This window comes from Heptranchias perlo, chromosome 44 (assembly GCF_035084215.1).
Source record: "Heptranchias perlo isolate sHepPer1 chromosome 44, sHepPer1.hap1, whole genome shotgun sequence".
Taxonomy (NCBI): domain Eukaryota; kingdom Metazoa; phylum Chordata; class Chondrichthyes; order Hexanchiformes; family Hexanchidae; genus Heptranchias; species Heptranchias perlo.
Window position 1 is genome coordinate 143246 of NC_090368.1, and position 136892 is coordinate 280137.

The 136892-nt window shown below is 44.9% G+C and overlaps 2 protein-coding genes across 3 annotated transcripts; one reads left to right on the forward strand and one right to left on the reverse strand.

Moving 5' to 3' along the window:
• Positions 1-671: 671 nt before the first annotated feature.
• Positions 672-85352, forward strand: smad10a (SMAD family member 10a). 2 transcript variants are annotated; one of them, XM_067975806.1, is made up of 14 exons: positions 672-835; positions 27826-28076; positions 57142-57249; positions 58561-58735; positions 60486-60506; positions 62888-63121; positions 63819-63977; positions 66165-66278; positions 71461-71541; positions 74267-74320; positions 74475-74658; positions 76078-76246; positions 78920-79058; positions 80700-85352. In XM_067975806.1, the coding sequence occupies exons 2-14, from the start codon at positions 27840-27842 to the stop codon at positions 80909-80911; spliced, it is 1887 nt and encodes a 628-aa protein (XP_067831907.1). In that variant the 5' UTR covers positions 672-835; positions 27826-27839; the 3' UTR covers positions 80912-85352. The 2 variants fall into 2 exon arrangements, with proteins under 2 accessions (XP_067831907.1, XP_067831909.1); XM_067975808.1 differs by lacking the exon at positions 57142-57249 and having other exon boundaries at positions 689-835.
• Positions 85353-98615: 13263 nt separating this feature from the next.
• Positions 98616-117367, reverse strand: LOC137306541 (metaxin-1-like). Its single transcript, XM_067975809.1, has 8 exons — positions 117266-117367; positions 107836-107905; positions 105756-105832; positions 104906-104998; positions 104611-104793; positions 103933-104009; positions 99982-100139; positions 98616-99734 (listed from the first exon to the last, which is right to left on the reverse strand). Exons 1-8 carry the CDS (start codon positions 117344-117346, stop codon positions 99511-99513), a joined length of 963 nt encoding a protein of 320 aa, XP_067831910.1. The 5' UTR covers positions 117347-117367; the 3' UTR covers positions 98616-99510.
• Between the last annotated feature and the right edge of the window lie 19525 nt (positions 117368-136892).

The window sequence follows — 136892 nt, forward strand, 5'->3', positions numbered from 1 at the left end:
TATTAGGACAGGTGACTAAAAGCTTGGTCATGGATGCAGATTTTAGGGAGGGTCTTAAAGGAGGAGGGAGAGGTTTAAGGAGGGAATTCCAGAGCTTGGGGGCTGGATAGTTGAAGGCACAGCTGCCAATGGTGGGGTGAAGGGAGCGGGGGATGCACGTGAGGCAGGATTTGGAGAAATGCATTGTTCATGGAGGGTTGGAAGAGGTTACAGAGATAGGGAGGGGCGAGGCCATGGAGGGATTTGAAAGCAAGGATGAGAATTTTAAACTCGAGGCGTTGCTGGACCAGGAGCCAGTGTAGGTCAGTGAGCACAGGGTGATGGGAGAACGGGACTTGGTGCGAGTTAGGATACGGGCAGCAGAGTTTCGGATGAGCTCAAGTTTACGGAGAGTGGAAGAATGGAGGCTGGACAGGAGAGCCTATTACCATGTTAACACTCAGTTTTGTATTGCTGAGGATTGTTATTGATTTTTTAAATTTAAATTTCCAAAAATTTGGAGAAAAGCGGATGTGACTAAACATAGGAATGAAGATACAAGTACCAGATCTGATAGAAGTGGGTGAGTGAGTTATGAAACTTTTCGTGCAGCTAGAATAACGTCACTTTACTGACACAGATAGAAGGATCAGAAGAGTGAATGCAGCAGTTGGACGAGAGAGAAGCATTAAAGAATTCTCGAAGGCATACATTTGGCTGACCTGTAATGTCAGATGAGATGGGACTGGCTTACGTTGTGATTTATTCCAGGGTATTTTGCAAGAGGCAAATATGTGACTGGTCAGAAGAGCCCTGCAATGATAAAGCAGATACTGTTCAAGAATTAAGAATGGAGGTGAGGACAAAGTCTAAGAGATTAGGTGAATTTTAGAGTTGTTTGACATTGTTCAAAACGGCGAAGGGCTGTGCGTTAAGAGCCTTCCTGATTAGTAGCCAAAAAAAATGCAAAATTCTGAAGTATCAATCGAGCGATTAAAGCCAGCATCTGAATCTTGTGAGATGAAGTTGAGAATGTTTTTAGCCACAGGAAATCCAGTGGAACAATTCAGGAGAGCAAAGGTGAATAGCCAGGACATCAGTGCATATATCTTGTTTGGATCAAAAGGTCGAGTTGGAAGTATAAAAGGAAATTGGATGGGCGAAGAGTTGGCACAAGATGAAATGTGGCTCTCAATGAGAAACAACAGATGGAAATAAAATGAGATTTGAAACAGTGCTGCAAATATTCAGGATAATGTGGGAAGCAGCTCCGGTAGTTGCAGTTTTTGGGTGTCTGAGGTTTTGGGTATGTTATGAATCCACGGGGTGCATTTGCATCTGGTTCTTGGTGGAGAGAAAAAGGAGCAGTGGCTCTCACTATTGTACCATGAGAGGGGCTAACAGATCCATCGTGGTGTCACCAGAAATAATTCCATAATAAAGACACTCATCCAGTCATGAACTGGCAGCATTGCTATATAGAGGCTTCCACTTGGTGATGGGGTAAATTCTTAGTGCTATCAGTGGGTCAGGTCCCTAACAGTCAGGTGGTTGCACTGCAGAGCTGTATTTGTGTGTGGTATTCTTCTAACACTTCAGTGAAAGAGCAGGATGAGGCCATTTAGCCCCTCAAGCCTGTTCTGCCATTTAATTAGATCATTGTGGTTCTGTACCTTAGTATCCCTTCACACCCTTATCTAACAAAAATTTATCAATCTCAGTCTTGAAAATTTCAATTGACCCGGCATCCCAGCCTTTTGGAGGAAGAGAGTCCCAGAAAGTAAAAAGAGCACTTGGAAAATTTAAATGAAGAGCTGAGGAGCCAGAAGTGGCAGGAGCAGAACAGGCAAAGTTCAAGGGAGTGATTCAGATGAGAGTTTTTGAAAACTAGGACTGCATTCACAAGAACAGAGAAGGATAAAAGTGAATGGAAGCAGGTAGCAGTGTCCCACAGGGTTCTGTTCTGCGACTGCTCCTGTTCACTGTACATCAACGATTTAGATATAAGGCTAGAGGGAGTGGTGTCCAAGTTTGCAGACAATATCAAAATACCACCAAATAGAAAATAATTCTGTGGACCAAAGGATACTGTAAGGGGATACTGATAAGATGGTAGAATGGGCAGAATAGTGCCAGGTGGAATTTAATGTCAGTAAATGTGAGATGGTACATTTTGGTAAAAATAAATGATGGGGAAGGGGGGGGTGGTGTTGGGTGAGTTCAGGTTCATAAGACAATAAAAACATCGTCTCAAGTGGATAAGGTCATTTTAGAAAAAAACACTGGTATATTGGGTTTCATGATGAGGTTTAGAATATAAAGTGTAGATGTGATAGTGAATCTCTATAAAACCTCAGTTGGAGTCTGTGTGCAGTTTTGGGCTCCACGCTATAGGAAGGATGATGAGGCAATAGAGAGGGTACAGTGCAGATTCACCACTGGCTGCCTGGTGTAAGGAAATACATATACAAAGAATGGCTTGAAAATTTGGGGTTGACAAATTCCATCACCGGCATCTCCACATCTTGAAAATTTGGGGCTGTTTTCGTTGGAAGATAGATTACAGGGGGATTTGATTGAGGTGTTTAAAAAAAAATTATAAAGGGATGGGACATAGAAACAAACTGTTTCCAATGATGAAGGGATCTAGAATGAGATGCAAGATTAAATGTTAAGAGATTTAGGATAGAAAGCAGGAAAACTTTTTTACACAGAGGGTTGAGAGTCTGTGGAATGCACTACCAGATTAGTGATTGAAGCAGAGACCATGTCAATGTTTAAGCATAGGTTAAATGGGTAGTTAAAGGGATATGGGCTACTTGTGTGGTGGATAAATGCCAACACCGATTGGTTGTAATTTCTGTGTAGTTCTATGTAAATCTAGCATAAAGGAGGAGATTAAAAGACATTTTTGATGCATTCTTGAAGAGGAATTTGGAGAAAGAAAGAAAATAAGATGAGAGTGATAGCTCCACTGTGGAGCTGGCACTGGCACAATGCTGAATATCCTGAGCTGAAACTGAAAATGTGTGAAATAGAACAGAAAGAAGGAAAAGCACTATAATGAAGAGAAATAAATAAAATCTGAACAAAAAGGAATTTTTGACTGTGGGGGGAAAAATGGTTTTAATCTTTTACTTTTTCAAGCTGTAAATGGAGAAAAGTGAAGGAGATAGGTCCCTAACTAAAGAGAGGGAGCTAGAAATAGAAAAAATGAACTGCAGATGAAAAACATTCTGCTACAGAGAATGCAAAACATGAAAATGGATTAGAGAAAGAAATCTTAGCTCTATGAAAAGTTTTGCTAAAGTTTCGGTATCAGAATCAGGCAGAGGAGGAGATGGAGTTAAAATAAGGGGTTGTGCTATCCCAAGTGATCCCAGTTTAGTCCAGCCCAACAATCCCACTGCCGCACTCTCCATGCCTCTGACTCTGGCCTCTTAATTATCCACGCTTTGCCCCACCATTGGCTTGCGTGCTTTCAGACGCCTAGGTCCCACGCTTTGGAATTCCGCCTCCGCCCCCCCCCCCCCCCCCCGCTCTCCAACTCCAAGGCCCTTTCTAACACCCATATCTTTGACCACGGTTTTGGTCATCCCTCCTAATACCTTTCTTTAGCGCAGCGTCCTTTTTTTGAATGCGCCTCTGGTGAAGCGACTTGGGGCATTTTTCTGTGTTAATGGCACATATAAATGCAAGTTGTTGTAACTTGGTGTGGGCTTGCACATGTGATTCTCCAGACCTCGAGTTATTGATCCCAGCTGTGCTGTCGTGGGGAGGTGTTATGTGGTGGTCAGGGACTCGGCCACAGGTGGGGAGGGAAAATGTCAGAGGGAGGGTCACCTGGACTCTTTCTCTTTTTGATTTCCCCCCCCCCCCCACCCCCAACATACAATCTATTCTTAATTCAGTCATTTAATTCAAATTCTATGATTTATCTTTTTAGCACTAAATTCCTACTTTGCTGTGCCAGGGATGTTGTGTGACTTAAGGCAAGGGACAGGGAAAATTCCCATCTTAGAATTTCTGGCTGCAGATTTGTGGCCTGGTATTTATGGCATTTCCACGGAACCATTGCACTGATAGCAATAAACATTGGTTAAAAATAAATGCTTCATAATATGAAGTGTACAGAATACTTTTGACACAAATAACCAGGAGCTTGTCAACAGGAGTAATGTTCCCTCTCACCTGATACAATTGCCTCTGCTGTTTGTTGCAGAAATTTTTTGTTTGCATGGTAAATGCCAAACAGTGAGCCTCCAAAGGAGGCACTCAGATTTTCATCAGTGAGAAGTGATTTTTAGAGTGTTTGTTCCGTTCGTTACATCTTGAGTTCTTATTTACTTGTGATGTCAAGAATGTGGAGGTTTGCATGACCTATAGGCTGGACAGGAAGCATTGCCTAATATTCTATCGGCTGCTAGCTGGGAAATTTCAGCTGCTCTTAGGACTGGCCACAAAGACTTCCTTCCACTGGCAATCACCAAGTGTTTGATGTATTGTAATGAAATCTGATAATCCTGAAGTTTCAGTTTTTAAATAGGGAGTCTTGGCATCAAATCAAACTGGGGGTGGGGGAAATGTGAATAATTTAATATCCTTTATCTCATGTAAGGCCGAGTTCTGATGAATTCACAGTGAAGTTTTTGGGAGGAATTCTTGAGCCTGACTGAAGATGTGAGGATGTAATGTTATTACCCAGGCTGCTTATGCTATTATTATTCAGCACTTATACCTCATCACCCTCAGAAACTCCTAAATTCATCAGTACTCACTATTTTTTAAAATTACATCATCTTTGTTTCAAAAAAATGACAAGAATTATGAACTTTTTTTGTTCTTATCATTTATAATTTTTTTTTGGATATTATGTTCCTCCTTCAAAGATCAATGGAACATTTTTCCACTCCTGGCATTCCCAGGTCAAACAGTGGCATAGTTTCTGCAGTGTAAAGCTTCTGTTACTCTGTCCTAACAATATGTTGAATATAAATCTACTTACATCAGTACGACTGTTCCGGATCATAGGAACAGGAGTGGGACATTCATCCCCTCGAGCCTGTTCTGCCATTCAATTAGATCATGGTTGATCTGTACCTCAACTCCTTCGCTCCATATCTGTCGACACCCTTACCTCACAAAATCTATCGATCTCAGTCTTGAAAATTTCAATTGATCCAGCATCCACAGCCTTTTGGGGGAGAGAGTTCCAGATTTCCATTATCCTTTGTGTGAAAAAGTGTTTCCTGATTTCACTCCTGAATGACCTACCGCTAATTTTAAGACTATGCCCTCTCGTTCTGGATTCCCCTACCAGATGAAATAGTGTCTCTGTATCTTCCCTATTGAATCCCTTTATCATTTTGAACATCTCAATTAGATTACCCCTCAACCGTATAAACTCGAGGGATTACAAGCCAAGTTTATGCAACCTGTTGTCATAATTTAACCCTTTAAGTACCCGGAATCATTCTGATGAATCTGTGCTGCACCCCCTCCAAGGCCAATATCTTTGCTGAGTTGCAGTGCCCAAAACTGAATGCAGTACTCCAGATGGGGTCTGACCAAGGCTCTGTTCAACTGAAGCACTAAATTTCTCCCCTTTGTATTGCAGCCCCCTCGAGATAAAGGCCAGCATTCCATTAGCAATTTGTATCTGTGTGCTAGTTTGTAGTGATTTGTGTACATGGACACAATTCCCAATTCCTAATCTTTTGCTATTAAGAAAATATTCTGATTTGTTTTTCTCGGTTCCAAAGTGGGTAGGTGATCTTGCACTTCTCCACATTGAACTCCATCTGCCTCAGTTTTGTCAACTCGCCTGGTCTGTCTGTTTCTTTGTAACTTCCTGATCACATCTACACAACTTACTGCCTCCTAACTTAGTATCATCTGAAAACTTGGTTCTACAACTCTCTATTCCTTCATCCAAGTCATTGATATATATATATGGTGAAAAGCTGAGGCCCCAGTACAGATAGATCCTTGGGGAAAATCACTTGTCACATTCTGCCAATCAGAGAATGTTCCCTTTATCCCCACTCTATCTCCTACCTCCCACCTCCCAACCAATTACCAACCAGTGTCACAAGGATACCTCCAATTCCTACCATCTTTGTAGTCTCTTAGTGAGACTGCCAATTTAGTGTCATATTGCAGGCAGATTTGTGCTTTGGACTGTCGCCCACAAGGAACTGAGCTGGGAGCCCAAACTCATTTCTCTCAACACTCTTACAGTTGAGTAAAAAGGCATTTCCAGCTCATCAGTTTGAGCTGGATTCAACGCTATGTCCTAAAGGTGAACAGATATTGTTGTAACTGACTTGACTGGTAACAATGTAAAAGATGCAACAAATCACTGAATAAATGTTACTAAAGAAACACAATTTCCTGGTGATAACCTGTTGTGGTCCTTCTGGCACGTTCCACCCCATCGTCTCTCTGCTCTTTTGCCACATCTCTCCTGTAAACTTTGCTTCGTTGTAGCCTGTTTTCTTCAGTTTTATAGCTGCAGTGAGCTCTAAATGATTCAAAACAGTTTTCTGTTGTCTTAACAAGAACCTGTTGGCTCTGTCTCCAGTGGTTATCAGAAGTACTCATTATCTGTCTTGCTACTGATGTACTAATTAAACTACATCTTTAAAAAGGGAAATCCTTTAACCTCCACACTGCTCCCTCTGGTTGTCTGTGAGCTACTCTTATTTAATTTGCTTTAACGTTGCTTTAATCCTCACTGCCTGTCTGTTTTGTCAAGCCATCAGTTTCCGAGGCACTCAGCTACACTCCATGTCCCTGCTGCAATCAGCAAATCACCACAATGTGAAAGTTGGTCAAGTCTGGAATTCAAACCTGTTTTGTTAAAATATGTTATTTTTGTGCACAGCTGTGATTTTCCCCATGGGGAAGTTTCCAATCCAAACTGTATCGTTGGGGAAAATGCTGAGTGGAGAATACTTTCTCACAGGGTGGACGAGTTAGTTATGTTCAAAAAGCACATCGGATGATACCTGATCATTCGAACTAGCAAGCCATATCTATGGCAGCGTCCATGGTTGGTCTCTTAGAAATGCAAAGCACTTGTGGGATGATTCAATTTTTAATTACTTTCAATTATGATTTATCTTTAAACAAGAATCCAAGAGCTTCTCTTAAATAAAACACACCTGCTTATATATGGAACAGAGGTTGTGCAGCCCTTCTTTCCAGACACACACAATCCTTTCCTTTGCCATCCCTCTGTTCCATTCCCAATCACAGGAGGCAAACGTCAAAACTGCTACTGATTGCAGCATAACTGTGCTACCTCACAGTTACTAGCTTCTGTGTAAATGTTGGTGGGAGGAGTTTAACTTTTGTGCTACAATACCAGCAGTAAAATACTAATTATTAAAGTCACAAGTTAAAGATGTTTGGAACCAATTTTTTTACCCATCACTAATCATCAATGTATGAAGAACGACTGCTGATGTCCAGTTCCTGGAGATTGTAAACTGAAGTGTCAGCCTTGGTTCAGTGGTAGTAGTCTCTCATCTGAGTCAAGAGGGTTATGGGTTCAAGTTCCTTTCCAGCGAGTTGTACACACAACCTAGGTTGGCACTTTAGTGCAGTACTGAGGGAGGGCTGCACTGTCCGAGGTGCCGTCTTTTGGATGACTTTAAACTGAGGGCCCGTATACCCCCTCAAGTGGCCATGAAAGATCCCGTGGCAGAGTTCTCCCAGTGTCCTGGCCAATGCCACCAAAACAGATTATTTGGTCATTTATCTGATGTTTGTAAGACCTTGCTGTACGCAAATTGTCTGCCGTGTTTACCTTTGTTACAGCAGTGACGACACTTCAAAATTACTTCATTGGCTATGATGTGTTTTGGGACAGCGTGAGGATGTGCAATGTGCTATTTCTATCATGTGCCTCCTGAATCCTCTGGGATTAGATACAGTGATTGATTGTGTCTCCAAGAACACGCTTTGGTTGGCAGGGTTGTTTCCCACAAATTGAGTGGTTTACTAACACATAATTTTAAATCTTGTTTCTTTTTTTTAAAAAAGAACACTCTCCTACAGTTTATTCTCCTTCCATCCTCTTCAGAAGGTGCTAACTCATGCTGTGGTAGAGTTTCCACAGGCATTGGGAGCCATTCAAGTATTTTGAATAAGTCGGCATCTAAGCATGTAATCCCAACCCTTTTCTCAACCACCATCCACACATGCATGCTATCCAGCAGTAGTCGTAGATAGTGAGCAAGAGTAGGAATTCTTGCTGGGACACAGAGTCCAATGGTAGGTACTATTACTGCCCAGGGTGAGATTAATTCAGCCCTGACCAGGTTCTGGGGCTTTCCTGGTTTACTGGGTGGTGCATTTATGAATTGAGGCATCATTGAAGATGGCAACTTCTCTTTGATTGGAGTGAAATGAGATTAACTGAATTCTTAAATTTTATTTGTTCAAGTAAGCTTGCACTGACACACACAATAGCCACAAGGTGCACCCCATTCTTTTGGGCACACCATGCTGAAAATAGTTTCTGCTGTTATAATATGTTAATGAGTTCCTCAACCCAATGCATTTCTTAAAAGTCCAGATGCAAGGGTACGGTAGCATAGTGGTTATGTTACTGGGCTAGTAATCCAGCGGCCTGGACTAAAATCCAGAGTCATGAGTTCAAATCCCGCCACGGCAGCTGGCGAATTTAAATTCAATTAATTAATTAAATTCAATTAATTAAATAAAAATCTGGAATTAAAATACTAGTATCAGTAATGATGGCCATGAAACTACCGGATTATCGTAAAAACCCATCTGGTTCACTAATGTCCTTAAGGGAAGGAAGCCTGCCGCCCTTACCCGGTCTGGCCTATATGTGACTCCAGACCCACAGCAATGTGGTTGATTCTTAATTGCCCTCTGAAATGGCCTAGCAAGCCACTCAGTTGTAAAATCTCGCTACGAAAAGTCATAATAAGAATAAAACCGGACGGACCACCCGGCATCAGACCACTAGGCACCGGACACGACAACGGCAAAACACCAAGCCCAGTCGACCCTGCAAGGTCCTCCTTACTAACATCTGGGGACTTGTGCCAAAATTGGGAGAGCTGTCCCACAGACTAGTCAAGCAACAGCCTGACATAGCCATACTCACAGAATCATATCTTTCAGCCAACGTCCCAGACTCTTCCATCACCATCCCTGGGTATGTCCTGTCCCACCGGCAGGACAGACCCACCAGAGGTGGCGGTACAGTGATATACAGTCAGGAGGGAGTGGCCCTGGGAGTCCTCAACATTGACTCTGGACCCCATGAAATCTCATGGCATCAGGTCAAACATGGGCAAGGAAACCTCCTGCTGATTACCACCTACCGTCCTCCCTCAGCTGATGAATCAGTCCTCCTCCATGTTGAATACCACTTGGAGGAAGCACTGAGGGTAGCAAGGGCACAAAATGTACTCTGGGTGGGGGACTTCAATGTCCATCACCAAGAGTGGCTCGGTAGCACCACTACTGACCGAGCTGTCCGAGTCCTGAAGGACATAGCTGCTAGACTGGGCCTGCGGCAGGTGGTGAGCGAACCAACACGAGGGAAAAACTTACTTGACCTCGTCCTCACCAATCTACCTGTCGCAAATGCATCTGTCCATGACAGTATTGGTAGGAGTGACCACCGCACAGTCCTCGTGGAGATGAAATCCCGTCTTCGCACTGAGGACACCATCCAACGTGTTGTGTGGCACTACCACCGTGCTAAATGGGATAGATTCAGAACAGATCGAGCAGATCAAAACTGGGCATCCATGAGGCGCTGTGGGCCATCAGCAGCAGCAGAATTGTATTCCAGCACAATCTGTAACCTCATGGCCCGGCATATTCCTCACTCTACCATTACCAACAAGCCAGGGGATCAACCCTGGTTCAATGAGGAGTGTAGAAGAGCATGCCAGGAGCAGCACCAGGCGTACCTAAAAATGAGGTGCCAACCTGGTGAAGCTACAACTCAGGACTACATGCATGCTAAACAGCGGAAGCAACATGCTATAGACAGAGCTAAGCGATTCCACAACCAACGGATCAGATCAAAGCTCTGCAGTCCTGCCACATCCAGTCGTGAATGGTGGTGGACAATTAAACAACTAACGGGAGGAGGAGGCGCTGCAAACATCCCCATTCTCAATGATGGCGGAGTCCAGCACGTGAGTGCAAAAGACAAGGCCGAAGCGTTTGCAACCATCTTCAGCCAGAAGTGCCGAGTGGATGATCCATCTCAGCCTCCTCCCGATATCCCCACCATCACGGAAGCCAGTCTTCGGCCAATTCGATTCACTCCACGTGATATCAAGAAACGGCTAAGTGCACTGGATACAGCAAAGGCTATGGGCCCCGACAACATCCCAGCTGTAGTTCTGAAGACTTGTGCTCCAGAACTAGCTGCGCCTTTAGCCAAGCTGTTCCAGTACAGCTACAACACTGGCATCCACCCGACAATGTGGAAAATTGCCCAGGTATGTCCTGTCCACAAAAAGCAGGACAAATACAATCCGGCCAATTACCGCCCCATCAGTCTACTCTCAATCATCAGCAAAGTGATGGAAGGTGTCGTCGACAGTGCTATCAAGTGGCACTTACTCACCAATAACCTGCTCACCGATGCTCAGTTTGGGTTCCGCCAGGACCACTCGGCTCCAGACCTCATTACAGCCTTGGTCCAAACATGGACAAAAGAGCTGAATTCCAGAGGTGAGGTGAGAGTGACTGCCCTTGACATCAAGGCAGCATTTGACCGAGTGTGGCACCAAGGAGCCCTAGTAAAATTGAAGTCAATGGGAATCAGGGGGAAAACTCTCCAGTGGCTGGAGTCATACCTAGCACAAAGGAAGATGGTAGTGGTTGTTGGAGGCCAATCATCTCAGCCCCAGGGCATTGCTGCAGGAGTTCCTCAGGGCAGTGTCCTAGGCCCAACCATCTTCAGCTGCTTCATCAATGACCTTCCCTCCATCATAAGGTCAGAAATGGGGATGTTCGCTGATGACTGCACAGTGTTCAGTTCCATTCGCAACCCCTCAGATAATGAAGCAGTCCGAGCCTGCATGCAGCAAGACCTGGACAACATCCAGGCTTGGGCTTATAAGTGGCAAGTAACATTTGCGCCAGATAAGTGCCAGGCAATGACCATCTCCAACAAGAGAGAGTCTAACCACCTCCCCTTGACATTCAACGGCATTACCATCGCCGAATCCCTCACCATCAACATCCTGGGGGTCACCATTGACCAGAAACTTAACTGGACCAGCCATATAAATACTGTGGCTACGAGAGCAGGTCAGAGGCTGGGTATTCTGCAGCGAGTGACTCACCTCCTGACTCCCCAAAGCCTTTCCACCATCTACAAGGCACAAGTCAGGAGTGTGATGGAATACTCTCCATTTGCCTGGATGAGTGCAGCTCCAACAACACTCAAGAAGCTCGACACCATCCAAGATAAAGCAGCCCGCTTGATTGGCACCCCATCCACCACCCTAAACATTCACTCCCTTCACCACCGGCGCACTGTGGCTGCAGTGTGCACCATCCACAGGATGCACTGCAGCAACTCGCCAAGGCTTCTTCGACAGCACCTCCCAAACCCGCGACCTCTACCACCTAGAAGGACAAGGGCAGCAGGCGCATGGGAACAACACCACCTGCACGTTCCCCTCCAAGTCACACACCATCCCGACTTGGAAATATATCGCCGTTCCTTCATTGTCGCTGGGTCAAAATCCTGGAACTCCCTTCCTAACAGCACTGTGGGAGAACCGTCACCACACGGACTGCAGCGGTTGAAGAAGGCGGCTCACCACCATCTTCTCGAGGGCAATTAGGGATGGGCAATAAATGCCGGCCTTGCCAGCGACGCCCACATCCCGTGAACGAATTTTTAAAAAATTTAGTAACAGTAGTAACTTCAAGTGCTTGAGGCTATGACTAACAAAACTAATGCTTTTGAGTGGGACCCTGTTGAAATTTCATGAATGTGAAATCCCTACCCCAACCCTTCACTACTCCTCGTCCTCACTACTCTCCTGCCACCATCCCAGGCTTGACTCCTTGGATAAGCCCACAGCTTCCCCAACGGGCCCATCAAGGCTCTCGTCGCTGCTTCCTTAGGAGCAGCAAGCCCAACTTGTCCATCCTACTCTCCCACAATCTCCAGGAATTATACAAGTTTCTGGACATCTGCAGTCATTCTTCAACCTTCCCATTGCTGACCCTTGGACTTCACCAGCGGATCAACAATCACCGCTTCTCGCCGCATCTCCATCCATGACCTTATTGTGGATAATTGCCTTGACAGAAACTTGGCTTACTGGTGATGACACCTTCCCCCTTACTGAAGCCTCCCCGCCTGGCTATACCTTCCATCACCTGCCCTGCCTAAACTCTGTAGTGATGGTGTGGTCTTTATCACCAAATCTCACCTTGGTGTGTCCCCTTATTCCTTTGGCACCTTCTTCTTGAGCACCTCACCTTGTTCCATCCCTCTCGCCTCTCCTTGAAAATCCTCGTTTTCTACCATCCACCCATGTCAAGTTTCTCACTGAGATGTCCTCACTGCTTTCCTCTCTCAACTTCTGCACCGAGTGACTTCTCGTCCTTAGTGATTTCAACCTCCATCTAAACTCGCTTTGCCCACTCTCCTGAGTTCACTGCTGTGCTGTCCTCCCCTAACCTTTCCCTCCATATAAATTCTCCTACCCACATTCACGGCCACTCCCTCAACCTTGCTATCTCACGTGACCTCTCTAAGCCCATCACAGATAAGGCCATCTCTAATCACTTCCTTGTATTCCCTATCACTCACATTCCACTGCCCCCTTCCAACCCCACTTCTGTGTCCGCCACTGGACAAAACTCTTCCCCCAGTCACTTACAAAGACATTTTCAAATCATTCGCCACAATACTTCTGCAGCTACCAATCTCCTCAATCACACCCTCACCTCCACCTTTGATCCCCTTGTCTCCAGTAAAACTCTTACTCTCTCCCACCCTGGTTGTTCCACCTGCTGTGCTCCCTTAAGTCCAAAGGATGCAGATTTGAATGTTTATGGTGGACAACTGGTCTAGCCATTCGTGGCTAGACCTGGCTGGACCACCACCACAACAACAACAACAACTTGCATTTATATAGCGCCTTTAAAGTCGTAAGATGTCCCAAAGCGCTTCACAGGAGCGATCAAGCAAAATTTGTCACTGAGCCACATAGGGAGATATTGGGACAGATGACCAAAAGCTTGGTCAAAGAGATAGGTTTTAAGGAGCATCTTAGAAGAGAGAGAGGTAGAGAGACAGAGAGGTTTAGGGAGGGAATTCCAGAGCTTAGGACCTAGGTAACTGAAGGCACGGCCACCAATGGTGGAGCGATTCAAATTGGGGATGCGCAAGAAGCCAGAAATGGAGGAGCGAAGAGATCTCTGAGGGTTGGAGGGCTGGAAGAGGTTATGGAGATAGGGAGGAGCGAGGCCATGGGGGGCTTTGAAAACAAGGATGAGAATTTTAAAATTGAGGCGTTCCTGGACTGAGGGTGTTCCAGGTCTGGGCGTTACTGGACCGGGAGCCAGTGTAGGTCAGCGAATGTCGGTCGGTAGGTGATGGGAGAATGGGATTTGGTGCGAGTTAGGATACGGGCAGCAGAGTTTTGGATGAGCTCAAGTTATGGAGGGTGGAAAATGGGAGGCCGGCCAGGAGAGTATTAGAATAGCCAAGTTGAGAGGCTACAAAGGCATGGATGAGGGTTTCAGCAGCAGATGAGCTGAGGCAGGGGCGGAGATGGGCGATGTTACAGTGGTGGAAGTAGGCGGTCTTGTGATGAAGCGGATATGTGGTCGGAGGAAAAGATCTAAAGGCATTCTCCCAGGCTAACACAAGGAACCCCCTGTAATACATCTCTGGCTTTGTCTAGTCCAGAACTAGGAGTAGGGCATATCATAAAATGTTGGTGCATGTGTCCAGGACCAGACACTGAAAATGGAGCTTTTGAAAACCGGATTTTTGTTGCCTGCCTTTCATTCCTCAAATTAACAGGCAGATAGGAATCAGCTGTTTGGAAGGTCAGGGGGTTAAATTTTTCTGTTGATTTTTACTCTTTTCTGCTGGAGGATGTAGTATCCTTTTGTTGGAGATGGATCTGCTTGCTGCTTCCTCATTCAACAGGTTTCAGATTGAACTTGTCTTTCCTAGGTCTGTGGATCTGGGCTGTTCACGGCGGTTCCATTTTTAATATGTTTTATTGTGACAAATTTGTGAACCATGTGGATTTGAATGTGATTTCCCCACACAGTAAATTCCTGATAGTCTCCCTTAATGGTGCAGCAATTATCTGTGAATCCTGAGGTCTATAGATTAGCAATTATACTCCAAGGCTTTTTTTTTAGGAAATTAGCTACAAAATGGATGATTAAATGAGATAAAGAACACATGCATTTTGTCATTTTTTATACTGGAGCCTGTTTTAAAAAAATCTAATCCAAGCATAACATTTCTTGGCAAAGCAGTTGTTTATCAGGATTTCACTTCTTACATTTTTCCATTGTTTTGTCTGGTATATATTCTAATGAACTATAATTAGCAGCTGATCAGATTTCATTCAGTGTTCAAACAAGGCTATAGGGAGTGGCACTGAAAATCCCTGTAATTATATTCAATATGAGTGTAAATTAAGGTAGTGACTGGCTCTTATCTGCCCAGTGAAACCCAGGCATTTGGCTGAAGTGTGCTGATGATGTTGGCCACTCAACATGTTAGAAATACAGCTTGTAGTTTTGTTTCTCTTGCCCCCACCCTTTCTAGTCAGGTCTTTGTCAGTACTCACCACTGTACTATTTCATGCTTCTAACTGCAGTTATTTTTAAAAATATTATGAAAGTGGTATGATTATCAAGGAAAAAAAACAGAAACCAAACTAATCAATTGCTTCAAAATAATAAGCGAAATTCTTTTGCCTGCCATTTTTTCCTGAGTAATTGAAGTTTCCAGTGTCAAATAAAACTTGCAACATAATAAAGGCACAGAAAGTGCATATTTCACAACATGTTTACATTTACCTATAAAATGGCCTTCATCAACGTTTTATTCTGAGGCTTCATTCTCTCAAAACCATGGGGTTGAATTTGGTATTCTCTAGGATCTGTCACTTGGAGAGTTAAGAGCGACACTGGTGCCTGGAATTGCCAGGATACTGCAGTCTGAGTTTGTGCACTAGAGAAATTCCAGCATACATTGGTGTGATTCAGTCATTACAAGTAGTTGAAGCATGTTTGTCTTCAGGCTTTGACCATCTGTTTTTCCAAATGATCTTAAAACACTGGAGCATGAATTTTAGACTTTTTTTGAGGTTGAGTTTCACAGAAAAACTATTCTGAAGTGTTTATTTTTATATTTTAGGTTCAGGGGTTCCTGATAGAGAGATGGGGATGATTGAGACTACATTAAAGAGCTGCAGCTCCACCATATAAACTGAATAATTACTCCATGTAACGGTGCTGTCCTTACAGTTTGACTAGTGCCTTTCCACGTCCTTGACATCCCAAAGCATTTTATTGACAATGGCTGTCTTTTGAAGTACAGTCACTGTTACATAGGCTTTCACAGCAGCCAATTTGCAGATGTTAAGGTCCCACAAACAGCAAATGAGGTGAATGACCAGGTAATCTTTTTTTGATGTTGATTGAGAGCGTTGGCCAAGACACAAGCAGAAATCCTCGTTCTTGTATGAATAGTATTATGGGATTTTTACATCGGTCTAAACAGATGCAGGACCCTTCTTTGCAAATTTAAATTGATCCAATGTTGATTTCAGGCAGTCGCAGGTGCACCTAAAAATAGTGAGGACCAATATATTTTGTAAAAATGGGATTTAATATGTTGCCGCGCAGATTAGGTGCAGGACCTTGTGCCCTGAAATTGGTATACATTGTGTCTGTTTTACGCCCAAAACGCATTAAATTTCCACCCCAAATAACTTCGACTGAATGTGGTCCACGCCAAATGCCAGGATGCCGGACCAGGCCCAGCATGTAAATTGAGTTTGACACCCCTGCCATAGACACTGGATCTGCTGCATTCCCTTTATCTATCCAATCGGTTGCTGCTTCAAAAATTATTACATTTGTCAAACATGACTTGCCCTTAACAGATCTGTGCTGGCTGTCCTTCATTAACCTGTGCATGTTTTTAACATGAAGGGATTTAGATTCTATCCAATTAGATAGGTTATTTAAAATGGATGGTGATGTAGAGCTTCAAGGCATGTGCATAACATTCTTGGGCAAGGAGTTGAGTAAGATGTCAGGAAGTCATTTTTTTTCATAGTCTTCACCCTCTGAAAGCATAGTGAGTATGGATTCTCTGCAGCCCTTTAGAAGGGAGCTGGACAGGATCCAGAGAGAAGAGGACATTTCTAGTTAGAGGGTAAGTTGCTGGTATATGTAGGCTCCTGGATAATTTTGAACATACTGGTGTCCTGTAGCCTCTATGATGTTTACAATAGGATTTACAGATGTATTGTGAAATGAGCCAGACAGTGCAGAAATTCCATCGCCAGGGATTATTCTTTCCTTTGGCCAAGGTGCTGGCAGCAGTTGAATTTGGAGGCATAAGGATGTAGTGCAAGAGTTAAATTGGTTTATAATGTTGGCAGCCAGAAGTTGAAGTCATGCTTTATGTCCACTGAATGATTTTTCTTCTTTTTTTCTAATGCTGTTTGTATATTTAGGTTACTTCTTGTGAATAATGTAGGTGAAAGGATAATTCGAGTGAGCAACTGAAGGTATGCAAGTCTGGTAATACAGGAATAACATTAGGATTTTGGTAGCACAGGAAATTGCAGTATATAGAACTTTGAAACCGAATATCAAGATGCAGTAGTTCAATACTGAACTGTTACTTACATGTGATTTGGACCAGGAACTGAGTTCAGCAGTTCTGTTTGTATAATATTTTGCCAGAAGTCTGCTGCAAGCTCTGTCAAATGCTTTTTGCTGCTGTGTACCTTTACCGTATGAAGCTTTGCCCTGTCACACTCTGGGAATTATAATAACTATTTCACTTTAGCCTAACCCCCCACTATTTCTAGGTTTTGTTCATAATTGCACTGCTAATACACGAGCTGTAACAGTTCAAAGAAGAGGTAGTGCTGAGGGAGAGAGGGTTATGGAGGCCACATCCACACATAGCCAGCTTTAATTGAAGGTTATCTAGGATTGCAACGGGATCTTGATAAATTGGGCCAGTGGGCCGATGAATGGCAGATGGAGTTTAATTTAGATAAATGTGAGGTGATGCATTTTGGTAGATCGAATCGGGCCAGGACCTACTCCATTAATGGTAGGGCGTTGGGGAGAGTTATAGAACAAAGAGATCTCGGAGTACAGGTTCATAGCTCCTTGAAAGTGGAGTCACAGGTGGATAGGGTGGTGAAGAAGGCATTCAGCATGCTTGGTTTCATTGGTCAGAACATTGAATACAGGAGTTGGGATGTCTTGTTGAAGTTGTACAAGACATTAGTTAGGCCACACTTGGAATACTGTGTACAGTTCTGGTCACCCTATTATAGAAAGGATATTATTAAACTAGAAAGAGTGCAGAAAAGATTTACTAGGATGCTGCCGGGACTTGATGGTTTGACTTATAGGGAGAGGTTAGACAGACTGGGACTTTTTTCCCTGGAGAGTAGGAGGTTAAGGGGTGATCTTATAGAAGTCTATAAAATAATGAGGGGCATAGATAAGGTAGATAGTCAAAATCTTTTCCCAAAGGTAGGGGAGTCTATAACGAGGGGGCATAGATTTAAGGTGAGAGGGGAGAGATACAAAAGGGTCCAGAGGGGCAATTTTTTCACTCAAAGGGTGGTGAGTGTCTGGAACGAGCTGCCAGAGGCAGTAGTAGAGGCGGGTACAATTTTGTCTTTTAAAAAGCATTTGGACAGTTACATGGGTAAGATGGGTATAGAGGGATATGGGCCAAGTGCAGGCAATTGGGACTAGCTTAGTGGTATAAACTGGGCGACATGGACATGTTGGGCCGAAGGGCCTGTTTCCATGTTGTAAACTTCTATGATTCTATGATTCTAATTGTGAAACGGCCAGTGCTGTGAAGTAGTTGTGAGAAATGTTGTACAAAAATAGTTTGTGCATTTCACCAAATTGGTTGAAATCTGCTTATTCTTGGAATGTATGATACTGTAGTACATTCTTATTCTTAACTGCCCAGCATATGTTAACCATTTAATGGTGATGTCTTGTCAAAAATGTACTGCAGTAGTTAATCCCTTCAAAAAAAAAGCATGTATAAGACCGAGAACCGAACTGGTTCACTAATGCCCTTTAAGGAAGGAAATCTGCCGTCTTTACTTGGCCTGGCTTACATGTGACTCCAGTCCCACACCAATATTCTGCTTTTCTGTTCTTCCTACCAAAGTGGATCATTTCACATTTCCCCATATTATACCCCATCTGCCACCTTCTTGCCCACTCACTTAACCTGTCTATATCCCTTTGCAGCCTCTTTGTATCCTCCTCACAGCTTACTTTCCCACCTAGCTTTGTATCATCAGCAAACTTGAGCAAACATCAGCATTACACTCGCTCCCCTCATCTAAGTCATTAATATATATTGTAAACAGCTGAGGCCCAAGCACTGATTCTTGTGGCACCCCACCAGTTACAGCCTGCCAACCTGAAAATGGCCCTTTATTCCTGCTCTCTGTTTTCTGTCCGTTAATCAATCCTCAATCCATGCAAATATATTACCCCCCAATCCCACGAGCCCGAATGTAACAACCTCTTGTGTGGCACCTTATCAAATGCTTTTTGAAAATCCAAATATACTACATCCACTGGTTCCCCCTTATGTACCTGCTAGTTACACCCTCAAAAAATTCCAATAGATTTGTCAAACACAATTTCCCTTTCGTAAAACTGTGTTGTCTCTGCCGAATCATATTATGATTTTCTAAGTGCCCTGTTACTACGTCCTTAATAATAGATTCTAGCATTTTACCTAATACTGATGTCGGACTAACTGGCCTATAGTTCCCTGTTTTCTCTCTTTCTCTTTTCTTGAATAGCGGGGTTACGTTTGCTACCTTCCAATCCACGTGGACCATTCTAGAATCTAAGGAATTCTGGAAGATCACAACCTTTGCATCCACTATCTCTGCAGCCATCTCTTTTAGAACCCTAGAATTTAGGCCATCAGGTCCAGGGGATTTGTGGGCTTTAGTCCCATTAATTTCTCCAGTATTTTTTCTTTATTAATCTTAATTACTTTAAGTTCCTCACTCTTACTAGTCCATTGGTTCCCCAATATTTCTGGTATTTTTTCGTGTCTTCTACTGTGAAGACAGATACAAAATATTTGTTTAACGTCTCTGCCATTTCCTTAGTCCCCATTATAATTTCCCCTGTCTCTGCCTCTAAGGGACCAATGTTTACTTTTGCTGTTCTCTTCCTTTTTACATACTTGTAGAAGCTCTTATCTGTTATTATATTTCTTGCTAGTTTACTCTCATTCAGTTTTCTCCCCCTTTATCAATTTCTTGGTCATATGTTGCTAATTTCTAAAACCCTCCCAATCCTCAGGCTTACTACTCTTTTTGGCAACATTATAAGCCTCTTCTTTTAATCTCATACTATCCTTAACTTCTCTAGTTAGCCATGGTTGGATCACTTTTCCTGAGGAGATTTTATTCCTCAAGGGAATGTATATTCATTGCGAATTATGAATTAATTCCATACCATCAGCCTCCACATTTTGACTCCCTCCTTTCTACCTATGGACCTTGCCCAGATTCATATATTTGGGAGCACTTCAGCGCTGGCTGCTTTGTATATGTTGACTACCATTATTGAGTTTGAGCTCCATGGAAAGTGTGCAATGTGTATTTGAGTTCATTCACCAAGCTGCAAGGACGCAGCGCTATAATACAGCCCTTAGCTGTAGACACTTTGGTACAATGCAGCAGCTTGGACGGTTAGGATGTTGTTTGTGTGGCTCATGGCACTGGTTCCTGTATGTACTGTGGGGTTAGTTGGGGAAAATTGAGTGCTGGCTCCTGTAGGATGGTTTGGGCAGGGAAACTACCCCAGTTCTTGGATTTTTCCAGAAGACCTCAGAGCTTCAATTAAACAGTTTTCATTCAATTTTCAGCACATTTATAGCTCAGATACTAGGGACATGCAAAATCTGAATCATATGCATGTGTTCTGCATGACTAGCCACAGTTTAGATACTCTGTCTTCGCAACTGGTGCATAGCAAGTTCTGAAAGTATTCAGCCTTTCCTTTATATCTTTGTCAGGAAAGGCACTGAGATATATGAAAGAAAAGTTGACACTTGAATTGGGGCCTACTAGCAGCTGGTGCCTATTGATAACCGTTTCTATGTGATTTGAAGCCTTTCTAATTTATTTGCTAGTGAACTTAAAACACTTTGTTTACAGAGAGAGATTACAAAGCAGAAACAGGCCATTCGGCCCAACTGGTCCATGCTGGTGTTTATGCTCCACATGAGCCTCTTCCCACCTTACTTCATCTAACCCCATCAACATAGTCTTCTATTCCTTTCTCCCTCATGTACTTATCTAGCTTCCCCTTAAATGCATTTATGCTATTCGCCTCAACTAATCCATGTGGTGGCAACATTTGAGTTTTTTACTGAGTATGAGTAGGAAGAAAATGGCCCAAATCTTGCTGCAGTGGGGCATCTCCTGGCCTGCGCCATTAGTTAGACTTTTTCCTGCGCCCTTAAGCTCGACAAGTTGCTGCAAGTGCGAGGGCAATGGGGCTTCTGGAATCTTAGTGAACGACGGGACCAACAGTCTATCTCCTTCAACAGTGAGATTTAAGGATTGAGAAAGAAACCGAGGAACAAGAAGAGAAGGAATGTGAATTCGAGTCAAATCAGGTACAGAAAGAAGGAAAGAAAGATTGGATTGGGCAGAGAGAAAAAGGAGCCAAAGGGAAAGTAAGAAAAAAAAATTGAATTTAAAAATTTTTTAAATCTCAAAAAATTTACTACATGCGAGAATGAGACTCAGTTGTTTAAGTAGTTCCCTTTCTGGGCCGGAGAGGTTGATTGGCATTACATTAAGAATTATCACGTAGTTAAAAGGGTGCTTGCGCTGTTAAGTACCAGCTGCAACTTTCTTCGAATTTAATGTGCATATCCAGCAAGTTCTTCAAAAATAATAACAGGGAGGTTGATGGTGAGCTGCCCTTTATGCGAGGCAAATGGTGGAGTGGCGTAAATCGACCAGTAAGTTGTGGTGATTCACAACTCGCGGCGTATCTCTTTTTTTGCCTGAACTTGCTGGCCAATTTGCGCATTAGTAACGGCGTGCTTACTGTTATTTTCCAGTAAGATTTGGGCCAATGTTGTAACCAGCCCAGCACACAAAATCAAAGTTATCACTAGGATTTCAATAGAGTGATAATGGTTGGTTATTTTCATATGCCCACTTGAACTGGTGGGGGATGAAAAGACAGCAGTACAATTATGGTTGTGTGTGTCGAAACTTGGGTTGTGTCTGTAGAGAGTACTTTGAGCTGCACAACCCTACAGTGAAGTACTGATGAATTCAGATCGGTCACTCCTGGTACTTGACCACATAATGCATGCAGACACTTCCACGTGGGAATGAGAATGCTGCATTATGCAGTGCTTCAAAGAAGACATAAAAGCAAGTACAGTCTACCTTTTTCAGTGGTTAAGGTGGGCTGTAAAGATTCCATGGCACTATTTAAAAAAGAGCATGGAGTTGTCCCAGTTCTTCCTGTAACCAACACCACTAAAAACACATTGGGCCAGAAATTGCACAGAGCAGTGAGGCAATGCTCACCTCAGCTCCTGCGAATTAAATTAATGAAAATACTTACTGCGGGCTCTGTGGCGTTGAATCACTTGAATTTGAACTTTAAACAAAATGTGCACTATCAACCCGTCCTATGAGTAGCGTGAGTTGCCGCGCGGCTGGAAAAGTCTGTCAGGAAGAGAAGTCACGTCCACAGATTCAGGCTGCATTGCTCAAGCTGGCAAGCAGACTTCATTCATTTAAAGTTAGTATTCTGTATGTCATTGTAAATAAAATGTTTTTTTTATAAAATGCCAAAGAAATAATTGAATTAAATTAGAGACAGAAGGGAAAAGTTTTTTTTTAATTAAAAAAAAATTTAATGACCAAAAACTACTAAAATAAGGAAGTAATATGAGACTCACATTTTTTAAAAGTTAATTTTTAGTTGTTTGGCAGTCATTAAGACTAATTGCGCTGTTAAAACTTAGTTTAGACCTGGTATTTTCAAGCGTACCCATTTGGTGACGTAATTACGTTCCAGCTGGGCAGATAAGCAGTTTGGCTCATTCTCAATGATTTCTCTGATTGCAGTGTGCGATGGCCCTTTAATTTGAAGCTGTCATATCGCCGGCGAATCACTAGGAGCAAGTTCTGGATTTCCGTGTTTCATTGCGAATGTGCAAACATTTGCTCCTTTAATTCACCATTTTAAAAACTGAGAGTGCTGTTGAGCTCCTCCGTTATTTCGGGAGTGATTTTTGGCCCATTAACTCACTGCTGTTTGTAGAATCTCACTGTGTGCAAAATGGCTGTCACATTTGTCTACATAACAAAAGTCACTGCACTTCACAGTAATTCATTGTGCCTGAAGCACTTTGTGTCTGAGAGACTGATAAATGCAAGTCCATGTCTTCAGTTGCTTTCTTTATTGGTTTTCTACGATATTGATGTTGCTGGTTCCTGACTTTTTGGTTTCACACAGCTTTCGGCTGGGAGACCTGTTTTTGTTGGGTCTTCCCGGGCCTCTGCCGTGGCAAATCCAGCAAGCTTACTATGGTGGTGGCACCAGCTGGGTAAGACCCAGATGTCTGGAACACTAATGTGGCATAAAAGTGAGCCACATTAGGCAGTTTGCTCTGGGAGTCAATGGATCGTTCCATGATTCAGAATGTATCTCGGGTTGATTTTAAGTAGCTGTTGGTTTGGTCCCTGATAGGTGATGTGCGTGCTTGTGTGGGTCTAGTGCTGTGAGTAATGAGATGTAACGATTCTTTCTGTTCGAAATGAAATGGCAACTGACAGCTCCACAAGTTAGCAACAACTGTCTTCTGGAGGATTGTTTACAAGCCAGTGATGGCTAACTTTTTTTCCCTGAAACAACTTCTGCCTATCTTATTATGTCACATTTTCCTTTTCATTTTATTTTCAGCAATATACGTTGAAGATTGCCACTTGCATTGTAATTTTGTCATTACCTTAATCTTGTATATTAAAGTATTCCTGAGTCAGTAAACTCTTCCATAAGGACCCTCTCTCAACATACACGCTTGAGTTGCACATTATATAATTTGTCCTTCCCTCACCCCAGTCCTCAGCGGCCAAGCTCCTTCCGCCCATGTCTATTTTCTTCACTGTCTTCCTAGTTGTTGCTGTATTCATGCTGTCGGTGATTTTCAGAAGGCTTTTGATAGGGTCCCACACAAGAGGTTAGTGTGCAAAATTAAAGCACATGGGATTGGGGGGAATATACTGGCATGGTGGTGAGCGAACCAACACGAGGGAAAAACTTACTTGACCTCGTCCTCACCAATCTACCTGTCGCAAATGCATCTGTCCATGACAGTATTGGTAGGAGTGACCACCACACAGTCCTCGTGGAGATGAAATCCCGTCTTCGCACTGAGGACACCATCCAACGTGTTGTGTGGCACTACCATCGTGCTAAATGGGATAGATTCAGAACAGATCTAGCAGCTCAAAACTGGGCATCCATGAGGCGCTGTGGGCCATCAACAGCAGCAGAATTGTATTCCAGCACAATCTGTAACCTCATGGCCCGGCATATTCCTCACTCTACCATTACCAACAAGCCAGGGGATCAACCCTGGTTCAATGAGGAGTGTAGAAGAGCATGCCAGGAGCAGCACCAGGCGTACCTAAAAATGAGGTGCCAACCTGGTGAAGCTACAACTCAGGACTACATGCATGCTAAACAGCGGAAGCAACATGCTATAGACAGAGCTAAGCGATTCCACAACCAACGGATCAGATCAAAGCTCTGCAGTCCTGCCACATCCAGTCGTGAATGGTGGTGGACAATTAAACAACTAACGGGAGGAGGAGGCTCTGCAAACATCCCCATTCTCAATGATGGCGGAGTCCAGCACGTGAATGCAAAAGACAAGGCTGAAGCGTTTGCAACCATCTTCAGCCAGAAGTGCCGAGTGGATAATCCATCTCAGCCTCCTCCCGATATCCCCACCATCACGGAAGCCAGTCTTCGGCCAATTCGATTCACTCCACGTGATATCAAGAAACGGCTGAGTGCACTGGATACAGCAAAGGCTATGGGCCTCGACAACATCCCAGCTGTAGTGCTGAAGACTTGTGCTCCAGAACTAGCTGCGCCTTTAGCCAAGCTGTTCCAGTACAGCTACAACACTGGCATCCACCCGACAATGTGGAAAATTGCCCAGGTATGTCCTGTCCACAAAAAGCAGGACAAATCCAATCCGGCCAATTACCGCCCCATCAGTCTACTCTCAATCATCAGCAAAGTGATGGAAGGTGTCGTCGTCAGTGCTATCAAGCGGCACTTACTCACCAATAACCTGCTCACCGATGCTCAGTTTGGGTTCCGCCAGGACCACTCGGCTCCAGACCTCATTACAGCCTTGGTCCAAACATGGACAAAAGAGCTGAATTCCAGAGGTGAGGTGAGAGTGACTGCCCTTGACATCAAGGCAGCATTTGACCGAGTGTGGCACCAAGGAGCCCTAGTAAAATTGAAGTCAATGGGAATCAGGGGGAAAACTCTCCAGTGGCTGGAGTCATACCTAGCACAAAGGAAGATGGTAGTGGTTGTTGGAGGCCAATCATCTCAGCCCCAGGGCATTGCTGCAGGAGTTCCTCAGGGCAGTGTCCTAGGCCCAACCATCTTCAGCTGCTTCATCAATGACCTTCCCTCCATCATAAGGTCAGAAATGGGGATGTTCGCTGATGACTGCACAGTGTTCAGTTCCATTCGCAACCCCTCAGATAATGAAGCAGTCCGAGCCTGCATGCAGCAAGACCTGGACAACATCCAGGCTTGGGCTCATAAGTGGCAAGTAACATTCGCGCCAGATAAGTGCCAGGCAATGACCATCTCCAACAAGAGAGAGTCTAACCACCTCCCCTTGACATTCAACGGCATTACCATCGCCGAATCCCCCACCATCAACATCCTGGGGGTCACCATTGACCAGACACTTAACTGGACCAGCCATATAAATACTGTGGCTACGAGAGCAGGTCAGAGGCTGGGTATTCTGCGGCGAGTGACTCACCTCCTGACTCCCCAAAGCCTTTCCACCATCTACAAGGCACAAGTCAGGAGTGTGATGGAATACTCTCCACTTGCCTGGATGAGTGCAGCTCCAACAACACTCAAGAAGCTTGACACCATCCAAGATAAAGCAGCCCGCTTGATTGGCACCCCATCCACCACCCTAAACATTCACTCCCTTCACCACCGGCGCACTGTGGCTGCAGTGTGCACCATCCACAGGATGCACTGCAGCAACTCGCCAAGGCTTCTTCGACAGCACCTCCCAAACCCGCGACCTCTACCACCTAGAAGGACAAGGGCAGCAGGCGCATGGGAACAACACCACCTGCACGTTCCCCTCCAAGTCACACACCATCCCGACTTGGAAATATATCGCCGTTCCTTCGTTGTCGCTGGGTCAAAATCCTGGAACTCCCTTCCTAACAGCACTGTGGGAGAACCGTCACCACACGGACTGCAGCGGTTCAAGAAGGCGGCTCACCACCACCTTCTCGAGGGCAATTAGGGATGGGCAATAAATGCCGGCCTTGCCAGCGACGCCCACATCCCGTGAACGAATAAAAAAAAAATTGAGAATTGGTTGACAGACAGGAAACAGAGTCGGAATAAACGGGTCTTTTTCCAGGTGGCAGGCAGGGACTAGTGGGGTATCGCAGGGATCAGTGCTTGGTCCCCAGCTATTCACAATATATAGCAATGATTTGGATGAGGGAAACTAACTGTAACATTTCCAAGTTTGCAGACGACACAAAGCTGGGGTGGAATGTGAGCTGTGAGGAGGATGCAAAGAGGCTCCAATGTGATTTAGACAAGTTGGGTGAGTGGGCAAGAACATGGCAGATGCAGTATAACGTGGATAAATGTGAGGTTATCCACTTTGGTTGTAAAAACAGAAAGACGGATTATTATCTGAATGGTGATAGATTGGGAAAAGGGGAGGTACAATGAGACCTGGGTGTCCTTGTACACTAGTCGCTGAAAGCGAGCATTCAGGTGCAGCAAGCAGTTAGGAAGGCAAATTATATGTTGGCCTTCATTGCAAGAGGATTTGAGTACAGGGGCAGGGATGTCTTACTGCAATTATACAGGGCCTTGGTGAGACCACATCTGGAGTATTGTGTGCAGTTTTGGTCTCCTTATCTGAGGAAGGATGTCCTTGCCATGGAGGGGGTGCAACGAAGGTTTACCAGACTGATTCCTGGGATGGCAGGACTGACGTATGAGGAGAGATTGGGTTGACTAGGCCTATATTCACTAGAGTTTAGAAGAATGAGAGATGATCTCATCGAAACATATAAAATTCTAACAGGACTAGACAGAGTAGATGCAGGGAGGATGTTCCCGATGGCTGGGGAATCCAGAACCAGGGGTCACAGTCTCAGGATACGGAGGATGCCATTTAGAACTGAGATGAGGAGAAATTTCTTCACTCAGAAGGTGGTGAACCTGTGGAATTCTCTACCACAGAAGGCAGTGGAGGCCAAATCATTGGATGTATTCAAGAAGGAGATCGATATATTTCTTAATGCTAAAGGGATCAAGGGATATGGGGAAAAAGCAGGAACAGGGTACTGAGTTAGATGATCAGCCATGATCATCTTGAATGGCAGAGCAGGCCTGAAGGGCCTACTCTTGCTCCTATTTTCTATGTTTCTATATCTGAAGTTGTGATTTAATATATTTTGTTCGCAATGTTGGCGTCCTATTTGACCCCGAGCTGAGCTTCCGATCCCATATCCTCTCCATCTCTAAAACCGTCTATTTCCACCTCTGTAATATTGGCCGTCTCCACCCCTGCCTTAGCCCATCTACTGCTAAAACCCTCTTCCATGCTTTTGTTAACCCCAGTGACTCGACTATTCCAGTGTTCTCCTGGCTGACCTCCTGTCTTCCACCCTCCATAAACTTGAGCCCATCCAAAACTCTGCTGCCCGTATCATAACTTGCACCAAGTCCCGTTCACCCATCATCCCTGTGCTCACTGACCTGCATTGACTCCAAATCCCCAAACGCCTCGATTTTAAAATACTCATCCTTATGTTCAAAGCCCTCTATGGCCTCACCCCTCCCTATCTCTATAACCTCCTCCAGCCCTCCAAGAATTCTGCATTCCTCCAAATTCTGGAATTCCCTCCATAAACCTCTCCAGCTCGCTCTCCTTTAAGACACTCCTTAAAATCTACCTCTTTGACCAAGCTTTTTGTCACTTGTCCTTCTATCTCCTTCTTTGGCTCGGTGTCAATTATTTTTGTCTGATAAAACGTCCCACGGCGCTTGACAGGAACGTTACTACGTTAAAGATGCTATATAAATGCAAGTTGTTGTTTGAACTTACAACTTCTGACTCGAGGCAAGAGTGCTACCGACTGAGCCAAGCTGATACATATAAGACTGGTTTGACTGTAATGGGTGTGGATGTTTTCTAGAACTTTGTCTAAGCAACATTCGTTTTCTGGCTTGCTACAGGGGCAAGCTGCAGTATGTCATTGAATCCTCCCACCAGCAATGATGCGTGCCTGAGCATCGTGCACAGCCTGATGTGCCACCGGCAAGGTGGGGAGAATGAGACCTTTGCCAAGCGCGCCATTGAGAGTTTAGTGAAGAAGCTTAAAGAAAAGAAAGACGAGTTGGACTCGCTGATTACTGCCATTACAACCAACGGAGCACATCCCAGCAAATGCGTAACAATCCAGCGGACACTGGATGGGCGACTACAAGTAAGTACATATCTCAACTGTGAATTTTATAACCATGCCTTTCACTTAAAATATCTCCATTCTTCACAAAATTACTTTTTAAAGTGTAGTGGCATTAAAGCAGCCGTTCTGGGCCAGCAATGCTCCACAGCAACCGTGAGATGAATGACCAATTGATCAATATTTGGTAGTATTAGTCAAGAGAGGAATATTGATACTGAACATGGGTAGAACGTCCTGCTCTTCAAACAGCGCCATGTCATCTTTTAAAATCCCTTTGCATCACTGAAATTGGGCATTGGTCTCATCCAAAGAACTGCATCTCCTGCTATACAGCACCCACTCATCACTGTACTGCATTGACCAAGTCCTGGTCTGGGGTTTGAACCCTTAATCTTATGACAGAGGCAGGAATGCTACCAACAGCCAAGGAGATAATGTGCCCAGTAGGACAAGCCCATTATAAATGCACTTGTCATAGTTGTTTTCCAGTACACAATGCTGTTGAATTGTTGTCGTGAGACACCTTTCTGAAAGGGAACTGACACATGCTAATTAATAAAACCTGAATTATTTAATTGTGGTACCAACATGTAACTGAGCTAGATGCTGAACACATTCTGAACCAGGAAGTTGTTCATTCTAGGGTTCAGTAATCTGAAAATTCAGCTATTTAAGCGATGCTGCATGCTTCACTAAATTATTTGGTTCTGGTTGATCTCCCATGGTGCTGCATATGGGGCGTTGAGACCAAGGGCAGGGGGAGAATTGGACTAAGGCCTCGGAGCAGGGGGAGAATTGGACTAAGGCCTCGGAGCAGGGGAAGAATTGGATTAAGGCCTCGGAGCAGGGGGGAGAATTGGATTAAAGCCTCGGAGCAGGGGGGAGAATTGGACTAAGGCCTCGGAGCAGGGGGAGAATTGGACTAAGGCCTTGGGGGCAGGGGGAGAATTGAACTAAGGCCTCGGGGGCAGGGGGAGAATTGGACTAAGGTCTCGGAGCAGGGGGAGAATTGGACTAAGGCCTCGGGGGCAGGGGGAGAATTGGACTAAGGCCTCGGAGCAGGGGGAGAATTGGACTAAGGCCTCGGGGGCAGGGGGAGAATTGGACTAAGGTCTCGGAGCAGGGGGAGAATTGGACTAAGACCTTGGGGGCAGGGGGAGAATTGGACTAAGGTCTCGGAGCAGGGGGAGAATTGGACTAAGGCCTCGGGGGCAGGGGGAGAATTGGACTAAGGCCTCGGGGGCAGGGGGAGAATTGGACTAAGGCCTCAGGGGCAGGGGGAGAATTGGACTGAGGTCTCGGAGCAGGGGGAGAATTGGACGAAGGCCTCAGAGGTAAAATATTTAAGGAGCAAGAAAACGAGGAAATGGAGTGTACACTCAATGAAAAGACACTGAAGGATGTGGATGATCAAAGATACCTCGGGGTTGAAATGCACAAGTCCCTGAAAGTAGGAATGCAGATAGGTAAAGCTATACTAAAGGCCAAAGCATTTTGAGTTTTAAAAATGGGGACATACAAGAGTAAAGAAGCAATAAATTTGTACAACACATTGGCTAGATCACAGTTAGAGTACTGAGCATTTTTGGGTGTGCCATTATAGGAAAGACATTAAGGCCATGGAGAGCGCACAGCGTAGATTCACCAGGTTGATGCCAGGGATGGGAAATTATTGTTATGATGAGATACTGGATCTATTTCCATTGGAACACAGAAGGTAAGAGGAGAGTTAGTAGAGGTTTTTAAGATTAAGAAAGGTTTTGATAGTGAACAGGGAAAGACTATTTCCACTGGATGGGGAGACAGTGACAAGGGGGTATCAATTTTTAAAATTGTCACTAAGAGTGATTGAATCATGGAATGCTTTGCCATTGGGAGTAATTGAGGTGTTTTTTAAGGTAAATTTGGATAAATATTTGAAGCAGAGGAGATGCTGGGTTATAGGAAGGTCACGGAGTTTGGAATGCTCTAGTAAAGAGCCAGCACAGAAACTACAACATGGAAATGGTGTTTGGCCCAACCAGTCGGTTGTTGGTGTTTATCCTCACACTCACACAAGAAGTAGTCCAAATCCTATGTGCTCATATCCCTTTTCCTTCAACTTTTCTTTTTCTCTTTTTTTTTCCCCCTCCTATATATACATTCTTCCTGGGCAGGTGAGCTGTGCCAGTGTTGTTCTTGAGTAGACTACTACAAAGTGTGGCTTGAAGTAACGTAACCCCTCCTCTCCCCAAATGGAGAAATGCTTGTTGCTGATTTTCCTACACCTCTAGCCCAGATATCACAGTTTCTGAAGGTAGCAGGGGAGAGTCAAAGAGATTGTAAAATGCAATATTTTTATAATTGCTCTACTATTACTTGACTGTGATTAGTTGTTAGCCATATGGAGCATACTCAGTTACTTATAACCAGCCTCTTTGAATTCTGGCAGGAAAAGGTTACAGTCAAGTTGCGAATCAAACTATTCGAAACGTATTAAAACCTTTCAAGTCTTTCCTGGCAAAAACAGCTGCCCAGTTCTCCATGAAAGCTGGTTAACAGCAGAAATGTGTCTGTCAGCACTGAAGAATAGCACGGCTCTGGTTTCAGTGCTAGTTTTCTCTGCTGGCGTAACCTGTGAGTTTGTTTTGCTGTCGGTTCAAGGTCTTTCTCTGCTTCAGCATTCTATACCCACCACTTCCCTCGAGATTTGCTTTTTGTTTGGCTGGAAAAGAAGAGCTTGAAGGATCTGTATTTTAACTTACTTTTGCGCATAATCTATTGACATGTCAGAGTATTTCAAATTGATTTTAGAGACTTGAGTGCCGTAGTAAGTTAGCACCCTAACCTTTCACCTCTGGAACCTGAATTTCCTGCAGACCAGACTGATATTTTTTTTTATTCGTTCATGGGATGTGGGCGTCGCTGGCGAGGCCGGCATTTACTACCCATCCCTGATTGCCCTTGAGAAGGTGGTGGTGAGCCGCCTTCTTGAACCGCTGCAGTCCGTGTGGTGAACGTTCTCCCACAGTGCTGTTAAGTAGGGAGTTCCAGGATTTTGACCCAGCGACGATCAAGGAACATCGACATATTTCCGGGATGGTGTGTGACTTGGAGGGGAACGTGCAGGTGGTGTTGGTGCTGCTCTTGTCCTTCTAGGTGGTAGAGGTCGTGGGTTAGGGAGGTGCTGTCGAAGAAGCCTTGGCGAGTTGCTGCAGTGCATTCTGTGGATGGTACACACTGCAGCCATGGTGCGCCGGTGGTGAAGGGAGTGAATGTTTATGGTGGTGGATGGGGTGCCAGTCAAGCGGGCTGCTTTGTCCTGGAGGGGGTCGAGCTTCATGATTGTTGTTGGAGCTGCACTCATCCAGTCATGTGGAGAGTATTCCATCACACGCCTGACTTGTGCCTTGTAGATGGTGGAAAGGCTTTGGGGAGTCAGGAAGTGAGTCACTCACCGCAGAATACTCAGCCTCTGACCTGCTCGTGTAGCCATAGTACTAATGTGGCTGGTCCAGTTAAGTTTCTGGTCAGTGGTGACCCCCAGGATGTTGATGGTGGTAGCTTCGGCAATGGTAATGCCATTGAATTTCAAGGGGTGGTGGTTAGACTCTCTCTTGTTGGAGATGGTCATTGCCTGGCGCGAATGTTACTTGGCACTTATCAGCCCAAACCTGGATGTTGTCCAGGTCTTGCTGCATGCGGGCAGGGACTGCTTCATTATCTGAGGGGTTGCGAATGGAACTGAACACTGTGCAATCATCAGCGAATGTCCCTATTTCTGACCTTATGATGGAGGAGAGGTCATTGATGAAGCAGCTGAAGATGGTTGGGCCTAAGACACTGCCCTGAGGAACTCCTGCAGCAATGTCCTGGGGCTAAGATGATTGGCCTCCAACAACCACTAACATCTTCCTTTGTGCTAGGTATGACTCCAGCCACTGGAGAGTTTTCCCCCTGATTCCCATTGACTTCAATTTTACTAGGGCTCCTTGGTGCCACATTCGGTCAAATGCTGCCTTGATGTCAAGGGCAGTCACTCTCACCTCACCTCTGGAATTCAACTCTTTTGTCCACGTTTGGACCAAGACTGTAATGAGTTCTGGAAGCTGAGTGGTCCTGGCGGAACCCAAACTGAGCATCGGTGAGCAGGTTATTGGTGAGTAAGTGCCGCTTGATAGCACTGTCGACGACATCTTCCATCACTTTGCTGATGATTGAGAATAGACTGACGGGCGGTAATTGTGATTGGATTTGTCCTGCTTTTTGTGGACAGGATATACCTGGGCAATTTTCCACGTTGTCGGGTAGATGCCAGATGGATGAAAGTCTCTGTTTTCTAGCTATAAAGACCCTATTCAAAATTAATTTAACCCATTTCTGACTGGGTATGAGCCTCCAAGACAAAATGTCGTAGTCACTCACAGACTACAAGGAAGGCTGTTGTAGAAAATGGAAAAAATTGCCCTGATGAATTCCATCCCTCCTGTCCCTTCTTCTCCACAGTTGCTTGGTAGATAAGTGAAAGATGTAGTGTTGTACTGAGCCATTTGGACCAGAAAGGTCCTAGGTTTGATCCCATATCTGTAATGAGCCGATGTGAACTGGTCTTAGTGGAAGATACTGGCCAGGGGTCTTGTCCAGATCACAGTTCAGCACTCCCTGTTGCAAAAATGTGTATACATGGACATTGGGTGAGGACAGAATAGGGCTTGGTTGTGATGGTGTCCCGAGTCAAATAAGGTACTTGTATCATCAACCTTACAGATGTCAGGATGATGATAGAAAGTACAGAGGAGAAGTGAAAAAAGAAGTAAGAGGGGCAAAGAAAGAGTATGAGAATAGACTGGTGGCTAAAATAAAAGGGAATCCAAAGTCTTCTATAGGCATGTAAATAGTAAACGGATAGTAAGAGGAGGGGTGAGGCCGATTAGGGACCAAAAAGGAGATCTACGCATGGAGACGGAGGGCATGGCTGAGGTACTAAATGAGTACTTTGCATGTGCCTTTACCAAGGAAGAAGATGCTGCCAAAGTCACAGTAAAAGAGGAGGTAGTTGAGATACTGGATGGGCTAAAAATTGATAAAGAGGAGGTCCTAGAAAGATTGGCTGTACTTAAAATAGATAAGTCACCAAGTCCGGATGGGATGCATCTTGGGTTGTTGAGGAAATTACAGGTGGAAATTGCAGAAGTGCTGGCCATAATCAGATAATGAAGCAGTCCGTGCCCGCATGCAGCAAGACCTGGACAACATCCAGGCTTGGGCTGATAAGTGCCAAGTAACATTTGTGTCAGACAAGTGCCAGACAATGACCATCTCCAATAAGAGAGAGTCTAATCACCTCCCCTTGACATTCAACGACATTACCATCGCCGAATCCCCCACCATCAACATTCTGGGGGTCACCATTGACCAGAAACTTAACTGGACCAGCCACATTAGTACTACGGCTACAAGAGCAGGTCAGCAGCTGGGTATTCTGCGGCGAGGGACTCACCTCCTGACTCCCCAAAGCCTTTCCACCATCTACAAGGCACAAGTCAGGCATGTGATGGGATACTGTCCATTTGACTGGATGAGTGCAGCTCCAACAACACTCAAGAAGCTCGACACCCTCCAGGACAAAGCAGCCCGCTTGATTGGCACTCCATCCACCACCCTAAACATTCACTCCCTTCACCACCGGTGCACTGTGACTGCAGTGTGTACCATCCACAGGATGCACTGCAGCAACTTGCCAAGGCTTCTTCGACAGCACCTCCCAAACCTGCGACCTCTACCACCTAGAAGGACAAGGGCAGCAGGCACATGGGAACAACACCACCTGCACGTTCCCCTTCAAGTCACACACCATCCCAACTTGGAAATATATCGCCGTTCCTTCATTGTCGCTGGGTCAAAATCCTGGAACTCCCTACCTAACAGCACTGTGGGAGAATCTTCACCACACGGACTACAGCGGTTCAAGAAGGCGGCTCACCACCACCTTCTCAAGGGCAGTTAGGGATGGGCAGTAAATGCCGGCCTCGCCAGCGACGCCCACATCTCATGAACTAATAAAAAAATATCTTCCAATCCTCCTTAGATACGGGGGTGGTGCCAGAGGTCTGGAAAATTGCACAAATTACACCCTTGTTCAAAAAGGGGTGTAAGGATAAACCCAACAACTACAGGCCGGTCAGTTTAACCTTGGTGTTGGGGAACCTTTTAGAAACGTTAATCCGGGACAAAATTAGTCACTAGGACAAGTGTTGATTAATAAAGGAAAGCCAGCACGGATTTGTTAAAGGCAAATCGTGTTTAACTGACTTGATTGAGTTTTTTGATGAGGTAACAGAGAGGGTTGATGAGGGCAATGTGGTTGATGTGTATATGAACTTCCAAAAGGCATTTGATAAAGAGCCACTTTGTAGGCTTGTCAGCAAAATTGAAGCCTGTGGAATAAAAGGGACAGTAGCAGCATGGATACAAAATTGGCCAAGTGACAGGAAACAGAGAGTCGTGATGAATGGTTGTTTTTCGGACTGGAGCGAGGTGTACAGTGGGGTTCCGCAGGGGTTGGTGCTGGGACCACTGCTTTTCTTGATATATATTAATGACTTGGACTTGGGTATACAGGGCACAATTTCAAAATTTGCAGATGATACAAAACTTGGAAGTGTAGTAAAACATTGGGGAGGATAGTAATAGACTTGAAGAGGACATTGACAGGCTGGTGGAATGGGCGGACACATGGCAGATGATATTTAATGCAGAGCAGTGCGTAGTGATACATTTTGGCAGAAAGAGGCAATATAAACTAAATGGTACAATTCTAAAGGGGGTGCAGGAACAGAGAGACCTGGGGGTATATGTGCACAAATTTTTGAAGGTGACAGGGCAGGTTGAGAAAGTGGTTAAAAAAGCATACGAGATCCTGGGCTTTATAAATAGAGGCATAGAGTACAAAAGCAAGGAGGTTATGTTGAACCTTTATGGTTGGGCCATAACTGGTGTATTGTGTCCAATTCTGGGTACCGCACTTTAGGAAGGATGTGAAGGCCTTAGAGAGGGCGCAGAAAAGATTTACTAGAATGTTTCCAGGGATGAGGGACTTTAGTCACATGGATAGACTGGAGAAGCTGGGGTTGTTCTCCTTGGAACAGAGAAAGTTGAGAGGAGATTTGATAGAGGTGTTCAAAATTGGGACGGGTTTAGATAAAGTAAATAAAGAGAAACTGTTCCCATTGGCAGAAGGGTCGAGAACCAGAGCACTCAGATTTAAGGTGATAGGCAAAAGAACCAAAGGCGCCATGAGGAAAAACATTTTTACGCAGTGAGTAGTTATGATCTGGACTGCGCTGCCTGAAAAGGCGGTGGAAGCTGATTCAGTCGTGGCTTTCAAAAAGGAATTGGATAATTACTTGAAGGGAAAAAATTTGCAGGGCCACGGGGAAAGAGCAGGGGAGTGGGATTAACTGGATTGCTCTTACAAGAGCCGGCATGGACCGAATGGCCTCCTTCTGAGCTGTAACCATTCTATGATTGAGGTTGAGGCAGCTTTAAGCCAAAACTGTCTGCTGTATTATGCCGACACTGGGTGCACCACTTCTTATCCGTAATCTTGATGAGCACAAAATTTCCTCCTGACCAAGAGAAAAACACAATTACCATAACTAATAACCGTTAAATAGAGTGGAGAAATTATTTGATGAAACGGACTTTTGTAGACTTGCTGATGCACAGCTTGTACATGGGTGACTTGATTCATATGTTGGCCCACTAAGTCAAGTGCCAATTCTGAAAACTAAACCAAGGATAATGAGGAAAGTTTGCAGTGTACATTTCAGACAAAACTCCATCTCCAACCATTTCCTTCTATGTCCGCCCCTCGGAGAAAACTCTTCCCCCAAGTCACTTACTATTGCACTTTTAAGCGCCATCTCCTTAGCATTTGGTCTTCTATTCGCCACCATACTTTTGCGGCTGCCAATGTGCTCAACCACTCCCACACCTCCACATTTGATGCCCTTGTCCGCAGTAAAACCTTTACTCTCACCCATCCTGGTCGTTCTCCCCTCATGGCCCCCATCTTTGTGCTTTAAACTCCAAGGGGCACAGGAGTTATCTGGCAAACAACTGGTTTAGCCAGCCATCATCAGATCAGACTCGGCCACACCAAATGCTATTGGGCCCCACGCTCCTCTGCCAAAGTTGGTCACTACCCCAGGATTGTCCTAGAGAGCAAAGATAACCCCCAGCTTCTTTTCTCACTGTCAACCATCTTGTTAAATCCCTCTTTGTTATCCTCTCCATTCTCACCTCCAACAACAAGAGAGCTCGTGAACTTCTTTCTCACTAAGACTAAGACCATCTGTTCAGCTGCCTCTTTTTTTTATTTGTTCATGGGATGTGGGCGTCGCTGGCGAGGCCAGCATTTACTGACCATCCATAATTGCCCTTGAGAAGATGGTGGTGAGCCGCCTTCTTGAACCGCTGCAGTCCGTGTGGTGAAGGCTCTCCCACAGTGCTGTTAGGAAGTTCCAGGATTTTGACCCAGCGACGATGAAGGAACGGCGATATATTTCCAAGTTGGGATGGTGTGTGACTTGGAGGGGAATGTGCAGGTGGTGGTGTTCTCATGTGCCTGCTGCCCTTGTCCTTCTAGGTGGTAGAGGTCGCGGGTTTGGGAGGTGCTGTCGAAGAAGCCGTGGCGAGTTGCTGCAGTACATCCTGTAGATGGTACACACTGCAGCCACAGTGCACCGGTGGTGAAGGGAGTGAATGTTTAGGGTGGTGGATGGGGTGCCAATCAAGCAGGCTGCTTTGTCCTGGATGGTGTCGAGCTTCTTGAGTGTTGTTGGAGCTGCACTCATCCAGGCAAGTGGAGAGTATTCCATCACACGCCTGACTTGTGCCTTGTAGATGGTGGAAAGGCTATGGGGAGTCAGGAAGTGAGTCACTCGCCGCAGAATAGCCAGCCGCTGACCTGCTCTTGTAGCCACTGTATTTATGTGGCTGGTCCAGTTAAGTTTCTGGGAAATGGTGACCCCCAGGATGTTGATGGTGGGGGACTTGGCAATGGTAATGCTGTTGAATGTCAAGGCACTTGGCACTTATCAGCCCAAGCCTGGATGTTGTCCAGGTCCTGCTGCATGCGGGCTCGGACTGCTTCATTATTTGAGGGGTTGCGAATGGAACTGAACATTGCAATCATCAGCGAACATCCCCATTTCTGATCTTATGATGAAGGGAAGGTCATTGATGAAGCAGCTGAAGATGGTTGGGCCTAGGGCACTGCCCTGAGGAACTCCTGCAGCAATGTCCTGGGGCTGAGATGATTGGCCTCCAACAACCACTATCATCTTCCTTTGTGCTAGGTATGACTCCAGCCACTGGAGAGTTTTCCCCCTGATTCCCATTGACTTCAATTTTACTAGGGCTCTGTGGTTCCATACTCTGTCAAATGCTGCCTTGATGTCAAGGGTAGTCACTCTCACCTCACCTCTGGAATTCAGCTCTTTTGTCCATGTTTGGACTAAGGCTGTAATGAGGTCTGGAGCCGAGTGGTCCTGGCGGAACCCAAACTGAGCATCGGTGAGCAGGTTATTGGTGAGTAAGTGCTGCTTGGTAGCACTGTCGACGACACCTTCCATCACTTTGCTGATGATTGAGAGTAGGCTGATGGGGCGATAATTGGCCGGATTGGATTTGTCCTGCTTTTTGTGGACAGGACATACCTGGGCAATTTTCCACATTGTCGGGTAGATGCCAGTGTTGTAGCTTCACTGGAACAGTTTGGCTAGAGGTGCGGCTAGTACTGGAGCACAAGTCTTCAGCACTACAGCCGGGATGTTGTCGGGGCCCATAGCCTTTGCTGTATCCAGTGCACTCAGCTGTTTCTTGATATCACGTGGAGTGAATCAAATTGGCTGAAGACTGGCTTCTGTGATGGTGGGGATGTCGGGAGGAGGCCGAGATGGATCTTCCACTCGGCACTTCTGGCTGAAGATGGTTGCAAACGCTTCAGCTTTGTCTTTTGCACTCTGCTGCCCACCCCCCCCCCCCTCCCCTTCTCCTTTCCCTTGCCCACACAACCAAATTTTCCCCAGGCTCCCCTTGCCCTAGCCCTGATTCTGCATCCTCTAGTTTCTCTCCTATCTCCCCTCATGCCCTCTCCAAGCTCATCTTGTCCATGAGATCTATTTCCTGCTTCCTTGACCTCATTCTCACTAAACTACTGACCACATTTCCCTTCCTGGCCTCTGTGCTAGCTGATGCAAATGGTTACCTCTCATCAAGTACTGTTCTCCTCCATTTCAAAACCTCTGTTATCATTCCCCTCCTCAAGAAACCTACCCTTGACCCCTTTGTCCTTGCAAACTGCTGTCCTGTCTCTAACCTCTTTCCTTGCCAATGTCCTTGAATGTGTTGTTTCTTCCCAAATCTGTCCCCATTTCTCCAATCAGGTTTCCACCCTGCCACAGAACTGAACAGCCCTAATCAAAGTCATGAATGACCTCTGTGGTGCAGTTTCCCTTCTCAGCCACTGTCTTAGATTGAAACAGACTGTTCGCAGCTTTGATGTCCTATTTCCAACCCTATATCCTCTCTATCACAAAGGCTACCTACTTCCGTTTCATAACGTTACCTGCCTCCACTCTGCCTCAGCCCATCTTCTCATCCATGCCTTTCTTACCTCCAGACTCAACTGTTCCAATGCTCTCCCGGCCAGCCTCCCACCCTCCACACTCGGTTAACTTAAATCATCTAAAGCTCTGCTGCGCATGTCCTATCCTGCACCAAGTTCCGCTCATCCATCATTCTTGTCCTTACTGACCTACTTTGTCTCCCGGTTTCCTAAAATTCTCATCCTTGTGTTTAAGTCCCTTCATGGCCTCTCCCCTTCCTATCTCTAATCTTCTCTAGCCCTACAACCCCAACCCAACAGCACTCTCCATTCCTCTAATTCTGGCCTCTGCATCCCCCCATGCCTTCAGCCATCCTGGCTCCATACTCTGGAATTCCCTCTCTAAACCTGCCACCTCCCTCTCCTCTTTTAAGACCCTCCTTAAACCAAGCTTTTGATCACCCCTCTTAAGAACACTTTCTTTAGCTCAGCGTCCATTTTTGTCTGATTGATCCTCCAAAGCTCCAGGGCACATTTTTCCAGGTTAAAGGCGCTGTCTAAATTCAAGTTGTTAAATAAAGAGCCATCAATCAGTCAAGTTCAAAGACACTATAGTGTATCCTATGCATAGAATCACTTGACAAGATGCTGGTCACACCTTATTTAGGCTTTGTATCTATTAATGCTTTGACCTTGTGTAATCTGATTACCTCTTGGACAAAACTTCTGAATTTTGGCGAGTCAGTAGATCAAAGAAACTGCCTGCATTTTATAGACAGCTTGGTTCCAGTTTCCATCTGAAGTTTAGTAAGGAAAGATCGCTTGCATGTTATCTCAAAACACGTTCACTTTGTTAAAGAAACAGTTCAAATATTTTTCCTGTTTAATGCAAGATGAAAGGTTCGTTTTTGCCACAGCACTAAAGTCCAAATTTTACTAATTGGATATAATTTTCCTTAAGCATTTTATAGAATGTATGACCATATAAAGTTTGGAATGAACCCTAAATGCATCAAACCGATCTATTGATGTCTCGATAACCCTCATTCCCTGTTGCATTAGTAATCTTGCTATGTTCTGGATAATACCTGTAAATTCCCCATACTTGCAGGTTCCTGATCTTGGTTTAGGTGGATGTTGTTGACTACCTCAATGGTTGCGGAGCATCATAGGCATGAGATTGAGAATAAGTAGCTTGCCACCTTCTCAGTTGTTGTAATTTTTTGGGGGAGGATATGTATACGGGGGTAGGGTGGGAGTGTGGGACCAGCTGGATTGCTCTTGCGTAGAGCTGGCGTGGACTTGATGGGCCGAATGACCTCCTTCCATGTTGTAACCTTTCTATGATTCTGTTCTATGTTTACTTCACTGTGTATTCAAATTAGAACAGTCAGATTGTATGTATTTGAATTTATTTCAGCAATGTTTAATCACCAACAAACTTTGACATGTTCTGACTAGCATTCTAAATTGGCAGTTTTGTTGGTTCCCCCATTCTCAATGGATTGTTCCATTGTGTAATTGGTTAAAATAGCCATTATTCATTCTGCAGATGCCTTTTGACCTAGTAGGACAGTTTGTATGAAAAACTGCAGCAGCTCCCTTGATAGCTGAGTGGGTAAAGGCACTGCCTAGTCTAGTACTGAGCCATGCAGACCAGTAGGTCTTGGGTTTGATCTCTGGTCTGAATTGAGTGAGCTGGGCTGGTAGTTGGGATGGCACAATCGGTAAAAGAACCAGAGGGGAAATGAGGAGAATTTTTTTATGCAGTGAGTTGTTAATGATGTGAAAGGGCGGTGGAAGCAGATTCACCATTAACTTTCAAAAGGGAATTGGATATATACTTGAAAAGGAAAAAAATGTAGGGCTATGGGGAAAGAGCAGGGGGAGTGGGACTAATTGGATAGCTCTTTCAAAGAGCCGGCACATGCATGATGGGCCGATTGGCCCCTTCTGTGCTGTAAGATTCTATGATTCTAAGAAAACTCCAGTTGCGTTCATTATCTTAAAAATGGTTTCCCTGGGAGCTCTCATTCTCAATTGTTCCTTGGAGCCAATTTCTTCATGTGTTTTGCTATACATTTGTGTCTTAATGGATTGTGAGATGGAGTATGGAGGGGCCTCGAGTGATCATGGTGCCCGGGGCCCCAAGAATTGGCTCTGAGCAGAGCCTACCTTAATAATTCATAGTCTAGCCAAGTACTTTAAATTGAGCCACAGGCTTCCGACACAGGAGTAGGCCTTTCTCAAAAAATTTTCCAGGGATTTACATCACCAAAACTCTAATGAGTAAGAATAAATATTTTATTCAGAGTTTAATTTTTTATGGGTTTCTTGTATTATTAATATTACTTCTGTCGGTAAGTTTTCAGTTAGGAAAACAAATTCTAAATAGCAGCTCAGACCAATGTCACAAAATGTTTGGATTGATTTCCCAGGTCCAGCTTTCTTTTATTGGTAGCTATGCTGGCTGTCCAACTTTGATTTGCAGCATAAGTTTTCTTTGGTTTTCATTACTGCTTGCTATTTGCTGATTGATACTTTGTCTATCTGTTCACTTGTGATTTGATAAATATGAAATCAGGCACAAGTGTGATGTAATTTTTTTTTGAAATGTGACTCCTAAAATGTGCTGGACAAAACATGCACTTGCACCACTCGCGTATGCACACTGGTGGCTGTCGAGCAGTGTTGCTCATGATACGTTAGATGCTGTTTTATAAGGATAGTGTTGTACCATGTAATGCACAATGTTAGGTCAGTTTTGAGACCACAAAGTCTGATTGCCAATTAAACAGAGCATCAGGGCAATCCAAGTTTAACTGTTTAACAGAATTACAGAGGCAAGGCTTGAAGATTCCAAATTGTGTGAAGTGGTAGCGCTGGTGTTTAACGAGCTAAAGCTATGCAGCATATAGGTTCAGGTACTGGTATGCTTCCTGCTTGCTGTACTGTCTTGTAGGGTTATCTGGAGCCAAGTGAAGTCAGGAGAAACGTCTTTACCCAGAGAGTGGTTAGAATGTGGAACTCGCTACCACAAGGAGTAGTTGAGGCGAATAGCATGGATGGATTTAAGGGGAAGCTAGAAAAACACATGAGGGAGAAAGAAATAGAAGGATATGCTGATAGGGTGAGATGAAATAGGGAGGGAGGAGGCTCATGTGGAGTATAAACACTGGCATAGACCAGTGGGCCGAATGGCCTGTTTCTGTGCTGTACATTCTGTGTAATTCCATGTTAGTGGGCAGAATTCCAGCTGGCCTTTCTTTCCAGGTTTCATTTGTGAGCCAGGTGGGCAGGTTGGCCAGCAACGTAGACAAGGAATACTTTGCACCATCCCCATTCTTGGAACTTCCTGCCTAAGCCACTCCACCTCTCCATTTCTGTAACCAGCTTTAAAAACTTCTTCAAGGCCCATGTTTATAACCAATCTTTCGGTTCGGCTTCTACTCCTTTAGTCCTTTTTTCTTTTTTTCTCCTCCCCCTTCCCCCTGCAATATAACGTTCCGTGGGATATTCTCTACATTAAAGGTGCTATATAAATACATGTTGTCAACAACAATGGTGATGTCTTGGTTCCAAACTTCCATCGTCTGGCATGTGAGTTTGGAGCCACCTTGACCCCAGAGAAACTCCATTTATCTCACTTTTGTCTTCAAAGCTGTGATCAGTTTTAAAAGCTGTGAACTTTTTCAAAGCCTGACTTGTATTTTAGACATGATGTTTATCTCTGTTCTCAGACTATAAAGAGTAGTATGAGATTGACTCTTGTTTTTTGGAAGGGGAAGGTACTCCGAGATTCCTGTTGCGCTGTGTTTTAGAAAACCAAGTGAGGCAGGAGTCTGTCTGGTTGTGTTCTGCTGTGCAGCTAGGATATTTCTTTCTCTTAAACTTGTTAAACCTTTTCCTGGTGTTCTCGGAACTGAATCTTCTCCCTTGATGCATTCATTTTCCCCCTTTACAAAAATGCAATTGCTGTGGATGAACTCCCTACATTCTGACACATTGGTCTCTTATTAAAACGATGAGTGGTTTTAAACCTTTTATCGTCAGTCTTACTGTTGAGTGTATGTTGCTATTCCTTTGTTCCATGGTTTGAGTCTTGGCCATGCTTGGTCAGTCTATGACATCAACCAGTGGAACTGTTGACTCGATGGAGAGAGCAGCCTGCATTGTGTAACGGAGGTGTCTTGTGTTAGTGGAACTGTAGCCCAACAGCAGTCCATGTCCTCGGGAGATGAGAGGATAAACAAGATTAGGTGCCAGAATTAGTTTTGGAGGATTTTACTCGTTTTAGCTTGCTCTCATTAGGCCTACTGTACATTTGTGAAGAAGGAAACAGATGAGTGTTCACACCAGGAAACGCTCTTATTGAGACTTTCCCTTCCTGCTGTTATTGACTGATCCTGGCTCTGATCCGTGGGGATATGTCATTCTAAGTAAAGGAATCTAGACTGCCAGCCTAGTAATATGTGAAAAGATGATTACAGCTTCCCACTTGCACTGGACAAAGCTCCATTAGCAGCACAGTCATTGCACTGGAGACAAACAGTTTGCTTTTACCAGGATGTTGGAGCTGTGAAAATTGATCAGAACTGTGCTTTGGTAAAGTCACCTGTGCAAGCCCTTTGTTGATTGGTGAGCAAGTCAAATGAATTGGTTTAGAATTTGAGACCATAAAAATGTGCAGTGTGTTTGCAGCTTTGCAATGTGCTTGGATTAGTGCCGAGAAGTTGCTTCTTAATCATTTCTCCTCCCTACATGGAAGCTATCTGGTAGACACCTGGAATCGGCTAAACATATTTTACATTGGAACCAGGCTTAGAATTGCAAAATGCTATTCTCATTTATACCTACTGCTGCTGAGTCCTGATCCAAGTACAAGCATCACTAAGGAAAACCGTGCATTTTACCAGGATTTAGCTATGTCTAATATGATGAAAGGCATTCCCTGGTCTGTATGACTGGAGGGTTAAGCTTTTTTGTGGTTTTTACTGTTCTGACCTTGCATCAGGAGATTTTTGTAGCTGGGAACGGTCTCCACCCTCCCTCCCTCCAGCTTATTGCATGTGAGAGTTGAATGAGACTCGCTGGCCTTGTGTTGGGAACCAGCTGAGAGGGGAAGACTGTTTTGTCTGGAGCAGTGTGGTGTCCAGACCTTCAGGGAGGAGGTGACAGAACACAGAAAGCTTTTCAAAAGGCAGCATGAATCTGGTGGGATTAAAGGGAGTTTCAGGTTCAGTGACCCTGCATGGAAGTGAAAAAAACAGGCAAAGCTGTAAAATTGTAGCCTTATCAAAGCAGCTCCCTCACCCCTACAGTCCTGGTGACGTAGGCTGTGCCAAGCTACAAATGACACGTGAAGGCAGAGTAATACGTGTCTTGCGGGGGGGGGGGGGGGTGGGTGGGTGCCAGTTCTGAGAATGAAACATTGAAAGTGTAAAAATTGCCTTCCCCTCATTTCTGGGTGAGTTTTATTTTATTCGTTCATGGGATGTGGGCGTCGCTGGCGAGGCCAGCATTTATTGCCCATCCCTAATTGCCCTTGACAAGGTGGTGGTGAGCCGCCTTCTTGAACCGCTGCAGTCCGTGTGGTGAAGGTTCTCCCACAGTGCTGTTGGGAAGGGAGTTCCAGGATTTTGACCCAGCGACGATGAAGGAACGGCGATATATTTCCAAGTCGGGATGGTGTGTGACTTGGAGGGGAACGTGCAGGTGGTGTTGTTCCCATGTGCCCGCTGCTCTTGCCCTTCTAAGTGGTAGAGGCCGCGGGTTTGGGAGGTACTGTCGAAGAAGCCTTGGTGAGTTGCTGCAGTGCATCCTGTGGATGGTACACGCTGCAGCCACAGTGCACCGGTGGTGAAGGGAGTGAATGTTTAGGGTGGTGGGTGGGGTGCCAATCAAGCGGGCTGCTTTGTCCTGGATAGTGTCGAGCTTCTTGAGTGTTCTTGGAGCTGCACTCATCCAGACAAGTGGAGAGTATTCCATCACACGCCTGACTTGTGCCTTATAGATGTCATAGAGAGTCATAGAGTTATACAGCACGGATAGAGGCCCTTCGGCCCATCGTGTCCGCGCCGGCCATCAAGCCCAGTCTAATCTAATCCCATATTCCAGCATTTGGTCCGTAGCCTTGTATGCTATGGCATTTCAAGTGCTCATCCAAATGCTTCTTGAATGTTGTGAGGGTTCCTGCCTCCACAACCCTCTCAGGCAGTGAGTTCCAGACTCCAACCACCCTCTGGGTGAAAAAGTTCTTTCTCAAATCCCCTCTAAACCTCCCGCCTTTTACCTTGAATCTATGCCCCCTTGTTATAGAACCCTCAACGAAGGGAAAAAGCTCCTTAGTATCCATCCTATCTATGCCCCTCATAATTTTGTACACCTCAATCATGTCCCCCCTCAGCCTCCTCTGCTCCAAGGAAAACAAACCCAATCTTCCCAGTCTCTCTTCATAGCTGAAGCGCTCCAGCCCTGGTAACATCCTGGTGAATCTCCTCTGCACCCTCTCCAAAGCGATCACATCCTTCCTGTAGTGCGGCGACCAGAACTGCACACAGTACTCCAGCTGTGGCCTAACCAGTGTTTTATACAGCTCCATCATAACCTCCTTGCTCTTATATTCTATGCCTCGGCTAATAAAGGCAAGTATCCCATATGCCTTCTTTACTACCTTATCTACCTGTTCCGCCGCCTTCAGGGATCTGTGAACTTGCACACCAAGATCCCTCTGACCCTCTGCCTTGCCTAGGGTCTTCCCATTCATTGTATATTCCCTTGCCTTGTTAGTCCCTCCAAAGTGCATCACCTCGCACTTTTCCGGGTTAAATTCCATTTGCCACTGTTCCGCCCATCTGACCAACCCATCTATATCGTCCTGCAGACTGAGGCTATCCTCCTCGCTATTTACCACCCTACCAATTTTTGTATCATCAGCGAACTTACTGATCATACCTTTTACATTCATATCCAAGTCGTTAATGTAGACCACAAACAGCAAGGGCCCCAGCACAGATCCCTGTGGTACCCCACTGGCCACAGGCTTCCAGTCACAAAAACAACCTTCGACCATCACCCTCTGCCTTCTGCCACTAAGCCAGTTTTGTATCCAAAGTGCCAAGGCACCCTGGATTCCATGGGCTCGTACCTTCTTGACCAGTCTCCTGTGTGGGACTTTATCGAAGGCCTTACTGAAATCCATGTATACCACATCCACTGCGTTACCCTCATCCACGCGCCTAGTCACCCCCTCAAAAAATTCAATCAAATTAGTCAGACATGATCTTCCCTTGACAAAGCCATGTTGACTATCCCTGATTAATCCTTGCTTCTCCAAGTGGAGACTAATTTTGTCCTTCAGAATTTTTTCCAATAATTTTCCTACCACTGATGTTAGGCTCACTGGTCTGTAGTTCCCCGGTTTTTCCCTACTCCCCTTCTTGAATAATGGTACTACATTAGCGGTTCTCCAGTCCTCTGGCACATCCCCTGTGGCCAGAGAGGTTCTGAATATATATGTTAGAGCCCCCGCAATCTGGTGGTGGAAAGTCTTTGCGAAGTCAGGAGGTGAGTCACTCGCTGCAGAATAGCCAGCCGCTGACCTGCTCTTGTAGCCATGGTATTTATATGGCTGGTCCAGTTAAGTTTCTGGTCAATGGTGACCCCCAGGATGTTGATGGTGGTGGCTTCGGCGATGGTAATGCCATTGAATTTCAAGGGGTGGTGGTTAGACTCTCTCTTGTTGGAGATGGTCATTGCCTGGCACTTGCCTGGCGCGAATGTTACTTGGCACTTATCAGCCCAAGCCTGGATGTTGTCCAGGTCTTGCTGCATGCCGGCAGGGACTGCTTCATTATCTGAGGGGTTGCGAATGGAACTGAACACTGTGCAATCATCAGCGAACATCCCCGTTTCTGACCTTATGATGGAGGGAAGGTCATTGATGAAGCAGCTGAAGATGGTTGAGCCTAGGACACTGCCCTGAGGAACTCCTGCAGCAATGTCCTGGGGCTGAGATGATTGGTCTCCAACAACCACTATCATCTTCCTTTGTGCTAGGTATGACTCCAGCCACTGGAGAGTTTTCCCCCTGATTCCCATTGACTTCAATTTTACTAGGGCTCCTTGGTGCCACAGTCGGTCAAATGCTGCCTTGATGTCAAGGGCAGTCACTCTCACCACACCCCTGGAATTCAACTCTTTTGTCCATGTTTGGATCAAGGCTGTAATGAGGTCTGGAGCTGATTGGTCCTGGCGGAACCCAAACTGAGCATCACCCACTGTAGTGAGCCACACTCACCAGACAGGCCTCGACTTTATTCTTTCTACTTTTTGTTTCCACTAACTTTCTTCCTCCTGTTCACTTGAGGTCTTAACGTCTTTACAGAGGATGGTTACAAGTGTGCTGCCATTTGTTGATCCATATGGCTGTACTTGTGTGAGCCTAGGGTATTGGAAGAATATTGGACAATGGAGGGGGGCATCACAGCAAACCTGATGCTGTCCTGTCCTCACTGGCCATCTAAACACACGTGCACTTTCCAGCATTGGTCACTGGATTTTGGGTTGTGTTAATAGAACTATTCCATGTAAATCAAAGGACACCGCCCTGTCATTTATACAGACCTTTGGTCAGACCGGATCTGGAGTGCTGCACCCAGCTTTGTTCCCCTCACACGTTAGTTGATATAGTGGCCTTGGAAAAGGTTCAGAGGAGAGCTACAATAATGATTCCTAGCTTAAAGAACTCAGATAGACTTAAAGAGCTGGGTCTATTTACTTCAGAGCAGCGTAGACTTAGAGGGGACCTGATAGCATTATATAAAATAACGAAAGCGCTGGATTACATGCCTATTGATAGATTATTTCAATTTGACGGATTGGGGAGAACCAGGGGGCATGCATTTAAACTACATAAAAGTCGGAATAGGCTAGATGTTAGGCCAGGGAGTAGTGAGCTCTGGAATGCGTTGCCTGCGTGTGCGATGTGTAATGACTCTCTCCATGCCTTCAAAAGAGAGCTGGACCAGTTGTTGGCTGGGGCAGAGATCACATCATATAAAGGGTAAGTGGATTAACAGTTAATATACACGTGATCAACTCCTAGATTGGTTTTGATTGCCTGAGGGGTCAGAGAGGAATTTTCCCCTTTATTCTTCCTGTTTTTTTTGGTTTTTTTTGTCTCTCTCAGGAGATTGCATGGCTGCGGGGGGATAGGAAGTGTGTAGCCAGGATGCTGCAGGCATCATGAGATGTGGGGCAGGCTTGATGGACCAGCTGGTCTTTTCCTGCCCGTCAATTTCATATGTAAGTCAAATGTCACATTCATTGTAGATGGTATGTTCACTTAAGGAACACTGAAGGAAGACCCCAGTGTCTCTCCTTTCTCTTCCTGCCCCCCATTAAACACTCAAATTCTCCAATGGCCTGTTCGGTAAAGACACAGCCAATGTAATGCTGAGCTGTACAAGCAGAAGGTTCCAGCTTCCCATCCCAGTGTGTGCTGATGTATCTGATCTCAGCCCAGTAGGCCCCAGTGAGACTCGTGCCCCCGATTAGTGCCCAGTGAGGCTCGTGCCCCCGATTAGTGCCCAGTGAGACTCGTGCCCCCAATTAGTGCCCAGTGAGACTAGTGCCCCAGTGAGACTCATGCCTCGATTAGTGCCCAGTGAGACTCATGCCTCGATTAGTGCCCAGTGAGACTCGTGCCCCTGATTAGTGCCCAGTGAGACTCGTGCCCCCGATTAGTGCCCCAGTGAGACTCATGCCCCGATTAGTGCCCAGTGAGACTCGTGCCCCCGATTAGTGCCCCAGTGAGACTCATGCCCCGATTAGTGCCCAGTGAGACTCGTGCCCCCGATTAGTGCCCAGTGAGGCTCGTGCCCCCGATTAGTGCCCAGTGAGACTCGTGCCCCTGATTAGTGCCCAGTGAGACTCGTGCCCCCGATTAGTGCCCAGTGAGGCTCGTGCCCCCGATTAGTGCCCAGTGAGGCTCGTGCCCCCGATTAGTGCCCAGTGAGGCTCGTGCCCCCGATTAGTGCCCAGTGAGACTAGTGCCCCAGTGAGACTCATGCCTCGATTAGTGCCCAGTGAGGCTCATGCTGGAAAGTGCACATGTGCGCATGTCAGATGAGGATAATCGGGCTTAACACGGCTGTGATGCCTATCCCCTCCGTCAAGTACCATGCCAGTACTCGATGTCTAAGTTGCATATGAAGAGCAATTACTTGGGTAAGGTACTGAGGGGCAGTTAGTGCCTGCAGAACTAAATCGCAACAAGTGCCAGTGCCTTAGGAGAGGGTGAGATAAAAATTTGGAAGGAAAAAATCTATGCATGTCAAATCTTTTCACAATATATTTTTACTTTTTTGGGAAACAGCAGCAGAATCACAAGCTCCTTTTGGTACTATCATTAAAGCAACTGTCCGAATCCCCATCTCTACTACAACCAGACATTCACAGAACACTAGCAGTGCACAACTGTGATCAAATCAGGACTGATCAAATCATTTGAAGTATTGGATCCCTTTAAAAAGATACACACCATTAATTTTAAAACATAGCCTGTATCAAAAAAGGAAAGGCAGAGTTACATGAGAGATCATTACAGCAGTTCTGTACCCACAGCCAACGTTCAAGGAAATTAATAGTGCTTTAAAACATTACCAATGCCACAGTAACTGCTCTTAAGAAACTACGTTTACAAAATGGGGTGAGGAGACTACATTAGCAAACAGAGCAAGGAGGTTTCATTGTCAACTACATATGGAGCAAGAAAACTCCATTAGCAAACACACAAAGTGAGAAGCCTGCATTTTATGGAATCAGGAATTACAGCACTTTGGAGGCCATTCAGCCCATTGTCCTTTTTCTGGTGCTAGCCCTTCAACTGGAGCTACTCTTTCTCCATTTTCTTCCTTTTCAAATATCTATAACATAATTCAAAGGAATTTCGTAGTCTTCTGCTTCAATACCACTGGTGGTAAAGCATTTGTATGATAAACTTTTGTATGATAAATGTCTTCAATTCCCCCCCCCCCACCCCCATTTTTCAAGGGACAAGTTTATACCTCATTATCGATTAGCAAACAAGCTGAAAAAAATCTTTCACTGTTTACCCATGCAAAACCTTTCATAATTTTGAAAGCCTCTATTAAATTCCCCCTTAACCTACTCTGTTCCAGTAAGTAAATGTCAATTTTTGAACCTTTCTTCCCAATGATAAATCTTTCATTCTCTGTATGATTCTAGTGAATCTTGCATATGAAAATGATGGGCAGGAAAGGACCAGCTGGTACATCAAGACTGCCCCACAGTGCCTTTTCTCCATACACCAACTGTTCAATAAAGTCCTCTACTGCACGAGGCGGAAAGATGAAGAAAGAGGACCAAACTTCTCTTAATGCTTGGGCATTGTGATTTTCCCTTGGCCTTGCCACTCATGGTATATAGTAGTGTTTTAATTTATTTTAAAGATGAGCTGCATGTTCCGTAGACTAGGAGTCTCCAGGAAAGATAGTATCTGCTCAGAGTAGGGTCAGAAAGTGTATTTTTTGTTTGCATGGGTTCCGTGTGGTCCTGATAAAATATGCTAGTAAGATTAAGCTCAAGAACGGTGGGTCCAGCTTGGAGCAGTGTCTGTGTGGGGGTTTTGTACTCTTGATATTGCTGATGGGATGGAGCCGGTCGGTGTACATTGCACAGTGGCGCCAGTGCAGTCGGCATGACTCGATAAGTTTTGACATTTCACCACAATGGAATAAACAAAAAGCCCTGAACGGGGTCACTGGGGTCAGTGCAGATGAAGAGAGGGTATCACATTTCAGAGCGGAGACTGGCTAAAGGAATGTCCAGGGCCCTAAGTTTCATGTCATTAACATGCCCAAACAATCAGCTGGGATGTTTTTCTTCAACATTTCAATGTTAACTCTTTCCATGCTGATTTGCTTGAAGTGAGTTGAATCCTTTGCCTATTTTCCTGAGTTTCATTATTTGCTACTGTGTTTTATGTACTTTGGCAATGTCCATTTGTCATTTTTAAATGAGATACAACAAATATGGGTGATTTTGGTTTCTGTTTGTCACTATAAACTTAATGAGCTTTAAAAAGTTGAGATAAATTAAATCTTTATTTTTCCTTCCTCCTTTCTCCCCTCTCGTATCCTGACTGCTGCTGCTTATTGGAGTCTGGGTTCTGTGAGCACTGGCTGACCCCTATTATCTTGCCCAAGTGGCCATTCCTTTAGGTATGAGCCCAGACAATGAATGTCAAAAGCATATTCAATAACCAGAGGCATCACAGTCAAGCCTGATCCTGCCCTCACCCTACACTTACAAATATACTTACTTTCCAGCAGGATAGTGATCAGGAGCACGGAACCATCCCAGGTTTCATCTCACTAACCCAAAGGCACTGGGGCCAATTGTGGCGCTGCACTACCTTGGCTTAGATCAGCTAATTCAACACAGGCTATGAATGGATTCTTGGAATTACTGGTCTGAATGGCTCAGTCTATCATTGGGTAGTGTATTTTTAAAAATGTGTTCTTGGGTAGTGGGTGATGCTGGCAAGGCCAGATTTATTGCCCACCTCTGGTTGCCCTTGGAAGGTGGTAGTGGAGAAGATGGTGGTGAGCCTTCTTATTGAACTGCTGCAGCCCTTACAGTGATAATGCTCCCACAATGGTGTTCGATAGGGAATATTAACCCAGTAACAATGGTGTGGTGTCCCAAGTCAGGATGGTGTATTACTTGGAGATGATGGTGTTCCCATGACATTGCTGCTGTTGTTTTTCCAAGTGGTAGAGGTCACAGGAGAGGGAGGTGCTATTAAAAATGCTTTAGTTAATTTTTGCATTACATCCTGTAGATTGTATATACTGGGCCAACAGTTCGAACTAACCTGGATGGTGTCAAACTTGAGTGTTGTGTGTGCACCCATCCAGGGAAGGGGCAAGTATTCCATCATTCTCCTGACTTGATGCTTGTAGATGGTGGAGAGGTTTTTGAGAGGCTAGGAGGTGAGCCACTTATTGCAGAGTACCCAGCCTCCACCCTGCTTTTGTAGCCATGGTGTTGATATGACTGGTCCAGCTCTGATCTATGGCGACCTCCAAGATATTAATGGTGGGTGACTTGGCAGTGGTGGTGCCATGGAATTATGGGTAGATGGCTGACATTTCTCTTGTTCCAGGTGGTCATTACCTAGCATTCATGTGACACAAATGTTACCTGCCAGTTGTCAGCCCAAGCCTGGATGTTATTCAGGTCCTGCTGTAGGCTGATATGGGCTGCTTGATTATCAGAGGAGTTGGGAATGGAACTGAACACTGCAATCATCAGTGAACAGTCCCACTCCTCACATTATGATGGAGGGAAAGTCATTGATGAAGCTGCTGAAGATGGTTATCAAAGAATCACAGAATCATAGAATCTTACAGCACAGAAGGAGGCCATTAGGCCCGTTGTGCCTGTGCCAGCTCTTTGAAAGAGCTGTTCAGTTTAGTCCCACACCCTAGCTTTTTCCCCATAACCTGCAAATTGGTCCTCTTCAACTACATGTCCAATTGCTGTTTGAAATTTCCAATGGAATCTGATTCCACCACCCTTTCAGATAGTGCGTTCCAAATCTTAACCCTCTGTGTGGAAACATTTCTTCTCATTTTCCCTCTCCTCATTTGTGAATCATTTTAAATCTATGACCTCTGGATACCGATCCAATTGCCAGAGGAAACAGTTTCTCCCTATTTTCTCTGTCAAAAACCCTCATAATTTTGAATACCTCTATTAGGTCTTAACTTTCTCTGCTCTAAGGAGAACAGTTCCAGCTTCTCCAATCTCTCCACATAACTGAAGTCCCTTCCCTGGTATCATCCTGGTAAACCTCCTCTGCACCCTCTCCAAGGTCTTGACATCCTTCCTAAAGTGTGGTGCCCACAATTGTACACAGTGCTCCAGCTGAGGCCTAACCAGTGATTTGTAAAGGCTTAGAATGACTTCCTTGTTTTTGTATTCAGTCCCCCTATTTACAAAACCAAGTATCCCATACGCCTTCTTAACCGCCTTGTCAACTTGCCCTGCCACCTTCAAAGATTTGTGAATATGCGCCTCCAGGTGCCTCTGCTCTTGCACTCCCTCAAAATAGTACCATTTAGATTATACTGCCTCTCCATGTTATTCCTCCCAAAGTTCATCACATCACACTTATCTGCATTAAATTGCTTCTGCTATGTGTCTGCCCATTTCACCAGTCTGTCTCTGTCCTCCTGAAGTCATCTGCTACCCTGTTCACTATTTACTACATTGCCAAGTTTTGTATCGTCCACAAACTTTGAAATTGTACTCCCTATACCTGAGTCGAGGCCATTTATATATAACAAGAAAAACAATGGTCCTAATACCGACCCCTGGAGGACGCCACTGCGTACTTCTCTCCAGTCAGAAAAATATCCGTTCACCACTACTCTCTGCCTCCTATCCCTTGATTGTACCGAGGTTGCTTCCCTGACAAAGTCCTGGGGCTGCCACGATTGGCCTCTGACAACCACAACCATCTTCCTTTGAGTCAGGTATGACTCCAGCCACTGGAGGGTTTTCCCTTTGACCCGTCACTCAATCACCGAGGAACTTCTGAATTTTCTAAAGCCCATTTCCTGCTGTCCTAAATGCGTTCATATAGTTGTGTGTATATTTTTAAAATTTTACAGAGCTAAAGTTAGAATTAGTCCTCTTGTGTTTTCTGTAATATCATGATAAACACCAAGCTCCCCCTGCCTGGAGGGATAACAGGCCTGTCCTGTGATCAATTTAAGAAGTTAGTTGCCTCAAATCTAATTAACATCATGTCCGTTCTTCTTCAAAGGGATGGATATCTCTTGATCAGGATGACATTTTGTATGGTGTAACACCCAGGAAAGGATCACAAGGTCGCAGAAATGAGGGGAGAAACAAACTGCATTTTTTTCTTTCCTCGTTTCTTGGTGCTGAGATAAAAACCATACAGGAATATTTTATAATGGGCTGTTGCACAACTGTAATACTTTTACATACTTATTCAAATGAATCATAATCTTTTGCAACAAAGAGTGTATAGGAGATTGATACTTGTATGTTAGTCAGTGTTAAAGTAACACTGCTGTTGACAGTATTGATTTGTACAGCATTGAGGATTCCGCACCTTCTCCAGTCTCTGGCAGTTTAGGAGGGCAGCAGAGCCAGCATTACATCCCTGTCCCAACTGATGTATTGTGCACATCTACTCACGCATATAATTTTGGGCAGTCTTGATGCAGCTCCTGTTGACTGAGCCCACAGCAAAAAACGAGCAGGAATGTGGTGCTGAATGATCTGCGCCTCAGAGTCCTTGAGGATAGTTTCTGTGGGAAATTGCCGTTTTACATCAGTATAGTCGGAAGTGCTCTTTAGGGAATTGGGTTAAGATACTTTATGCAGGCAAAGTGGATGGAGCTGCACTCTGTATCTAATGCTCGCCATACATGACCTGGGAGTGCAGTGATAGGACAGTGTATCTAACCTATGTTGTACCTGACCTGGGAGTGCTTGATGGCACAGTTTCGACATCGCTTTACATCGCTGCATTTGATCTGAATGTGAATATTGACTACAGATGATACATTTTACATTCTCAGCGCTGACATCCCTCTCCTTGGTTAACATGAAGGTTTCTCCATTTTTCATAATGGCTGACCTAGATATTTGAATGTAGTGAGCTTGACCCAGTCTCTTACTACTGTTCTCCTTTTCCCACCTCCCGTTGATGTCATCTCTGAATGAAGGTTGTCATTTCCTTACAGCTGGCCTCATCACATATATCCATGGTCTCATATAAACCAAGTGTGGATGGCAGGCAGTTGCTTCCCGACGGCCAGATCCGTCTTTGGCTTCAGACATTCTTTTTTAGAAGGTTTATTGCCCCACTTCTCTTCTTTTCAAAAATAATCTTTGATTTAGAAAATATATCACCTGCATCCAAAATAAATGTGACCAAGTCTTCAAAAAGGATGTGTTTGCAAAACAAGTAAAGGAAAAGTTCTCACTCCTCCTTTTCCCATCTTGTGCATCCTATGATAATTCCTAAAAACATGAATGCACATTCAAACATGCCGTTTTTTATTTTAACCATTTTCTATTCAAAGTGCAAACAGGCAATCTTCCGTCAGGCCTGTGCCAGCTGCAAACTATAACCGTCTGCTGCAAAATCACTCTCCCTGTGGGGACGTTGCTCTGCTCACTCAACTCCCTTCCTCATTCCTGATGTGGCTTGAGAACTGTGTGCACGGAAGAAACACTGATTTCCCCCCCCCCCCAAACGGATTGTGTCTCTATCCGGACTGATGGCTGGGAGGGGGTTACTGAGTTTAGTCAGTAGAGATACAGTCAGTAACACAGGGCGCTGGGGGAGAGGGGTTACTGAGTGACAGTGTGAGGGAGCTGGATTAACATCAGTAGAGATACAGTCAGTAAGACAGGGTGCTGAGGGAGAGGGGTTACTGAGTGACAGTGTGAGGGAGAGGGATTAACATCAGTAGAGATACAGTCAGTAACTCAGGGTGCTGGGGGAGAGGGGTTACTGAGTGACAGTGTGAGGGAGCTGGATTAACATCAGTAGAGATACAGTCAGTAAGACAGGGTGCTGAGGGAGAGGGATTACTGAGTGACAGTGTGAGGGAGCTGGATTAACATCAGTAGAGATACAGTCAGTAAGACAGGGTGCTGGGGGAGAGGGGTTACTGAGTGACAGTGTGAGGGAGCTGGATTAACATCAGTAGAGATACAGTCAGTAAGACAGGGTGCTGAGGGAGAGGGGTTACTGAGTGACAGTGTGAGGGAGCTGGATTAACATCCGTAGATACAGTCAGTAACACAGGGTGCTGTGGGGAGAGGGGTTACTGAGTGACAGTGTGAGGGAGAGGGATTAACATCAGTAGAGATACAGTCAGTAACACAGGGTGCTGAGGGAGGGGCTACTGAGACTGATTGCACAAGGGAACTCGATTAACACGCACACAATTAAAATAGAATAATCACTTAAATAGCCCATAGTTAATGGCTATCCTCCCCCCAGCACCCTGTGTCACCGACTGTACTGATGCTCCATCGCACTGTTGAAATCCGCAGTACAAAGAAGGTTCACTCGGTTAATCCCGGGGATGAGGGGGTGGACATATGAGGAGAGGTTGAGTAGATTGGGACTCTACTCATTGGAGTTCAGAAGAATGAGAGGCGATCTTATTGAAACATATAAGATTGTGAAGGGGCTTGATCGGGTGGATGCGGTAAGGATGTTCCCAGGGATGGGTGAAACTAGAACTAGGGGGCATAATCTTAGAATAAGGGACTGCTCTTTCAAAACTGAGATGAGGAGAAACTTCTTCACTCAGAGGGTAGTAGGTCTGTGGAATTTGCTGCCCCAGGAAGCTGTGGAAGCTGCATCATTAAATAAATTTAAAACAGAAATAGACAGTTTCCTAGAAGTAAAGGGAATTAGGGATTACGGGGAGCAGGCAGGAAATTGGACATGAATTTATATTTGAGGTTAGGATCAGATCAGCCATGATCTTATTGAATGGCGGAGCAGGCTCGAGGGGCCGATTGGCCTACTCCTGCTCCTATTTCTTATGTTCTTATGTACTCCAGGATTTAGAATCTTAGGTTACAGCACGGAAGGAGGCCATTCGGCCTATTGAGTCCGTGCCGGCTCTATGCAAGAGCAATCCAGCTAGTCCCTCTCCCCCGCCCTTTCCTCGTAGCCCTGCAATTTTTTTCCTTTCAAGTACTTATCCAGTTCCCTTTTGAAGGCCATGTTTGAGTCTGCCTCCACCACCCCCTTGGGCAGTGCTTTCCAGATCCTAACCACTCGTTGTGTAAAAAGGTTTTTCTTCATGTCACCTTTGGTTCTTTTGCCAATCACCTTAAATCTATGTCCTCTGGTCCTTGACCCTTCCACCAATGGGAACATTTTCTTTCCATCTACTCTGTCTGGGCTCTTCATGATTTTGAACACCTCTATCAAATCTCCTCTCAACCTTCTCTGTTCCAAGGAGAACAACCCCAGCTTCTCCAGTCTATCCACGTAACTACAGTCCCTCATCCCTGGAATCATTCTAGTAAATCTCTTCTGCGCCCTCTCTAAGGCCTTCACATCATTCCTGAAATGTGGTGCCCAGAACTGGACACAATACTCCAGTTGTGGTCGAACCAGTGTTTTATAAAGGTTCATCATGACTTCCATACTTTTGTGCTCTATACCTCTATTTCTAAAGCCCAGGATCCCGTATGCTTTTTTAACCCCTTTCTCAACTTGCCCTGCCACCTTCAATGATTTGTACACATATACCCCCAGATCTCTCTGTTCCTGTGCCCCTTTTTGAACATATAATCTAGGCTGACACTTCAGTGCAGTAGTAGGGTGTGCGGTACTCAGAGGCACTGTCTTCCTGACGACATTAAACTAAGCCACGCCTGCCTTTTCAGGTGGACATAAGAGATCCAGTGATTCTATTTGAAGACGAGCTGCAAATTCTCCATGTGTTCCGGCCAATGCTTCTTGCTTGGCCAACTCTATCAAAAACAGATTTACTGGTCAGTCATCTCATTTGCTGTTTGTGTGACCTTGCTGTGTGTAAACTGGCTGTCTATATTGAGTACATGTTGCTTCCACCACCTTTTCAGGTAGTGCATTAAGAACTTACATTTATATGGTGCCATTAACGTAGTAAAACCTCCCAAGGTGCTTCACAGGAACGTAATCGAACAAAACTTGATACCGAGCCACATAAGGAGATATTAGGACAGGTGACCAAAAGCTTGATCAAAGGGGTAGGTTTTAAGGAGCATCTTAAAGGAGGAGAGAGAGGCGGAGAGGTTTAGGGAGGGAATTCCAGAGCTTAGGGCCTAGGCGGCTGAAGGCACGGCCACCGATGGTAGAGCGATTAAAATCAGGGATGCGCAAGAGGCAAGAATTGGAGGAGCGCAGAGATCGCAGAGGGTTGTAGGGCTGGAGGAGGTTACAGAGATAGGGAGGAGCGAGGCCATGGAGGGATTTGAAAGCAAGGATGAGAATTTTAAAATCGAGGCGTTCCTGGACCAGGAGCCAATGTAGATCAGCAAGCACAGGAGTGATGGGAGAATGGGACTTGGTGCGAGTTAAGATACGGTCAGCAGAGTTTTGGATGACTCAAGTTAATGGAGGATGGAAGATGGGAGGCCGGCCAGGAGAGCATTGGAATAGCCAAGTCTAGAGGTAACAAAGGCATGGATGTGGGTTTCAGCAGCAGATAAGCTGAGGCAAGGGCAGAGACTGGTGATATTACGGAGGTGGATGTAGGCGGTCTTGGTGATAGAGCGGATTATGTGGTCAGAAGCTCATCTCGGTCAAATAGGACGCCGAGGTAGATTCAGTAGTAACTTTCAAAAGGGAATTGGATATATACTTGAAAAGGAGAAGTTTGCAGGGCTATAGGAAAAGAGCAGGGGAGTGGGACTAATTGGATAACTCTTACAAAGAGCCAGCACCATACACAATGGGCCGAGTGGCCTCCTCCTATGCTGTATGATTCTATGATCTGAAGGATAGCACATTTGACATTGTTCACTTTGAGATGTTTTGAGGATATAATCGGGCACTATAAAAATGCAAGTTGCTTCTTCTCTCTGCACTGGTAGATCCATTCAGACCTCCAGACATTGAAGATGATTTGGCAGGTAATAAATAAAATGCAATTTTCAAAGAACTGCATGTGCATTAGCAGTGAGCTAAGATGAGCAGAACTGTCAGTATAATATAAACTTAGTGCTCTAAAGGTGCTGTTAGTGAAGGGAATGGCTCAGCCCTGCTGTAATTATATAAAAGCATTAGGAGTTGAGAAAATTCTATCTGTCCTTGCATTTCAGGTCGCTGGAAGGAAAGGTTTTCCACATGTGATCTACGCCCGACTCTGGCGGTGGCCAGACCTGCACAAGAACGAGCTGAAACATGCCAAGTTCTGCCAGTTTGCATTTGACTTGAAGTATGACAGTGTCTGTGTCAACCCATACCATTACGAGAGGGTTGTATCGCCCGGGATTGGTGAGTGGTGAAGTGTGTATTATTAATTTCAGCAGAATTCCTGATGACCAGAAATGCACAAGAGTTTTGAAATTGTTGACCTTTGTTCTCATCTCATAAATGTTCCAGAGCTGGTATCTTTCAAGCATCTCTAGTGAGTTTGTGCATGGGGGAAAAAAGTCCTTGGGGACACATTGATGCTCTCATTTTATTAAAATGTCTCACTCTAAGCATCCAAAAATTTAAAGCATTGGTGAGAAGACAAGATAAGTTGAGAAGCAATAGTTTAGTTTGGATTTTAAAAACTTGAAGATTGTAGGAGGAATGTAAAACTGAGGAAAATAGAGTTTCACCATTTTCAGCTTCTGAGAAAGAATGAGTCAGTAGAAGATGTACAGAATCTTGATTGTAGCAGGGACAATTGGGTCGATGAGCGGAGGGAGCAGGGACGATTGGGTTGATGAGCGGAGGGAGCAGGGATGATTGGGTTGATGAGCGGAGGGAGCAGGGACGATTGGGTTGATGAGCGGAGGGAGCAGGGACGATTGGGTTGATGAGCGGAGGGAGCAGGGACGATTGGGTTGATGAGCGGAGGGAGCAGGGACGATTGGGTTGATGAGTGGAGGGAGCAGGGACGATTGGGTTGATGAGCGGAGGGAGCAGGGACGATTGGGTTGATGAGTGGAGGGAGCAGGGACGATTGGGTTGATGAGCGGAGGGAGCAGGGATGATTGGGTTGATGAGCGGAGGGAGCAGGGACGATTGGGTTGATGAGCGGAGGGAGCAGGGACGATTGGGTTGATGGAAAGAGTTAGGATGAGCTGCCAACCACAGGGTAGATAATGATTTGAGAGGGAATTGGATAGCCATGGATATGGCTTGTTTAGAAACACATGGTGCTAGACCCTGCAAAGGCTTTGGAGCTTCCCAGGTGATGAAGATAATTCATCTAAGTGTTTACGGGCAGGCTTCCAGAAATGTATAACATAGGGATCAAGGTCACCAATGAAACAGGCACACTAAAAATCAGAGTGGTGACCACGGGATAGGCTAGAACTTTCAATGTAAAAGAGCAGTAGGGCAAAAATTGAAGAAATAATGGTTTACCTTTCTTAGCAATAGGGTGAGAACCAGCAAATGTTTAACAAGGAAATTTGGAGTATAAGGGAAACTAAAGAGACAACCTAGGATCAAGAGGAGTTTGGGGATGCTCCCTCCCCTCCAAGTGGCTTTGACCGGATGGCATGCCCAAGGTTGGCCTAGAACAGTTTACAGGATTGCACCAGGGTGTTTGCACTGGAGGAGAATCTTAGTCAGCATGGCTTCCATCTTTCACATTCATGTCTTGTAGGGTTACATGTTAGGGGCACCTGGTTAGCTGTAGAATGAGTTCCTCAGTTGATTCTCAGTCAGGGAGTCCAATGATGTATTTTCTAACAATTGCTTGAAATGGTTTTTAAATTTCTGGACCATAAATTTTATTCAGCCGCATCCAGAGAAAACATTTTTGAGAGATTGACTTTCAGCTCAGAAATGTTATGTTCACTTCCTGCCCACTCATAGCTGCCTGACCTGCACAGTAGAAGTCTAGTGAGATGGATACACTATTGACTGGTTCTGTTGTGGCCAACAGCAGTGCTGCTCTACAGTTACCCACAGACGGTGCTGGGTGACTGGAGGCATGTGACTGTTCTCCTCCTTCTCGCTGCTATGTTGTCTGTTCCTCAGAGTGCAGCAGACATTAAACAGTCTCTGTTTTTCTGTTCTGCAGGTCTCAGTCTCCAGAACACAGGTTAGTATTTTAAATTACCTGCCTGATCCTGAAAACATTTGTAAACTGTGTTGTTACTTTCATTGTTGATCAGCCATGATCTCATTAAATGGCTGAGCAGGCTCAAAGGGCCAGATGGCCTACTCCTACTCCTATCTCTTATGGTCTTATGGTCGAGGCGCCTATCTCTTCAAAGCCCCATTGCTGTACTGAGGAGGTTTACACAGTCTTTACTGGCAATGGAATCCCTGTGCAGTGTGCTGTGGAATCCCCGTGCAGTGCTCAGTAAACCTACATTAATGACTGTGTGGAGGGTGAACGTCGATACGGACAGGTTAGGCGGAATGGATTTCTATTTAATGACCTGAAATGTCCCTGCAAATCAAAGAACACCTAGTGCAGTAACAGATGTTGCTAGCCAGTAACAGATGTTGCTAGCCAGATATAGTTGGGTAGCAAGAAGACATTTGCTCATGTGAAATTATTTATAATTATCGAATGTAATGGGTACCACAAAGTTTCGGGTCTGTCTTGGATATCTCTTGGGTATAGCAGTCTGAACATCTTGTGTTCAGGTGTGGACCTGTACTGCCTGATAACTATGATATGTGATAGCGTAACCTGGGGGGGTAACAATAGGAACCCCTTGTGATCTGAACTGAATCACTTGTCTTTCACAAGTGCCCTCATGTGCACTTCTCCAATCTTTCCTAAGGTGGACTGAAACACTTAAATGAGACGAGGCCATATACAAGTGAGAGGACTGTTCTACTGACTTCCCCATTCAGTGATTTGCTGACGGGCCTGTTAATAAAACTGGCTATTTCTCCTTATTCTACCCCCCTCCCCCCTTGAGGTATAGGTTTCAAGATACTATCTCCTGCTGTTCTCAAAATGAATAGAAACGGGCCATTATGTCTTTGAGTCTGTGATGAGTCAATTGACTCTTCTTGTCTTTAAACCTGTGAGAATTCAATTTGTTTTAAAACACAACACTTAAGCATGATTCATTCCTTTCCATCAAAACAAAATTAAAAATCCCAAAAGTCTTTGCTGTCTTCTGTTGGTGCAGTGTTTAAACTCTGCTTTTGTTCATTTTAAGGGTAGAATGATAGGCTTTCCTTGTGGGGAGATTTTAAGCTTTCCTAATGATCAACTCAGTGCCAGTTACTTTCTGTCTGTACTGTTTTCATTCAATTATTTGAGGAGTTTACAGGGAATAAACTCCAGCAAAACAGAAAGTGGAGTGATGGTGGGAGCTCTGGTGTCCCTAGATTGGGAAGAGGAAAACCTGCCAGCATCCTACTCCATTACTGTCCAGTGAATCCTGCTGGAAAGTTCATGCTGACACTTATTCCTTGGCTCACTCCTGAAGAATGGGGAAGCTGTTGGAGCTCCTGGTATACATGGATTCACACCTCAGTAAGAATCAATGCCTTTGGCAGGGGAGGGGCAAACTGCTTTAAAAGTGTTTGATGTGTTAGCTTGGGGTTCTGAAAGTGTAGTGCTGGTTTCATTCTGTTTTAATAGGTCTAATGTAATATTCCAGCGAACTGATTATAAGATTGAGACTGGGCAGTGGCAGGAAGGAATATGTCATTGAAAGTTTGTACTAGTTTACAGAACTTTTAACTCCTGTTTCCTCTTCGGGTACAAAAATAACAAGAAACAATACTTCACTAACTCTACTGCTCATACTAAACCTGGTCTGTAACTCTTACACTCGAGAATTTATGTCGCCCTGAGCTCCTCGGGGGCCCAAGATACATGGTACATGAGTTCACAGTCAGTCCTCCTACGGGGACACACTTTGGGACTTCTCCCTTCCCCCCAACTTTGATTAATAGTTGGATTACTTGAGTTTAAATGTTCCATCTATTCCCAGAAGACAGGGAATGGAAATTGTGTTTACAGAAACAATTACAGCTAAGACTGGCCTCTCATGCCCTGTCTCCAGCCAGGCAAGGTGACAAGCTACCAATTTTCAAGAGTCAATGAGCTGATAACTATACGGGGGGGTTTATCAGGCAGTACTCTGGTGAGATCAGTGCTGATGGCTTTGTGATTTAAAAAGCTTTAACCTGTTAAAGCCATCCCGACTCTACATCCACCTGTAAATGTGTCTGGAATGCCATTTCCAATCACACATCCAGGATGTGGATTATACCCAATTCAGCTGTGGGCCTGCAACTCGACTAGTATGAAGTGTCCAGCCACCCTTCAAAAATACCTATCGACTTTTATCATTTAAATTGTGACAGAACTCCTATTTGTCACACATATGCCTTCCAGTCATAGAGGACTGTTTCCTTCTGGTTTTGTCATGTCTGGTCACCAGCGGAATGTAATCTAAGTTATTCCTGTGTATAATGTGTGTGTGTGTGTGTGTGTGTTTGTCTTAGCTCCCCCCAGCCGTCTGGTGAAGGATGAATTTGTCCACGAGTGTGTGCAGCTGGATGGATCACAAGTCATGCCACATCCTGAAGAACATGGGCTTCAGTCAGTCAAACATGTAACCAGCACGAGACCCCCCTCCGAGACCTATGCACATCCTCTTCCTCCACCAATACTTCCCCTACCAGAGACGTCCAGGGCAACTGTGCACAGCTATCCCAACATTCCAATATCTCCTGCTCGTAAGTACAGTATATTTTACTAAACAGTCATCTGTGTGAATAATTCCCCAAAAATCTTGCTTCAGTGTTAATAGGTTATATGGCATGGGTCAAAAACCTGCAGAAGTGCTTTTTAAACACTTTGTCAAGCTTGTACAATAACTTGGCATGTTGCAGCACCCAGAGAGTTGACTTCTGCATAGCTGCTGAGAACGTCCAATGGAAGTGTTCAGTGTACCAGATCCTGCTGAAGATCTGAATGTAATGCTTATTGCTGATTACTGTGTCCACTATAGGACTTTTTGGCAGCTTGCTTGTGCTGGCTTTACAGTTGGTTGAGATCCTGTAGCTTTGTATCGTTGAAGTTAATGGAAACGGGACTTAAAATAGTATAAATGTTCGGTCCAGACTCTCACTTGTGCATCTAATTATGAGATATTTCTGTTATGCTTGCTTCCTAAGGAAGAAATGTTCTAAAGTGGCTCCAATGCTGTGGGATGGCACATTGGAACTGGAACTCTGTGCCTCTCCTCTCTGTCTCGGCGCGTCCCCCCCCCTCGGTCCCTCGGCGCGTCCACCCTATGAGATCAGTGTGAATTTGTGTAAAGAATTTGAAGAATTATGATTGATTGAAGAATTATGATTGAAGAATCACTTTAACATTCAGAAACGAAATATAAATTTAAATTATTTTTTAACTCTTTTTCCTCTCTCTCAGCACCCAACAGTACTCTCATTCCCATGAATCACGGTGAGGGCTTGTTACAGATTGCTCCACCTTTGCAGCAGATGGCCCCTCCCCCAACCCCTCCTCCTCCTGCTCCTCCTCATCCATCTCAGCAAAACGGATACCCACCACCAAAACAGCCATACCACAGTAAGTGTCTGTAAATTCATAGGGCTATTTGTAAATGTGGGAATGCCACGCAACTGAGAAGCAGTTGACAGTGACTGACTGTCTCTCTAGATTTTGAAATGTGCAAACAGTTGGAATTCACAGTTCTGATGATTTGTTAATAGCGATCGGATGCTTTCAGGAGTGGATTTGCTCATGTTTTCGATCACGTTAAGTTGTTTGAAGGTTTAAAAACCCTAGTTTTTCTTCTACATGCTGCAGTGGTTAATTACAACCTGCACCTTGGATTCCAATCTATTCAGTTATAGTCAGAGAATCACCTGAAATGGCTTCCCGCTCCCGCACCATTACCTCTGGAGTGTCCCAAGGATCTATCCTTGGCCTCCTCCTATTTTTCATCTACACGCTGCCCCTCGGTGACTTCATGTGATAACACAACATCAGGTTCCACATGTACGCTGACGACAAACAGCTCTACCTCACCATCACCTCTCTTGACCCTCCATTGTCTCTGATTTTGTCAGGCTGTTTGTCTGATGAGCAGAGATTTCCTCCAACTAAATATTGGGAAGACTGAAGCCATTGTCTTCGATCCCCGCTACAAACTCCATTCCCTGGCCACTGTCTCCATCCCTCTCCCTGGCTACTGTTTGAGGCTGAACCAGACCATTCCCATCCTTGGTTTCCTATTTGACCCTGAGATGAGCTTCCGACCCCATATCTGCTCCATCACCTTGACCGCCTACTTCCACCTCCGTAACATCGCCCGTCTCCGCCTCACCTCAGCTTATCTGCTGAAACCCTCATCCATGCCTTTGTTACCTCTAGATTCAACCATTTCAATGCTCTCCTAGCCAGCCTCCCATCTTCCACCCGCCATAACTTGAACTCATCCAAAACTGCTGCCCATATCCCAACACGCACCAAGTCCCATTCACCCATTACCCCTCTGCTTGCTGGCCTACATTGGCTCCCAATCCGGTTACGCCTTGATTTTAAAATTCTCATCGTTGTTTTCAAATTCCTTCATGGCCTCGCCCCTCCCTATCTCTGTAACTTCTTCTAGCTCTACAACCCTCCAAGTCTCTGCCCTTTTCCATTTCTGGCACCTAACGCATCCCTGATATTAATCACTCCACTGTTAGCAGCCGTGCCTTCAGCTGCCTAGGCCCTGCTCTGGAATTCCCTCCCTAAACCTCTCTGCCTCTTTACCCCTCTCTTTTAAGAAGCTCCTTAAAACCTACCTGTGACCAAGCGGCTCGGTGTCAAATTTTGTTTGATAACGCACCTGTGAAGCGCCTTGGGAGGTTTTACTACTTTTAAAGGTGCTATATAAATGCAAGTTGTTGTTGTTGGATAGCCTCGCTTTTGGGTGTGGAGGCTATTAAACTGCCGCCTTCATATCAGAAACCTAGGACTGCGCTAGCCTCACTTATGTGAGATTCAAAAAACTGAGAGAAAGAAAAGTAGCATTGGGCAGCAAGTGTAGCAGGAAATTAAAATCAATCAGTAGTGTAGTACAATTAATTTCAAAATTAATTAACCCAGTAAAATAGTTGAAGAAAAAAACAAATTGAATTGTGGCTTGAGGGAATAGTAAGTCTGAGTTTTTAAGTAGTGAGGAATGACCGGAATCCATACACTGCCCACATACATTCAACATAAATTAATAACTTAGCCAGTTTAAATGTAAATGATTGATGATGTTCTCAGTGTTTGAGTGTTGTATGTATGTAACAGTAGTTCTTAATGGTTGCTAGAAGTTTTATGTATGTGTTCCCCAAAATCCTGCAGCTGTCTCTAGCTGAGGCAGCACACGGAAAGCTGCAGTGAGCCGAGCTTTGTCCAGACATTCACTCCTGAGTAAAAACAGAAAATGCTGCAAACACTCAGCAGCTCAGGCAGCATTTGTGGAAAGAGAAATAGAGTTAATGTTCCAGGTCGATGACCTTTTATCAGTTCCGATGCATGGTCATCGACCTGGAACTTTAACTCTGTTTCTCTCTCCAGATGCTGTCTTACCAGCTGAGTATTTCCAGTATTTTCTGTTTTTATTCCAGATTTCCAGATCCACAATATTTTGCTTTTGATTTACTCGTTAAGTCCTTGTTTTCTCAGTTGCTTTATGAAATAATGAATGGGAAGCTGTAATTCTGGGGGTTGATGTGCAGTTGCAACATTATTAAAGGTATTTTTCCCCCTCCACAGATACTACAGCAACTTGGACAGGCAGCAGCACAGCTGCTTATACACCAAACATAGTCCCCCAGCAAAATGGACATGGGCACCACCAGCCCACACTGCACCACCCCAGCCATTACTGTAAGTACATGCTCTGTGTGTGAGGTGTGGTACAGCCATTACTGTAAGTACATGCTCTGTGTGTGAGGTGTGGTACAGCCATTACTGTAAGTACATGCTCTGTGAGAGAGGTGTGGTACAGCCATTACTGTAAGTACATGCTCTGTGAGTGAGGTGTGGTACAGCCATTACTGTAAGTACATGCTCTGTGTGTGAGGTGTGGTACAGCCATTACTGTAGGTACATGCTCTGTGAGGGAGGTGTGCTACAGCCATTACTGTAAGTACATGCTCTGTGAGAGAGGTGTGGTACAGCCATTACTGTAAGTACATGCTCTGTGTGTGAGGTGTGGTTCAGCCACTACTGTAAGTACATGCTCTGTGTGTGAGGTGTGGTTCAGCCACTACTGTAAGTACATGCTCTGTGAGAGAGGTGTGGTACAGCCATTACTGTAAGTACATGCTCTGTGTGTGAGGTGTGGTACAGCCATTACTGTAAGTACATGCTCTGTGAGTGAGGTGTGGTACAGCCATTACTGTAAGTACATGCTCTGTGAGTGAGGTGTGGTACAGCCATTACTGTAAGTACATGCTCTGTGAGAGAGGTGTGGTACAGCCATGACTGTAAGTATATGCTACTGTGAGAGAGGTGTGGTACAGCCATTACTGTAGGTACATGCTACTGTGAGTGACATGTGGTACAGCCATTACTGTAAGTACATGCTACTGTGAGAGAGGTGTGGTACAGCTATTACTGTAAGTACATGCTCTGTGAGAGCGGTGTGGTTCAGCCATTACTGTAAGTACATGCTCTGTGAGAGAGGTGTGGTACAGCCATTACTGTAAGTACATGCTCTGTGTGTGAGGTGTGGTTCAGCCACTACTGTAAGTACATGCTCTGTGTGTGAGGTGTGGTTCAGCCACTACTGTAAGTACATGCTCTGTGAGAGAGGTGTGGTACAGCCATTACTGTAAGTACATGCTCTGTGAGAGAGGTGTGGTACAGCCATTACTGTAAGTACATGCTCTGTGAGAGAGGTGTGGTTCAGCCACTACTGTAAGTACATGCTCTGTGAGTGAGATGTGGTACAGCTATTACTGTAAGTACATGCTCTGTGTGTGAGGTGTGGTTCAGCCACTACTGTAAGTACATGCTCTGTGAGTGAGATGTGGTACAGCTATTACTGTAAGTACATGCTCTGTGTGTGAGGTGTGGTACAGCTATTACTGTAAGTACATGCTCTGTGTGTGAGGTGTGGTACAGCTATTACTGTAAGTACATGCTCTGTGTGTGAGGTGTGGTACAGCTATTACTGTAAGTACATGCTCTGTGAGAGAGGTGTGGTACAGCTATTACTGTAAGTGCATGCTCCGTGTGAGGTGTGGTACAGCCATTACTGTAAGTACATGCTCTGTGAGAGAGGTGTGGTACAGCCATTACTGTAAGTACATGCTCCGTGTGAGGTGTGGTACAGCCATTACTGTAAGTACATGCTCTGTGAAAGAGGTGTGGTACAGCCATTACTGTAAGTATATGCTACTGTGAGAGAGGTGTGGTACAGCCATTACTGTAAGTACATGCTCTGTGTGTGAGGTGTGGTACAGCCATTACTGTAAGTACATGCTCTGTGAGAGAGGTGTGGTTCAGCCATTACTGTAAGTACATGCTACTGTGAGAGAGGTGTGGTACAGCTATTACTGTAAGTACATGCTCTGTGAGTGAGGTGTGGTACAGCCATTACTGTAAGTACATGCTCTGTGAGTGAGGTGTGGTACAGCCATTACTGTAAGTACATGCTCTGTGAGAGAGGTGTGGTACAGCCATGACTGTAAGTATATGCTACTGTGAGAGAGGTGTGGTACAGCCATTACTGTAGGTACATGCTACTGTGAGTGACATGTGGTACAGCCATTACTGTAAGTACATGCTACTGTGAGAGAGGTGTGGTACAGCTATTACTGTAAGTACATGCTCTGTGAGAGAGGTGTGGTACAGCCATTACTGTAAGTACATGCTACTGTGAGAGAGGTGTGGTACAGCTATTACTGTAAGTACATGCTCTGTGAGAGCGGTGTGGTTCAGCCATTACTGTAAGTACATGCTCTGTGAGAGAGGTGTGGTACAGCCATTACTGTAAGTACATGCTCTGTGTGTGAGGTGTGGTTCAGCCACTACTGTAAGTACATGCTCTGTGAGTGAGATGTGGTACAGCTATTACTGTAAGTACATGCTCTGTGTGTGAGGTGTGGTACAGCTATTACTGTAAGTACATGCTCTGTGTGTGAGGTGTGGTACAGCTATTACTGTAAGTACATGCTCTGTGTGTGAGGTGTGGTACAGCTATTACTGTAAGTACATGCTCTGTGAGAGAGGTGTGGTACAGCTATTACTGTAAGTGCATGCTCCGTGTGAGGTGTGGTACAGCCATTACTGTAAGTACATGCTACTGTGTGTGAGGTGTGGTACAGCCATTACTGTAAGTACATGCTCTGTGAGAGAGGTGTGGTACAGCCATTACTGTAAGTACATGCTCCGTGTGAGGTGTGGTACAGCCATTACTGTAAGTACATGCTCTGTGAAAGAGGTGTGGTACAGCCATTACTGTAAGTATATGCTACTGTGAGAGAGGTGTGGTACAGCCATTACTGTAAGTACATTCTCTGTGTGTGAGGTGTGGTACAGCCATTACTGTAAGTACATGCTCTGTGAGAGAGGTGTGGTTCAGCCATTACTGTAAGTACATGCTACTGTGAGAGAGGTGTGGTACAGCTATTACTGTAAGTACATGCTCTGTGTGTGAGGTGTGGTACAGCCATTACTGTAAGTACATGCTCTGTGAGAGAGGTGTGGTACAGCCATTACTGTAAGTACATGCTCTGTGTGTGAGGTGTGGTTCAGCCATTACTGTAAGTACATGCTCTGTGAGAGAGGTGTGGTACAGCCATTACTGTAAGTACATGCTCTGTGTGTGAGGTGTGGTACAGCCATTACTGTAAGTACATGCTCTGTGTGTGAGGTGTGGTTCAGCCATTACTGTAAGTACATGCTCTGTGTGTGAGGTGTGGTACAGCTATTACTGTAAGTACATGCTCTGTGTGTGAGGTGTGGTACAGCTATTACTGTAAGTACATGCTCCGTGTGAGGTGTGGTACAGCTATTACTGTAAATACATGCTACTGTGTGTGAGGTGTGGTACAGCCATTACTGTAAGTACATGCTCTGTGAGAGAGGTGTGGTACAGCTATTACTGTAAGTACATGCTCTGTGAGTGAGGTGTGGTACAGCTATTACTGTAAGTACATGCTCCGTGTGAGGTGTGGTACACCCATTACTGTAAGTACATGCTCTGTGAGAGAGGTGTGGTACAGCCATTACTGTAAGTACATGCTACTGTGTGTGAGGTGTGGTACAGCCATTACTGTAAGTACATGCTGTGTGAGAGAGGTGTGGTACAGCTATTACTGTAAGTACATGCTGTGTGAGAGAGGTGTGGTACAGCTATTACTGTAAGTACATGCTCCGTGTGAGGTGTGGTACAGCTATTACTGTAAGTACATGCTCTGTGAGAGAGGTGTGGTACAGCCATTACTGTAAGTACATGCTCTGTGAGAGAGGTGTGGTACAGCCATTACTGTAAGTACATGCTCTGTGTGTGAGGTGTGGTACAGCTATTACTGTAAGTACATGCTCTGTGAGAGAGGTGTGGTACAGCTATTACTGTCAGTACATGCTCTGTGAGAGAGGTGTGGTACAGCCATTACTGTAAGTACATGCTACTGTGTGTGAGGTGTGGTACAGCCATTACTGTCAGTATATGCTCTGTGAGGTGTGATACAGCTATTACTGTAAGAATACGCTGCTCTGTGAGGTGTGGTACAGCTATTACTGTAAGTACACGCTGCTCTGTTAGAGAGGTGTGGTACCCTGAGTCAGACTGTAGGTTGCTCACCACCACCTTCTCAAGGGCAATTAGCGATGGGCAATAAATGCTGGCCTCGCCAGCGACGCCCACATCCCATGAACGAATAAAAAAAAATATGTGGGTGAGTAGGCAATCTATTCCCAAGATTAAAAATGTAAAAGCCATCAACAGGTGACCGTACACACCTGATTTCTCCCTTTCCAGCCTCTTGTTGCACTCTGCCTCTATTAAGCTAGTGGGGTGTCTTTATCTCGGCTTGTAGCTAGTCGCACAGTGGAGCTTCCTGCATTTCCTTATGTCAGAGGATAGGTGTTCTTATTTATAACTTACTGCTCAAATCAATAAGGTTCTTACACATGGAATACCAAGTATCACAAATTTATTTATACTGTACATCATAGTATGTAAACATACAACTAAAAAGGTAATACTTAGAACCAGACCTAATGATGGTTTAGTTGGGGATTCAAATGTGTTACAGTTCTGAGCTCAGTATCTTAGGCCTTTACGAATCCAAGTACTCATTACAACCAATTTTTATACATTTCTCTTACTCTCTCCACAATTCTGCATCACATCATTATATAAATGCAACTCCATAGAAAGCGAATTCAATTGCCTTATCCCTTATCAATAACTAGTTTTAACAAGTTCTTTTTCTGTAGACCAGTGCAACTCCCCTACTTACCTTATTGATAGTTTCACTCTCTTGTTATATAGAATTGCTATTCCACCAAGTAAAACTATTAATTATAAGTCTGTCTTTGATTTCGTACTAGTCAACCCAGATGTTCTCATTTGCAGAACTAACTGCTTTTTCTGCACTTGTTATCAGCTGATTCCAGTTTTCTGAAATATCTCGCATGTCCTTTAATGAGGTTAACTGAAGTGCCGAAATTGACCATTGCTTTAATGTCAGCCCAGTGGTACTTTAAATTGACTTAAACGTCCCTGCTTCACAGATAAAGGCTAAAGGTTACTCTTGCTACAGTATAAAGAGAAATCAATAGCAGTATAACATTAGCAGACTTCAGGAGAATCTGATTAACCCTTTCCTTACACTTGGGCACTGATTTCCTGATGCCAACCTTGCAGATCTGGGGTGAGAAAGCTGAGGACGGGCGTTTTTCCTGCAAGGAGGGAGGGAGTATTGGAAAAGTAACTGTTAGTAGCTACCATATCAATTATTTGGCTATAACATACACTAGTAGTTGATAAATTGTTTTTAAAAAAGCACCTTGTAATGCACACAAACTGTCACATGATCATGTGATCCCTCAGGTCAGACGTCCCAATCGGCTGTAATACCATTTCTCTTACGTCACACTGCCTCAACCTCACAACCGCGCGCAACACATAATGGTGAGTAAACTTTATCCTGTCTTTTTAAAATCATTAAAAGTATTTATGCAGAAATGTTGTATATCCTTAGTTGATCTCCATTGCAATTGCATGGGCAAAATGGTTAGGTTTGTAATAAAAGATGTGGTGACCTTATGAATGAAATTGCTGGAACTTTTATTATTGTTGTAAGAAAGTGATTTGATGAAGAAATGTATATGGAAGTGTGGTAATTGCATGTAACAACAATAACTTGCATTTATATAAAGCCTTTAACCTAGGAAAACATCCCATGGCATGTCACAGACGTAATCAGACTAAATAGATGCCAAGATGGAGGAAGACATATTAGGAGAGGTCAAAGAGATGGGTTTTAAGGAGAGTCTTAAAGGAGAAAAGGGTGGTGGAAGGGTTTAGGGAGGAAATTCCAGAGCATGGGGTCTAGATGGCTGAAGGCACGGCCGTCAATGGCGGGGCAAAGTGGGAGGAGAATACACAAAAGGCCAGAGTCCGAGGAACGGAGAGTTCAGGGATGGGGATGCAGGGCTGGAGGAGGTTACAGAGATGGGGAGAGGCAAGGCCATGAAGGGATTTAAAGACAAGGATGAGAATTTTAAATATGAAGCGTTGGGGGACCGGGAGCCAATAAAGAAAGAAAGAGCTTGCCATTTATACCTCAGGACGTCCCAAAGCACTTTACAGCCAGGGTAGTCACTGTTGTAATGTAGAAAAGGTGGCAGCCAATTTTCGCACAGCAAGCTCCCACAAACTGCAATGAGATAATGACCAGATAATCTGTTTTAGCGATGTTGGTTGATGGATAAAGTCAGGTAAGTGTAAAATACATTAAGTGTAATGGGGAAGATGTCCTAATACTGTAGATGGGTAGATTCAAATTGGAAATATTGAAGTGACCAATGTGAGTAATGAGTGAAGTAATAATGGGCTGTGGTTATTTTATCATTTCTGTGTGTTCTTTTGCTTCTGTATCTCTGTTTGCTTTTGTGGTTGTATTTGTGTCTTGTTTTCTCTCTTTGCATTTTGTCTCTTTCTATTTTCTTTTGTCGGTGGGAGGTGTGGTCAGTGACTGGGGGAGGCATCTGCATAGTTTTGGATTTTGGGAAGAGGACCTAGATAGGGAATCTGACAGCAACAAAAAAAACGTGGAAGTGCCATAACCACCTTGTCCCACATTTGCTCCCTCAGTCCCAGAGCTTGTCATACCCTCTGCCTTCGCACTGTCACATCCCATCCCACACGCCCACTCCTCCTTACCACATATGTTGGTGTCTGCATCTTCTATAATGCACACCTGCTGTTGCATGCTACTATAGAACCCCGTTGCTGCTGTATCTTGTCCACTGCCCTTATTTGCCACTTCTGCTGTTTGCTCTTTCAGCCATGTTGCTCCCTCTGCACTCCCTCTACCTGTTGAGATATCTTCCTCCTTTCCCCTCTAGCAATCCTCTTCTCCTTTTCCCCTTTTCTTGACCTCTTTACCCTTGCCTTTCCTTCACCCCTGCACCTCCCCACCCTGTGCTTCAGCTCCAAGCTGGGAATTGGAACTTATTTTTGAGTATTCACTGGCAGGAGACAAATATCTTGGAGCGAGGAATTTTCCACAGAGAGAGAGAGAGAGCAACAAACAAACATAGAGGCAGAATTCAGTACGAAAGGAAGATTAGAGAGACCAGAAATCAGGAGTTCACAGACAAAGGTCATGGAAGAAAAGGCCAGACATCTAGAGAGAGAAAGATTGGGGCAACAGAAACAGATCCAGCAAAAGAAAGATGAGTTGACAGAGATCAGAGAGATGGACATCAGAGAGATCAGGAACAAGAGAGAGCTGAAGATCACAGAAGAAAGCTACATCAGGTAAGAGAAATCATGGGAAGGCACCGACGCAGACAGTGAGTGTGATAGAATGAGAGAGAGACACAAAGATCAGGAGTGAGAGGACTCCGTGTGAGTATGTTGCATAAATTATACGAGTGCTTTGAAAAGCTTTGGTAAACTGGCAAAGTTCCAGCAATCCAGGAGCAGCCGAGAAGTGTGGCAAATGCTGAGAAGGGTGTGAGCGGTGAGAAGGAGGAGGGCCTCCTACTGCTGAAGTTAGGAGTGCCATAGACCAGGCTAGAGAATAGGTGAGGGTGGGTCTGACGACACTGGGATGGCGAGGGCTGGAGAATAGGTGAGGGTGGGTCTGACGACACTGGGATGGCGAGGGCTGGAGAATAGGTGAGGGTGGGTCTGACGACACTGGGATGGCGAGGGCTGGAGAATAGGTGAGGGTGGGTCTGACGACACTGGGATGGCGAGGGCTGGAGAAGAGGTGAGGGTGGGTCTGACGACACTGGGATGGCGAGGGCTGGAGAATAGGTGAGGGTGGATGGCAGAACGAAGAAATGGTCAGGTAGAAGCCGTGGCCTCAATCATATTGTGTGAAGGGGAAGTTCCAGGTCTGTAATCCACCCAAGGGCTTTAGATAATCACCACCTGTTTTAATTTATTTTAATTCATTTGCATGACATTCATTTTTCATCAAGACCCGATCAGTTGTGTTGTTAAAGGTCATTATTTGATTTATATGAATTTCATGCTGAAAAGCATCTCAAATTCAGAATGAACTCTTTGATATACCTTAAACAAGTACTTAGAATACCTGTTAAACTCAGTTGAGCACATCTGATTTTTTTTTTCATTTTGATGGGCTTTATAACACATCTTACTTAATTTGTCTCTCTAGGGTCTTCACATCACAATGGGGCATCCTATCAGCAGCCAATTTCCAACCATCCAGGTAATGACCTTTCCAAATGTAGTAGCAACATTTTGGATGTTTTGTACAAGTGTCTGCTCTGTTCTGATTCGTTTTTTCTCTTCCCATCAGTTTGCTCACTTTTCTTCCTCGCTTTGTCTGCCCCACCCCTGCCCTCTCTTTCGCTTTTTTGCAGGCCCCGAGTTCTGGTGTTCTATCACGTACTTCGAGATGGACGTGCAAGTAGGCGAGATGTTCAAAGTTCCCTCTAGCTGCCCAATAGTGACAGTCGATGGCTATGTGGATCCATCAGGAGGAGATCGCTTCTGCCTCGGCCAACTTTCAAATGTTCATCGGACTGACGCCAGTGAGAAGGCCAGGTTAGTGTGCAGGTTCATTCTACCTGAATTATTGTAACACCTGGTGTAAAAGAATGGTGCTGTTTCTGTGTAACAGCCATGTAAACTCTTTCACTGCTCTGTCCTCACAAATATTGTAAACAATTTTACAACACCAAGTTATAGTCCAACGATTTTATTTTTAATCCCACAAGCTTTCGGGGGCTTTCCCCTTCCTCAGGCGGTGTGGAATTTCATTTCCACACCGCCTGAGGAAGGGGAAAGCCCCCGAAAGCTTGTGGGATTAAAAATAAAATCGTTGGACTATAACTTGGTGTTGTAAAATTGTTTACAATTGTTAACCCCAGTCCATCACCGGCATCTCCACATCATGGCCTCACAAATATTGTGCTCTCTTTCACAAATATTGTGCTCTCTTCAGGTGATGGGAAATCTGTTCCTAGCCTGCTGCCTGTTTCTCTTTAGGCTGGACATTAGAAGCAATGGCACAGGATCTTTGCCTCAAGTTCTTAAGTTTATCCCCTGAGAGTTGGATTTGCATCATGTGAGCTGTGATGCTCCCACTGTGGATGTTACTAAATCAGAAACTACTGGAGACTTTTACTCTTGGATCCCTCCGATGCTTCGGTGGGTAAATGTGCCACAAGGTGTGGTACTGAGCCATGGAGAGCACGAGGATCCCAAGTTCCATCACCATTCCTTGCTGTCTTGGCTGACCCAGCTAGGGCAGCAGTAAGGGCCTTGGCAACCTGCATTGGAGAGGAGAAGAGTCGGCCAGGATTCTTGCTCTTGATCACTGTGCAACGACCCCGCCTGGAAAAGTGTGTGTGTGTGTGGGGGCATCAGATGAGATTGGAATCGAGCTCAGCTGCGATGCCCCCACAGTTGTGTAGCCTGCCAACACTCATTGTCTAGGTTCGCACATCAAAAATGACTACACAGAGGGTACCTGGCACCTGCGAAAATCTCCCTCAGCAAGGTACAGCACCTTTAGGAAGGAGAAAATGGGAAGAAGGGGGTAAAAATGAATGAGGCCAGTCTCGCACTGTGTAGCTGCACCCAAAATGCTGCGCTATGTGCATTTAATCCAACATAGTTCTGTAGGATATGGAAAATGCTCAATACACCCTCGGAGCACGCTCAGCATCTTCCATTTCTCACAGGACCCTCTGAGTCAGACTGACAACTGAATGCTGTATTTTTGCATTGTTGTGTGGACTAGCACATACTAAGAACTAGATTGAGAATGCCAAGATTAATTTCATTTATAATTCGCCCCTGGGCTATAGGAGCGAAGAAGGGGGTTATCAGTGAGATTAGTGGATTCATGTCAGGATATGCAGACCAGTGTGAGTGTATGTAATGTGTTTAAAACTACAGATATGAGGCTACAGATGGGAAATTAAATAACTGTTTCTGTGCTTGTTTGTGGTGTTGCAGGTTGCACATTGGTAAGGGTATCCAGCTGGAATGTCGGGGTGAGGGCGATGTCTGGATGCGATGCCTCAGTGACCATGCTGTGTTTGTGCAAAGCTACTATCTGGACCGAGAGGCGGGTCGGGCACCCGGAGATGCTGTACATAAAATTTATCCAGGTGCATACATCAAGGTGAGGGTGAATTTTTAATTTCTTATTGAGACCAGCGTGGAATGGAATCACGCACATGCTAAGTTCTCAAGTAAGCCATGTTACTGAGTTGGAGGACTGGTAAGTATATGGAAGGGAGGGTGAGTCGCCCCAGGTTCTTGCGTATACTGCAGCAGTGGCAAAGCTTTGGCTTAATTTTGCTTAAGTTACTGATTTTTTTTTAAAAGTTCTAAAGCTGATTTAAATATTAAGTGACTCATACACCAGATGTTCAGTCACTAAAGCTAGTTACAGCTGATGTCAGATAAAAACACACTAATGTGTCCTAGGATTTAATTTCTTCAATGCTCCATTTTATTCTAATTCTTTCCTGGCCGGCCCCTCATCCTCCACTCTCTTTGTAAACTTCAGCTCATGCAAAACTCTGCTGTACGTATCCTATCTTACATCAAGTCCCGCTCACCAATCACCCATGTCCTTGATGTCCTAATTTCGCTCCCGATCCCCCAACACCTCCAATTTAAAAATTTCATCCTCGTGTTTAGATCAATTTATAGCCTTGCCCCTCCCAATCTCTACAACCTCCTCCAGCTCTATACCCCCACCCCCCTTCCCAAACTCACCGTTCCTCTGATTCTGGCCTTTAGTTCATCCTCCCTCCATTCACACCACCAATGGCGGCTATGCCCCAGGCTCTGGAATTCCCTCCTTATATCTCTCCACCTCCCTCTCCGCTTTTTAAGACCCCCTTTAAAGCCCCCTCTTTGCCCAAGCTTTTGCTCACTCTTCTAATATTTCCTTTGGCTGGGTGTCCATTTTTGTCTGATTTTTGTCTGTGACGTGCTTTTGGATTTTTTTCTCCGTTAAAGGTGCTATATAAATGCAAGTTGTTACCTTTCTATATTAATTTTAGCCAAGCCCATTCTGTAACAATTTTTAAAAGATTCCTGTTACTACTTGCTGATAGATGTAGTCTGCTGTTTAATGAATAAGTGGAATGCTGTCTCGATTAGGGCTCCAGTATCACTTCATCCACAGCTGTTCAAATAGTGTAACTCCTGAAAGGACTGTAGTTCTTCTCTGAAATGTCCAGTAACATTGAGAAAATGTATCTGACTTTGAGGTACGTTAGCTGGAAGTTTTCCTTGTGTATTGTCTGAGGTGATGGTGTGGTCGGGCAATCTGCAGGATGTACACCAGTTGTCTGCTGGGTTGATCTGTTTGTACCTTGTCGAAGCATCAATTGGATGTACAAGACCTGAGCAAGATGTGGCTTGGTATTCAGTGCAGCTGGTGCATGTTCTGAGTGAATTTTGATACTGGTTTTGATTGACAGTCCTGTACCTGAGGGACTACTCTGATCGTTTTTGAAGTCTATTTTAATTGATATTTTTAATTAATTATGAAGAATTTTTTTTTTAATCTTGCAATGTACCAGCTTGGACAACAAAAAGAAAGAGAGGTATGTAGCTAGCCTAGTGCAACATGTTCCAGTGTACGGGTTGGGAGATTAATGGGGAGATTCCATGAGTTCAATACTCACGGAAAACTTCGTCAGTCTCGTAGTTGAAAGTTATTGACGAGATTGGCCATGACAGGAGATTTTATTGTTCTGGGAAAGAGAAGCAAACAAATCTATTTAAACTGTTTTAGCTTCTGTGTTATCTTGATTAGCAGTTTAGTCTGAGCTACACAGTCTGTCAATGTGTATGTGCCTGTTTGCAGAGCTCAGGAGTGTATTGTAATATGGCAAAGTATTTCTGTGCATAAGCTGACAGTAACAGGGTTGATTGTTATTCCAATGGCTCAGATATTGTACACATACGGTCTAGCTTTAGTTCATAGCCTGTGGAAGCTGACGTGTGAAGAGCACAAATAAAGAGCATCGTACGCGAACTGGGTGGCACAGTGGGTTAAACATTGACCATTCACCTCTGAGGCTTGGGTTGAATTCAGCCCAGTCTCCCTCTCTGCTGGCTGTAAGATTCTGGGTGAAAGCTTGGGCAGTCCCAATCCAGTTTCTATTGGGAATGAGCCCACGGCACAAAACAGTTCCTACTTGACACCACAGGTTGAGTGGTGTGGGGAATGGAAAAATTGCTACACTGATGGGATAAGGGGTGCTCTTCTGAGGCTGGGCAGAGTACAAGGAGCTTTACTCTGCATCTGGATGCACTCTGATCTGGGAGTGATTGATGGTGACACTGAAATGTGAAAAATTCCAATACCCAGCATCAACGTCCCTCACCTTAATGAGACAAAACTTTATGTCCCGAATTGTAACAAACATAACAGATCAATGTGCAGCGACAGTGTATGCAGTTCTTGGTTGCAGCATAATGTTTCCAGGTTATCTCTGCACACCCTTTCTCTGTCCTATTTGAGTGATCTTCCCCATATACTCCAGTCATCATCTTCCAAACACCTGTCCCCAGTTACTGTTTGTTTCCTGCCTCTTCAGAGACCAATACGCACCTGCCCTGTGTGATTCTCTCCCAACTCCACTTCACCTTGCTACCTCCTCCCTGCCTTCAGAAGCCGTCTGAACACCTGTCTCTCCAACCATACCTTCACTTTCTTCCCCAAAGTTTCTCTTTTGCCTGCTCATGTCCACATCACATTTCAAGGTAAGGAGCAGAATATTTATTGTTTGAAGTGGTTTGTTACTTTTCACTGTGTCCTTTCTCTACACAGGTGTTTGATTTGCGTCAGTGTCACCGGCAGATGCAGCAACAGGCAGCTACAGCGCAAGCAGCAGCGGCAGCACAGGCTGCAGCCGTAGCAGGGAATATTCCCGGCCCTGGGTCTGTGGGAGGCATCGCACCTGCTGTTAGTAAGTAGGAGCACATTCAGGGCCCAACTTGGCCTCTTACAAATTGTCTGTCTCTTTGGAGTAATCAGAAAATTATTCCCAAAATGTACATCTTTCGGATGAGAATTTAAACCAAAGCCCCATCTGCCCTCTCTGACAGTTGTAAAATATCCCATGGCAGTCTTCAAAGAGGATAGGGGTGTTCTCCCGGTGTCCTGGGCCAATATTTATCTCTCAACCAACATCACTAAAACAGATAATCTGGTCATTTATCTCATTGCTGTTTGTGGGTCTTTGCTGTGCTCAGTTTGGCTGCCGCGTTTCCCTACAGTGACTACACTTTAAAAAATTACTTAATTGGCTGTGAAGCGCTTTGGGACGACCTAAAGTTGAGAGATTCTATATAAATGCAAGTTTGATCTTTCTTTAAATTCATGTCTCGTATACTCTATATTCACACAGTTAGGTACCGATGCCAGCTCATTTCAATCGTACAGTATTCCCTGAATGGGAGGACATGCGAGTTGGAAATATCCCGACTACAGGCCACCTGTGTCCTGTAGGTAAGCACTAGGTATCTGCTTGCTGCTTCCCTTCATGGGATGCAGCAGAGTTTGGGGATAAAATAGCAGAGCACTAAGGTCTTTGGGTATCTCCCTCTACCAGTTTCTAGTGTCAATTGGCAGTGTGTCCTTAAAAGGACCATCTGTAATAAATGGGTACAATGCACACTTGGTAATGTATGTGATTTGGACAACCATGATACGCAAATCCACTTATTCCAACCAAACCCTTAACAGCTCTTTTGTGTGAAACTAAGACTGGGAAAGTTCTGCTGCAATGTCCACCTTGGTGGGAATTGTATGCGGCCTCACTCTCTGATTATTCTCCATCGGTAATGCCTGTGCCAGCTTGGTTCTGCACAACACTGTCTATTTTTGTGATTCTCCATCTCGCCAGTTTGAACTTCCTCCTGAAATGAGATGCTCTGAAAGATAAGGCCGCCCAGAGCCACACCCCATACCTCACATTAGCTGCATCTCGGAGCTGAGACTTCTTCCTGCCCTGCCCTCTCTACTGAAGAATGGGCAATTAGCAATCTTTAATGGTGGTTTTTTTTAAAAAATGGGCAGAAAGCGTGAATGTGGAGATTGACCGCTGTGAGAGAATGTGGCTTTCACAGTGGGAAGCACACAGTTTGATTCCTCAGGTGTAAACTCTTTGAACTTATGTTGTGAAGGACAGAGGTGAATATTAAGGTGTCTCCTTTATCTTTAAGCAGGCTATTCTAATTGCAATGTGGACAACTCAGTTCAGCTAAACCTACAGCATTTCAACCTTTCCTCCCACCCTGCAAATGAAATATTAGTAGGACTTTGTTTGTCTCCATTTGAAAAAAAATTGTCTGTCTAAGGTTTACAAGCAGTTCTCTGACTTTGTGAATCAACCACTGGCTTCCTTCCTTGAGTGAAGCACCTTTGCAGGCAACTTCAGCAAAATCAGACTGTTGTGTCGGGAGTTACGTAGAGAGGTCATGTCATCCTGCGTGTAACATCGGTGTGTAGCACTATACTGACTGATGTGAGGGTCTTTTGTGGCTTTGTACTTTGTCTTCCACTGTTGCCTACATCCTGCACTGCTGAAGTCTCTTTATTGTTTCAGGTCTTTCTGCAGCTGCGGGGATTGGAGTTGATGATCTGAGACGTCTCTGCATTCTCCGGCTGAGCTTTGTAAAGGGCTGGGGACCAGACTACCCACGGCAGAGCATCAAACACACACCCTGCTGGATTGAGGTCCACCTCCACCGGGCACTTCAGCTCTTGGACGAGGTTCTGCACACCATGCCCATCACCGACCCCGGATCAGTTAACTGACATTGGTTGCTTTCATCCTTTCTTTGTTCCCCTCTCCCGCCCAATTAAGTCAGACTTGTAAACTGACCAATTGAAGCTGGGGACCTCTGCAGTCACTTCAGACTGATGCAACATAACTTTATTTTTATATAAGTTTTATCTTATTGCTTATTTACCATGTGCATAAAAGCATGGTCATGAAAGATTCACACTACAGCCACGATGGAGAAGTTTTAGGAACTTGCTCCCTATCTTTGCAAGATGTATTTATTTGGACTTCGGATTTACAGCAACAAATCACGTGGTTCTGGTTCATTTCCCAGTACGGACACTGGATCAGGATTTGCTTGCTCTGACTTTGGATTTCCTGTGTAACAGGTTTATCAGGACAAGAATCTTCAAACTGTTTTTAGGTTTCTACCTGGGCAATAGATGCTCTGAGTGATTTTTATTTTACTCTTTGTTTTGTTAAAGGGAATTTAAGCACTGCTGTTCTGCTATCACTAGATGTCACTATATCGTGCGACAACTTAGCCTAAACTAGAGGTGAAAATTCTGAGATCTGTTTTAACTATCCAATCAAATAATATAGTCCAACATCCTGTGCTGCTTTTTTTTCCTGAATGAAATTTTTACATGGCCAGGTAAAGGTGTTCCAAGGTGTAGTGAACTTACTTACAAAGCAGACTGAGGATGGACAGTTTGAAGGCTTGTACCTTATTTCAGATTGTTCTCTGCAGCTCGTCCCTGGCATCAGGTTGGATCAAATTCTTTCTCCTTCACTTTTGTTATGTGGAATTCCAGATTCAAGGATATACTTGAAAAGATATTTTGCCAGATAGTGTCCATGAGCTCTGACCCATGCACGCACTGCTCTCCCAAAGCCTGAAATACCGTCAAGTGCTGACCACGGGGAGCACAGTTCTGGGCTCTATGTTCTTGTAAAAGAGGAAAGTTTAACAGTCAGCCGCAGTGATTTTCATTTGGATTCTATTGAACCATACGTGACTGTGAGCTGAAGCACCATGGATTCTTTATTCACCCCCCCCCCCACCTTTTCCCCCTCTCGCCCTATTGCTTGGGACTGCTTGCAATACATAACATCATCTGAAGGTTTAATTGCAACTTGCGTGACCTTTCACCAGACAATGTGGAGGACTATCCCGCTCCCCCCGCCCCCAAAAAGTGCTTCTATTCTGGACTGGGCACTAAGTTAACAGATGCTGGTGTGACATTGTAACTTCCATGAGCTTGGCATGGAACAGTTTAGATGCTTATCTCTTACCCTAGTGCAGTGACAAAAATGAAGCTGTCCACATGAAGTTATGACAAGCTGGTCTTGCATCTGTCTGGATTCAGTTCAAGTTCGGTTCTATAATCGCACATGTAGTTGTTAAGGCGTGGCCTTTCTGTGACGTACTTGTGCAAATTGTGTGTTCTGGGCTAATATGACCAGGAGGTACACTACAGTGGTCGCTGCAGACTTCTCATCTGCTGAGTGCCTCCTTATAGCAGCATAGCTGTTCCACCATTCCATGTCAGCACTGCACATAGCCCAGAGTGTGTATTTTTAAATCAAACTACATACATTCCTCCTGTTTGGCCAGTTTCAGTCGGAGCCGCAGTTGGGCTTTGCACACCTGGGCCATGGAGGGAAATGAGCCGCTGTTCCTGCTCCAAATCACAGTGCAATGATTCCCTCTGTAGATCAGGTGATCACAGGATCGGGTGCAGTTGTGACACTATCTACTGTCAAACATCCTGCTGATACTCACTGTCTGCGTTCACATATGAAGATTGTCGCTTGACAGAGGTACCAGAGGCCCATAGAACCAGATCCCAGCAAGAGCTGGTGCCTTCAGGAAAAAGGGTGGAAATGGGCAAAAACACCTAAACTAGATTCAAGCAACCGCACGCCGTAAAGACATCCTGGATATGGCTGAGGATTCTCTTCCTGCTTCACGATAAACATTAGATTTCCATTAAGTGCCCTGCCTTTTACACAGTTTGTACCCCTGGAAGACTGTTTGGTTACAAAGAAAAACAGCAGATACATTAAACTGGAGGAATTGAGCAAGCTCGATCCTCTGATCTACCCCGAACTCTTCTTGTTCTTACACCACAGAGCAAATACACAAGTTATATCGTCTAAGGATTTTAACTGTGATATTTCCGTGATTTCTTAAAGAAACCATTATTGTTTGGATAGTGCAGTGGTAGCTTTATACTGCACCTCACACCTGCTGTATGTGCTGAATGGGACAAATTTAGCAGAAATGTTACACTATCTAATCTATGCTGTGCCTAATGGGGCAGTGTAAAGGAAGGTTTTCATTGGAGGTGTACTCACAATAGTATCAATTATTTCACCCTGATGGACATAATAAGAAATCCATTTTAAAATTTTAAAACTAAATCCTAGCCATCCCCACCCCTTCCCCCAACAAAAATAATTTTACTGAATTTGGTCAGACCTGTCCTGCTCTGCTCCTCTCAGGCCTGGTTATCAGTTGCACACTCTGTAACTCTTTGCAGTGGTCTGAACCCTAACCCTGTGCCCCGATTCCTCCTGTGCTCCGATACCCCCTGTGCCCCTCGAGGCGTGTACTTGATACCTCCTGTGCCCCTCGAGGCGTGTGCTCGATACCTCCTGTGCCCCTCGAGGCGTGTACTCGATACCTCCTGTGCCCCTCGAGGCGTGTACTTGATACCTCCTGTGCCCCTCGAGGCATGTACTCGATACCTCCTGTGTGTCCCCCCCCCCCCAAGGCGTGTACCCTGATACCTCCTGTGCCCCCGGGGCGTGCAGCCATGCTTCAGTAACCTGGACCCCGTGATGCAGGAAGCATGTTAAGACATAGTAACGAAGTAGAATTTTTTAAGTGGTAGGTTATAAATTTGTGATGAGTTCAGTGAATTTTATGAGTAAATTTAATTTTTAAATTCAATTTACATCTTAAAATACTGAAGTATCACCTGAGGCACCAGTTGTGGTGGAAGTTTACTGTTAAACGTCCAACTGTCCTCCCCCCCCCCCCCCCCCCCTCCCTGCAAACAAGGAGCAATAGAAAATCGCCAACAGTCTAAAGCAATTACAGCAGTTTGTTGGTTCTAGACATTCTTCAGGGCTTGTTGGGAAATACTTTTGAATCTTTGGCCTGAGTCGTGTTCTTTTGCAGGTGCCTGGCCAGCTCGAACCAGGTGTACAATTGTACCTGGCCAGTTTGAACTAGGTGTACAATTGTACCTGGCCAGCTCGAACCAGGTGTACAATTGTACCTGGCCAGTTCGAACTAGGTGTACAATTGTACCTGGCCAGCTCAAACTAGCTGTACAATTGTACCTGGCCAGTTCGAACTAGGTGTACAATTGTACCTGGCCAGTTAGAACTAGGTGTACAATTGTACCTGGCCAGTTAGAACTAGGTGTACAATTGTACCTGGCCAGCTCGAACTAGGTGTACAATTGTACCTGGCCAGTTCGAACTAGGTGTACAATTGTACCTGGCCAGCTCGAACTAGGTGTACAATTGTACCTGGCCAGTTCGAACTAGGTGTACAATTGTACCTGGCCAGTTCGAACTAGGTGTACAATTGTACCTGGCCAGTTCGAACCAGGTGTACAATTGTACCTGGCCAGTTCGAACCAGGTGTACAATTGTACCTGGCCAGTTCGAACCAGGTGTACAATTGTACCTGGCCAGTTCGAACCAGGTGTACAATTGTACCTGGCCAGTTCGAACCAGGTGTACAATTGTACCTCATTTCTGTCTGTCGTCTTGTGTTCCAAGGGTGGAAACCAGTTGATTATTTGTGTGTCATTATTGATCACCCAGAGAACAGTTGATGCCGCATCAGCTTTAACTTCTTCCACATCCACCCCCCAAAAAGTGGTGTCAAATAGTTAAACTCCTTTTGAGTAGGTGAGCGTACAAATGTATCCCTAATGAAACTCTTGCTCAGGTTACCAGCACTGCATTCCCTTCTTCCTCTTGCACTAGCAGATGCCTGGGGAGAGGAAATGTTCTGTTTGAAAAATCCAGGCCTGTGGTGGCTAGTCCTGAAGGTTTCACTCCGAGAAATTGGACACCTGACCAAACAGAAAATTGCACGGTACTGAAACATTCCGTGTTAATGGAGAGAGGCCAGATCCAGATATAAACTGCTCCCCAGCACCTCAAATCACTTACAGTAACACCTGGTCTTTGAATTACATTTTATGTTTAAGATTTATTTTCTGTTCTGTTAATATTTATACTTAGTTACTGAGTAAACAATTAAAATAACAGGCTGTGGTACAAATGAGTGCAGGGGGGCTGTTTCTGATGTGCAGTTTTATCCAGACCCTGTTGTATGTGTAATATTTCCTGGCAAGCAGTTGTAGGATTGTTGGAATTTGATGATTTGTGTAGAGAAGAGGTTTAAACTGCCCTGACCACATGTATAAAATCTTTTGTCACACATCTGTGTATTTTTTTCTTGCCTTTTATGAGATGTATACAAGAAGTGAGATGACCTGTCCATTGTAAACAGTTTCTCCACCATCATCTCATTATTTCTACTCCGAGAGTTCAGTGGGCAACCGGCTGTGGGTCTGAGCCATAAAGACCAAGGGGAAAGTCCCAGGATTAATGCTTGGAGTTTGCTGATCTCAGCCTAGGCAGCTCTTGAGCTGCTACAATTGATCTTGGCACTCGGAGAGAGAGAGGGGGGAGGATGGGGGAAGGGGGAGGAGGAGAGAATGGGGAAGGGCGAGGGGAGAAGGAGGTAGGTAGAAGGGCGAGGGGAGAAAGAGGGAGGAGGAGAGAATGGGGAAGGGTGAGGGGAGGAGGGAATGGGGAAGGGCGAGGGGAGGAAGGGGGAGGAGGAGGGAGGGAGAAGGGCGAGGGGAGGGAGGGGGAGGGGAGGAAGAGGGAAGAGGAGTGGGGAGGAAGAGGAGTGGGGGGGGAGCGGAAGAGGGAAGAGTAGTGGGGGGACTAGGAAGAGCTGCTGCTGACCTCTATTTAGCCAGTCCAGCTGGAAAGTATGTGTGGAGATGGGGTAGGGAGTACATTGAGTGCAGCTGTGATCCCTCCATGGTTCTTAGCCTGCAGCCATTCAAGCCTGGGTTTTCTAATTAGTTATTTGAACGCTGGCAGGAACCCGTGGCATGGTTGTCCAGCCATACACCAGAGAAACGGACGTGGATGAGCTCTGAAGGCACTCGTTCATTCCTTGATACGTGTTTCCCTCTGAGCTGGTCTGCCCCGCTCTTCCGTCTCTGCCCCTCTATATTTCTTACTGCCTAATCAGCTTGTTGGAGCTGTTTGTTTCTCCTCATGTGTTACCTGAATCTGTCCCTTTTTTGCCTTTTTGCTCCATTTCTCGTATCTACCCTGCCATCATCTCTGCATCTCTCTGTTTCTCAGTGGTTGACATATTCCTTGTAGCGTGGACCTGTTTGCCCACTTGTGATTTTTAAAGTCAGTATGCTCGAAGAAAAACTAGTGGGAAGCCTGTGGCTGCCGGGGCCAACGTTGGCAGGAATAGATGGGCAGAATATGCACTGAGTATGGTTTCGCTACGGGCCTTCAAAAGGAAACTGGTCTAGTTCCTACAAGTGGAAGACATCTGGAGTTTTGGAAGGTAGGTGCGGCCAGTGGTGACTAGTGGTGTCCGTTTCGGCGATCCCCTGCAGCTTTTTTCACCGTCTCTGGCGTGGAGGTTGAGAGGAATTTCCCACATTGTTTCTGTAGATTGGCGTAAGATTGACTGGGGGGGCGGTGATGCATGTAGGCTGCACCCTGTCTCGATGAACCAGATCTGATCTTATTTTGTATGTTCATCTGTGCTTATTTCTAGAGTTACTGCAGAGGTTTCCTTACAGAGTGACTATTCTGAAATGATGGTACATATGGTGGAAGTTTGGGAGCATCTAGGGTTCAGTGAGTATAATAGAACTTAAAATGCTGATAAGGGCGGGCAATAAGGACAACAGTATAGAAATATCGAACTTTAAAAAGCAAACTTCAAGAGAAAGCAAAATTATTTTTTTTAAATATTAATTGGAGCACAATAATGGCTGAAATATATTTAGTGGGAAGAGGAGGGTATTTAATGTTTATTTAGCTTTCAATCAAAATTAATTCCTGCCAAATTGAAACAGATTAAAGGGCAACAGACCCCAACATGGTTAAGTAAGTGTACAAAAACTAGTATTAAACATGTTTGAGGTACGCTAGACTCCAGAGACAAAGAAATAATTAAATTGTTGTTATTTCAAATCTGTCTTGGCCCAAGAAGAGAGAAGAAAGTGACCTGAGACAAATACTGAATTTCCAGGAACGGGAGATTGAGCTATTTTTTTTTTTGCTCATGGGATGTGGGCATCGCTGGCGAGGCCGGCATTTATTGCCCATCCCTAATTGCCCTTGAGAAAATGGTGGTGAGCTGCCTTCTTGAACCGCTGTAGTCCGTGTGGTGAAGGTTCTCCCACAGTGCTGTTAGGAAGAGAGTTCCAGGATTTTGACCCAGCGACGATGAAGGAACAGCGATATATTTCCAAGTCGGGATGGTATGTGTCTTGGAGGGGAACGTGCAGGTGGTGTTCCCATGTACCTGCTGCTCTTGTCCTTCCAGGTGGGAGAGGTCACGGGTTTGGGAGGTGCTGTCGAAGAAGCCTTGGCGAGTTGCTGCAGTGCATCCTGTGGATGGTACACACTGCAGCCACTGTGCACCGGTGGTGAAGGGAGTGAATGTTTAGGGTGGTGGATGGGGTGCCAATGAAGCGGGCTGCTTTGTCCTGGATGGTGTTGAGCTTCTTAAGTGTTGTTGGAGCTGCACTCATCCAGGCAAGTGGAGAGTATTCCATCACACTCCTGACTTGTGCCTTGTAGATGGTGGAAAGGCTCTGGGGAGTCAGGAGGTGAGTCACTCGCCGCAGAATACCCAGCCTCTGACCTGCTCTTGTAGCCACAGTATTTACATGGCTGGTCCAGTTAAGTTTCTGGTCAATGGTGACCCCCAGGATGTTGATGATGGGGGATTCGGGAATGGTAATGCCTCTACGGCAAGGGGATGTGGTTAGACTCTTGTTGGAGATGGTCATTGCCTGGCACTTGTCTGGCGCGAATGTTACGGCACTTATGAGCCCAGGCCTGGATGTTGTCCAGGTCTTGCTGCATGCGGGCTCGGACTGCTTCATTATCTGAGGGGTTGCGAACGGAACTGAACACTGTGCAATCATCAGCGAACATTCCCATTTCTGACCTTATGATGGAGGGAAGGTCATTGATGAAGCAGCTGAAGATGGTTGGGCCTAAGACACTGCCTTGAGGAACTCATGCAGCAGTTTCCTGGGGCTGAGATGATTGGCCACCAACAACCACTACCATCTTTCTTTGTGCTAGGTATGACTCCAGTCACTGGAGAGTTTTCCCCCTGATTCCCATTGACTTCAATTTTACGAGGGCTCCTTGGTGCCACACTCGGTCAAATGCTGCCTTGATGTCAAGGGCAGTCACTCTCACCTCACCTCTGGAATTCAGCTCTTTTGTCCATGTTTGGATCAAGGCTGTAATGAGGTCTGGAGCTGAGTGGTCCTGGCGGAACCCAAACTGAGCATCGGTGAGCAGGTTATTGGTGAGTAAGTGCCGCTTGATAGCACTGTCGGCGACACCTTCCATCACTTTGCTGATGATTGAGAGTAGACTGATGGGACGGTAATTGGCCGGATTGGATTTGTCCTGCTTTTTGTGGACAGGACATACCTGGGCAATTTTCCACATTGTCGGGTAGATGCCAGTGTTGTAGCTGTACTGGAACAGCTTGGCTAGAGGCGCAGCTAGTTCTGGAGCACAAGCCTTCAGCACTACAGCCGGGATGTTGTCGGGGCCCATAGCCTTTGCTGTATCCAGTGCACTCAGCCGTTTCTTGATATCACGTGGAGTGAATTCAATTGGCTGAAGACTGGCTTCTGTGATGGTGGGGATATCGGGGGGCGGCCGAGATGGATCATCCACTCGGCACTTCTGGCTGAAGATGGTTGCAAACGCTTCAGCCTTGTCTTTTGCACTCACATGCTGGACTCCGCCATCGTTGAGGATGGGGATGTTTACAGAGCCTCCTCCTCCTGTTAGTTGTTTAATTGTCCACCACCATTCACGACTGGATGTGGCAGGACTGCAGAGCTTTGATCTGATCCGTTGGTTGTGGAATCGCTTAGCTCTGTCTATAGCATGTTGCTTCCGCTGTTTAGCATGCATGTAGTCCTGAGTTGTAGCTTCACCAGGTTGGCACCTCATTTTTAGGTACGCCTTGTGCTGCTCCTGGCATGCTCTTCTACACTCCTCACTGAACCAGGGTTGATCCCCTGGCTTGTTGGTAATGGTAGAGTGAGGAATATGCCAGGCCATGAGGTTACAGATTGTGCTGGAATACAATTCTGCTGCTGTTGATGGCCCTCAGCACCTCATGGATGCCCAGTTTTGAGCTGCTAGATCTGTTCTGAATCTATCCCATTTAATACGGTGGTAGTGCCACACAACACGTTGGATGGTGTCCTCAGTGCGAAGACGGGACTTCATCTCCACGAGGACTGTGCGGTGGTCACTCCTACCAATACTGTCGTGGACAGATGCATCTGCAACAGGTAGATTGGTGAGGACAAGGTCAAGTAAGTTTCTCCCCCGTGTTGGTTCGCTCACCATCTGCCGCAGGCTCAGTCTAGCAGCATGAAAATAACGTAAGAAATAGGAACGGGAGTAGGCCATACAGCCCCTCGAGCCCGCTCCGCCATTCAATAAGATCATTGCTGATTCTTAACCTCAACTCCACTTTCCCACCCGACCCCCATATCCCTCAATTCCCTTAGAGTCCAAAAATCTATCGATCTCAGTCTTGAATATAATCAATGACTCAGCATCCACAGTCCTCGAGTAGAGAATTCCAAAGATTCACAACCCTCTGTGTGAAGAAATTTTTCCTCATCTCGGTCCTAAATGGCCAACCCCTCATCATGAGTCTATGCCCCCTAGTTCTAAACTCTCCAGCCAGGGGAAACAGCCTCTCAGCATCTACCCTTTCAAGCCCTCTAAGAATTTTATATGTTTCAATGAGATCACCTCTCATTCTTCTAAACTCCAGAGAGTATAGGCCCATTCTACACAATCCTCATAGGACAATCCTCTCATCCCAGGAATCAATCTAGTGAACCTGTGTTGCTCCCCCTCTAAGGCAAGTATATTCTTCCTTAGGTAAGGAGACCAAAACTGCACACAGTACTCCAGGTGCGGTCTCACCAGAGCCCTATATAATTGCAGCAAGACCTTACTCTTATACTCCAACGCCCTTGCAATAAAGGCTAACATACCATTTGTCTTCCTAATTGCTTGCTGTACCTGCATGTTAACTTTCTGTGATTCATATACAGAATGATTACCAATTCTGTCTACCAACATTTCTTAGTCTCTCACCTTTTAAAAAAAAATTAAAGAAATAACAAGGAATATACGGTCATAAAATATCAGATAATTTTAACTTTGACAAAATACCTGGTCCAGACAACTTTTTTTATTCGTTCATTGGATGTGGGCGTCACTGGCATTTACTGCCCATCCCTGATTGCCCTTGAGAAGGTGGTGGTGAGCCGCGACCTTGAACCACTGCAGTCCGTGTGGTGAAGGTTCTCCCACAGTGCTGTTAGGGAGTTCCAGGATTTTGACCCAGCGACGATGAAGGAACGGCGATATATTTCCAAATCGGGATGTTGTGTGACTTGGAGGGGAACATGCAGATGATTGTGTTCCCATGTGCCTGTTGCCCTTGTCCTTCTAAGTGGTAAAGGTCGCGGGTTTGGGAGGTGCTGTTGAAGAAGCCTTAGCGTCCTGCAGATAGTACACACTGCAGCCATGGTGTGCCGGTGGTGAAGGGAGTGAATGTTCAGGGTGGTGGATGGGGTGCCAATCAAGCGGGCTGCTTTGTCCTGGATGGTGTCAAGCTTCTTGAGTGTTGTTGGAACTGCACTCATCCAGGCAAGTGGAGAGTATTCCATCGCACTCCTGACTTGTGTTTGTGGATGGTGGAAAGGCTTTGGGGAGTCAGGAGGTGACTCACTTGCTGCAGAATACCCAATACTTAAAGAAAATGGGATTGTAATTAATTGAGACTTTTTATCCCCTTTATTAAAGTTGTTTTGTGGTCACAGTATGTTAATATATGGTGCATTCTGGTCGTAAGTGAGCTTTACTGAGTGGCTGAGGTTATAGATGGGCCTGGGGAATGATGTGAAACTTACATGGAGGGTGCTGTTGACATGCTGGCCGGCCACTGGTAATGGGCCAGGACAAGGAGATGATTTTGAAGAATTTCTCTTGAAACTCAGTGAATGCCTGTTTTTTTTGGGTGATCTTCCATTGTGCTTTAATCCACGGCGATCAGGTTGGAGGGAAGGGTCCTCCTCCTCTCACTTCAATAGAATGCAGTTAGGATAAAACCCATCACCTTGCCCATGTGAGCATCCAGTTAGGTCACACTGGGGAGACCCAGGAGATAGTTTCCCAGATCTGGTTTAATGGGGTGCTGGGTGATTTTATGGATGTCACATAGAACTCTCTATATGAGGCAGAATGTTTGGCTGTGATAAGAAAACATGGAGGATTGTGCCCTCCTCATCAGTCTCTTCAACATCCTCCCTTGAATGTGGGGTTCCATCTGCACAACTGGACAGGTGTGGTTCTGAAATTAATTTTAATTTATTACAGGTTGAAATCATGCACTGCAGCACAAAGTCTCAACTGTCGCCTGTTAGGGTTCGTTCATTATTGAAACTTTAGCTGCCATTTTGTAGATTCGACCGAGTATGACATCAAGTAAAACTGAGGTCATTGGGGGTTAAGGGGAAAACCCTTCAGTAGCTAGAGTCGTACCTGACACAAAGGAAGATGGTCGTACTTATTGGAGGCCAATTGTTTAGGACGTAGCTGCAGGAGTTCCTCAGGGAAGTGTCACTGGCCCAACCATCTTTAGTGACTTCATCAGTGACCTTCCCTCCACCGTAAAGGCAGGGGTGGGGCTGTTCACTGACAATTCTACAGTGTTCAGCTCCATTCCTGATAATGAAGCAGCTCGTACCAGCCTGCAGGAAGACCTGGATAATATCCAAGCTTAGACTAAACATTTGCTTTGCAGAAGTGCCAAGTAGAAACCATCTCCAACAATAAAAGGCCAATCACCGCCCCCTGACCTTCAATAGCACCATCAACATCTTAAAGGTCACTATTGACCAAAAGCTTAACTGGATATGAACACTGTGGCTACAAGAGCAGGGCAGAGACTGAGTACTCTACAACAAGTGGTTTGCCAACTGACCCCTCAAAACCTCTTCACCATCTACAAGGCACAAGTCAGGAGTGTGATGGAATACTCTCCACTTCCCTGGATGGGTGCAGTTGTAACAACACAAGAAGCTCGACACCATTCAGGACAAAGCAGTCGCTTGATCGGCGCCTCTCCCACTGGGTGCAATATCCACCCTCTCCACCGTCAATCAAACTAGCAGTCACAAGGCCATGTGTTATCTGCAGTTACAAATAGTCTCATGATCACTGAGAACATCTCAGCTGTTCTTAAAACTTTCTGCATTTGCAGGTAGGTAGCGGTTGGGGGGGGGGGGGACGTTGGCCAGTAATTCTGACTGCACCATGCACACGAGGACCGGACCGGGCTGTGATGAGCCTACAATTGAATGGACTGCTGACACTGACTGTCCAGACTTGGGTGAGGTACCAAAGGATGGCAAATGTCAATAGAACTCAGCAAGAGTTTGAGCCATTGGGGGTGTAGGGAAGAAAACTGGAACATGTAAAAGCAGCACTTCTAATCTTGCTAACTGTTCGACAGTTATATTGTTTGGCACAGTTGGTGTTTCGACTTGCATTTTATTTTATTAATGGTTAAGAGAACAGTATGGCGATCTAGTCACAGGGGAAATGTTGTCACTTAATTGGAGCCAACACTTGGATATTTTCAATCAGCTCCCATCCTTCCAACTGGGGCCAAGCTGAAAGCAAAGGCCAAAAATGTCCACAAAGAAACTGATCTTACTCCAAGGGTCCAAATGATCAATAAATTACTGTTTCAGTGTCTGGGACGGTTACATTCTACTGCCTCCAAATTAGTCCGAGCATAAATCCATCCCCGAGATGGATGACAACTATGCTTTTCCTCCCAGTGTTACAAACATACATCCTGCCCTCCAGTGTCAGAAGCCAAACGTTGCAGTGTAGCAATAAAATCTCTATGCAGCTGAACATTTGAACGTTGTGCTGTGTTAGCTGACCCCCACTGGGGAAATAATAGGAACAGTGCAATTGGGCAATGGAGAAACATAGATCAGCCAGGCATTCTGCTCTGATCACAATCTGCAGTTCCTCCTGGAAAGTGCACGTGTGTGGCTTTGATACTTTGCTGACACTCACTGCCTGTTCTGATGCATATGGATGTATTGGAAGGCAGCTAGTGCCCATGGAACTGTACCCCAGGCAGAGTTGGTACCTTCAGGGGAGGGGGAGACAATTGGAGGTAAAAGCTGCTGTAACAGTTTGTGTTTCTCTTGCATTTTTAGCTGGTAAACCGTGTAATGCCAAGAGTTTTGTTGGAACCTCGGTGGTTTGGTTTGCAATGCGACGTACTGTGACATGATGGACCCAATGGTGGTCCCAACAAAGGGCCTTTACCTTTTGTATGAAACCAATAAAGCTGGTGAAAGGCTAGAGAGCAAGACAGGGGAAATCCTGACTGACGCCAAACCCCCAGGTAATGCTGCAGTTTGTGTTTATACTGATGCCAGAATCAGGTTCTCAACTAAGGTCCGTAAGGAACTGGTGTACAACTCCATCAGAGTCCTGTGGGATTTTAAAAGCCCCATTTACATTTATTTTCTCAATCTGCTCTTGTGTTTCTCGCCCGGACTCATGTCCCATCACTGGAATTGAAATGAATTCTGCTCACAGGCTTCTGTCAACACCCACCTTGAATGGGTGCATGAAAGAACAGCCCCGGGCGTGACGAGTCCCTCCCCCATCATTGGTCGCCATCCTTTCTCACAAATTCCCCGCCAACAGTTTCTGCTTGGGACCACTGACATATCCAAAATCATATTCTGTTCCTCTCTCGCTCTCTCTCATTCCCTCTCCTCTTCTGTCTGTCTGTCTCTTTACCTCTCTCGCTGTCTTTCTCTCCCTCTATCACTCTGCCTGCCAGTGTGTCTCTCTCTCTCATACATTCAGGGCTCACACTGAAATGCTGGTGGTTCTTATCTGTCTCCACAGGCTTGGTGTGGAGCGATGAACAGGATGAATGTAACTACAGCCAGCTGGTCCCCAAGATCCTTAAAATAAGTGAAACTATTGGATCAGATTTTGAGCAGTTACAACCTTTAGTGCACATGTAATGATATTTAAAAGACTGAGAAAATGTAACTTTTACCCCTCAAAATTAATTTTATTTACAACTCAGTGAGATAAGCCCATCAAGCAGAGGTTTGCGTCAAACATTCTTACATATTTGGCCCTTTTTATGCTAGATATGATTAAACAGTAACTTGCAAAAGGGAATTGGATAAATACTTGAAAAGGAGAAATGCAGAGCTGTGGGAAAGAGCAGGGTAGTGGGACTAATTGGTAGTTCTTTCAGTGGGCCAGCACAGGCTTGATGGGCCGATTGGCCTCCTTCTGTGCTGTAAGATTCTATGATATATTTGTAGTGTATCTCAAAGCTCTCGTCCTTCCTGACATCTTTGCGTGCTTACGCTTGCCTTGATATCTAGTTAATTTAGGTAGCAATCCCCATAATAACCAACGGAGACTTTAGATTTGTTTCAGCTACAGGATGTGTCCTGTTCCTCCACAGACTCCTCCTCATATCTTTGAGAAACACTGGACTCCACTGGTCACTGGGCTGCTCTCCTGCGGGGCAGAATGTTGAGGATTCAGTGCTTACTAAGGGAATTGCATTGGCGAAGTTGTAACCTGCCGATCTGTGGCACGGAGCCGACACTTTAATCACTCGTAGAAACAGAACATTTACGGCATAGAAGGAGGCCATTCGGCCCATCACGTCTGTGCCGGTCAAAATAGAGCCACCCAGCCCAATCCCACTTTCCAGCACTCGGTCCGTAGCCCTATAGGTTACAGCATTTCAAGTGCACATCCAGGTACCTTTTAAATGAGTTGAGGGTTTCTGCCTCTACCACCCTTTCAGGCAGTGAGTTACAGACCCCCTCCACCCTCTGGGTGAAAAAATATTTCCTTAGCTCCCCTCTAATCCTTCTACCAGTTACTCTAAAATCTATGCCCCCTGCTTATTGACTTCCCTGCGAAGGGAAATAGATCCTTCCTATCCTCTCTATCTGGGCCCCTCATAATTTTATAAACCTCAATTAAATCATCCCTCTGCCTCCTCTGTTCCAAAAAAGACCACCCCAGCATATCCAATCTTTTCTCATAGCTAAAACTCTCCAGTCCTGGCAACAGCATCGTAAATCTCCTCTGTACCCTCTCGAGAGCAATCACATCTTCCCTGTAATGTGGCGACCAGAACTGTACGCAGTACTCAAGCTGTGGCCCAACTAATGTTTTTTTTTTATTTGTTCATGGGATGTGGGCGTCGCTGGCGAGGTTGGCATTTATTGCCCATCCCTAATTGCCCTTGAGAAGGTGGTGGTGAGCCGCCTTCTTGAACCACTGCAGTCCATGTGGTGAAGGTTCTCCCACAGTGCTGTTAGGAAGGGAGTTCCAGGATTTTGACCCAGCGATGTTGAAGGAACGGCGATATATTTCCAAGTCGGGATGGTGTGTGACTTGGAGGGGAGCGTGCAGGTGGTCGTGTTCCTATGTGGCTGCTGCTCTTATCCTTCTAGGTGGTAGAGGTCGCGGGTTTGGGAAGTGCTGTCAAAGGAACCTTGGCGAGTTGCTGCAGTGCATCCTGTGGATGGTACACACTGCAACCACTGTGCGCTGGTGGTGAAGGGAATGAATGTTTAGGGTGGTGGATGGGGTGCCAGTCAAGCAGGCTGCTTTGTCCTGGATGATCTCGAGCTTCTTGAGTGTTGTTGGAGCTGCACTCATCCAAGCAAGTGGAGAGTATTCCATCACACTCCTGACTTGTGCCTTGTAGATGGTGGAAAGGCTTTGGGGAGTTAGGAGGTGAGTCCCTCGCCGCAGAATACCCAGCCTCTGACCTGCTCTCATAGCCACAGTATTTATATGGCTGGTCCAGTTAAGTTTCTGGTCAATGATGACCCCCAGGATGTTGATGGTGAGGGATTCGGCAATGGTAATGCCGTTGAATGTTAAGGGGAGGTGGTTAGACTCTCTCTTGTTGGAGATGGTCATTGCCTGGCACTTGTCTGGCACAAATGTTACTTGCCACTTATCAGCCCAAGCCTGGATTTTGTCCAGGTCTTGCAGCATGCGGGCTCGGACTGCTTCATTATCTGAGGGGTTGCGAATGGAACTGAACACTGTGCAATCATCAGCAAACATCCCCATTTCTGACCTTATGATGGAGGGAAGGTCATTGATGAAGCAGCTGAAGATGGTTGGGCCTAGGACACTGCCCTGAGGAACTCCTGCAGCAATGTCCTGGGGCTGAGATGATTGGCCTCCAACAACCACTACCATCTTCCTTTGTGCTAGGTATGACTCCAGCCACTGGAGAGTTTTCCCCCTGATTCCCATTGACTTCAATTTTACTAGGGCTCCTTGGTGCCACACTCGGTCAAATGCTGCCTTGATGTCAAGGGCAGTCACTCTCACTTCACCTCTGGAATTCAGCTCTTTTGTCCATGTTTGGACCAAGGCTGTAATGAGGTCTGGAGCCGAGTGGTCCTGGCAGAACCCAAACTGAGCATCGGTGAGCAGGTTCTTGGTGAGTAAGTGCCGCTTGATAGCACTGTCGACGACACCTTCCATCACTTTACTTATGATTGAGAGTAGACTGATGGGGTGGTAATTGGCCGGATTGGATTTGTCCTGCTTTTTGTGGACAGGACATACCTGGGCAATTTTCCACATTGTCGGGTAGATGCCAGTGTTGTAGCTGTACTGGAACAGCTTGGCTAGAGGCGCAGCTAGTTCTGGAGCACAAGTCTTCAGCACTACAGCTCTTGTATTCTGTGCCTTGGCTAATAAAGGAAAGTGTCCCGTATGCCTTCTTAACCATCTTATCTACCAGTACTGCTACCTTCAGGGATCTGTGGACATGCACTCCAAGGGCCCCCTCTTCCTCTACACCTCTCAGTATCCTCCCATTTATTGTGTATTCCCTTGCCTTGTTTGCCCTCCCCAAATGCATTACCTCGCACTTCTCTGGATTGAATTCCATTTGCCACTTTTCTGCCCAACTGACCAGTCCATTGATATCAACTCCCAGCAGGTAAAAGCAGACACAGGCTGGGTTGCTGGGGGCTCGAGCCCACTCCCAGCAGGTAAAAGCTGACACAGGCTGGGGGCTCGAGCCCACTCCCAGCAGGTAAAAGCTGACACAGGCTGGGCTGCTGGGGGCTCGAGCCCACTCCCAGCAGATAAAAGCAGACACAGGCTGGGGGCTCGAGCCCACTCCCAGCAGGTAAAAGTAAAGCTGTGGACTGCAGAAAGATATCTGCAATCTACAGCTTTCCTCCTCACTATCAACCACACGGCCAATTTTTGTATCATCTCCTCCTATGTCTCCTGTTTAACTTCTCCGTAACTTTCTATCAACCTCCTGCCTAGAATCTCTCTTCCCTTCCTCTCCTGATGATGCCGACACTCCCTGGGAGACAGTGATATTACCCAGGTGGTGAGCAGCTAATATCAGGGAACAGACTGGGACAGACTGGGAATGGCTCTACTGCTGTAACACTGCACGTCCCCCAACAGGTGGCAGTGTTAGGCCTAAGCTGCTTCCCCTATCCTGCCTGGAGCTGATTCTGGGATATTGCATCCAGCAGGTAAAAGCAGACACAGGCTGGGCTGCTGGGGGCTCGTGCCCACTCCCAGCAGGTAAAAGCAGACACAAGCTGGGCTGCTGGGGGCTCGTGCCCACTCCCAGCAGGTAAAAGCAGACACAGGCTGGGCTGCTGGGGGCTCGTGCCCACTCCCAGCAGGTAAAAGCAGACACAGGCTGGGCTGCTGGGGGCTCGAGCCCACTCCCAGCAGATAAAAGCAGACACTTGTCTTAACCAAACCCACTGCCTGCAGGGTCAGGGCTGGGATTGAGTCAGGCATGGTACCGCACTGGGAATTACCTGCCCTGTGATTGCTGGTTGTGAGATTTTTCACTGGCTGGGAAAGGGGAGAACCTCCCCCTTGGTCACAGCAGCTGTTACATTTTTTACAGTTCAAAATAGAACTTTGCATCCCTGAAAAACGTGCGATTAAGTGACTTAAAATTATCATCCTTAAATGTTAACGAGAACAAGTGACACCCAGCCTGTCACTAAATGGAAGAACATTTCTATATCAGACACCACTGAGGTGCTAAATCTCACAGGATAGTGACTGCTGACTGATCCACACTGCAGTTAAAGAGTCACCAAAAGGATTATTATTTTATTGGGTTAATGAGTGAGTCTCACCAGCAGGATCATTACCAAGAGTTCCCACTCCTAACCAGTGAGGAAATGATTAGACTTGGCTGCAACGCTGCTCTCCCCTCATACACACAGCTCGGACTATCAACCGGATAAATCGAGCATACACAGCAGCTGAATTCCTGATACAAACTGGTTTATTTGACAAACTTTAACTCATTCTTGGTAGAAACTGGTCAAGATGCAAAGAAAGACATTTCAGAATGTGGGATACCTGTTACCTGAACAGCACAGTCACAAACCAGGACCAACAGATTATCTAACTTCAAACTCTCAACGGACCAGGAAACATTCAAAATGGGACAAGATAACAAAAGAGAGAATATTCAGGGCCCAACCCTGAGGACAATTCAAACCCTTAACTCATGGCAGCAGTGAATGGGAAAGCAGTTCCAGCCCTAAGCCAGGGACAAACACTTTTTGAGCATCAGATGGAGATTTTATTTCACCTTTTAAGAATGTGTCCATTTATTCCTGCGGTGGTATCCTGACCTCTCAAACCTCACCGTAATTTGGCCAAGTTCCAAAATACAATCAAAACCTTGCACTTATTGTGCGTTGTACAGATGACAGCCAATCAGAAATCCTGTAAGGCTACAGTACCTGACTCCCCAAAGTAAACATCTCAACAGCCAGCAATGGAATTTTACCGTGTGACATCTGGGCATAAATTGTCAAAATAGTAAGGCCACGTCCCCGTCAGCCGAGTATTAGTGCTGCCGCACCCAGAGTCTCCCACTGGCCACAGTGATCTATGTGGTAATAAACTGCTGTTGTAATATTTCAATATTCTCTATGGGACGAAGAGTTTTCAACTATAATCTGATGTCTCTGACCTGTACTGCAGGGTTAAGACCCCAAGTTTATAGAGTCTTCAAACCTAGCAGAAAACAAACGATAAATACAACATTACGATCCTGAATCTACTTATAATTCATCTTCGGGCCGGACATGTTGTACTTGCCCAGGCCTGGGGCAGTGTGACTGTAGAAATGGTCCAGTCCGCACTCTCACTGCCCCTCCTCAACTTCATCGTCTTCGAGGGGTGAGGGCTGCCTCAGTGCATTGTGAGTAGATACCCGTTGTATGGAGAGGATGCCACTAAGAAAAGCATAACCGATCATGGCAGAGAGCCCCACCATCACCGATAGAATCTGTTTGCGTCTCTTGTGAGGATCTTCATCGGAATCTGATAAGTTGTTGCGGGAAATTTTCTTGGAGCTGCATTCAGGGTCTGAAACAAAACAGGAATGTGAAGAACAAAGAAACAGTTTACATTTTTGTAGCAACTTATTGTGTCCTCGGAACATCCTAAAGCACTTTACGATCAGTGGATGACTTTCTGAAGTGCAGTTATTGTCATTACATAGGCAAGCTTAGCAGCAAATGTATGCACAACAAGATCCTACAAACAAATGAGATGGTGCTGTTGACTGAGGGAACCTCAACAAAGTTCACCCTGGGTGTGGATTCTGAATTACCTGAGCCGTCATTTGGGAAGTAAAGACCAAGGATGGAGGTGCAGAGCGTGCAAAGGTTATCGAGCGAGCGCAAGTGTTGCTGCAGTTTGCTGTTGGGCAATTTTGCCTTCAAAAGTGGCGCCAAGTGCCCAAACACGATGGCATCCAAGGAGCTGGGCCTAAAACAGGATGAGAGACACATCATTCAGCACAGATACCCTCACATATATCCCCAAAACACAGGAAATAAGAGACAACACAGTCCAAAGACTCAACGATTCTCATCCCAAGGAATAAGTCCTATTGAGTTACAGTAAACTCAGTAAACTTTCTGCTGGTAGAGCCAGAATGTACAGAGCGACCGGGACCAGGAAGCTGCCACATTCAATCCCTCATCTGTGCTGAGTTACTGATCTCAGCTGGGCTGCAGGTATGATGGAGGCGAGTTGTGGGCGACAGTTGCCACCAGCATTCCTGGACCAGGAAGGGGATGAATCAGCCAGGGTGCCCCATTCTAATCAGTATCAACTGCCCCGCTGGACGTACGTGTAGACATCAGGTGAGGCAGAACCAGGCTCAGCAGGGAGGCCCCACTGCCGAATAGCCTCTGACAATTACTTTCTGGGTTTATCCAGGAAAAATGACCACTTGAGTGGGTCTCAGAGGACTGCCTATCAAACTAAACCCCAGCCAGTCAGCGCCTTCAGGAGAGGAGGGGACCCGTACCCCAGTGAGAGTCAGCACCTTCAGGAGAGGAGGGGACCCGTACCCCAGTGAGAGTCAGCGCCTTCAGGAGAGGAGGGGACCCGTACCCCAGTGAGAGTCAGCGCCTTCAGGAGAGGAGGGGACCCGCACCCCAGTGAGAGTCAGCGCCTTCAGGAGAGGAGGGGACCCGTACCCCAGTGAGAGTCAGCGCCTTCAGGAGAGGAGGGGACCTGTACCCCAGTGAGAGTCAGCACCTTCAGGAGAGGAGGGGACCCGCACCCCAGTGAGAGTCAGCACCTTCAGGAGAGGAGGGGACCCGTACCCCAGTGAGAGTCAGCACCTTCAGGAGAGGAGGGGACCTGTACCCCAGTGAGAGTCAGTGCCTTCAGGAGAGGAGGGGACCCGTACCCCAGTGAGAGTCAGTGCCTTCAGGAGAGGAGGGGACCCGTACCCCAGTGAGAGTCAGCACCTTCAGGGGAGGAGGGGACCCGCACCCCAGTGAGAGTCAGCACCTTCAGGACAGGAGGTGGGGGAAATGGGAAACCATTTTTCAAAAGTAATTCTGTTGTGTGAGATATGTGTCTCTCTTGTCTGAATCGTGACTTGTGGACCGGGGCGGGGGGGGGGGGGGGGGGTGATCCCTGGGCCTGGATGGCTGGGGTTATTGGCTCTGGAGTCTGCTTCCTCTGTAAAGCATCATACAGGACAGTCAAGGAGTGAGAAAAAGAGCAGGTTAACTCTCCCAATACCAGGAGAGATGGGGGACAGATGAGCTCGGCATTAAATCCCCTTTCCTGAGGGGCAGACCACCCCTTTGAGACGTTGTCAGCTCGTTGCGTTGTCGACTAAACATCGGCAGCAGTGAGCAGCCAAATTAAGCAACGGCTGCGAAGGGGCTTTCAATCCTGTAAAATAAGAAAGAAATAAGCAGTTGGACTGACCCTGGGCTCCCAGAGACAAGAGCACACCATCCTTTCACACTTTCATCTTGTCTCAAAGATAAAAGGGCAGTGTTCTACCAGACTGCACCAGGTATCCCTGCAAATACCTACTACAGGAGTAAAACCAGCAACAGACTAATCGGCACATTCCTGCTTTGTGTTGTGAATCAGCCTGGCATCACTTTCACCCATTCCCAGCTGGCACCGCGATGGGGTCCAGTACCAGCGGCACGAGATGCCCTGGGGGATGGGAACAAACACAACTAAAGACACGGCAAAAAAAATACATGATTGGAAAAGTTGGTGTATAAATTTTCTCCTCAAAGCTTTTTCTGCCTTTATTAGATTTCACTGTGAACACTTTGAACTTCAGTCCAATAATGAATCACTTTCAGTGATGAACCCACCAGAGCAGAAATCACCAAGTACAAGTACAATCCTGTCCCACAATCACAATATTCTTGGTAGCTGCAAAACGGTCCAGGTAGAGTTGTGCCAGATCCCAGCTTCCCATCCCAGGCATTGACAGCTCCTTTTATGTTTAACCAACTCGGACTCAAATATTTGATTTGGCACAAGTCAGAGAGGAGGAAGAGTGTCTCCCTTTCATTTAAATTTTCCATTTTCCTTCTAAGCTCCTCTTTCGCCTTCTCCGAAATCAGACTTGTAAATCTGGCTCACGCTCGACAGGCCCGGAAACCTGCGCCCGGCCCCGGAAACCTGCCCCCGGCCCCAGGCCCCGGAAACCTGCCCCCGGCCCCAGGCCCCGGAAACCTGCGCCCGGCCCCGGAAACCTGCCCCCGGCCCCGGAAACCTGCCCCCGGCCCCAGGCCCCGGAAACCTGCGCCCGGCCCCAGACCACGGAAACCTGCGCCCGGCCCCAGAAACCTGCGCCCGGCCCCAGAAACCTGCGCCCGGCCCCAGGCCACGGAAACCTGCGCCCGGCCCCAGGCCACGGAAACCTGCGCCCGGCCCCAGAAACCTGCGCCCGGCCCCAGGCCACGGAAACCTGCGCCCGGCCCCAGAAACCTGCGCCAGGCCCCGGAAACCTGCGCCCGGCCCCAGGCCCCGGAAACCTGCGCTCGGCCCCAGGCCCCGGAAACCTGCCCCCGGCCCCAGGCCCCGGAAACCTGCCCCCGGCCCCAGGCCCCGGAAACCTGCCCCCGGCCCCAGGCCACGGAAACCTGCCCCCGGCCCCAGGCCACGGAAACCTGCGCCCGGCCCCAGGCCCCGGAAACCTGCCCCAGGCCCCGGAAACCTGTGCCCGGCCCCAGGCCCCGGAAACCTGCGCCCGGCCCCAGGCCCCGGAAACCTGCGCTCGGCCCCAGGCCCCGGAAACCTGCGCTCGGCCCCAGGCCCCGGAAACCTGCCCCCGGCCCCAGGCCCCGGAAACCTGCCCCCGGCCCCAGGCCCCGGAAACCTGCCCCCGGCCCCAGGCCACGGAAACCTGCCCCCGGCCCCAGGCCACGGAAACCTGCCCCCGGCCCCAGGCCACGGAAACCTGCCCCCGGCCCCAGGCCCCGGAAACCTGCGCCCGGCCCCAGAAACCTGCCCCCGGCCCCAGGCCCCGGAAACCTGCGCTCGGCCCCAGGCCCCGGAAACCTGCGCCCGGCCCCAACCTGCGCCCGGCCCCAACCTGCGCCCGGCCCCAACCTGCGCCCGGCCCCAACCTGCGCCCGGCCCCAACCTGCGCCCGGCCCCAACCTGCGCCCGGCCCCAACCTGCGCCCGGCCCCAACCTGCGCCCGGCCCCAACCTGCGCCCGGCCCCAACCTGCGCCCGGCCCCAACCTGCGCCCGGCCCCAACCTGCGCCCGGCCCCAACCTGCGCCCGGCCCCAACCTGCGCCCGGCCCCAACCTGCGCCCGGCCCCAACCTGCGCCCGGCCCCAACCTGCGCCCGGCCCCAACCTGCGCCCGGCCCCAACCTGCGCCCGGCCCCAACCTGCGCCCGGCCCCAGCCCCGGAAACCTGCGCCCGGCCCCAACCTGCGCCCGGCCCCAACCTGCGCCCGGCCCCAGCCCCGGAAACCTGCGCCCGGCCCCAGGCCCCGGAAACCTGCGCCCGGCCCCAGCCCCGGAAACCTGCGCCCGGCCCCAACCTGCGCCCGGCCCCAACCTGCGCCCGGCCCCAACCTGCGCCCGGCCCCAGGCCCCGGAAACCTGCGCCCGGCCCCAGGCCCCGGAAACCTGCGCCCGGCCCCAGGCCCCGGAAACCTGCGCCCGGCCCCAACCTGCGCCCGGCCCACTCTGCCAGCACTGGCATCAGTAATGAGAAAAAAAACAAACCCTTCACCGTCTCCATGGCAGAGGAAGATTAAACCACTTACGAGTCTCCAAAAAAGAACTTTTGTGACCCCAGCCTCTGGGACAGCAGCGTCAGGCATTCCTGAGCCTCTTTGTAGATCTGAAAACAAACAGTCAGTTTGTGAGGATTGCTGCTGCCAATGCCAATCCCCTTCCCCCGGCACTGAATCTCACTGGAGAGCTGGTTTGAGTGGCATTAACCGTCTCCAGCATCTCACCCAACCAGTCACACTTCAGCAGTGACTGTGAGCGTCAGCAGGTTATTTGACTACAGAGGGGATCACAGCCAGGCCTCACCGAATGTCCACACTAAGCCTCGCATCCCAGCAGGACAACTGGCTCATTTTTCATCTCTCTAACCCAGGGGTGCTGAGGCCAAATCCAGCCCCTATTACTGCCCCAATGGAGACCAGCACAGACTGGATACAGAATCCCGAACTCTATGACTCAGTATCATACTATGGCTCGGTGCCTTTACATCAGGGACCTCACGATAGTCAATGGTGAAGCAAATGTTGGGACAGTCTCAGGATCCTAATTTGGCCGGGGGTGGGGGGGGAAGCAAAAACTAGTGACAACTAAACACCTTGGTGCAGTCAAGGAAACATTTCTACTTTTACTTATAAAAGTTTTAAAAAGTAAACTAGTGCCAGAGATAGTCCTAAACGATTCTCGTGAATCCCACCAGTCATTTGACCCACCACAGTCTCTGCCTCCTCCTCACTGTCGTGCCACTGATGTCCTCGGATCAGGCGGAGGCGTTCCAGGGATCGCCCATGCATACGGTTTGGGAGGAAGAAGTTGAGCGGGAATGGGATGGCCTCTCCATACCAGGGCCGTGTGAACGAAACATAATTCTTGGAGTCAACCCAAAACATGTAGATCTGACCAAATAAAAAGACACGAAGATTAAACTCAGCACAAAACATTCCAGACAGACACGAGCTCCCCATTAACGAATGATTAGAGACTGTACAGCAAAACAGCAGCACTCACTAGCGCCGGGAGTAACTTCTCCTCAATGAGAGAGGCAAAGGCGAGAGTGTCAGCCCCCTGTGTCGCTGATAGACCGTAGTCTGCATTGTACTTCTAGAAAGAGAAAGGGAGACAGCAAGATCAGTAAACAGAAATTCAACAGGCTTAACATGACATGCTGGGCACCCAGTTTATTCATGGAATAACGAAGAGAGTGAGTTGGAGGCAGAATCTATTCGGGGGGTTTATATATAGAATAACAGATACCCAGGAGTGAGTTACAGGCTGGAATCTAATCGAGGGGTTCGGGGGGTTTATATATAGAATAACAGATACCCGGGAGTGAGTTACAGGCTGGAATCTAATCGAGGGGTTCGGGGGGTTTATATATAGAATAACAGATACCCGGGAGTGAGTTACAGGCTGGAATCTAATCGAGGGGGGTTTATATATAGAACAACAGATACCCGGGAGTGAGTTACAGGCTGGAATCTAATCGAGGGGTTCGGGGGGGTTTATATATAGAATAACAGACACCCGGGAGTGAGTTACAGGCTGGAATCTAATCGAGGGGGTGTTTATATATAGAATAACAGATACCCAGGAGTGAGTTACAGGCTGGAATCTAATGATCCTTATTTTGTCAAAGCTAACAGAATATGCAAAGGTATACAGTTCGTAGCTGTTCTATCTGGGGTCCCAGCCAGGAACCACACTAATTAAAATTTTAAAAGGCTATAACATATTAAGTGAAAAAATGTTCCATTGGGAGTTAACATTTTGAAAGGCAAATCTAATCTTGTGTAGCAACATTATAACATTAATTACCAAATCCAGAGAGAGGCAATTAGAAAAATAGTTAGAGGTGTACCTGTTTTCTGAGGTACGCAAGGATCTGGAGAGGCTGTGACACAACATCTTTTTCAGTCTTCAGTGCTGGCAAAACCCCTGCCAGTAAAACAGACAAAACAGGTTCATTTTAAGCCCCAGTTTCCCCCTCAACTGAAAGCACCGACTCTGGCTGGGGACACGGACTACACAAGGGCTGGACGCACATCACCCAGGTGGTCTTTCTTCATGCAAAAAGCCTGGACAATGAGAGGGTCAACAGAATTCAATCGCAGTCCAGCTGAATCCTGTCCTCACCCGACATCCAGCCACGCTCAGTTTCGAGCAGGAGTCATTGTATTATGATTGGCTGATTTCCCCCTCACTAGCCTAGGGCACTGAGGCCCATTTATTAATGCCCCAGCTGAGATCAAGGATGGACGTTGGGACCGTCCTTACACCAGGCGGTGCCTTTACCCAAGGAGCCATTGGGGGACATCTTGTGTACTTTCTTTGTCATTCTCTTTCCTGACATCTTGTGTCCATTAACCTGGGAAAGTGTCCATTAACCTGGGAAAGTGTCTGTGCTGCTCACCAGAAGCTATATCCAGCCTGCAGCAGTTGGCTCCACCAGGGAAGCACAAATTTAACAGCTGTTCTCAACTTCACTAAATTCAACACTGAGCAATTTCACAACTGCTGCACATCTGGCGCAGCTCAGACTGTGGGTAACTACTGGCTTGGAAACTCTGCACAACAGAGGAAGCAGCGTCTAAGTGGGACAGATTATGCAACTGATGCAGACATCTGGATGATGTCTGGGAGATCCACTACAAATGGGTCACCATTCACACCGAGTGCAAATCCTGAACAAACTGGATCAAAAAGAAATAAAAACCAGTAACTGGTCACCAAGGCCTCTTAAAAGGAGGTGAGATGCTGGTGAGCTCATGTCTTGAATTAGCTCATTCACTGCCCATACTCCAGCTCCTTTCACCACTTCCAAACGTCTGTGATTGTATTGCTGCCAACCAATGCACAGGTAGGGGCACAGAAGGCACTCCCAGCTAAAGTGGGAATCACCGTAATGTGAATGGCAAGGGTTAAAACCGGGCCTACTGTTCACGTCACTGAGCCAGAGGCTTCCAACCACAATAGTTTTAAAGCTGTTTCAATCTGAAGGGAGAAAAGTTAGTTCCACAATTACTATTTTATCAGAACCCGACAGATCAATACCTCCCCCTTTTCAAATCTCGCCCCTTAATTGCCCCTCCTCACTGTCACAACTCCACTTGCTAGAGTTTGGCTTCATGGATGCCCATGCACCAGATAGCTATTCTTCAAATATCAACCTACAAGCTATTTGACCTTGGGAGGTCCTCTATCAAAGTATTTTCTAAACGGTGAGAAGTTAGGAACTGTGAAGGATCAGGGAGATTTAGGAGTCCAAGTACAGAATCACTAAAAGCTAGTGGACGGGTACAAAAAATAATTTGGAATGCAAAGGGGAAGAAATGATTTTGCAGTTATATAAAGCTCTGGTTAGACCCCATTTAGAGTACTGCATTCAGTTCTGGGCACCGCACCCAAGGAAGGATATATTGGCCTTGGAGGGGGTGCAACGCAGATTCACCAGAATGTCACCGGGGTGAAAAGGATTAAATTATGAGGGCAGGTTGCATAGACTAGGCTTGTATTCCCTCGAGTGTAGAAGATTAAGGGGTGATCTAATCGAGGTGTTTAAGATGATTAAAGGATTTGATAGGGTCGATAGAGAGAAACTATTTCCTCTGGTGGGGGAGTTCAGAACAAGGGGGCAGAACCTTAAAATTAGAGCTCGGCCGTTCAGGGGTGATGTCAGGAAGCACTTCTTCACACAAAGGGGAGTGGGAATCTGGAACTCTCTCCCCAAAAAGCTGTTGAGGCTGGGGGGGGGGTCAATTAAAAATTTCAAAACTGAGTGATAATTTTTTTAGGCAAGGCGGGTAGATGGAGTTAAGATACAGATCAGCAGTGATCTAATTGAATGCCCTCCTCCTGTTCCTATGCAACGTGGGACCCAGAGGGAAAGCCTACACTCAGAATTCTGACTTGAACCATACCGGCTCTGCATGTAGCCTTACCCGACGGGCTTCTCCAGGGGTTACTGAGTTTGTGCACTCTGAGAGGGGCTCCTGAAAATCGGGCGTAAGCCTGAGAGAGAAACCATCCATTTAGTAAAAATTACACACTTGACAAATCTTTTATTCAGGCTCTACTTTATGAAACTACTGTCGTCACCATCAAACACTCCCAGGGCAGGTACAGCATGGATTAGATACAGAGTAAAGCTCCCTCCACACTGTCCCATCAAACACTCCCAGGGCAGGTACAGCATGGATTAGATACAGAGTAAAGCTCCCTCCACACTGTCCCATCAAACACTCCCAGGGCAGGTACAGCATGGATTAGATACAGAGTAAAGCTCCCTCTACACTGTCCCATCAAACACTCCCAGGGCAGGTACAGCACGGGTTAGATACAGAGTAAAGCTCCCTCTACACTGTCCCATCAAACACTCCCAGGGCAGGTACAGCACAGGTTAGATACAGAGTAAAGCTCCCTCTACACTGTCCCATCAAACACTCCCAGGGCAGGTACAGCACGGGTTAGATACAGAGTAAAGCTCCCTCTACACTGTCCCATCAAACACTCCCAGGGCAGGTACAGCACGGGTTAGATACAGAGTAAAGCTCCCTCTACACTGTCCCATCAAACACTCCCAGGGCAGGTACAGCACGGGTTAGATACAGAGTAAAGCTCAATGGCGAATCTTCACCTTACATGGATGTGCCCTGCCACAGAATCTCTGCCCTGCTACAGAATCTCCACCCTTCACTAGGGATTGTGAGCAGCATTTAGCTGCAGCTGGCTGATGTACAGCAGCTTCACTGTAATTCTTTCTGTAAAAGTAGCAGGCAGCCAAGCCAGATTTCCATCCAACCACCGTGGACAAATGATGTAATGGAATTAGAGTGAGACAGTCGACTGCAACCCAAACCCCTCAGGCAAGAGATTTGGAAAATATAACTGGGAACCACAAACCATTCGTCCTGTTTATCCGCGCATGGCCAGAACAGCTGACCACAAGAAATAAAAACTCTTTCAGCTGCTCTTTCACAAATAGATGTGGGAGACACAGTTCACCCTCCATGAATCCTCACTCATTAAGGACAGAGAGCAGCAGAAGATAAGTTAAGACAATCGGGGTGTAAAGGAGAACACACTGCCCCGTGCAGTGAATCACTCAACAACGTGGTGGGACTCCACACTCGGCACCATTCAATATTTTTTTTAATATACATTCATGGGATGTGGGCTTCGCTGGCGAGGCCGGCATTTATTACCCATCCCTAATTGCCCTTGAGAAGGTGGTGGTGAGCCGCCTTCTTGAACCGCTGCAATCCGTGTGGTGAAGGTTCTCCCACAGTGCTGTTGGGAAGGGAGTTCCAGGATTTTGACCCAGCGACGATGAAGGAACGGCCGGTATATTTCCAAGTCAGGATGGTGTGTGACTTGGAGGGGAACGTGCAGGTGGTGTTGTTCCCATGTGCCTGCTGCCCTTGTCCTTCTAGGTGGTAGAGGTCGCGTGTTTGGGAGGTGCTGTCGAAGAAGCCTTGGCGAGTTGCTGCAGTGCATCCTGTGGATGGTACACACTGCAGCCACGGTGCGCTGATGGTGAAGGGAGTGAATGTTTAGGGTGGTGGATGGGGTGCCAATCAAGCGGGCTGCTTTGTCCTGTATGGTGTCGAGCTGCTTGAGTTGTTGGAGCTGCACTCATCCAGGCAAGTGGAGAGTATTCCATCACACTCCTGACTTGTGCCTTGTAGATGGTGGAAAGGCTTTGGGGAGTCAGGAGATGAGTCACTCGCCGCAGAATACCCAGCCTCTGACCTGCTCTTGTAGCCACAGTATTTATGTGGCTGGTCCAGTTAAGTTTCTGGTCAATGGTGACCCCCAGGATGTTGATGTGGGGGATTCGGCGATGGTAATGCCGTTGAATGTCAAGGGGAGGTGGTTAGATTCTCTGTCTGCTCCACCATCTCCATCAGCCTGGCCCCAAACTGGCAGTGGAAGAAAAAAAACTCTGCCGCAGGAGACTTAATGTCGCTGGACTCAAAGACCCTGAGAAGAAAGACCTACTCAGCCATCGCCTTACAACCAACCTGGCGACGACCAACGAACCAGAGCCGCAGAGTCTGGTCCACCCTAAAAGCCACCATAGTCAGCACCTGCGAGGAGACACTCGGTCTCTCGACCAGGAAACACCAAGACTGGTTCGACGAGAACGATCAAGCGATCCAGAATCTCCTAGACCACAAACGCAAGGCGTTCCTGAATCGGCAGCTCCACCAAAACTCGAGCGAGAGGAAACAAGCCTACAGGCAACTGAAGGCCGAGGTGCAACAAAGAACCTGTGACCTAAAGAACAGATGGCGGGTGGAAAGAGCGCAGGAGACTCAGCAACTCGCCGACAACCACGACATGCATGGCTTCATCAGTGCAATTAAAGCCATCTACGGTCAGAGTACCCAGGGACCTACCCTACTGAGAGCCAAAAATGGAGAGGCGCTCATCAAAGACAGAGAGGCAGTCAACGCCCACTGGAGAGAGCACTTCGAGGACCTCCTCAACCAAGACGCAGTCCTCGACACAAGTGCCCTCAACACCATCTCGCAACATGCTACCCACCACCATCTCAGCACAACCCCAACTCGCTGCGAGGTCGAAAAAGCCATTCGACAGCTGAAAAACAACAAGGCTCCCCGGCGCAGATAGAATCCCCGCTGAAGTACTGAAATACGGCGGAGAGGCACTCTTGGCACGAATACACGACCTTATCACCCTTGTCTGGAAGGGTGAGAGCATGCCGGGAGATCTCAGACGCCATAATGGTGACCATCTTCAAGAAAGGAGCTAGGTCCGACTGCGGAAATTACTGAGGGATTTCCCTACTGTCTGCCACGGGAAAGGTCATCGCGAGAATCCTCCTCAACTGCCTCCTTCCAGTGGCCGAAGAGCTCCTCCGAGTCTCAATGTGGCTTCCGCCTGTCAAGAAGCACAATGGACATGATCTTTAGCGCGCAACAATTCCAGAAAAAGTGCAGGGAGCAGCATCCACCTCTGTACATGGCCTTCTTCAATCTCGCAAAGGCCTTCGACTCTCAACTGTGAGGGATCGTGGAGCATCCTCCTCAAATTCGGCTCCCCGCAGAAATTTGTCATCATTCTCCGCCTGCTCCACGATGACATGCAAGCCATGATCCTCACCAACGGATCCACCGCAGACCCAATATGAGTGCAAACTGGGGTCAAGGAGGGCTGCATCATCACAGCAACGTTCTTCTCCATCTTCCTCGCTGCAACACTCCACCCCATCACCATGAAGCTCCCTGCCGGAGTGGAACTAACCTACAGGACAACTGTTCAACCTTCGACGCCTCCAGGCCAGAACCAAGACCACCCCAACTTCTGTCATCAAGCTGTATGCAGACGATGCCAGCGTGTGTGCACACTCAGAGGCCGAGCTACAAACCATCGTCGATGCATTCACCGAGGCGTATGAGAGAATGGGCCTCAGGCTAAACATCTGGAAAACAAAGGTCCTCTACCAGCCCGCTCCTGCCACACAACACCGTCCCCCGACCATCAAGATCCACGGTGAGCCTCTGGACAGCGTGAATCATTTCCCATACCTCGGGAGCCTCCTCTCGGCGCGAGCAGACACAGATGATGAAATTCAACATCGACTCCAATGCGCCAGTGTAGCCTTCGGATGCCTGAGGAACAGAGTGTTTGAAGACCAAGACCTCAAATACAGCACCAAGCTCATGGTCTACAGAGTAGCTGTGGTCCCCGCCCTCCTGTATACATCAGAAACATGGACAATGTACAGCAGACACCTCAAATCGCTGGAGAGATATCACCAATGTTGCCTCCACAAATCCACTGGCAGGGATAGGCGTGCCAACATGGGCGTTCTCTCCCAGGCTAACATCCCCAGTATCGAGGCACTGGTCACACTCAACCAGCTGCGATGGGCAGGCCACATTGTCCGCATGCCCGACACAAGATTCCCTAAACAAGTGCTCTACTCTGAGCTCCGCAATGGCAGGCGATCACTAGGAGGGCAGAGGAAACGCTAAAAGGACACTCTCAAAGCCTCAATAAAAAAAATGCAACATCCCCACCGACACGTGGGAATCGTTTGCCCTAGAACGCCCAAACTGGAGAAGAAGCATCCGCGAAGGCGCCAATCATCTCGAGCGTCACCGAGTGGAGCATGTGGAGGCCAAGCGTAAGCAGTGGAAAGAGCGTGCAGAATCCAGAGCGTCTCGCCCACCCGCCTTATGAAACACTACCTGCCCCACCCGTGGCAGAGTCTGCGGCTACAGGATTGGACTATTCAGCCACCGCAGAACTCACCCTCCCGGAGTGGAAGCAAGTCATCCTCGACCCTGAGGGACTGCCAAAGAAGAAGATTCTCTCTTGTTGGAGATGGTCGTTGCCTGGCACGAATGTTACTTGCCACTTATCAGCCCAAGCCTGGATGTTGTCCAGGTCTTGCTGCATGCGGGTACGGACTGCTTCATTATCAGAAGGGTTGCGAATGGAACTGAACACTGTGCAATCATCAGCGAACATCCCCATTTCTGACGGAGGGAGTCTTTGATGAAGCAGCTGAAGATGGTTGGGCCTAAGACACTGCCCTGAGGAACTCCTGCAGCAGTGTCCTGGGGCTGAGATGATTGGCCTCCAACAACCACCACCATCTTCCTTTGTGCAAGGTATGACTCCAGCCAATGGAGAATTTTCCCCGATTCCCGCTGACTTCAATTTTACGAGGGCTCCTTGGTGTCACACTCGGTCAAATGCTGCCTTGATGTCAAGGGCAGTCACTCTCATCTCACCTCTGGAATTCAGCTCTTTTGGTCCATGTTTGGATCAAGGCTGTAATGAGGTCTGGAGCCGAGTGATTCTGGCGGAACCCAAACTGAGCATCGGTGAGCAGGTTACTGGTGAGTAAGTGCCGCTTGATAGCACTGTCGACGACACCTTCCATCACTTTGCTGATGATTGAGAGTAGACTGATGGGGTGGTAATTGGCCGGATTGGATTTGTCCTGCTTTTTGTGGACAGGACATACCTGGGCAATTTTCCACATTGTCGGGTAGATGCCAGTGTTGTAGCTGCACTGGAACAGTATGGCCAGAGGCGCGGCTAGTTCCAGAGCACAAGTCTTCAGCACTACAGCCGGGATGTTGTCGGGGCCCATAGCCTTTGCTGTATCCAGTGCACTCAGCCGTTTCTTGATATCGCGTGGAGTGAATCGAATTGGCTGAAGACTGGCTTCTGTGATGGTGGGGATATCGGGAGGAGGCCGAGATGGATCATCCACTCGGCACTTCTGGCTGAAGATGGTTGCAAACATTTCAGCCTTGTCTTTTGCACTCAAATGATGGACTCCGCCATCATATATAAACCCCCCGAACCCCTTGATTACATTCCCACCTGTAACTCACTCCCGGGTATCTGTTATTCTATATATAAACCACCGAATCCCTCGATTAGATTCCAGTCCGTAACTCACTCCCGGGTATCTGTTATTCTATATATAAACCTCCCGAACCCCTCGATTAGATTCCAGTCCGTAACTCACTCCCGGGTATCTGTTATTCTATATATAAACCCCCCCGAACCCCTCGATTAGATTCCAGTCTGCAACTCACTCCCGGGTATCTGTTATTCCATATATAAACCCACCGAATCCCTCGATTAGATTCCAGCCTATAACTCACTCCCGGGTATCTGTTATTCTATATATAAACCCCCCGAACCCCTCGATTAGATTCCAGTCTGCAACTCACTCCCGGGTATCTGTTATTATATATATAAACCCCCCCCCCGAACCCCTCGATTAGTTTCCAGCCTGTAACTCACTCGCGGGTATCTGTTATTCTATATATAAACCCCCCCGAACCCCTCGATGAGATTCCAGTCTGTAACTCACTCCCGGGTATCTGTTACTCTATATATAAACCCCCCCCGAACCCCTCGATCACATTCCAGTCTGTAACTCACTCCCGGGTATCTGTTATTCTATATATAAACCCCCCCGAACCCCTCGATTAGATTCCAGTCTGTAACTCACTCCCGGGTATCTGTTATTCTGTATATAAACCCCCCGAACCCCTCGATTAGATCTGTAACTCACTCCCAGGTATCTGTTATTCTATATATAAACCTCCCGAACCCCTCGATTAGATTCCAGTCTGGAACTCACTCCCGGGTATCTGTTATTCTATAGAAAACCCCCCGAACCCCTCGATTAGATTCCAGCCTGTACCTCACTCCCGGGTATCTGTTATTCGATATATAAACCCCCCGATTAGATTCCAGCCTGTACCTCACTCCCGGGTATCTGTTATTCTATATATAAACCCCCCCGAACCCCTCGATCAGATTCCAGCCTGTACCTCATTCCCGGGTATCTGTTATTCTATATATAAACCCCCCGAACCCCTCGATTGGATTCCAGCCTGTAACTCACTCCCGGGTATCTGTTATTCGATATATAAACCCCACGAACCCCTCGATTAGATTCCAGCCTGTAACTCACTCCCGGGTATCTGTTATTCTATATATAAACCCCCTGAACCCCTCAATTAGATTCCAGCCTGTAACTCACTCCCGGGTATCTGTTATTCTATATATGAACCCCTCGATTAGATTCCAATCTGTAACTCACTCCTGGGTATCTGTTACTCTATATATAAACCCCCCGAACCCCTCGATTAGATTCCAGTCTGTAACTCACTCCCGGGTATCTGTTATTCTATATATAAACCACCCGAACCCCTCGATTAGATTCCAGTCTGTCACTCACTCCCGGGTATCTGTTACTCTATATATAAACCCCCCCGAACCCCTCGATTAGGTTCCAGCCTGTAACTCACTCCCGGGTATCTGTTATTCGATATATAAACCCCCCGAACCCCTCGATTAGGTTCCAGCCTGTAACTCACTCCCGGGTATCTGTTATTCTATATATAAACCCCCCGAACCCCTCGATGAGATTCCAGCCTGTAACTCACTCCCGGGTATCTGTTACTCTATATATAAACCCCTCGAACGCCTCGATTAGATTCCAGCCTGTAACTCACTCCCGGGTATCTGTTATTCTATATATAAAACCCCCCCGAACCCCTCGATTAGGTTCCAGCCTGTAACTCACTCCCGGGTATCTGTTATTCGATATATAAACCACCCCAAACCCCTCGTTTAGATTCCAGTCTGTAACTCACTCCCGGGTATCTGTTATTCTATATAGAATCATAGAAGTTTACAACACGGAAACAGGTCCTTCGGCCCAACATGTCCATGTCGCCCAGTTTATACCACTAAGCTAGTCCCAATTGCCTGCACTTGGCCCATATCCCTCTATACCCATCTTACCCATGTAACTGTCCAAATGCTTTTTAAAAGACAAAATTGTACCCGCCTCTACTACTGCCTCTGGCAGCTCGTTCCAGACACTCACCACCCTTTGAGTGAAAAAATTGCCCCTCTGGACCCTTTTGTATCTCTCCCCTCTCACCTTAAATCTATGTCCCCTCGTTATAGACTCCCCTACCTTTGGGAAAAGATTTTGACTATCTACCTTATCTATGCCCCTCATTATTTTATAGACTTCTATAAGATCACCCCTCAACCTCCTACTCTCCAGGGAAAAAAGACCCAGTCTATCTAACCTCTCCCTATAAGTCAAACCATCAAGTCCCGGCAGCATCCTAGTAAATCTTTTCTGCACTCTTTCTAGTTTAATAATATCCTTTCTATAATAGGGTGACCAGAACTGTACACAGTATTCCAAGTGTGGCCTAACTAATGTCTTGTACAACTTCAACAAGACATCCCAACTCCTGTATTCAATGTTCTGACCAATGAAACCAAGCATGCTGAATGCCTTCTTCACCACCCTATCCACCTGTGACTCCACTTTCAAGGAGCTATGAACCTGTACTCCGAGATCTCTTTGTTCTATAACTCTCCCCAACGCCCTACCATTAACGGAGTGGGTCCTGGCCCGATTTGATCTCCCAAAATGCATCACCTCACATTAATCTAAATTAAACTCCATCTGCCATTCATCGGCCCACTGGCCCAATTTATCAAGATCCCGTTGCAATCCTAGATAACCTTCTTCACTGTCCACAATGCCACCAATCTTGGTGTCATCTGCAAACTTACTAACCATGCCTCCTAAATTCTCATCCAAATCATTAATATAAATAACAAATAACAGCGGACCCAGCACCGATCCCTGAGGCACACCGCTGGACACAGGCCTCCAATTTGAAAAACAACCCTCTACACCCACCCTCTGTCTTCTGTCGTCAAGCCAATTTTGTATCCAATTGGCTACCTCACCTTGGATCCCGTGAGATTTAACCTTATGTAACAACCTACCATGCGGTACCTTGTCAAAGGCTTTGCTAAAGTCCATGTAGACCACGTCTACTGCACAGCCCTCATCTATCTTCTTGGTTACCCCTTCAAAAAACTCAATCAAATTCGTGAGACATGATTTTCGTCTCACAAAACCATGCTGACTGTTCCTAATTAGTCCCTGCCTCTCCAAATGCCTGTAGATCCTGTCCCTCAGAATACCCTCTAACAACTTACCCACTACAGATGTCAGGCTCACCGGTCTGTAGTTCCCAGGCTTTTCCCTACCTCCCTTCTTAAACAAAGGCACAACATTTGCTACCCTCCAATCTTCAGGCACCTCACCTGTAGCTGTCGATGATTCAAATATCTCTGCTCGGGGACCCGCAATTTCCTCCCTAACCTCCCATAACGTCCTGGGATACATTTCATCAGGTCCCGGAGATTTATCCACCTTGATGCGCGTTAAGACTTCCAGCACCTCCCTCTCTGTAATATGTACACTCCTCAAGACATCATTATTTATTTCCCCAAGTTCCCCAACATCCATGCCTTTCTCAACCGTAAATACCGATGTGAAATATTCATTTAGGATCTCACCCATCTCTTGTGGTTCTGCACATAGATGACCTTGTTGATCCTTAAGAGGCCCTACTCTCTCCCTAGTTACCCTTTTGCCCTTTATGTATATATTAAACCCCCCGAACCCCTCGATTAGGTGGGAGGAGTATATTTGTGTAATGCGAACCCTCTTCTGATAGTGTTTGACCTGAACTCAGGGAAAAGGGAGAAACTCCCAGCAAATCTCCTGTGCCCGCCTTTCAGCAGCTCCATAAATTCCCCCCTCCCTCCCTCTCACTGCGAGCGGGGCTCTGTCTCTGCCCGGACCGTCGAGTCTGTGACCGGCTCCAGCTCGTTCCTTTAATGCCTCTCACTTTATGGAAAGATTTCCGCCGAGTCAGGAGCGCAACAGACACAATGTGCCCGCGGTCTGAGAAACCGCCCCCGGCCCCCCGCTCCATACCAGCACCGTCCCCCCGGGTCCCCGGGCCCCCCGCTCCCTACCAGCACCGTCAGGCACTCGCTGTCCACGGACGGCAGGCCCCAGTCTCCCTTCCAGCAAAACAGCTCCAGGGGCGCCGCCATCTCCGCTCCACCACCCGGAACTGAACGGCCGCAACCCGGAAACAGTCCGCGAATCTCACCTAGCAACCCAGGGCACCCAGAGAGAGATTATAGAAACTGTGATTATATATAGAGAGATTATATATACAGTGATTATATATAGAGAGATTATATATACTGTGATTATATATACTGTGATTATATAAACTGTGATTATATATACAGAGATTATATATAGAGAGATTATATATACTGTGATTATATATACTGTGATTATATAAACTGTGATTATATATACAGAGATTATATATACAGTGATTATATATACTGTGATTATATATAGAGAGATTATATATACTGTGATTATATATAGAGAGATTATATATACAGTGATTATATATAGAGAGATTATATATACTGTGATTATATATACTGTGATTATATAAACTGTGATTATATATACAGAGATTATATATACAGTGATTATATATACTGTGATTATATATAGAGAGATTATATATACTGTGATTATATATAGAGAGATTATATATACTGTGATTATATATACTGTGATTATATATACAGTGATTATATATACAGTGATTATATAAACTGTGATTATATATACAGAGATTATATATACAGTGATTATATATACTGTGATTATATATAGAGAGATTATATATACTGTGATTATATATAGAGAGATTATATATAGAGAGATTATATAAACTGTGATTATATATACAGTGATTATATATACAGTGATTATATATACTGTGATTATATATAGAGAGATTATATATACTGTGATTATATATAGAGAGATTATATATAGAGAGATTATATAAACTGTGATTATATATACAGTGATTATATATACAGTGATTATATATACTGTGATTATATATAGAGAGATTATATATACTGTGATTATATATACTGTGATTATATATAGAGAGATTATATATACAGTGATTATATATACAGAGATTATATATACTGTGATTATATATACAGAGATTATATATACAGTGATTATATATACTGTGATTATATATACAGTGATTATATATACTGTGATTATATATAGAGAGATTATACATACAGTGATTATATATAGAGAGATTATATATACAGTGATTATATATAGAGAGATTATATATACAGTGATTATATATAGAGAGATTATATATACAGTGATTATATATAGAGAGATTATATATACAGTGATTATATATACTGTGAGATTATATATACAGTGATTATATATACAGTGATTATATATAGAGAGATTATATATACAGTGATTATATATACTGTGATTATATATACAGTGATTATATATACTGTGATTATATATAGAGAGATTATATATACAGTGATTATATATAGAGAGATTATATATACAGTGATTATATATAGAGAGATTATATATACAGTGATTATATATAGAGAGATTATATATACAGTGATTATATATACTGTGAGATTATATATACAGTGATTATATATACAGTGATTATATATAGAGAGATTATATATACAGTGATTATATATAGAGAGATTATATATACAGTGATTATATATAGAGAGATTATATATACAGTGATTATATATAGAGAGATTATATATACAGTGATTATATATAGAGAGATTATATATACAGTGATTATATATAGAGAGATTATATATACAGTGATTATATATACTGTGAGATTATATATACAGTGATTATATATACAGTGATTATATATAGAGAGATTATATATACAGTGATTATATATAGAGAGATTATATATACAGTGATTATATATAGAGAGATTATATATACTGTGATTATATATAGAGAGATTATATATACTGTGATTATATATACTGTGAGATTATATATACAGTGATTATATATACAGTGATTATATATAGAGAGATTATATATACAGTGATTATATATAGAGAGATTATATATACAGTGATTATATATAGAGAGATTATATATACTGTGATTATATATAGAGAGATTATATATACTGTGATTATATATACAGAGATTATATATACTGTGATTATATATACAGAGATTATATATACTGTGATTATATATACAGAGATTATATATAGAGAGATTATATATACTGTGATTATATATACAGAGATTATATATACTGTGATTATATATACAGAGATTATATATACTGTGATTATATATACTGTGATTATATATACTGTGATTATATATAGAGAGATTATATATACTGTGATTATATATACTGTGATTATATATAGAGAGATTATATATACTGTGATTATATATAGAGAGATTATATATACTGTGATTATATATACTGTGATTATATATAGAGAGATTATATATACTGTGATTATATATACAGAGATTATATATACTGTGATTATATATACTGTGATTATATATAGAGAGATTATATATACTGTGATTATATATACTGTGATTATATATAGAGAGATTATATATACTGTGATTATATATAGAGAGATTATATATACTGTGATTATATATACTGTGATTATATATAGAGAGATTATATATACTGTGATTATATATACAGAGATTATATATACTGTGATTATATATACTGTGATTATATATAGAGAGATTATATATACTGTGATTATATATACTGTGATTATATATACAGAGATTATATATACTGTGATTATATATACTGTGATTATATATAGAGAGATTATATATACTGTGATTATATATACAGAGATTATATATACTGTGATTATATATACTGTGATTATATATAGAGAGATTATATATACTGTGATTATATAAACTGTGATTATATATAGAGAGATTATATATACAGTGATTATATATAGAGAGATTATATATACAGTGATTATATATAGAGATTATATATACTGTGATTATATATACAGAGATTATATATACTGTGATTATATATACAGAGATTATATATAGAGAGATTATATATACTGTGATTATATATACAGAGATTATATATACTGTGATTATATATACTGTGATTATATATACTGTGATTATATATAGAGAGATTATATATACTGTGATTATATATAGAGAGATTATATATACTGTGATTATATATACTGTGATTATATATAGAGAGATTATATATACTGTGATTATATATACAGAGATTATATATACTGTGATTATATATACTGTGATTATATATACTGTGATTATATATAGAGAGATTATATATACTGTGTAGAGAGATTATATATACTGTGATTATATATAGAGAGATTATATATACTGTGATTATATATACTGTGATTATATATAGAGAGATTATATATACTGTGATTATATATACAGAGATTATATATACTGTGATTATATATACTGTGATTATATATAGAGAGATTATATATACTGTGATTATATATACTGTGATTATATATACAGAGATTATATATACTGTGATTATATATACTGTGATTATATATAGAGAGATTATATATACTGTGATTATATATACAGAGATTATATATACTGTGATTATATATACTGTGATTATATATAGAGAGATTATATATACTGTGATTATATATACTGTGATTATATATAGAGAGATTATATATACTGTGATTATATATAGAGAGATTATATATACTGTGATTATATATACTGTGATTATATATACAGAGATTATATATACTGTGATTATATATACTGTGATTATATATAGAGAGATTATATATACTGTGATTATATATACAGAGATTATATATACTGTGATTATATATACTGTGATTATATATAGAGAGATTATATATACTGTGATTATATATACTGTGATTATATATAGAGAGATTATATATACTGTGATTATATATAGAGAGATTATATATACTGTGATTATATATACTGTGATTATATATAGAGAGATTATATATACTGTGATTATATATAGAGAGATTATATATACTGTGATTATATATACTGTGATTATATATAGAGAGATTATATATACTGTGATTATATATAGAGAGATTATATATACTGTGATTATATATACTGTGATTATATATACAGAGATTATATATACTGTGATTATATATACAGAGATTATATATACTGTGATTATATATACAGAGATTATATATAGAGAGATTATATATACTGTGATTATATATACTGTGATTATATATACTGTGATTATATATACAGAGATTATATATACTGTGATTATATATACAGAGATTATATATACTGTGATTATATATACAGAGATTATATATACTGTGATTATATATACTGTGATTATAAATACAGAGATTATATATACTGTGATTATATATACAGTGATTATATATACAGTGATTATATATACTGTGATTATATATAGAGAGATTATATATAGAGAGATTATATATACTGTGATTATATATAGAGAGATTATATATACTGTGATTATATATACTGTGATTATATATACAGAGATTATATATACTGTGATTATATATACAGAGATTATATATACTGTGATTATATATACAGAGATTATATATACAGTGATTATATATACAGTGATTATATATACAGAGATTATATATACAGAGATTATATATACTGTGATTATATATAGAGAGATTATATATACAGAGATTATATATACTGTGATTATATATACAGTGATTATATATACAGTGATTATATATACTGTGATTATATATAGAGAGATTATATATACTGTGATTATATATACTGTGATTATATATACTGTGATTATATATACTGTGATTATATATACAGTGATTATATATAGAGAGATTATATATACTGTGATTATATATACTGTGATTATATATAGAGAGATTATATATACTGTGATTATATATACTGTGATTATATATACTGTGATTATATATACTGTGATTATATATAGAGAGATTATATATACTGTGATTATATATAGAGAGATTATATATACTGTGATTATATATACTGTGATTATATATACAGAGATTATATATACTGTGATTATATATACTGTGATTATATATACAGAGATTATATATACTGTGATTATATATAGAGAGATTATATATACTGTGATTATATATACTGTGATTATATATAGAGAGATTATATATACTGTGATTATATATAGAGAGATTATATAAACTGTGATTATATATAGAGAGATTATATATACTGTGATTATATATAGAGAGATTATATAGAGAGATTATATATACTGTGATTATATATAGAGAGATTATATATACAGAGATTATATATACAGTGATTATATATAGAGAGATTATATATACTGTGATTATATATAGAGAGATTATATATACAGTGATTATATATACAGAGATTATATATACAGTGATTATATATACAGTGATTATATATACAGTGATTATATATACAGAGATTATATATACTGTGATTATATATACTGTGATTATATATAGAGAGATTATATATACAGAGATTATATATACAGTGATTATATATAGAGAGATTATATATACTGTGATTATATATAGAGAGATTATATATACAGTGATTATATATACAGAGATTATATATACAGTGATTATATATACAGAGATTATATATACAGTGATTATATATACAGTGATTATATATACAGAGATTATATATACTGTGATTATATATACAGAGATTATATATACTGTGATTATATATAGAGAGATTATATATACAGTGATTATATATACAGAGATTATATATACAGTGATTATATATAGAGAGATTATATATACAGTGATTATATATACAGAGATTATATATACTGTGATTATATATAGAGAGATTATATATACTGTGATTATATATAGAGAGATTATATATACAGTGATTATATATACAGAGATTATATATACTGTGATTATATATACAGTGATTATATATACAGTGATTATATATACTGTGATTATATATACAGAGATTATATATACTGTGAGATTATATATACTGTGATTATATATAGAGAGATTATATATACTGTGAGATTATATATACTGTGATTATATATACAGTGAGATTATATATACTGTGATTATATATACTGTGATTATATATACAGAGATTATATATACTGTGATTATATATACAGTGAGATTATATATACAGAGAGATTATATATACTGTGATTATATATACAGTGATTATATATACTGTGATTATATATACTGTGATTATATACTGTGAGATTATATATACTGTGATTATATATACAGTGAGATTATATATACAGTGATTATATACTGTGATTATATATACTGTGATTATATATACAGTGAGATTATATATACTGTGATTATATATACAGTGATTATATATACAGTGATTATATATACTGTGATTATATATACAGAGATTATATATACAGTGAGATTATATATACTGTGATTATATATACTGTGATTATATATACTGTGATTATATATACAGAGATTATATATACAGAGATTATATATACTGTGATTATATATACAGAGAGATTATATATACTGTGATTATATATACAGAGATTATATATACAGAGATTATATATAGAGATTATATATACTGTGATTATATATAGAGAGATTATATATACAGTGATTATATATAGAGAGATTATATATACAGTGATTATATATAGAGAGATTATATATACAGAGATTATATATACTGTGATTATATATAGAGAGATTATATATACAGTGATTATATATAGAGAGATTATATATACAGAGATTATATATAGAGAGATTATATATACAGAGATTATATATACTGATTATATATAGAGAGATTATATATACAGTGATTATATATAGAGAGATTATATATACAGAGATTATATATAGAGAGATTATATATACTGTGATTATATATAGAGAGATTATATATACAGTGATTATATATACAGAGATTATATATACAGAGATTATATATAGAGAGATTATATATACTGTGATTATATATAGAGAGATTGTATATACTGTGATTATATATACTGTGATTATATATACAGAGAGATTATATATACTGTGATTATATATACTGTGATTATATATACAGAGAGACTATATATACTGTGATTATATATAGAGATTATATATACTGTGATTATATATACTGTGATTATATATACAGAGAGATTATATATACTGTGATTATATATACTGTGATTATATAAAGAGAGAGAGATTATATATACAGTGATTATATATACAGAGATTTTTCTACTGTGATTATATATACAGTGAGATTATATATACAGTGAGATTATATATACAGAGATTATATATACTGTGATTATATATAATGTGATTATATATACAGAGAGATTATATATACAGAGATTATATATCCTGTGATTATATATACAGTGATTATATATACAGTGATTATATAAAGAGAGAGAGATTATATATACAGAGTGATTATATATACTGTGATTATATATACAGAGATATTATATATACTGTGATTATATATAGAGAGATTATATATACAGAGATTATATATAGAGAGATTATATATACTGTGATTATATATAGAGAGATTATATATACAGTGATTATATATAGTGAGATTATATATACTGTGATTATATATACAGTGAGATCCTATAGAGGGAGATTACATAGAGAAACTATATATACAGCGAGATTTTATGTACAGAGATTACGTGCTGTGAGATTATGTGGTGATATATACTGAGTGATTCTATATAGAGAGCTCCTAAACAGAAAGATCATATACAGTGAGATTATATACAGAGAAATCTCATATAGAGAGATGATATATACAGTGAGATTATATACAGAGAAATCTTATATAGAGAGATGATATATACAGTGAGATTATATACAGAGAAATCTTATATAGAGAGATGATATATATAGTGAGATTATATACATAGATTGTATATACAGTGATGTTATATGTACATATATACAGTGATATTATATATAGAGATTCTATACAGTGAGATTATCCACACAGTGATATCACATGGAGAGATTATATACGGTGAGATGATAAATACAGTGAGATTATGAATAGAGCACAATTATATATGCTGAGAGATTATACACAGTGAGATTCTACACAGTGAAATATATAGATTGTATAGAATTATTCTGTACAGTGATATATATACAGATATATTATAGAGAGATTCTATACCGTGTGATCATATACAGAGCGATTATATATAGTGATATATTCACACTGAGATTATATACAGTGAGATTATATACACACTGATATATACAGTTATCTTATATATACAGTGAGATTATATAGAAATTATATATAGTGATATTATATTCACACTGAGATTATATACAGTGAGATTATATACACCCTGAAATTGCATACAGAGATTATGTATACAGTGAGATTATATACACACTGAGATTATATATACAGAGAGAGCCTGTGTTGGCAAGAGCACATTTATTGCCCATTGCTGGTTGCCCTGAGAAGGTGATGAGCCTTCTCCTTGAACCGCTGCGGTCTGTGTGGTGATGGTGCTCCACACTGGTGTTAGGAAGAGAGTTTCAGGATATTGACCCAGTGACGATAAAGGACCTATGACATATGTCCAAGTCAGGATGGTATGTGACTTGTGGGAGAACGTGGAGCTTATGGTGTTCCTAGGACATTGCTGCTCTTGTCATTCTCAGTGGGAGAGGTCGCAGGGGGAGGGAGTTGTGGTTGAAGTAGTCTTGGTGAGTTGCTGCAGTGCATCTTGTAGATCACTGCAGCCACGGTGCGCTGCTGGCGGAGCAGAGGATATTGAGTCCAGTGGGAGACTGAGCCACTCTGTCTTGGATGGACCTTCTTGAGAGTTGTTGCGGCTGTACTCATCGAGGCAAATGGTGAGTATTCCACTCCTGACTTGAACCTTGCAGATAGTGGATAAGTTTTGAGTGTCTAGAGTTGAGCTACCTGTTACATGGTACCCAGCCCCTGCCCTGCTCTTGTATCCATGGTGTTGATCTCTGGCTAATCCAGTTCAGCGTCTGGTCAGTGGTGACGCCAAGATGTTGATGGTGAGAAACTCGGTATTAATGGTGTCATTAAAGGCCAAGGTGGCTGAGCTTTCTCTTGTTCGAGATGGTCATTACTTGGCGCAGGAGCATAATCAAACAAAATTTAACACTGAACCACATAAAGAGATATTAGGACAGACTTGCTCAAAGAGGTAGGTTTTAAGGAGTGTCTTAAAGGAGGAGAGAGAGGCAGAGAGGTTTAGGGAGAGAATTCCAGTGCTTGGGACCTAGGCAGCTAAAGGCATAGCTGCCAATGGTGGAGCGATGGAAATCAGGGATAGGCAAGAGGCCGGAGTTGGAGGAGCGCAGAGATCTCAGAAACACATCAAAACATATCAGGTCATTTACCTGTTCTCACCTTCGAGTCTAACCCTTACCTGCCCTCACCTTCGAGTCTAACCCTTACCTGCCCTCACCTTCGAGTCTAACCATTACCTGTCCTCACCGTCCAGTCCAACTTCTACCTGTCCTCACCGTCCAGTCCAACCCTTACCTGTCCTCACCGTCCAGTCCAACCCTTACCTGTCCTCACCGTCCAGTCCAACCCTTACCTGTCCTCACCGTCCAGTCCAACCCTTACCTGTCCTCACCGTCCAGTCCAACCCCTACCTCTCCTCACCATCCAGTACAACCATTACCTGTCCTCACCGTCCAGTCCAACCTCTACCTCTCCTAACCGTCCAGTCCAGCCCTTACCTGTCCTCACCTTCCAGTCCAACCCTTACCTTTCCTCACCGTCCAGTACAACCATTACCTGCCCTCACCTTCGAGTCTAACCCTTACCTGCCCTCACCTTCGAGTCTAACCCTTACCTGCCCTCACCGTCCAGTCCAACCCTTACCTGTCCTCACCGTCCAGTCCAACCCTTACCTCTCCTCACCGTCCAGTCCAACCCTTACCTCTCTTCACCGTCCAGTCCAACCCTTACCTCTCTTCACCGTCCAGTCCAACCCCTACCTGTCCTCACCGTCCAGTCCAACCCCTACCTGTCCTCACCGTCCAGTCCAACCCTTACCTGTCCTCACCGTCCAGTCCAACCCTTACCTGTCCTCACCGTCCAGTCCAACCCTTACCTGTCCTCACCGTCCAGTACAACCCTTACCTGTCCTCACCATCCAGTACAACCCTTACCTGTCCTCACCGTCCAGTACAACCCTTACCTGTCCTCACCGTCCAGTACAACCCTTACCTGTCCTCACCGTCCAGTACAACCCTTACCTCTCCTCACCGTCCAGTACAACCCTTACCTCTCCTCACCGTCCAGTACAACCCTTACCTCTCCTCACCGTCCAGTCCAACCCCTACCTGTCCTCACCGTCCAGTCCAACCCCTACCTGTCCTCACCGTCCAGTCCAACCCCTACGTGTCCTCACCGTCCAGTCCAACCCTTACCTGTCCTCACCGTCCAGTCCAACTCCTACGTGTCCTCACCTTGCACACGCACATAGTCAAATGACCAGCCAGACTCACTGTTCTCAATTCTAATGGGTGGGGTTAGCCTGAGTTGGGCGGCAAACCCAGGGAGTTTCCTTCCTGTGGGTGTCCTGCTCACCTGCTCAATAGCAGGTAAAGATGAGGACATGGTGGGAAGGCAGTGGGATCAGAGGGAGTAAGTGAGTGCCCACATTTTAACTGCTCCCCCGCAGAGGAGTTAAACTAGGGGCCACTGTCTCAGCTGACACCTGTGGAATGGCCACTTGTGTAAAATTCCCAGAGGGTGCCTGGTGCCTGTAGATCTGTCCCCCAGGAAATGTCAGCACCTTTGGGAAACGAAGGGAGATAAGAGTTCCGGAGTCATTGCTCTGACACAAAGAAAGAACAGCCAGTGGAGAGCAGTTTGAGGTGAAGTGATGTGATTACCAGGAGTGGATGTACATTTTAAATGGGTTTGAAATGTTCAGTTCCCATTGCTGTTTGGCTTTTTCCCAAGGTTGGCTGATTGGATTGCGGGAGGTGCTTGGTCTAAGAGGGTGAATTCCTTCATTGCTCTTTTCTGTATTAATGTGTTAACGCTCGTAATCTTTAAAAGCTTCCTGAAGTTCAGAGACTGGTATTTCAGTGAAGTGTCTGGGTCTAGGCCTGTCCTGCCTACAGACATGAGTCACGCTGTGTCTCATTCTCCCCCCTTGCCACTGGAAAGGAAACATATGCTGATTTGACTGCTGGGATTCCCTCAGACTATCGGGTTACTAAAGCAGTGTATGTGCACTGATCCCAGGCCAAGAATCAGCACTGCAATGTACAGGATTACATCTCTCCGCTCTACACTTTGATATTAGCCTCTTGACCCCATCATTGCTGGGTGTGAGAAATCCATTTGCATGTCGCCAACACAGCTGAGGAAACATTTTAATTAAGATTTTCAGTCACACTTAACTGTAACCATTCAGGACCAGTTGCTAATTAGGATTTATAGCAACATTCAACATCTTTTTTCTTTGTGGAAGTAATTAGGATGAATGTAATCCCGTCCACAGCACTGACCACTCACTCGAGGGAGCTTTACTCTGTATCTAACCTGTGCTGTACCTGCCCTGGGAGTGTTTGATGGGACAGTGTAGAGGGAGCTTTACTCTGTATCTAACCCGTGCTGTACCTGCCCTGGGAGTGTTTGATGGGACAGTGTAGAGGGAGCTTTACTCTGTATCTAACCTGTGCTGTACCTGCCCTGGGAGTGTTTGATGGGACAGTGTAGAGGGAGCTTTACTCTGTATCTAACCCGTGCTGTACCTGCCCTGGGAGTGTTTGATGGGACAGTGTAGAGGGAGCTTTACTCTGTATCTAACCCTGTACCTGCCCTGGGAGTGTTTGATGGGACAGTGTAGAGGGAGCTTTACTCTGTATTTAACCTGTGCTGTACCTGCCCTGGGAGCGTTTGATGGGACAGTGTAGAGGGAGCTTTACTCTGTATCTAACCCGTGCTGTACCTGCCCTGGAATCACTCGATGTTGATACTGGAAGCAAATAATGAAAACCTGTTTTATTTCTCAGCTCTGACATGGTCCAATTTGAAGAATCATAGAAAGTTATGGCACAGAAGGAGGCCATTCAGCCCATCATGTCCGTGCCGGCCGAAAAAGAGCTATCCAGTTTAATCCCACTTTCCAGCACTTGGTCTGTAGCCCTGTAGGTTACGGCACTTCAAGTGCACATCCAAGTACTTTTCAAATGAGTTGAGGGTTTCTGCCTCTACCACCCTTTCAGGCAGTGAGATTCAGACCCCCAACCACACTCTGGGTGAAAACATTTCTCCTCAGCTGCCCTCTAATCCTTCTACCAATTACTTTAAATCTATGGCCCCCTGGTCACTGACCCCTCTGCTAAGGGAAATAGGTCCTTCCTATCCACTCTTTCGAGGCCCCTCAATTTTATACATCTCAATTAAATCACTCCTCAGCCTCCTCTGTTCCAATGAAAACAACCCCAGCCTATCCAATCTTTTCTCATAGCTAAAATTCTCCAGTCCTGGCAACATTTAGATGGCAAAAATGCTGAACAAATATTTTGTTTCAGTCTTTACGGTAGAGGACACTAAGAATATCCCAACACTGGACAAACAGGGGGCTCTGGGGGGGAGGAGCTAAATACGATTAAAATCACTAAGGAATTGGTACTCAATAAATTAATGGGACTCAAGGCGGATAAATCCCCTGGACCTGATGGCTTACATCCCAGGGTCTTGAGGGAAGTGGCAGTAGGGATTGTGGATGCTTTGGTAATAATTTTCCAAAATTCTCTGGACTCGGCAAAGGTCCCGGCAGATTGGAAAACTGCTAATGTAACACCCTTATTTAAAAAGGGTAGTAGGCAGAAGGCTGGAAATTATAGACCAGTTAGCCTAACATCTGTGGTGGGTAAAATTTTGGAGTCTATTATCAAGGAGACAGTAGCGGAACATTTGGATAAACATAATTTAATAGGACAAAGTCAGCATGGCTTTACGAAGGGGAAGTCATGTCTGACAAATTTGCTTGAGTTCTTTGAGGACATAACGTACAGGGTGGATAAAGGGGAACCAGTGGACGTAGTGTATTTAGACTTCCAGAAGGCATTCGACAAGGTGCCACATAAAAGATTATTGCTCAAGATAAAGAATCACTGGATTGGGGGTAATATTCTGGCATGGGTGGAGGATTGGTTATCTAACAGGAAGCAGAGAGTTGGGATAAATGGTTCATTCTCGGACTGGCAACCAGTAGCCAGTGGTGTTCCGCAGGGGTCGGTGCTGGGTCCCCAACTCTTTACAATCTATATTAACGATTTGGAGAAGGGGACCGAGTGTAACATATCAAAGTTTGCAGATGATACAAAGATGGGAGGGAAAGTAGGGAGTGAGGAGGACATAAAAAACGTACAGGGGGATATAGACAGGCTGGGTGAGTGGGCGGAGATTTGGCAGATGCAATACAATATTGGAAAATGTGAGGTTATGCACTTTGGCAGGAAAAATCAGAGAGCAAGTTATTATCTTAATAGCGAGAAACTGGAAAGTACTGCAGTACAAAGGGATCTGGGGGTCCTAGTGCAAGAAAATCAAAAAGTTAGTATGCAGGTGCAGCAGGTGATCAAGAAGGCCAACGGAATGTTGGCTTTTATTGCTAGGGGGATAGAATATAAAAACAGGGAGGTATTGCTGCATTTATATAAGGTATTGGTGAGACCGCACCTGGAATACTGCATACAGTTTTGGTGTCCATACTTAAGAAAAGACATACTTGCTCTCGAGGCAGTGCAAAGAAGGTTCACTCGGTTAATCCCGGGGATGAGGGGGCGGACATATGAGGAGAGGTTGAGTAGATTGGGACTCTACTCATTGGAGTTCAGAAGAATGAGAGGCGATCTTATTGAAACATATAAGATTGTGAAGGGGCTTGATCGGGTGGATGCGGTGAGGATGTTCCCAAGGATGGGTGAAACTAGAACTAGGGGGCATAATCTTAGAATAAGGGGCTGCTCTTTCAAAACTGAGATGAGGAGAAACTTCTTCACTCAGAGGGTAGTAGGTCTGTGGAATTTGCTGCCCCAGGAAGCTGTGGAAGCTACATCATTAAATAAATTTAAAACAGAAATAGACAGTTTCCTAGAAGTAAAGGGAATTAGGGGTTACGGGGAGCGGGCAGGAAATTGGACATGAATTTAGATTTGAGGTTAGGATCAGATCAGCCATGATCTTATTGAATGGCGGAGCAGGCTCGAGGGGCCGATTGGCCTACTCCTGCTCCTATTTCTTATGTTCATCCTCGTAAATCTCCTCTGCACCCTCTCTAGAGCAATCACATCTTCCTGTAATGTGGTCACCAGAACTGTACACAGTACTCAAGCTGTGGCCTACCTAGCGTTTTATACAGTTCTAGCATAACCTCCCTGCTCTTACATTCTGTGCCTCGGCTAATAAAGGAAAGTATCCTGTATGCCTTTTTAACCACCTTATCTACCTGTCCTGCTACCTTCAGGGATCTGTGGGCATGCAGTCTAAGGTCCCTTTGTTCCTCTACACCTCTCAGTATCTTCCCATTTATTGTGTATTCCCCTGCCTTGTTTGCCCTCCCCAAAGGCATTACCTCACACTTCTCTGGATTGAAGACCATTTTTCACTTTTCTGCCTACTTGAACATTCCTGCAGTCCACAGCTTTCCTCCTCACAATCAACCACATGGCCAATTTTTGTATCATCTGCAAACTTCTTGATCAAGCCCCCCCACATTCAAGTCCAAATCATTAATCTATACCACAAAAAGCAAGGGACCTAGTACTGAGCCCTGCGGAACCCCACTGGAAACAGCCTTCCAGTTGCAAAAATACCCATCAACCATTACCCTTTGCATCTGGCCACTGAGTCAATTTTGGATCCAATTTGCCACTTTCCCTTGGATCCCATGGGCTTTTACTTTTTTGACCAGTCTGCCATGTAAGACCTTGTCAAAAGCCTTGCTAAAATCCATGTAGACTACATCAAACGTGTTACCCTCATCGACCCTCCTTGCTACCTCCTCAAAAAATTCAATCAAATTAGTCAGACACGACCCCTTAACAAATCCATGCTGACTGTCCTTGATTAACCCATGCCTTTCTAAATGACGATTTATACCATCACTCAGAATTGATTCCAATAATTTGCCCACCACCGAGGTTAGACTGACTGGCTTATAATTACTTGGTCTATCTTTTTCTCCCGTTTTAAACAACGGTACAACATTAGCAGTCCTCCAATCCTCTGGCACCACGCCTGTAACCAGGGAGGATTGGAAAATGATGGTCAGAGCCTCCGCTATTGCTTCTCTTGCTTCTCTTAACAGCCTGGGATACATTTCATCCGGGCCTGGTGATTTATCTACTTTTAAAGATGCTAAACCCTTTAATAGTTCCTCTCTCACTATGTTTATCCCATCCAATATTTCACACTCCTCCTCCTCCTCTTCTTTAACTACAATCTCTGCATTGTCCCCCTCTTTTATGAAGACAGACGCAAAGTATTCATTAAGAACCATACCCACATCTTCTGCCTCCACACATAGGTTACCTTTTTGGTCTCTAATGGGCCCTACTCTTTCCTTAGTTATCCTCTTGCTCTTAATGTATTTATAAAACATTTTTAGGTTTTTGATAATTTTACTTGCCAATATTTTTTCATGCCCTCTCTTTGCTTTCCTAATTTCCTTTGTAATTTCACTTTCTATACTAGGCTTTCTGTAGTATTGACTCTCGGTGTCTGACATAAGATTTCCTTTTTTGCCTTATCTTACCCTGTATGCTCCTTGATGTCCAGGGGGCTCTAGATTTGGCAGTCCCACCCTTTTTCTTTGTGGGAACATATTTACTCTGAACCCCTTGAATCTCCCCCTTAAATACCTCCCACTGCTCTAACACTGATTTACCTTAAAGTAGCTGTTTCCAATCCACTTTTGCTAAATCACTTCTCAGCTTAGTAAAATTGGCCTTTCCTCAGTTTAGAACTTTTCCTCCTGTTCTATCTTTGTCCTTTTCCATAACTATGCTAAATCTAACTGACTTATGATCACTACCACCAAAATGCTCTCCTACTGATATCCCTTCCACCTGCCCAGCTTCATTTCCTAAAACTAAATCCAGAACTGCCTCCTCTCTTGTTGGGCTTGCTATGTACTGACTAAAAAGTTCTCCTGAATGCAATTTAAGAATTTTGTGCCCTCTATACCTTTCACACTATTTGTATCCCAGTTAATATAAGGGTAGTTGAAATCCCCTACTATTACTGCCCTATTGTTTTTGCACTTCTCAGAAATTTGCCTACATATTTACTCTTCTATCTCCCTCTGACTGTTTGGGATTCTATAGTACACTCCCAGTAGTGTGACTGTCCCTTTTTTGTTCCTTAGCTCAACTCATATGGCCTCATTTGTTGATCCTTCTAACATATCATCCCTCCTCACAGCTGTAATTGTTTCTTTAACCAATATTGCCCCCCCCCTCCATCTCGTCTGAAAACCCTGCAACCAGGAATGTTGAGCTGCCATTCCTGCCCCTCTTTGAGCCATGTTTCAGTAATAACTAAGATATCAAATTTCCATGTGTCGATCTGTGCCCTCAGCTCATCCGCCTTATTCATGAGCAGAAATGTTCACCAAACATGTGATAATCTCATCATGGGAGTGATAAGGTTTTCCATGAATGCAACTGTCTAATTGATCTCAATTCCTGATGACAGGACATGCACACGATTGATGTCACCAGTGGAGATAGTGAGGAATGTGGTCTGTATTGATGAGGAAACCAGGCATTTTTTGTATTTATAATATACAAATGGATTGAGGGATGATGGGAAGTTAACAGACATTTGACATTATGTCTGTCAGGAGATGCTGGTCGAGTGTGAGAGTATGATCAGGAGTGGTGAAGGATTAAGTGCAGATATGGTGGGTGTCTCCACTTTGTTTTGGGGGAGTGCAGGCAGCAGTAAAGTGTGAGTCAGGCTGCAACAACAGATCGCCACCAACACTAAGTGAAGCCACCATGCCAGAGACAGACGAGGTGAAGAGTGATACAGGATCAGCAGGCAGGCATTGCTGAAAGGTCCTGCTCATTGGATCCAGCAAAAAAGTGACTGGTTTGTGTCACTGTGGATAACCTAGAAAGGAAAAAACACTCTGATAGAGTACTTGGGAGCTCATGTTCTGTCCCTGGGTACAAAAAGGAAATGAGAGTAAAAACCCTATTACTGCCCTATTGTTTTTGCACATCTCAGAAATTTGCCTGCATATTTACTCTTCTATCTCCCTCTGGCTGTTTGGGATTCTATAGTACACTCCCAGGAGTGTGACTGTCCCTTTTTTGTTCCTTAGCTCAACACTAAGTGAAGCCAGTCACACAGACGGCAGGGGGCCAGTAGTGATATTCTTTCCCTTCTGAGCAGTTTATGAAATTCTTTTGCCATTAATTGACCCTCTCCCCAAAATTTTGGCCTGTTCTAGGACAGAGATTAGGTTTTCACTTGTACACATAAAGCACGGATAGTACATAAGTAATAAAAACACAAGTAAACACGAAGGCGAAACTGTTTGTGGATTCCTCACTTAAAAAGCCATCTGCCTTTTGCAGTTGGGGTTTCCTCACCAGGAATGCTGTGTGTCACTTGGGAGAACAGAAGGAGGCAGCAGACTGGGTGGCAGGAGACACAGTCAGTGCCAGCCAGCAAACATCTAACACACTGAAGTGAAACCTCACAAACTGCTTCAATCCTGCGTGGGCCAGTAACAGTCACACAGAGCCTGCTCCTTAAACAAACCAACTTCAGCCCAGTGCCAGACAGCCCCAGTCACTGGTCCCTCAAGGAATGGGCTGAGAATAGCTGATGGCAGTTTCTTTCCCCGTTCTCTCCCCTTCTCTTCTAAAGGTGCTGATTCTTATTGAGCTGCAATTCTATGGGCATCACTCCTCATTGGGGTGGGGTACAGGGTACCTGTACAGGTACATGCCACCTCCACCAGTGATACTGCCCTGGGGTGGGGTACAGGGTACCTGTACAGGTACATGCCACCTCCACCAGTGATACTGCCCTGGGGTGGGGTACAGGGTACCTGTACAGGTACATGCCACCTCCACCAATGATACTGCCCTGGGGTGGGGTACAGGGTACCTGGACAGACCATCTTTTGGGGTACAACTGCATTCTGATGAGTTCTTGTGCCAGGCTGCAGCCCAAATGGGCATTAAATAACCTTAACACCAGACAGATTCTTCAGTCAGAGGTGACTGCCTGAAGACGAAGAACGAGGCAGATCCTGTGTATTGATCCCGAGTACTGGGCCGATCCCAAGTACAATATCTTGAGATGTAAGATTCGTCATTGTACATCACCGGTCTCCTGCCGATTGAATAAAGCCTCTACAGTTGATCAGCTGGAGATTCTGTCCTTATCGCCACTTAAGTGCAGTCAGTCTCAATGAAAACCTTGGAGACCACAGAATGGCTAGGTGTTGTCACCTAATGAGTAAATTAACCACCCAGTATGGCACTGAGCCACATGGAGCAGGAAGATCCCATGGGCACTGAGGGCTATTGTCGAGGCACTTACAATAGCTCAGTGGCCATGGGTTTAGGTGGGGGGAAATCAGACCGGATTCCTGCTCTTGGTCACTCTCCGTGGCTCCCTGCTGGGAAATCAGACCGGATTCCTGCTCCTGGTCACTCTCCGTGGCTCCCTGCTGGGAAATCAGACCGGATTCCTGCTCTTGGTCACTCTCCGTGGTTCCCTGCTGGGAAATCAGACCGGATTCCTGCTCCTGGTCACTCTCCGTAGCTCCCTGCTGGGAAATCAGACCGGATTCCTGCTCTTGGTCACTCTCCGTGGCTCCCTGCTGGGAAATCAGACCGGATTCCTGCTCCTGGTCACTCTCCGTGGCTCCCTGCTGGGAAATCAGACCGGATTCCTGCTCTTGGTCACTCTCCGTGGCTCCCTGCTGGGAAATCAGACCGGATTCCTGCTCCTGGTCACTCTCCGTGGCTCCCTGCTGGGAAATCAGACCGGATTCCTGCTCTTGGTCACTCTCCGTGGTTCCCTGCTGGGAAATCAGACCGGATTCCTGCTCCTGGTCACTCTCCGTGACTCCCTGCTGGGAAATCAGACCGGATTCCTGCTCCTGGTCACTCTCCGTGGCTCCCTGCTGGGAAATCAGACCGGATTCCTGCTCTTGGTCACTCTCCGTGGCTCCCTGCTGGGAAATCAGACCGGATTCCTGCTCCTGGTCACTCTCCGTGGCTCCCTGCTGGGAAATCAGACCGGATTCCTGCTCTTGGTCACTCTCCGTGGATCCCTGCTGGGAAATCAGACCGGATTCCTGCTCCTGGTCACTCTCCGTGGCTCCCTGCTGGGAGGTGCATGGAACCAAGCAGCCTGTCTCTGGTCCTGTTCGCCAGCAGGTATTTTGGTGACACTCATTCTCTGGGTGAGGTACAGACGGCCATGGAAACTGTAGCCCAGAGTCTGAGAGAGATTAGGAGAGACAGAAACTCTTGA

Coding starts and splice junctions, on each gene's coding strand:
- smad10a (XM_067975806.1), top strand. CDS start 27,840: ATGTCATTGAATCCTCCCACCAGCAATGATGCGTGCCTGAGCATCGTG. Junction 63,978..66,164: donor ACCAAAACAGCCATACCACA/GTAAGTGTCTGT, acceptor CCCCCTCCACAG/ATACTACAGCAACTTGGACA. Junction 76,247..78,919: donor ATCCAGGTGCATACATCAAG/GTGAGGGTGAAT, acceptor TTCTCTACACAG/GTGTTTGATTTGCGTCAGTG.
- LOC137306541 (XM_067975809.1), bottom strand. CDS start 117,346: ATGGCGGCGCCCCTGGAGCTGTTTTGCTGGAAGGGAGACTGGGGCCTG. Junction 107,906..117,265: donor GCGAGTGCCTGACGGTGCTG/GTAGGGAGCGGG, acceptor TTTCTCTCTCAG/GCTTACGCCCGATTTTCAGG. Junction 105,833..107,835: donor CCCCTGGAGAAGCCCGTCGG/GTAAGGCTACAT, acceptor TTTTACTGGCAG/GGGTTTTGCCAGCACTGAAG.